We start from the raw sequence: 136,986 nt of genomic DNA, 5'->3' as shown, positions 1-136,986 counted from the left end.
ATGATCCTTTGACCAGGTGTTTGTTTTATCTCAAAGTTCAAAGTACAAAGTAAGTTTATTATCAAAGTACAAAGATGCCACCATATACAATGCTGAGATTCAATTTTTGCAGGCATATTCAATAAATCTAATAACTCTAATCGAATCAATGAAAGACCTCACCCACTGGGCATACAACCAGTGTGCAAACTGCAAATACAAATAAAAAGAAAAAAGAATTAAAAATAATACAAGCCTGATCCAAGTTTAGAGTCAGGGTCCTACAAATTGTAGTATGATTCTCCTATTATTACAGACATGACAATCCATAATAACCATCCATATATAATATAAAAGGTTAAACAAGCAAGAATAACCCACTTATACATATAGCCATTGCAAACACACATGACATACAGAAATAAATAAGTGCCAAACACTGGAATCATGCTGAATTAAATGAAGAAATTGAAATTGAAATTGAAATTAAAAGAAAGACTTTGGAACTTGAAAAGTGTATATGTTGTCCCAATAGTAATATCTACAATTGTTATCACCCCAAAGTCACTACAGAATAGCATTAAACAATTAGGCCTGCAAAGAGATATTCATGGAAATCTCCAGTAATCCACAATACAAAACACTACCAGAATAGTTCGAAAGCTCCTTGCAATAGACAAGTGAGCATGCTTGGCTATGCCCGTACCTCAGGCTTTGCCAGCTTGAGCTGAGAAATAAATGATAATAAGAAATAAATAAGCACACAGTGCCTATAAAGGGTACTCAGACACCCTTTGAAGTTTTGATATTTTATTGTCTTACAACATTGAATCACAGTGGATTTAATTTGGCTATTTTGACACTGATTGACAGAAAAAAACTTTGTGTCAAAGTGAAATCAGATCTCCACAAAATTATCTAAATTAATTACAAATACAAGACACAAAATAATTGGTTGTATAAGTATTCATTCCCCCTTTGGTCACTGGTGCTGGCGATTGGTTTTAAAAGTCACATAATTAGTTAAACAGAGATCTGTGTGCAGTCAAGGTGTTTCAATGGATTGTAGTAAGATACTTCTGATTCTGGAAGGTCCGACTCTGGCAAGTCAGTATCCTGGCAACAACTACACCACGAAAACAAAAGAACACTCTAAGCAACTCCGCAAAATGATGAATGAAAAGCTCGCGTCAGCAGACGGATACTAGAAAATTTCCAAGTCACAGAATATCCCTTGGGAGTACAGTTGAGTAAATCATCAAGAAATGGAAAGAATATGGCACAGTTGTAAATCTGCCTAGAGCAAGCCGTCCTCAAAAACTGTGACTGTGCAAAAAGGGGGCTAGTGAGGGAGGCCACCAAGAGACCTATGACAACTCTGGAGGAGTTACAAGCTTCAGTGCCTGAGAGAGGAGAAATGGTGCATACAGCAACTGTTTACCCAGGTGCTTATCAGTAGCAGCTTTACGGGTGAGTGGCAAAGAAAAACCTTCTGTTGAGAAAAACTCACATGAAATCTCGGCTAGAGTTTGTAGGAGACATGTGGGAGACATTGAAGTTAGCTGGAAGAAAGTTCTATGGTCTAATAAAACCAAAATTGAGCTTTTTGGCCATCAGACGAAACATTATGTTTGGCTTAAACCAAACACTGCACATAATCAAAAACACGGCATCCCTAGCTTGAAGCATGGTTGTGGCTGTATTATGCTGTGGGGATGCTTCACTGCAGCAGGCCCTGGAAGGCTTGTGAAGGTAGAGGTAAAATGAATGCAGCAAAATACAGAGAAATCCTGGAGGAAAACCTAATGCAACCTGCAAGAGAACAGCAATTTTGAAGGAGGTTTGTTTTTCAGCAAGACAATGGCCCCAAGTGTAAAGCCAAAGTTTAAAAACAAGTTAATATCCTGGAGTGGCCAAGTTAGTGTCCAGACCTCAATCCAATGGAGAATTTGTGGCTGAACTTGAAAAGGGCTGTTCACTCACGATTCCCATGCAATCTGACAGAGCTTGAGCAGTTTTGTAAAGAAGAATGAGGAAAGTTTGTAGTGTTCAGATGCGCAAAGCTGAGAGAGACCTATCCACACAGACTCAAGGCTGTAATTGCTGCCAAAGATGCATCTACTAAATACTGACTTGAAGGGGGAGAACACTTATGCAATCAATTATTTTGTGTTTTATATTTGTAATTAATTTAGAGTACTTTATAGAAATCTGTTTTCACTTTGACACGTAAGACTTTTTCTGTTGATCAGTGTCAAAAAAGCCAAATTAAATCCGTTGTGATTCAATATTGTAAAACAATAAAACATGAGAACTTCCAAGGGGGTGAATACTATTCATAGGCACTGTAAGTATTAAGAACCTGAGATGAAGAGTCCACAAGACCATAAGACATAGGAGCAGAAGTAGGCCATTGGGCCCATCGAGTCTGCTCCACCATTCAATCATAGCTGATCCTTTCTCCCCCATTCAACCCAACTCACTGGCCTTCTCCCTGTAACCTTTGATGCCTTGGCCAATCAATAACCTATCAATCTCCACCTTAAGTACACCAAATTCCCTGGCCTCCACAACTGTGTATGGTAATAAATTGCACAAATTCACCACTCTTTGGCTGAAAAAAATTCTCCGCATCTCTACTTTAAATGGATACCCCTTTATCCTGAGCTGTGCCCTCTTGTCCTAGACTACCGCATCATGGGAAACATGCTTTTCACATTTACTCTGTCTAGGCCTTTCAAACGTTGAAAGGTTTCAATGAGATCCATCTTCATCCTTCTGAATTCCATTGAGTACAGACCCAGAGCCATCAAACCTTCTTCGTATGATAATGCTTTCTTTTCCAGAATTATCCTTGTGTACCTCCTCTGAACCCTCTCCAATCCCAGCACATCTTTTCTTAGATAAGGAGCCCAAAGCTGTTCTCAATACTCAAGGTGAGGTCTCACCAGTGCTTTATAAAGCCTCAGCATCCCATCCCTGCTCTTGTATTCTAGACCTCTTGAAATGAATGTTAACATTGCATTTGCCTTCCTCACCACTGACTCAACCTGCAGGTTAACCTTTAGGGTGTACTACACAAGGATTCCCAAGTCCATATGGATCTCATAGTTTTGGATTTTCTACCCATTTAGAAAATAGTCTGCACATTTATTTCTATTACCAAAGTGCATGGCCGTGCATTTTCCAACATTGTATTTCATTTACCACTTTCTTACCCATTCTCCTAATCTGTCTAAGTCCTTCTGCAGCCTTCCTGTTTCCTCAACACTACTTGTTCCTCCACCAATCTTTGTCTCAGCTGCAGACTTGGCAACAAAGCCAACCATTCCATCATCTGATTATAACATAAAAAGATGTGGTCCCAACACCAGCCCCTGTGGAACACCACTAATCACTGGCAGTTGACCAGAAAGGGATCCTTTTAATCCCACTTTCTGCCTCCTACCAATTAGCCAATGCTCTAAACATGCCAGTAACTTTTCTGTAAATGGGCTCTTAACTTGGTAAGAACCACATGTGCCACCTAGTGAAAGGCCTTCTGAAAACAAAAGCATTCTATTTGTAATTTCAACAAAGAATTCCAATAGGTTCGTCAGGCAAGATATTCCCTTAAGGAAAGCATGCTGACTCTGTCTTCTCTTGTCCTGTGTCACCAAGTACTCCATAAGCTTATCCTTAACAACTGACTCCAACATCTTCCCAACCTCTGAGGTCAGGCTAACTGGTCTATCATTTCCTTTCTGCTGCCTCCCACTTTCTTAAACAGTGGAGTGACATTTTTCAATTTTCTAGTCCTCCAGAACCATGTCAGAGTCCAATGATTTTTGAAAGATCATTACTAATGCCTCCGCAATCTCTACTGCTACTGCTTTCAGAACCCTAGGGTGCAGTTCATCCCCTGGGTGACGTACGTACCCCTAGATCTTTCAGCTTTTTGAGCACCCTCTCCGTTGTAATAGTAACTGCACTCATTTCTCTTCCCTTGTATCCTTCAATATCGGACATGCTGCTAGTGTCTTCCACAGTGAAGACTGATGTAAAATACTCATTTATTTCATCTTCCACCTCCTTGTCCCCCATTATTATTTCTCCGGCTTCATTTTTTTTAACAGTCCTATATCCACTCTCATCTCTTTTTTATTTTTTACCTACTTGGAAAAGCTTTTGCAATCCTTCTTGATAATGTTTGCTAGCTTGCTTTCATATTTCATTTTTTCCCTCCTAACGATTCTTTTAGTAGTTATCCGTAGGTTTTTAAAAACTTCCCAATCCTCTGTCTTCCCACTAATTTTTGTTTTGTTGTATTCCCTCTCTTCTGCTTTTACATTAGCTTTGACTTCCCTTGGCAGCCGCAGTTCTACTATTGTACTATATAGTACAAACTAATAAGTTAATATTAGTTTGTACTATTTGAATATTTCTTTGTTTTTGGAATACATCTTTCCTGCATCTTCCTCATTTTCCCCAGAAACTCAAGCCATTGCTGCTCTGCTGTCATCCCTGTAGGCAACTTCCTCCAATTTGCTTTGGCCATCTCCTCTCTCATACCACTGTAAGTTCCTTTGCTCCACTAAAAAACACTGCTATGTCAGACTTTACTTTCTTCCTATCAAATTTCAAGTGAAGTCAATCAAATTGTGACAGCTGCCTCCCAAGGGTTCCACTACCATAAACTAATCACCCCCGATTCATTACAAAACACCCAATCCAATATAGCTGAACCCATAGTAGATTCAACACAAGCTGTTCTAAAAAGCCATCTTATAGGCATTCAACAAACTTGCTGTCTTGAGATCCATTACCAACCTGATCTACCTGGATGTTGAAATCTTCCATGACTATCATAACATTGCCCTTATGGCACACCTTTTGATAACACTGCCCTTTTTGCACACCTATTTCCTGTTGTAATCTGTAGTCCACATCCTAGATAGTGTTTGGAGGCCTGAAAGTAAGCCCATAGGTTATGGGAAAAGTTTAACGATGAGGCAGGCGCCATAGAGTGAAGTTATCCCCATTGGTTCAAGGTTCTGATGTGTGTGTTACTTTCTCAAATTTAGTTTGATTTTGCTTTTTTGGTATTTTGCTATGTTAGATTACTAGTTCATCTAACTTGATTGTTATGACAACTCTCTTTCCATATGGTTAATTGTTCCCTCACTGAGTACCATTATCTCAAAGTTTTACTCTTCATTTCTAGTGAAATGGTCAGAAGCTTCCTGTCATGGCTTTGATGTGTGAAACAACAGATAGCAGTGTTCTGCATACAAAATAAGTTAATGTACAAAATGATTGATTCCATACCAAACACAACAAAAATAAAGAATGGAAATAGTACGATTCACGCTGCATTATGTGATATAAACATTTTGTTAAGGCTTTATTACAGTCCTAATGCACTCTATCTGTGAAGCTAGACAAATGCATGCTTGCATGCAAACTGGCTTTTTTTTCCCACCTTTCCTCACCTTCCTGACAACACTGATTGATTTCGTCTGGGTTCCTGCCCATAACAGTCACTCTCACCACTTTCACATAGGTGGCTATTTTTCACATGTGAGGATGAACGGTAAATACTGATAGATCACTTAAGCAAGAAAGGCAAGACTAACTCCATTCACATCGGAATCAAGTTCTATTGACCGTTTCCCCCTCACTGACAGCCAAACTGTTCAGCACTGAACGAGGAATGACTCTGTGATTTTGTGGCACAAGTGCCTTATATTTCTGTTCCACCTACTCCTAATGTTAACTCTAGGCTGACTTTTATACACCTTTAGAAGTACTCTCTCTTTCTATCCATCCCCCAGCCTTCTCCAGGTATCAGCAGATAGGTTGCGGTGAATTTGAATTTAAAGTGGAACACCAAAGAACACCCTCTTTCTAATGAGTGCCAAGCAATATGGGAAAAACTGACCAGTGAAGTGAATTTATTCAGACAAACCATTTTATGCCTCAAGTGAAAAATGTTTCTTATAGAGGAGAGACCTCCTTCTGTAAATCGATGCCCTTTCAGATGGTCGAATCCTGAACTAGCCATGCACCTTTATCTATTACTCTACTGTTCTCACTGTGATAAAAGACTACTTATTAAGCTTTCTGTCTGGTCTCTTCAGCATTGTTCTCTTCAGAACAGTGAGTTTGGTGGCTTTCTGCACCCACCCCAAGCCACCCCCCCCCGCTTCCTTTCACTCCTTAGACAATTAATTTTGTGTTTATCTTCTGATTCAGAATTCATTTCCAGTTTCAGAAACACAAGAGATTCTGCAGATGCTGGAAAACTTGAGCAACACACACAAAATGCCAAAGGAACTCAGCAAGTCAGGCAGCATCTATGGAGGCAAATAAACGGTCAAAGTTTTGGGCCAAGACTCTTGATCAGTTCCTCTAGCATTCTGTGTGAGTTTGGATTCAATTTCTTCTCTTTGGTGTCATTCACCTCAGAACCTCCGAAGAAGAGAGACCTCAGAAGATCTCTCGTTTCCTGGCGTCAACTTGCACTAACAATTCATTGAGGATAACATTATTGTAGATATACTAAAGCTGATAGGATAATCATCTTCTTCATCATTACGTGCCATGTCATATGATGTGGGTGATCATGGTCTACATGACCATAATTGTCCTTAGGAATTTTTTCGACAGAAGCGATTAGCCATTGCCTTCCTCTGGGCAGCGTCTTTACAAGACAGGTGAACCCAGACATTATCGAGACACTTCAGAGATTGTCTAATTGGCATGAGTGGTCACATAACCAGGAATTGTGATATGCACCAGCTGCTCAACCATCCCCCATCTGTTCTCGCGGCTTCACATGACCCTGATCGGGGGACTAAGCAGGTGCTACACCTTGCCCAAGGTGACCTGCAGACTAGCGGAGAGAAGGAACGCCTTACAACTCCTTTGGTAAAGACCTATCTCCACCCTAGCATCTTTAGGATCATCTAAAGGAAAAGCCTTGCTTCAGTTCCTGTTCTGATGTTACAGTGAAAATTGGCAAATCATGTAAAATAAATCAGTTTTCAGATTTCTAATCAGCCTCATCTCACTGGTGGGCTCTCTGTCCACATCCTTAAAGAAAGAAATAACATTGGATTGAGGTGTACATCTGCCCTCAGGATTCCGTTGGCACAACTTGAGAAAAAACCAGGAGCCATTTAATGTTCTGAGTAATATATAGCCATAAACTGATGCCTAAAATATATTTCATAATTATTTATTCCATTGTTGTCTGTAACCACAACAATGTACCATTGTGTTCCATACCTCTGACATTGTAATTGTGGTGACAGGTCAGGTTGCCTTGATGTTCTGTTAGCCAGTGTAAAAAAGCAAGCCTCTTATTTTTTGAATTATTTGCTTTTGCTAGGTCATGCCTTGTTCTCATCAGGGAGGAGGTACAGAAGCGTGAAGACATGCACTCATTGATTCAGAAACACTTTGTTCCCCTCTGTCATCTGATTTCTGAATGGATATTGAACCCATGAACACTACCTCACTACTTTGTTATTTCTATTTTTGCATTACTTATTTAATTTAACTAATATACATATATTGTGGCAGTCCGCACACACGGGACTCAAACCGCCATTGGGAGCCGTAGGCAGACGCGTGGCCCGATCGGGACGGACCTTCCAGGGACAGTCTGATGTCACGTCCGCCCCGCTGGTCGCAGGGACCCATTGGAGGGGAGATTTAAGCGCGCGAGTTTGAATCAGTAAAGTCATTCCGAGTTCAGCTCTCTCTGCCTCTGTGTGTTCCTTTCGTAGCGCTTTGTGCCCGACTACATTGGTGGCCCCGACGTTCCGGATGGCATCTGGAACCAGCGACTCTGCAACCAGCCATGAATCCAAGCAACTCGCACAGCGCGGTCTCTCTGAAGCTCCCGATTTTCTGGGTCACTTAGCCCCACGTTTGGTTCGAACAGGCTGAGGCCCAGTTCAATATCAGAGACACTACAGCCAATGCCACGCAGTACTACTACGTGGTGCGCTTGACCAGGAGATGGCAGGCCGGATCATCGACTTCCTATGCCAGCTACCAACGGAGGACAGGTACACTAAGCTTAAGGTGCTCCTGATCCGTACCTTTGGACTCTTCCGCCGCGAATGGGCCGCGCGGCTCCTACACATGGACGGCCTGGGCGACCGCACGCCATCCGAGTTCATGAATGACATGCTGGCACTCATGGACGGCCATAAGCCGTGCCTTTAATTTGAACAGTTGTTCCTCGAGCAAATGCCAGAGGACATTCGCCTCCTCCTCACGAGTGAGGATTTCCGCGACTCACGCAGGGTCGCGGCTAAAGCAGACGTCCTTTGACAGAGCAAGCAACGTGGAGCAGCCTCCGTGGGCCTAGCCACGATCGCGCGCCCCAAAGCCCAGGCCCCGCAACTAAAGCTGCCGAGACCCACGGTGGGGGGGGGAGACGAAAGTTCGGAACAATGGTGCTTCTATCACTAAAGATGGGGTTCAGGCATGCGCCACAGCCGTCCACCATGTGCTTTTCCGGGAAACGCTGGGGCTCTCTCTGCCTCTGTGTGTTCCTTTCAAAGCACTTTGCGTGCAACTACAATAAATATATATATATATGTATATATATATATATACCGTAATTCAATTTTTTTTCTATAATTATGTATTGCATTCTGCTGCTGCCGCAAAGTTAGCTAATCTCAGAAAGTGTGCTGGTGATATTAAACCAAATTCTGATATCGAGGAAGCAGAGACACAAAAAACTGCAGATGCTGGGTTCAAGAGCAACTCAAAAAGTGCTGGAAGAACTCAGGGTGTCAGGAGCATCTGCAGGGGGAAAGGAATTACCTTCGTTTCGGGTTGCAACCCCTCCCTTGGGACGGAGAACGGAGAGAGAGCTATGAAGAGGAAAGGTGGAGTAGTGAGACATGGGCCAGTAAGTGATTGATGGACTGAAGGCAGGTGAAGGATGATGGGTAGAAAGTGATTGTAGAGAAAGATATCGAGTTAATGATCCTTCATCAGACTGTTATGTTTGCAATGTGTCTTGGAGGCAGGCTTCTCTTCATCACAGCCATGACACTAAAAGCAATATGGCTAGAAAAAAGCCAACCATAAGTTATTTATTCTGGCTTATTATTTTTCTCCCTACAAAGGTCACACCTTCTAGCTAAACACATTTTCAGGTGTGTGAACACAAAACACTAGAAGTTAGCAGAAGAATGACACACAACACTTTAAGTTACTTAGTGTGTGGAAGTTACAGGTGTGTCCTGACAGCTATAATTCTTTATGATTCAGGCTCTTTAAAGAGCTTGCCTTGAGGTTATGCATTGATGAATGACAGAGAAAAACAACGAGGGCTCCAGGTCTGTAAGATTAATGATCAAACCCAGGATCAGAGAAATTTTGTATATCGTTTTTCACATGCAGTTGTTTCACTTAGCTTTGATTTTTGTTTGTGTGTGTGTTAGACAGGTTTTACTTTGTAACTGAGGCCTTTGAACATATGCAATAAACTCTGAATAGCTATTGTCTGTTTACATTTACCATGTAATCATCAGTTCCATGCAGAGTTTAATCTGCACTATTGAAACAGGATGCTCTTTATCATGTTTCATTTACAAATAGAATTCTCCAAAATTGACAGATATCAGATACCGCACAATAGGAATTATACATCTTTCTTTTAGAGATAACTCTGAAACCACTTGAGAGACAGCATGTGTACTTTGCAAATATTCGTCTCTTAAATGGCTTGAAGCTGAGGAAAATGCCAACAACCTGCATTAGGTTAAATGGAAAGCAAAAGCTGCAGATTCTTTTACTCTTTGACAGATTTCCAGCAACCACTGTGTCCTGTTCTTGTGCTTCACAACCCGAGTATTTTTTCTTTTGACCTTTATTCCAGTCATTATGCTCTATTTACATCTCTGTAGGGTAGATTAGCTGCCATTAACAAGCCTTCACTGATCTCTCTGAGCCAATCTGTGTCATCCATTTTCTGTTGGAATCTCTCCTTCCCTCAATGGGCATTCCTTTGTTCTCCCCTCTCCTTCCTCTTCTCTGTAACCTAAAACATGCCTGCTTTCTGATTTTTTTCAAGTTGTGATAGGAAGTCATTAGCCTGAAGCCTTAACTGTGTTTTCCCCTCCATAAGTGCTGACTGACCTGCTGAGAATTTTCTGTATCTGCAGATGCTGGAAATCCAAGACAAAATACACAATATGCTGGAGACACTCAGCAGGTCAGGCAACATCTATGGAGACCCTTCATCGGGAGAATTTTCTGACTATTTCTGAATTTAAGTAGCTTGATTCTAATGCCCTTTAGTAATCCTCATGCACAATTAATCCCAGAAGCTGTTTCTCAACTAATCTTCATCTTTTCCCTGATTTACCATGGGTGCTAAAAAACTTACCTTTAGTTGTTCATGCCAGACATGTGTAACATTGTGTACCATTGTGTATAATGTGTTAGTGTGAGAGTTGAGTATATCCAGTGGCCAATATTCTTCTCAACAGTTGGAATCATCCATCAGAGACTCATTTCTCCCCACGTGCACTGACATTTGTGGTTTCTACAGGCAGGCATCTCTTTCATGCACCACAGTGCCTGGAAAGGTAGCCAATAGTAACTGTCTGCATAAACCAGCTACTTAAATTCCTGGGGATTAGATACCTGTCAATACACACTGCACACATCTTGCTAATGTGGCTATCTATATTTCATTTCGGAGTTTGAGGAGATTTGGTATGTCTAGCAAATTTCTACGGATGTATTCTGGCTGGTTGCATCACTGTCTGGTATGGAGACAGGATAGGAGAAGACTGCAGATGGTTGTAGACTCAGCCATCTCCATCATGGGCACTAGTCGCCTTCCATTGAGGACGTCTTCAAAAGGCAACGCCTCAAGAAAGTGATGTACAACTTGAAAGGCCCTCACCATCAAGAACATGCCCTCTTCTCATTACTACCAGCAATGAGGAGGCACAGGAGCCTCAAGATGTACACTCATCATTTTAGGAACAGCTTCTTCCCCTCTGCAGGAATGGCCCATGATTACTACCTCAACTTTTGCTCACTTTTTAATTTATTCTTTGTAATTATAGAATTGTTCTGCACTGCTGCTGCAAACAACAGTTTTCATGCCACATATCAATGATTCAAGATTCAAGATTGTTTAAAGTCGTTTTCAGTACACAGGTGTAAAGGAAAGCAAAATAATTGTTACTCTGGATCCAACGCAGCATAAAAAACTCAGTAAGATATAGAACACAATAATAACTTTTAAAACACAATAAATAAAAATACATACATAGATAGCTTATATTAATAGATTGATTGTAAGTATATAAAGAAACACTAGGCATAGAAGTGTCTGTAATGACAGGAATTGATAAAGTCATGGTGGTGGGGTGTTGATCAGCCTTACTGCATGAGCAGGGTGGGTGGATCCTTCATGATGTGACTGGCCCTTGTCCGGCATCTTTCTGTGTACACATCCTTGATAGTGGGTAAGCTGGTACCAGTGATACGTTGGGGAATTTTGCCTGTACATTGTGGAGCAACCCTGTGTGCCGCATTGCAGATTCCATACTCTGTGTGAGGTAGCTTGTAAGGATGCTTTCTGCAGCTCATCTATCGAATGACTTGAGAATAGATCAATGCTCAAAATTCAAAGTAAATTTATTATCAAAGGACATATACCACCCTGAGATTCATTTTCTCGAGGACATACTAAGTAAATCCAAGAACCGTAATAGAATCAATGAGAGACCGCACCCTAAAGGACAAACAACCAATATGCAAACTGTGAAAAGACAAAAGAAATAATAATAATAAATAATTAAATAGGCAAGAAATGTCATGAACATGAGATGAAGCGTCCCGAAAGAGAGTCTATGCATTATGGGAACAGTTCAGTGTTGGGGCAAGTGAAGTTATCCACCACTGATTCAAGAGCCTGATGATAATAACTGTTCCTGAACCTGGTGGTGTGAGTCCTGAGGCTCCTGTGCCTTTATCAGAAGCAAGAAGAGAGCATGGCATGGCTGGTGGGGGTCCTTGATGATGGACAGCACTCCGTGTAGATGTGGTGGGGTCTGCTCCTGATGGAATAGGCTGTATCCGCTACAGCCTATTCTGCAGTTTTTTCTGTTAAAGGGCATTGGCGTTTCCATACCAGGCCATGTTGCTACCAGTCAATATATTGTCCACCACGTATCTACAGAAGTTTGCCACAGTTTTAGATGCCATGCTGAATCTTCGCAAACTGCTAAGGGAGTAGAAGTGCATCATGCTTTCCTTATAATTGCATTTACATGCTGGGCCTAGGACGGATCCACGGAAATAATAACACAGAGGAATTTTAAATTGCTGACCCTCTCCGCCTCTGATCTCTCAATGCAGACTGGTTCACGGACTTCGGTTTCCTCCTAGTGTAGTCAATAATCAGTTCCTTGGTCTTGCTGACATTGAATGAAAGGTTGTTGTGGCATTACTCAGCCAGATTTTCAATCTCCCTCCTAAACACTGATTCATCACCACCTTTGATTCACCATTGACAGTGGGGTCATCAACAAACTTAAATATGGTATTGGAGCCATACTTAACCACAGTCATAAATATGAAGTGAGTAGAGCAGAGGGCTAAGCACACAGTCTTGTGGTGTAGCTGTGCTGATGAAGATTGTGTAGGAGATGTTGTTGCATGTCCAAACAGACTGGGGTGTGTATGTGAGGAAATCAAAGATCCAAATTCACAAGGAGGTACAGAGGCCAAGGTCTTGAAGCTTATTGATGATCTTTGTGGTGATGATAGTACTGAATGCTGAGCTGTAGTTAATGAAGAGTATCCTGGTATACGCACCTGTGCTTCATACATCAGCATGTGCATTGTCCAACTCTCTTCAGCCTCTTCAGAAAGTAGAGGCATGGGGGAGCTTTCCTGACTGTGCAGAATGTGTTCAGGAACCATGAGAGACTGTGCGATATGTGCACTCCCAGGAATTTGAAGCTGCCTACAGTTTTCCACTGCTGTTCCACCAATGTAAAGTGGAGTGTGGGTGGTGCAAGCTCTCCTGAAGTTGATAATTAACTCCTTGGTCTTGCTGACATTGAGCAAGAGGTTACTTGCCCGCACCAGGCCTCGAACTCTTCCAACTCCTCTCTGTAGGCCATCTCATCGTTGTTGGTGATGAGCCTCACCACTGTCATCAGTGATTGTGACAATGTCATTACTCGGGAGCTTGGCCGTTCAGTCATGTGTGAGCGGAGTGGAGAGCAATGGGCTCAGTGCTCAGCCGTGGGAGGCACCCGTGTTGAGGATGATGGAACTGGAGGAGAGGTTGTGCATCCTGACTATCTGAGATCTGTTGATTAGGAAGTCCAACACACAGTTGCAAAGTGGCGTATTTAGACCGAGGAGCAGGAGCTTGTTCACCAGGGTCTGTAATGAATGTCAAACTGAAATCCAGAAACAGCATTCTCCCTTAAGTGTCCTTGTTTTCTAGGTCTGTCAGGATCAGGTGCATTTCAGATGCTATGGAACTGATTCTGATTCTAATGCCCACATGCTCTGATAAATCTTTTGGTATGATTGCAATGGGCTGCCAGCTGGGCATTGGGCTGAATGGCCCTGAGGACTTGTTGGTAGCTGCTTTGGGAGTTGCCAGCATGCTGCAGTGTGTGTATGTGTCAGTACGCTCCTGACATCTCCAACTGTGCTTTGCAGAAAGACAGAAAGAGTTGGCTCTCATGGTGGTGCATACCACCTCTCTTTGCTGTGTTCAGTTCTATAATGAGCTGAGTTGAGAAGCTGGAGACACTTTGTATTTGACTCTTCAGCCTTATGGCAGCCATGACTGTCAACTCAAGTGCCACTCAAGTGCTACATTGGTGAATGTAGTCACCAATTCCATAAAAGTTTTTTTTAAAAAAATATTTATTTTATATATATCCAGGTGTTCCCCCCAACCTTTACAAAGGTAGAGCGTTCCTATGAAACCTTTCTTAAGCCCAAATGGCATAAAGCAAAGAACCATTAATTTATATGGGAAAAATTTTTGTAAAAGCAAAAATCCTTTGTTACATGAAAACAGGTTACTAATGTAGGTCTTTTGTAAAAGTGAAGTGGCATAAAGTGAACATTCGTAAAGCAGGGGTCACCTGTATATATAAAACAAAAGTTGGATGTGGTTTTACATTAATTTTTAAAAATTGTTAATGATTATGTTTAATCATTTCCGTAGCTTTCAGCTGTTTCTGAACACCAATGGGAGAGGTCTCTGACAGCGTAAGCTGCTGCACGGTCCTGGGCAGGGGCTTAGCTTTGTCCCTCGCAGTCTAATCATCACCAGCACATCCCTCTGTATCATCGCAGCAAGGGCTCTTCAATATCAGGAGCAAAATAGTTGTAAATCTGTCATATGACAACAGGGAGGGTGATATCTGAATAGTTATGAGCTTCAGGAATTTTGAGAAATCTAAGCTTGCCTTGTCATAGAGACATAGGCATACAGCATGAAAACAGGCCTATTGGCCCGACTAATCCATGCTACCCAAGATTCCCATCTCAGCCAGTCCCATTGGCCCATATTTGGCAAATATCCCAATCATATCAATGTACCTGTCCAAGTGTCTATGTACCTGCATCTGAGAGTTCACTGCACATACTCACTAACGTCTGCTCAAACAAGTCGTCTCTCAGGTTTCTATTAAACCTTTCTACCTTCACCTTAGACCTGTGCTGTGTAGGTCTTGATTCCCTAACAACAGGAAGTAGGACATTTTACACACCTCTTTAACCTTCATTCTCCTGCGTTCCAATGAAAACAGTCCAAACCTGCTCCAACTCCCTTCATAACTCAGCCCTTTGAGTTTCTGCCAACATACTCACAAATCTCCTCTGCACTCTTTCCAGCTTATGAAAAATACTTGCCCTGCAGTCCAATAGGTGAATGCTATATATAGAATTGCTCTAGTAACCATTTCAATTATCCTAGCAGTTATGTCTTCTGAATCATTATCCATAAGAAAGAACTATTTAAGAAGCATATTTCATGCCCTTGGAATGTATCGAAGCAATTCACAGCTAATGGAGTTCCTTTGAAGTTCAGTCATTGTTGTTAAATGTGGAAAAAACATTAATCAGTGATTGCAATGTCTTCTGGGCATATCATATCTAGTGACTTTATTTTCTATAAATATTTACATTTATGATTCCCACATAGAAAATCTTGAAATGTTTGCTAAAACTTCTATAGGAGTACCAAGGAGAGCCTTCTGACTGTCTGAATCGCCATCTGGTATGGGAAGGCTACTGCACAGGATTGAAGTAAGTTGCAGAAAGTTGTAAAGTTAGTCAGCTCCACCATGGGTACTAGCCTTTGTAATATCCAAGACATCTCCAAGTAGCGGTGTCTTTGGATGGTATTAAGGACCCCCCACCACCCACAACATGCCCTCGCCTCATTACCATCAGGAAGGAGGTACATAAGCCTGAAGGCACACACTCAATGATTCAGGAACAGCTTCTTCCCCTCTGCCATCTGATTCCTAAATGGACATTGAACCCATGAACACCACCTCACTACTTTTTATTTATTTCTGTTTTTTTGCATTGTTTATTTTAACTTAACTATTTAATATACATATACAGGTATCCCCTGCTTTACGAATGTTCACTTCACGCCACTTTTACTAAAGACCTACATTAGTAACCTGTTCTCACATTACAAAGAGGATTTTCACTTTTACGAAAATTTTTCTCATATAGCTTAATGGTTCTTCGCTTTACGCCATTTCAGCTACAGAAAGGTTTCATAGGGAAGCTCTACCTTTGTAAAGGAGGGGACACCTGTATATAATTACAGTAATTCAGGTTTTTTCCCATGTTTATCGTGTATTGCATTGTACTGCTTCTGCAAAGTTTACATGTTTCATGATATATGCTGGTGATGTTAAACCTGTTCTGGATTCTGCATAACCGTCAAGGCATGTAAACTTTACATTGGATGGGTTTCCTTTGTTAGTGTGGGATGTTAGCTACCATCAAAGTTCAAAGTAAATCTATCATCAAAGTACATATATGTCACTGTAGACGACCCCGAGATTCATTTCCTTGTGGGCAAACACAGTAAATCCAAGGAACACAATTGAATTAATGAAAGACTGCACCTAGGAGGATGGACAAACAACTGATGTGCAAAAGACAACTATCTGTGCAAATACAAAAGAGAACAAATATAGTAATTAATAAATAAGCAACGTATCAGGACCATGTGATGAAGAGACCTTGAAAGTGTGAGAGTATCTATTTCTTAAACAGTCAGTATGGTGGTAGTTGTCCATCATGTCTGATGATAACAGGAAACCTGCGCAGGAGAGTTTTTAAAGAGGAAAAGCTGTTGCACTGGAGCAGTCCCACTCTCTTGACCTCAGAAATCTGGGCCCAGTGGTACGAACAAGTGTCATAAACTGGGGTCTCCCTTGGCTGCAGTGCGTCTTCTGTGCCTTGTCTCTCCAGTCACACAGCACTGCAGTACTGCCTTCCTCGCTGTTGGATCTCACCGTACATCCCACCCATCCAGTCTGCCGGAGCTGATTTTGAATGCCAGTACAGGCATGACCATATCGCATTGGGGTATGAGGTCGCCAGTTACCCTCACCTGGTTTAACCCGCATTTCAAAGCGGTGTAACACGGTGTGGCCACTGTTGGATGCAAGCAGATACTTAGAGCCACAGGTGAGAGCTGAGTGTCCGGTGGGGACCAAAGGTGAGTGAACTGCCCCAGAATGGACACAACAGGACCCTTCACCAGAGGTGCTACCCCTCCCTGGACTTCCCATACTCCCCAGACATCAATATAGAATTGTGGAATTGTGCCTTTTTATGATAAAAATAAGGATGCAGTCCCGGATATGTCTGTAATCTAGTGTAGTTGTTCTCTGTGTTGCTTTTTATGTAGTTTAGTCTAGTTTTTGTACTGTGTCATGTAACACCATGGTCCTGAAAAACGTTGTCTCATTTTTACTTCATACTGTACCAGCAGTTATGGTCGAAATGACAATAAAAGTGACTTGACTTGACTTGACTAAAGAGCTGATAAATATGAGAAGCAAATGTGTTCCAAAACAGAAAATAAATCCATTTCGCATAAAGCAGAAAATGGGGGTATTTATTGCTTCATGAGAGAAGCTCTCACATAATTATAAGGACATGATTAACATGGTGAAATAAAATCAGCAGGCGGCGAGAATCTGCCAACAACAATTCCTTCTTGCATGTTAATTAAAGGGGCTACCAAAATAAATAGTTCACAGCTAACCATTGTTAGGGTACAGGAAAGCTGCTGGAAGCCATATGTAGCTTTCAGAATAATGAAAGCCATTATTCGGGAGTAGGCACTTCCGGAACGTTGAGTCGTGCCACCCAGCATTCCTCAATTTAACCCTAGCCTAATCATGGGACAATTTACAACGACCAATTAACCTACCAACTGGTACATCTTTGCAGTGTGGGAGGAAACTGGAGCACCCAGAGGAAACCCATGCGGTCACGGGAAAAACGCACAAACTCCTTACAGGCAATGGTGGGAATTGAACCCGTTGGCTGCTATCTACTTCTCTACTGTGTCAACTGAAATATTAATTATATTAAATATTAAATTACATGGCTGGATGTTACTGGGATAACTATCTGAAATCTGTGAATAATTGAATTTATCAATAGGCTGAGAAAAACTCAGCATTTGATCTGCCATTTGTTAGTATACTTTGTCTTGGCCGGCAGGATAATGGGTGGACCTGTAATTCCCTGGTGATTTTGGTTTCTACATGGGGGACTTGCTTGGTTTAATCATTCTCAAATGCTTCCTTCACAATCAATTACAAGGCACTTTGCTCCCTCACAGTACACTGCATTTAAAGATAAAACCAAGGTGATTTTGCAGGGAGTGGCTTCTTTCCACTATTGCCTAGGCATCCGTTAATCTCACAAGACCACGGATTTGTGCCTTGGAAGGTTTCCAGGGCGCAGGCCTGGGCAGGGTTGTATGGGGGACTGGCAGTTGCTCAAGCTGTAAGCCTTCCCCTCTCCATGCCACCAATGTTGTCCAAGGGAAGGGCACTAGGACCCAAGCAGTTTGGCACCGGTGTCGTCGCAGAGCAATGTGTTGTGAAGTGTCTTGCTCAAGGACACAACACGCTGCTTCAGCTGAGGCTTGAACCAGTGACCTTCAGATCACTAAACCGATGCCTTATCCACTAGGCTACGTGCCAACGTGCCAACTATTGCCTAAAGACAGTGGTATTCCCAACGTCATCGACAGTGGTAGAACTAACACTGCAAAACTGTATGAGTGCAGCAGTTTGGAAGGCAGACTGGCCATTGAGAAGTACAAGCAAATCACGAAAAGCAGACAGAGCAGGAAAGCATAATCACATTACTTGGAGTAGGCAGGAGAATGGGGTTGAGAAGAAAAATAACTTAGCCATGATCTAAAGGTGCAGCACACTCAGAAGGCTAAATTACCTAATCCTGCTCCTATGTCTTGTGCTTGGGAATGACACGACCCAGTGGTTTTATTCTGGGCTCGGCCTCCCCAAGACAAATCAGTTCACTTCTTATTATTTTGAAGTTATTTCTTGGGAGAGTAACCTGAACCTTAATTGGAGAATTCTGCTTCTCTGAGGGATCAGCAGTGCAGCTGATTTGAACCAAGTCTGTGTACAGCAAGTAAGGGTGATTCACTGATGTTTCTTGGAACTGTGCGGAAGAATATGATTAATGACTCAGCATTATATACAGTTGGTATAGCAGCCTGCCAAACCTAAAGCATTTGCTGGAGCTGATTTGAATAACTGTGAAGGAATGTTTCTAACTCTCAGGACAGGAGCTTGGTTATAGTGGTCAGGTCCATCTAGTAATCCTTCATTTGTTCCCTCAAAAATTGTTTTAAGAAATCCCAGCAAAGAAAAATTGCTGGTACCTTACCTACTTTAGAGCCTGCATGGAGAAAACTAATAAAATGTTTAATAATATTTTAGTAGCTGTGGGTTACCACGACAAGACAGAACCCGTTACAGTGAGGGTTGTGGGATATATCAGTACGTAAGACAGAAGGGTATGGCATCCACCAAAAGCAGAACTTCCAGGTGGCCAAACAGTCTAATTCCAATTCTGATTCCCGTTCCAACGTGTTGGCCCATGGCCTCCTCTTATGCCATGATGAGACCACCCTTGGGATGGAGGAGCAACACCTTATATTCCATCTGGGTACCCTCCAACCTGATGGCATGAATATCGATTTCTCCTGTGGGTAAAAAGAAATTTCCCTCCCTCTCCCCTCCTTCTATTTCCCTCTCAGCCCTCTTACCTCTCCTCACCTGCCTATCACCCCTTCCTGGGTCCCCTCCATCCTTGTCTCCTCTGGTCCACTCTTCTCTACTATCAGATTTCTTCCTCTCCGGCCTTTTACCTTTCCTACCCACCTGGCTTCGCCCATCAGCTTCTAGCTGTCCTCCTTCCCCCCTCTCGCCCTTCCCTTCCAGTCCTGATGAAAGGTCTCAGTCCTAAGCGTCGACTGCTTATAATTTCCATGGATGCTACCTGATCTGCTGAGTTCTTCCAGCACTGGATTTCCTGCATCTGCAGAATCTCTCATGTTTATGACATATTATTGTTGACGTGGAGGAGTGTGCGACAGGTGAGACTATTGCAATGTGGGATGTACTGTCACGGTTATAGCATGGGATGTAAGACTATAATACCATAGCACATAGGAGAGGAAGAACGCCATTCGTCCCAACAAGTCTGCTCCCCCAGTCAATCATGGCTGATAGAAAATGGGTTGTATCAATATGTTACAGTAAGGTGTGAAGTGTATCAATGAGTCATGTTTATCACTGTGAAATGAGAGATGTGGTCTGCTTCAGCTTCCTTCAGGGAGATGTGGGACACATGGGAATGTTTTAGTGAGGATGTAGGCTATTGTACTGAGGAATATGTGTTATATCAGTATACAGTGAAGAGTGTAAGGTAGATCGGTGTTATCATATGGGATAATTAGTACCAGGGTGAGTGTGTGGAGTAAATCTCAGTTAAAGTGAACCATGTGGAATACATCTGTGTCATATTGAGGGATGAGAAGAATATCTGACTTAGAGTGAAGGGTATGAGTTTTACAGTTCTGCTAAGCTATCGCAACATCAGCGGCCCAGATTCAATTCCCGCCACTATCTCTAAGGAGTTTGTACATTCTCTCTTTCCTCCGGGAGCTCCAGTTTCCTCCCACATTCCAAAGATGTACAGGTTAGTATGTTAATTGGTCACATTGGACCATGTGGGCTCATTGGGCCATAAGGACCTGTTACAATGCTTATCTATAATTTTTTTAAAAATTAAATTCAATGAAATAGAGAGGATGTTTCCTATGGTGTTTCTCTGCTCAAAGACCAGAGACCTCAGAATAAAGGGGTATCTTTTGGAGCAGAGATGAGGAAGAATTTCTTCAGCCAGAGAGTGTTGAATCTGTGAAATTTGTTGCCACAACTGGCTGTGGAACCCAAGTCATTGGGTATATTTAGACCACAAGATGAAAAGACACAGGAACAGAATAAGGCAACTTGGCCTATCGAGTTTGCTCTGCCATTCAATCGTGGCTGATCCTTTTTTGCCCACCTCAGCCCCACTCCCCGGCCTTCTCCTCACAACCTTTGATGCTGTGTCCTATCAAGAACTTATCAAGCTCTGCCTTAAATACCCCCAATGACCTGGCCTCCTCAGACAGAGGTTGATAGATTCTGGACTAGTCAGGGCATGAAAGGATACAGGGAGAAGACAGGAGACTAGGGCTGAGAGGGAAGATGGACCAGGCATGATGAAATGGTGGAGCAGACTTGATGGGCCAAATGGCCTAATTCTACTTCTTTATCTTATGGCCTTATGGCCTAATTCACACAAAGATGATTTTAGAGCGCAGGGCAGCCATCTCGTGTAGATCAACTGATATTAACTGTGCTGAACAATTCACTTTACCCCAAACAACAGTGGAAATAGAAACCTTGTGGTGTAGTGGAATTTGTTGCCCCAGATTTGCGTGGGTTTGGGGATGCAGTGGTGTATTTGGCAGCCTGACAATGATTAAAGTGTTTAGCTCATGCTGTGCACTGCAATTCTATTCCACCTTACTGGAAGACGTTTACTTTTGTGCACTTGCTGACTAAAAATTCCTCAGGAAATTGAAATGTGATTGTCATTTTAGTGAGTGCCGATGTATTGATCCAAGAAAATCCTTGCAGGTCTTGTATCTTCATCAAATTGGAGTGAATTCCTCTTGGCTATTTCAGCAGTATGAGCATAGCTGGGTAATAGCCACTCAAGTTCACTTGGTCTTTGATTAACCACTTGGTATAGAAAACAAGAAGAACAGACTGCGTGCTTTGAAGACACACGTCAGCACTTGGCGTATCACCAGGTGGGTGGAGGACGGAGAAAATGAATTAAGTAGAAATATGGAAGGAAGTTTGAATACAACAAAGTCCAGCTGGAGGAAGTCATTGGGGTGGAAGTCAGGTCTGACAAAACATTGAATACTTTATCAATTCTTCCACAGTGAGTTCTGTATGGAGAGTTTCTTTAAATGTATTCGCTTGGTTTAGTGTGTGTGTTTTCATATCTGGAACCTAATTTGTATGTTTTGCTGCCTTCAGCCTGATTCAAAGTTCAAGGTTGTTTAAAGTCATTTGCAGTACACAAGTATAAAGAAGAACAAAATAATTACCTCTGGATCTGATGCAGGACAGAAAAACACAATAAGATAATGAACAGGGTAATAAAAAGACAATAAACATAAATACATAATATAGCTTATATCGATAGATTGAATGTATGTCCATAAAGTGATGCTAGGCACAGGAGTGTCTGTACATAAGGTGACTGACAGAAAATGATAAAGTAGTGGTGGTGGTGTATGTGGAGAGGTGGATTAGTGGGTGGAACTATTGCTTGGTGAATTAAGTGTTTTTGAGTCTGGTGGTCCTGGCATGGATGCTACGTAGCCTCCTCCCTGATGGGAGTGGGACAAACAGTCCATGAGCAGGGTAGGTGGGATCCTTCATGGTGTTACTGTCCCTTTTCCATGATCTTTCTCTGCATACATCCTTGATGCTGGGTAGGCTGGTGCCACCGATGCATTGGGCTGTTTTGACTACCCATTGTAGACCCTTCTTGTCTGTATATTATGTAATCCATAGACTTACTATTCAGATTAAGATTGAATCGAGCTACTTACATTAACAAACAACACAACCCAAGGACGTACTGGGGTTAGGCTGCAAATGTTGCCACGCAGTCCAGTGCCAGCATCTCGTGACCAGACTGTTCAGCAGAAACGATGTAACATAGCCACAATGTTCAGTAGAACATTTCAATAAATAATTTTCCCTTACTTAACTCGAGTCTCATTGTACATTCAGAAGGCTGCAGTGAAGTGAACCATGTCATTCCCAGAGATTAAATTGTACGCTAAGGCACATAGGGTGGTAAAACCAATCATTTTTTAAACATCAATATCCAGTTCTGTTTATAGAAGCCAGAAAAGTTATGTACATTTTATCCTTAATTTATACAATATTTTGTCTCTATCTCCTAACCAAAGAGAGAATAATAACTTTTATATAACTCCTTAGCTTCCAAAGAAAAGTTCAGAAAGTGGAACGAAACCAGGTATACAAAATTATGAGCGGTATAGACCAGGTCAATGGAAGCAGGACTTTCCCACAGAGTTTGGGTGAGATGAGAAGTTGAAGTCATAGGTTAAGGGTGAAAGGAGAAATATTTAAGAGGAACCTGAGGGGAATTTCTTCAGTCAGAGGGTGGTGTGAGATTGGAATGAGCTGCCAGTGGAAGTGGTGGGAGTGTACCTGCATGGGAGGAGAATGGAAGGTCCTGGTCCCGATGCAGGTCGATGGGACTAGGCAGAATAACAGGTCGGCACAGACTAGATGGGCTGACACGTAGTGCTCTATGACTCTGCGAACATTTAAAAAAACTGTATATACTAGAAATCCAAAATAAAAACAGAAAACTCTGGAAATGTTCAGCAGCTTTGGCTGCATCTGTGGGAAAAAGAAACAATTGACAGCTCAAGTCTAGGACCTTTCATCAGAACTGGGAAAGAGAAAGCCAAGTTACTTTTAGTAGCAGAGAAGGTGAGAGAAGAATGGATAATACAAAAGGAATGTCTCTGTTAGGGCAAGACCAAGTGACTTGGTGTTAAGAAGTCAAGGCCATTTAGCGATGGGTATTAAATGCTGCCCTTGGCTTTGACACAACCACCTGGAATTAGATGGGCTGAAGGGCTTGTTTCTGTGCTTGATGACTTAATGATTGAAGATGGAAGCATTACACATAGCATTATACCTTTATACATGCGGCTTGGATTCAAATTGTGGCCTTGATTGCTTCAGGAGCTCTCCAAACTCTATGCCCCAGTGAGTAGTGACAGTTGCAATGTTGCCAATTTGCACACAGCAAATTCCCACAAGCAGCATTGGAATGTTCAACCAGAACAATCACAAGCTTCACATCATTACTTAACAGTGAGCTCAATTTAACTGCTGAAAGTGAAATGAGCCATGCCTCTGACTCTAGCCAATTCTTTGTAATCATTACAATCATTCCAATCCAATTGACAGGGCAACTCAACTGGAAGAACTAATGCTCAGCCGCCTTTTAGTACGTTCAATATTTTAATTGACTCACTCAATAACCTTGAAAGTGCTGAATATAACAAGTTTCTCTTGTTAGCCATTCAATAACTTGTCTTAACCTTAATGGAAGATAATTTCTTCCTATTCAATTGTGGTTTGCAGATTCCTGGGTGCATTTAGAGAACTGAATGGTAATTCATATGATGGAAATGGCAATAACTGCTGTGAATTTCCTCTAGCATTTATCCCCAAGCTGTTGACAGGTTACTGCTGTTGAAGAAGTAATTCAGGTTTCCATGACAAACATAACCATCACCAACTTCCATCAAGGACATATATAGAGAAAGGTGCCAGAAAAAGGCCAGTGATATCACGAACCTACCCTGCTCATCCTACCCCCATCAGGAAGAGGCTACAGAGCATCTAGACTCAAAAACAGTTACTTCCCCCAAGCCGTTAGGCTGATCAACACCTCCATCCATTAACTCACCCTATCAACCCCACCGCCACTACATACACATCACCTCCTGTCCCTTTATGTACATACAATCTGTCTATGGATATAACCGTTACTTGTACATTGTGTTTTATAGGATTGCATTTATATTTATATTTATTGTTGGGTTGAGTTGATCCCTGATCTTGGCAATTTACTTACAAACGTTTATACACCATGTGAGGAGATGCTGTTGATTGTGGTGTGTCCTCCGAATGCTTGGCCTTTATATACTTTTCAATCAGCTAATTGAAAAGTATATTGTATTTATTGTATATTGTCTTATATTTATTGTGTTTTTTAATTGTGTTTATGCCCATTGTTTTTTTTTATTATGCTGCATCAGATCTGGAGTAACAATCACTTCCTTCTCCTTGTCACTTGTGCATTGAAGAATGACAAAAAGCAATCTAGGACCTTGAATACAAAATTCTTCACCATGACAAAATCTGAATAACATAAATAAATCAGGAAGGTGTTATTGACCCAGACATTATAAAACAATAACCTAATTATGTGCCAATATTTTTATGGTGTATTTCTCTAAGACTGATAAGTAACAAGTGTGTTCTGTTCAATGTCATATTCCGTTTTGAACAAACATTGGTAGCTTGTCCATCTTTGTTTGTGTGTATTTTTTCATTGATTCTATTGTACTTCATTGCATCTATTGTGAATGCTCTCTTGAAAATGAATTTCAGGGCAGTATATGGTGACATGATGCATACCTTGATAATAAAATTACTTTGAACTTTTGTGAAAGCCTTTGCGATCTGCAATTTTGTGGCTTTGTAATGGCATTAAGGAGGGTCCTAATTATTGACAATTTTAGAATATTAAAATTATCGTGCAAAAAAAGACAATACTGCATCACTCAGAAGGCCAAGCTGATCAGTGAAGTTATAGCATCTAAAACTCTTCATCACAGTTGGATAAGTGTGCAGGAAGCTTGTTAAGTTGCGCTGAGGGAGCAGGGTGGAGTGAACATAGGGACTGTCTGTGATAGGGTGCAGACCAAAATTGTCAACATATGAATTATGTTGAAACACAGGAATTGGAGATAGAAATATAAAGAAAAACAATACGAGAAGGTATAGCCATCCCTTTATAGAGCAAGGAAAAGTAATTACCTAAATGGGAGAGACTGCTATAAAGTGGAATGGGGAGGCAGGTGAGACAGAAGGCAAAGGGAACCCTATCCCAGTTTTGAAAGCAGAATTATCGGAAATCAAGGAGAGTTAAGCTAACAATGGTAGAGGGAGGATGAAGATTAAATGTGGAAGAAAGATATATTACAAAGCACTGCTGTGAAAGTGTTATATCATAGTGGATATGGAAATCAGAATCAGGCTTACTCTCTGAGGCCTCGGTCGGTCAGAGTTGACCATGGTTGTAGCGTCCTAGCTGTCTGGATACTCAAGCTTGTGAAGGACATGGGAGAGAAAGTCCCCCTCTCCAAGCATCTGATGAACCCAAAGGAGTGGCAGAGACCGATATGGTCTGGTACCAGCAGCATTGCAGGAGCTGCTAGTCAATGTTGAACTCAATGTAGGACTGCCTTAGAGACTGTAGTTCTGGATGTTCCTCTCGGGGTTTATTCACAAAGCCTTCCCCGAGAGTGGATACAGCCGCAAGGCAGCGGAGGTTTGAGATCAAGACGAATGCCACCCTTTTGAGGATTCACCTTCTGAAGATGTCCCCAATGGTGGGGAGGCTCGTACCCGTGGTGGAGATGACTGAGGTTACAACTTACTGCAGCTTTTTTATTGGTGCCTCTGTACCAAACACTGATGCAGCCAGTTAGAACGCTATCCATGGCACATCCATAGAAATTTGCTAGAGCCTTTGATGACTGAGACAGTGAAAGTGCATGAATGGGATGGAATCCTTACAGGAAGCAGGACAGGCAATAGTTTAGGTCATCAGCTGTACAAGGACATGATGTGTTCAACAACCTCAGCCTTTTTTTTGAACCAGTACCAAAAAGAATCAATCCCATGCAGTCTGTTACTGTTACACAATAATAAATCTTAGGAATTCAGTTGTGATTTGACTTTTGCTAAAATCAGACACAGTAAGGGAGATTGACAGCTCTTTTTAAGTAAAGAATTCACACTATTGAGGCCCAACCTGTTAACAAAAAAAAAAATCCATTAGAAATGTGAAGTTTGCTGTAATAAGAAGAATTTTTGGGAGGGTTTGGAACTCAGTAATGTGTCTTGTCATGTCACTAGCTTATGAATTGTGTGGACAGGATCAGAAAGTCCATCCATGCTGCAGATGAGAAAGGTAAAGATTAAGTTACACTTCTTGGAAGATAATGAAAGTTTCTCAATTCTTATTAGGCCTCCAGTGTTTCAGTGATTGAGCTGCAGCTGAAAACAATACTCCTGACAAGTGGATAATCAGGTTGCAGATCGAATGCCAGTTCTTTTCAGATAATATCAAACTCTTATAAACTAAAAGATACAAACAAAATGGATAGAAATGCTTTAAAAGGTTATCCCAGGCATTATTACTTCAGTTGAGAAAGTTTTGCTTTAGAGGGTTCTTTGACTGCATTACATCAGGGTAGAATTATTCACCACATTGGGAGTCTAGGACCAGAAGGCACAACCTCAGAATGGTAGGACTGTCAATTTCGAACAGAAATGAGGAGGATGATGAATCTGTGGAGGCCAAGCCACTGGGTATATTCAAAGAGGAGGTTGATAGGTTCTTGACTAGTAAAAGTGTCAAAGGTTATGGGGAGAGGGTAGGAGAATGGGGTTGAGAGAGGTAGTATATCAGCCATGTTGGAATGGCAGAGCAGACTCGATGGGCCAAATGGCTTACTTCTGCTCCTTTTCTTATAGTCTGATGGTCACTTTTGGGCCAGTAGGTCTTTTCTCTCTGTTGGACAGCTTTAGATTATGATCAAAAATTAAGATCATAAACCAGATGTTTCATTTGATATAACTTTAGTTCCTTAAAATAGCCCATCAAAAATTGATTAATTAAAAGAATGCCATTGGAAAATCTAGAAAGACAAGAAAGCACATCCAATGCTGAATGTTAAAAAAATATTCCGATCAAGTAATGTTTGGGTGTAGGTTCACAACTATATGATGAACATCTTTGATAATGAAGTGTGTGTCTGCTCCTGAGGGAGGGCCCCTGAACTTGGATGGTCTCTCCTTCCCGCGATGCTGTTGGAGGATGATACTGAAGCTCTGAGTCTACAATTTACGGATTTGATTGCATTGCTCATTGCTGTGGACTCTTTCAGCTTTGTGCTTTATATTCTGTGTTTTTGTCCATTCTTTCTCGTTGCCGTTTGCACAATTTATTTGTTCTTCTTTGCACGGGGTTGGGATTTGATAGTCTTAATTTCATTTGTGTGACTTGCTTGTTTTTTTTTGTACAGGGGGGTGTTTGGTGTTTCATGTTCCTGTTGCTGTTTGCATGATTTGTTTGTTCTTTTTTGCGGCAGGGGTGGGGTTGGGGCTTGATGTTCCAGTTGCCGTCTACATGATTTGTTTTGCACATGGGAAGGGGTGATGATCTTATTGCCGTTTGTGTGATTTGCTTTTTTTTGTGGGATGGTTGATGTTTTTCTTTGAAAAGCTTCCATGATTTACTTTGTTCTGAGGTTGTCTGGGAAAGATGAATCTCAGAGTTGTGTACTGCATGCGTACTTTGATAATAAATGTACCTTCAACTTTGATCCTTCCTTCAGCACAAGAGACTCACAGTTTTGACATTGCAGAATTCAAGAATTTGGTTTGAAGTGTGATTCGTTCTTTCAACCCTATTAGAAACAGGGACCATGTATGGTTATAGAAACATAGAAATCTAAAGCACATCTAAAGAAATCTAAAGCACAGGCTCTTCGGCCCACAATGTTGTGCTGACGATGTAACCTACTCTAGAAACTGCCTAGAATTTCCCTACCGCATAGTACTTTATTTTTCTGAGCTCCAGGTACCTATCCAGTCTCTTAAAAGACCCAATTGTATTTGTTCCCACCACTGTCGCTGGCAGTCCAGTCATCAATCCCCAAACACCTCCTCCCCTCACAAAAAACAGAAGAAGAACAGTGACTCCCAAAATTTATCCCTCAGGTCCCATTTAATTCTTTACCCTCTCCCCTTGAAACTATGCCCTCTAGTTTTAGAACCTCTTTCCATGCAATTGGAAAATCTGGGAATGCAAGTAAACACATCCAATGTTGAATTCTTTGTCTAACCCAGTAATTGGTTCATGTTTATGTGATTGTACATCTTCTTCTTCTTCTTAACCCTCAGTGGCACATTGGCCATCAATGACCTCCCATCTCCATCATCTGAGCCATTTTCTGAAGGGTGGACCAGGAGTGTCCCCATCATCTAAATTCAGCCTCAGCGTCTCTCCTCCATGTGTCCTCCGTCATTGGGGATTCCATTTTAATGCCTGACTGATAACATTGCTGACTTGCTTCCTCAAGGTGTGGCCAATCCACCTCCATTTCCATTTGTATATTTGCTTCTGTGGATTCCTGGTTGGTGTTTTCTCACAGTGCCTGGTAGGTTACTCTGTCATCCACCTGATGTTTAGGATCCTTCTCAGGCACTGGTTGATGAATGCCTACAGTTTCTGTAGTCCTCTCTTTGTTCTTCTCCAGGTTCCAGGGCCATTTAGGAGCTCTGCTTTAATATTTGAGTTGAAGGTTCTAATTTTGGCTTTCCTTGAAATGACTCTGGATGTCCACATTTTTGACAAGATGCTGAAAACTACACTGGCCTTGTTGATCTTGGCTTTGACTATATGTGGTTTCACCCTATCTTTGACCCTCATGAGCTTATATACACTTTTTTTCCCAGAAAGACGTGAACTCAGTCAACTCCATCATGGGCACTAGGCTCCATAGAACCCAGGACATCTTCAGGAGCAAGACTGCAAAAAGGCAGCATGCATCATTAAGGACCCCCATCACCCAGGAAATGTCCTCTTCTCATTGCTGCTATCAGGGAGGAGGTACAGGAGCCTGAAGGCACACACTCAATGATTCAGGAACAGCTTCTCTCCAACTACCATCCAATGTCTGAATGGACATTGAACCCATGAACACTATCTGTTCAGGAGGATAGTCTCCTGTATATTGATGAGACCTGACATAGATTGGGAGTCCGCTTCACCGTCCGCCACAAAAAATGGGCTCTCATTTTAATTCCACTTCCTATTCCCATTCTGACATGTCAGTCCATGGCCTCTTCTACTGTTGCAATGAGGCCGCACTCGGGTTGATGGAGAAACACATTATATTCCGTATGGGTGGCCTCCAACCTGATGGCATGAATATCAATTTCTCGAACTTACGGAAATGCGCCACCCCACAAACCCCATTCTCTTTTCCCTCTCTCACCTTACCTCATTACCTCCCTCTGTTGCCCCTCCCCCCTTTCTTTCTCCCATGGCCTTCTGTTCTCTCCTATCAGATTCACCCTTCTCTGGCCCTCCAGCCCAGTATCCCTTTCACCAGTCAACCTCCCAACTATTCACTTCACCCTTCCTCCCTCCTAGTTCACCTACCATCTTGTGGTTCTTCTGCTCCTCACCTCACTTTCTTACTCTGACTCCTCATCTTTTTTTCTAGTCCTGATGAAGGGTCTCGGCCCAAAATATCGACTGTACTCTTTTCCATAGATGTTGCCAGCCTATTGAGTTCTTCCAGCATTTCATGTGTGTTGTTTGGATTTCCAGCATCTGCAGATTTTCTCTTGTTCGTGAACACTACCTCACTACTTTTTGCACTTCTTGTTAGCTATTTACTATACATATTGTGTAATTTAACTATTTAATATACACATATGAGTCTTGGCCTGAAACATTGCCTGTCTATTCAATTCCACAGATGGTGCCTGATCTGGTGAGTGCCTCCAGCATTTTATATGTGCTGCTTTCTGTAATGCACGGATTTCGTTATTTTCTATTGCTTTGTGCTGCTGCCACACAAACAACAAATTTCATGATGTACGCTGGTGTTATCAAACCGGATTCTGATTCTGATTTAAAAAGCCATTCTCCAATGTTCCACAAAACAACTGTTACAAAGTTATTTCTATGACAATGTATTGCCATCCATGATGAATAAAATAACTCAGATTTCTATTCATTCAATGGGTTTACATTATAAAGATGACTAAAATCCAATGGAACTGATAGAAGAGGCTGAATCTTCCAGTCCATTACTTCAGTACTGATCTGCATTCTGCTAAGAATCCTATGATCTAAGGCAGAGTGAGTTCTCCCTCTGGATATTGCTGGTAAGTCCAGCATTTTTTGCCCATCCTTACTTGTGGGCAGCAGGGTGGAGATATGTCTCTACCAAAGGAGCTGTAAGGTGCTAGCCTGCAGGTCACCATTGTATCAACTTAGCCCAGTTGATCAGGGTCACATGAAGAAGTGGGAGCAGGTCGTATGAGCAGCTGATGTATATGCAAGTCCGGGTTATGTGACCACTGATGCCAGGCAGACATTCTCTGAAGGGTATTGCTAATGGCTGAGGTTACCTGAGTTGTAAAGACACTGCCCAGAAGAAGGCGATGGCAAACCATTTCTGTAGAAAGATTTGCCAACAACAGTCATGGTCAAAGAGTATGATCACCAATGTGATACAACATGACATAGAATGATGATTATGAATTGTCCTTGAAGAAGGTCATAACACATTGCCTTTTTACTTGAACTGCTACAGTCCTTCAGGCAACTACGTTCCAATATATCTGCTGCCATCCCTCGTGGACTCTACGAGCCAAATGTCCTAATTCTGCTCCTATGGTCTATGATACAACAATGACTGGCCATATCAAAGTTTAAAGTATATATATGTCTCCATATACAACCCTGAGATTCATTTTCTTGCAGGCGTACTCATTGAATCCGTAACAGAATCAATGAAAGACTGCATCAACTTGGGATGCTCAACCAATTTGTAAAAGACTCCAAAATGCACAAATACAAAAGAAAGAAACAATAATTATAAATAAATATGCTTTATTAAAGACCTCCTGCACCCAGACATGCCCTTTTCTCACTGTTATCATCAGGTAGGAGATACAGAAGCCTGAAGGCACACACTCAGCGATTCAGGAACAGCTTCTTCCCCTCTGCCATCCAATTCCTAGATGGACATTGAATCTTTGGACACTACCTCACTTTTTTAAATATATGGTATTTCTATTTTTGCACATTTTCTTTTTAAATAATCTTTTAATAATTGATTTACTTGTTATTTATTATGCTTTATTTTATTTATTTATTTTCTCTCTCTCTCTCTCTCTCTCTGCTAGATTATATATTGCATTGAACTGCTGCTACTAAGTTAACAAATTTCACGTCACATGCCGGTGATAATAAACCTGATTCTGATTCAGTGTAATATAGAGTACACTCAAATCAGCGTGAGTTCATCAGTCTGATGGCCTGGTTGAAGAAGCTGTCCCGGAGCCTGTTGGTCCTGGCTTTTATGCTGTGGTACCGTTTCCTGGATGGTAGCAGCTGGAATAGATTGTGGTTGGGATGACTTGGTCCAATGATCCTACGGGCCCTTTTTACACACCTGTCCTTGTAAATATCCTGAATCATGGGAAGTTCACAACTACAAATGTGCTGGGCTGTCCGCAGCACCCTCTGCATACGTAGTCAGTCAATAATAATAACTAACATCAAACCTGTCTGAGGTACAGTTCCCATACCAGGCAGTGATGCAGCCAGTCAAGATGCTCTCAACTGTGTCCCTGTAGAAAGTACTTAGGATTTCGGGGCCCATACCAAACTTCCTCAACCGTCTGAGGTGAAAGAGGCGCTGTTGTGCTTTTATCACCACACAGCTGGTATGTATGGACCATGTGAAATACTTGGTGATGTGGATGACAAAGAACTTAAAGCTGTTTACCCTCTTAACCTCAAATCCATTGATGCCAATAGGGATTAGCCCGTCTCCATTCCTCCTGTAATCCACAACCAGCTCCTTTGTTTTTGCGACATTGAGGGGGAGGTTGTTTTCTTGACACCGCTGTGTCAGAAAGATGACTTCTTCCCTGTATTGATCTGGAGATAACTGGTTAATTAAATTACAGTTTGAAAATACTGCAGCAGTGCAGGTCTTAATGTGATGACAATCACTTGAAGGGGTTCCAATCTGTATTATGTCACTTGTGGGTTAGAGCTGTGATGGTGGAAACAGGATCAGGAAGATATTTAAATAACAGCCTCTTCAATTGAACTATGTGGGCTCATTTAACGGGTGGACATTAAGATGGATTTCACTTTGACAGTGGAAAACTGTTGACTCTACCTCTGTTCTGATTTTTTAAAAAATTATCACTGAAGTTTCATGTTTAAGAAAAAATAATAAGAGATGATTTAATAAATATTATCTCTCCCTAATTTCTAATTCCTCTTGATAATCGCAACATTTGTTAGACAAACTGTGACCGTGCCTTTGTGGACTGAGCATGTCCAGTTTTGCCCTGATCCAATATGCCACACCTATACCCTTTCCACAAGAGTCACTAACAACAGTCAGGAGCAGAAAGTGAGCCTGATTTTTAACCCTGTCACATTCAGAACCAACGGGGACAAACACACCACCCAGTTCTTTCCCAAGTTTTCACCAATCACCTCATTGCACACCATTGGATAGAAACTCATTCTGGTCAAAACTTGGCAACTCCAGTATATGCCCTTTAGAAGAGATGGTGCATTGGGCACATTAAGAGTGACTGATGCAATGTTTCCAACATATGCTTCTATCCTCAAGAATCAGACCTTGACCTATAGGATCTGAATTATGCCAGAACCTGTTGGGGACACAAGAGAGGGCAGATGCTGGAAACAAAGCAACTTGGATGATAGAAAAATGGAGGGCTATGTAGGTGGGAAGGTTTAAATTGATCTTAAGGTAGGTTAAAAGGTTGGCACGAAAACGTGGGCCAGATACCCTGTACTGTGCTGTAATGTTCTATTTAACAAGAAACTTACTAGATTAACTCAACAGTTCAGACAGCATCCATGGAGGGAAATGGATTACTGAACTTTTGGATCAAGCTCCTTCATCTGTACTAGAGAATAGCCATTACAACAAAGTGAGGGGAAAGCATGGAGCAAGAGGCAACAAGTGGGTCCAGAAGGGGGTAGGCAGAATACTATAGTGGCAGTAGTGACAGAGCTGGGAGGTGTTAGCTGGAAGCAGCAAATGGCTGCGGATAATGGAAACTGATAGGAAAGGAAGATGGAGAGTGGAATCAGTTCAGGGAGGTGGGATGGGCAGATGGGAACAGTGGGGGAGGGGGACACCATAGGAGGAGTATGTGGATGATGGACCGATCAACTGAGCAGAGGAGGAAGAATCCGTGATAGAGGATTAGTGGGTGTAGGGGGAACTGGGTAGATCAGGAGGAGAGAAAGTCAGAGACAGAAAAGAGAAGGGTCAGGAGCAGTTTGCCATAAATTGAAGAATTCAATGTTCTTGCCGTTCGGTAGTAGATTACCCCGACAGAATACAAGGTGATGTTCCTCTAGTTTGCATTTAACCTCACCCTGGCAGTAGAAGCAGTTCTCCTCATTAATTTGTATAATTATTATGTGGTGAGCCTGTGCAGGTGTTGCCTGCTTCCTACCCCATCCCAGTATAGGCCCAGAGGCTCAGTCTGTGTCATCACCACCTCTATTCTTTAAAACGAATTCCAGGGCTTTCATTATTTTAAATATGCAACCATGATTTCTACACACAAAGGGTTTAGCTTCTATTAGAAACTTGATTTAACACGTCTTTAATAATTCCCGTGCCAATAACTTCAAGCTGGGACTAGACCCTGTTAATCCCGTAAAAGTTAGTTCCACAGTGGAATTCCAGCAAAGGGTGACTGTCAGTTCAAAATATTTTGCAGCGTTTTAATTAGCCTCATAAATTTCATTGCTGGAGTCAAAAAGAAGCAGACAGGTTTGATGTTAATTATCATCATTGACTAACTGCGTATGTTAACCAGACAAAGCAGAGCTTGCGGTTGGCTACGAAAGATCCCATTCGCCACAGGATGTACTTAGATCAGCATCTGGCCAATCCAGAGATGCTAAGCAGATATGTTATACTCACTGATAAACCATTTTCCAAGCAACTAAAACTGTTATTATTCATAAATGACTATCTCTCCAGCTTAGCACCATAAGATTCTTGATCACAAATTCACAAATTGTATACATTGCCCATTGTGGGTTTAAGCTATTAATGCAACATATCAGAATCAGGATTAAAGTTCATTTATAGATATATATATATATATATATTTATTGCAAAAAGGAGGAAAAAGTAGTTCATAATGTACAGGTTAGGCACAGGAGTACGTTCAGCCAGAGACTCATTCCACCGAGATGCAACACTGAGCGTCATAGGAAGTCATTCCTGCCTGTGGCCATCAAACTTTACAACTCCTCCCTCGGAGTGTCAGACACCCTGAGCCAATAGGCTGGTCCTGGACTTACTTCCACTTGCAATAATTTACTTATTATTATTTAGGGTTTTAATTGCTATATTTCTACACTATTCTTGGTTGGTGCGACTGTAACAAAACCCAATATACCTCAGGATCAATAAAGTATGCCTGTCTGTCTGTCTGTTGAGGTAGTGTTCATGGGTTCAATGTCCATTCAGAAATCTGATGGGAGAGGGGAAGAAGCCTTCTTTCTAGAGCAGCTTGTGCTTGAGCCTACTCAGGGAAAGGCTGTCTTAGATTGAGTGTTGTGTAATAACCCAGATCTTATTAGGGAGCTTAATGTAAAGGAACCCTCAAGAGCCAATGATCATATTATGATTAAATTCATACTACAATTTGAGAGGGAGAAGCATAACTCACATGTATCAGTATCACAATGGAATAAAGGGAATTACTGAGGCGTGAGAGAGGAGCTTGCTCAGGGTGGTTGGAGAAGGATACTGGTGGGGATGACGGCAGAGCAGAGATGGCTGAAGTTTCTGGGAATAATTCACAAGGTGCAGGATAGATTTGTCCAACAGAGGAAGAAGTTCTCAAATGTCAGGGATAGGCAACCGATGCCGACAAGGGAAATTAAGAACTGCATAAAAACTAAGGAAAGGGCATATAAGGTAGCAAAACTGGTGGGAAGTTGGATGATTGGGAAGCATTTAACATTCAACAAAAGGAACTAAAAAATCTATAAGAAGGTGGAAGTTTAAATATGAGGGCAGGCTAGCCAATAATATAAAGCAGGATACCAAAAGTTTTTTCAGTTACATAAAGAATAAAAGGGGGGTGAAAGTTGTTATTGGACCACTGGAAAATGATGCTGGTGAGGTAGTAATAGGGGACAAAGAGATGGCAGATGAACTTAATGAGTACTTTGCATCTGTCTTCACTGTGGAAGACACTAGCAGTGCGCCAGAGGTCCTTGACTGTCAAGAGTGAGTGCCATTGCTATTACAAAGGAAAATGTGCCAGGCAAACTCAAAGATCTTATGGTGGATAAGTCACCTGGACCAGATGGACTACATCCCAGAGTCTTGAGAGAGATGGCTGAAGAGATAGCGGTTGCATTGGCTATGATCTTTCAAGAAGCACTTGATTCTGGCATGGTCCCGGAGGACTTGACGATTGCAAATTTCACTCCACTCTTTAAGAAGGGAGGAAGGCAAAAGAAATGAAGTTATAGGCTAGATAGCCTAGCCTCAGTGGATGGGAAAATGTTGGAGTCTATCATTAAGGATGAGGTTTCGAGGCACTTGAAAACTAATGATAAAATAAGTCAAAGTCAGAATGGTTCCTGTACAGGGAAATCTTGCCTGACAAATCTGTTAGAGTTCTTCGAGCAATTAACAAACATAGTGGACAAAGGAGAGGCAGTGGATGTCACTTACTTGGATTTTCAGAAGGCGTTTGATAAGGTGTCACACATGGGGCTGCTTAACAAGATACTGGCATGGACAATGGAGTGGCTTACAGGCAGGGGGCAGTGAGTGGGAATAAAGGGGACCTTTTCTGGTTAGCTGTCAGTGACTAGTGGTGTTCCTCAGGGGTCAGGATTGGGATTGCTGCTGTTCACATTGTTTGTCAATGATTTCGATAATGGAATTGATGACTTTGTGGCAAAGTTTGTACATGATAGAAGATAAGTGGAGGGGTAGGTAGTGCTGAGGAAGCAATGCGATTGCAGCAGGACTTAGACAAATTGGAAGAATGGGCAAGAAAGTGGCAGACGGAATACAGTGTTGGGAAATGTACAATAATGCATTTTGGTAAAAGGAACAATGATGCAGACTATTATCTAAATAGGGAGAAGGTTCAAACATCAGAGGTGCAGAGGGACTTAGGAGTCCTCATGCAAGACTTCTGGAAAGTTGAGTCTGTGGTAAAGAAGGCAAATGCAATGTTGGCATTTATTTTAAGGGAACAGAATATAAAAGCAAGGAGATAATGCTGATCCCTTATCAGACACTGGTCAGGCCGCACTTAGAGTATTGTCAACAGTAGTCAACAGTTTTGGGCCCCATATCTCAGAAAGGGAATGTTTTTATTGGAGAGAGTCCAGAGGAGGTTCACTGGGGTGATTCCAGGAATAAAGGAGTCAATATATGAGGAGCGTTTGGCAGTCTTGGGTCTGTACTCACTGGAACTTAGAAGAATACATAGGGAATCTCATTGAAATGTACCGAATGTTGAAAGGACTAGATAGGGGGGATGCGGAGAGAATGTTTCCTATTGTGGAGGTATCCAGAACTAGAGGGTACAGCCTTAAAATTGAGGGGCGACCCTTTAGAGCAGAGGTAAGGAGGATTTTTTTTAGCCAGAGAGTAGTGAATCTGTGGAATACTCTGCCACAGTCTATGGAGGAGGCAAAGTATGTGTGTATATTTGAGGTGGAAGATGATCGTTTCCTGTTCGGTCAGAGCATCAAAGGATATGGTGATAAGGCAGGTGTATGGGGTTGAGTGGGATCCGGAATCAGTCATGATGGAATGGTGGAGCAGACTCAATGGGCTGAATGGCCTAATTCTGTTCCTATATCTTATGGTCTTATGGAAGCCATTCCTGAATTGTTGAGTGTGTGCCTTTTGGCTCCTGTAGCTCCTCCCTGATGGTGGCGATGAGAAAAGGGCATGTCCTGGGTGATGGGGGTCCTTGATGGAGGCATCGCTCCAAGGAGATATCTTGGATGCTGGGGTGTCTCGTTCCCATGATGGAGCTGACTCAGTCTGCAACTTTTTGCCCCTTATTTTGATCCTGTACAGTGACCCTGCCCACCAACAGATGTTGAAATACCAGACCAGAGTTAAGAAATGCTGCGTCCATCCTCCAGTAGCCAGAAACAGAGAAATGTTGTAGTACAAAGTGAAAGCCACTTTAGAGAAAGAAAGAACACCACTGAAAATAAAAGCCAAAAATTCAAGGCTGCTTTTATAATCCAGTAACTGAAAATCTGTGGCTTAAAGGACACAAAAGCTATATCCAACTCCACAAATATTTAGAAACTGCCGAAAACCAAGACAGCCACAGCAACATAAACGTCTCACAGAAACCTCTCGAAGGTCATGCCATCATCACTTTGGAGGTTGCTTTGTGTGTGTTCTGCCAAGTCGCTAATAGTTACCAAAAAGAATTTCTCGACTGGGTGCAGCATAGACTTTTAAGGGAAAGACTGAGCTGCTCATTTACTGGCAGCATTTCCTTTCATGGATGTCCGTGCTGCTTCATTCCTTTCCCGTTCCTGCATGGGGTTTTCCTTATTCCTGGATTTTGAAGCACAACCACTTTAATCTGGTAAAGTAAGAAGGAAATGTAAAGTTCGTTCAAGTTGTTAGTTTAACCAGGGATGATGATTTTTAATTCTTTTCCTTAGTTTTTATGGGTGCACAAAAGTACTGTACTTACAGCATCAGTGCAAATAATTCAATGCAACAATTTGTCTTCTTTTGCACTTTGGTTGTCAGTCTTTGTTTATGTGTAGTTTTTTTCCACAATTTTATTGTATTTATTTTCCTGTATTAAATTTAATAAAGTTGACATTAAATTTATTTTGACTTTGATCAGTTTCCCAACACTTAGCTCTGAAGTGCTGTGGTTTTCACCTCAGAACACTAAAACAGTGCAGTCTGTATCCCAAAGTCAAAGACAAGTTCATTGTTGTATGTGCAAAACTTACTGCAAACTGAATTAATTTCTCAATGGAAGTAGAATGAGACTCCCTCAAGAAAAACATCTCATCTACTTCACTCCAAGAATAGGCTGGGATAATTACACTTTATGTTTAACTTTGCATCAATACAACCTTTGTGCGGAGTGCACTTATGGATATACTGCATATAACCTCCATGGCACATATCTGTATGGAGGCGCAGGAGGTTGATGAATGGCCGAGGCCTCGGACTTGTAAGCAGGTCTTAGCCGGAGGGTGAAGAGCACTTTGGTATTAAAGGAATCACCCTGACTTGGTAGTGGCAAAGATTCCTGGGCATCAAACTTTCCCAAGCTAGGAAAGGGTTTCCCATCATCCTTAATGATTGCCCAGATCTCTATTCCTTTGTCTATGTCCTCAAGACTCTCTCCTCAGCTTCCATTTATATATTCATAATCTTCCCCACTCAATCACCTCACCAGATTGCCAAACTCTTCTTGCTTTCTGTACAAACAAATCTCAGTCCTTTTCCCAGTTCCTGTTTTCCCCACCAATTATCAGGCATACAGGAAGGAGATTGCCTAGCCCAGGGGTGGGCAAACTTTTTGACTTGTGGGCCACAGAGGGTTCTAAAATTTGACAGGGGGGCCAGACCAGGAGCAGATGGACGGAGTGTTTTGGTAATACACCTCATAAGAGAAAATAAAATATCATGGGATATGTAGAAAACATGTGCTTTAATTTCAATTGAAAATGAACAAATGTATTACAACAAAATATCTGTCTTTGAAGTCCCATAGTATTTAGCTATTTATTGAAATGACTTTTAAAACACTGAAAATTAAATGAATAAAATACAGCTTTTTAAAATAGTAACAGTTATTATTTTAAAGCACTGAAAATTCTGTTATCCTTCAAGATATTATCATCATCACTCTCCTCTTGCCTGTCTTTATTTCAAAAACGGTAGGAGATGCAGGTCTACTTGTCCTGCTCCTTCTTATTCAATTGTCCCCTGTGCCAAAACTCAACAACGACCAGCACAAGGACAGAACAGTGACAGCGCGCCAGTAGGCGGAGCGCGTTATTTGATCTGGAGCGCATTTTTTATTTTGAGAACGTATGTGCACCTGCGCACTACTCATGTCCATCACTTAACAGAAATGACATGTAACATGTAAGGCTTATGAAAAAAATATTTTCAAATGCATTTTTTACACAACACAACGAAGAAACTTATTTTTAATTTCGGTGGGAACAGTGTTGTTGGTCTCCCTTTTTAGCCAGCGCATCAAAGTCTGGATTTAGCTTTGTTGTGGCGATTCTCAGGATGGATCTGAGGTGTTGGTCAGTTAACTTGGATCTGTGGCTGGCTTTGTTGATGTTCATGACGCTGAACGCCTGTTCACACAAATAGGTCGAGCCAAACAAAGAGTAAAGCGCAAATGTGGAGTAATACGCTGCACCTCAACAAAGGTCAATGTGTAGCGGTGTGCTACATGCAGCGCTAAAATTACGACACGGAGTCGGTAACTGCAGTCAAAGAAAAAAACTTTATTCAAAATCCCCAGCCTCACTTTTAAGCCTCCTTCAACCTGCCCCCCCGTGGCGCAGAGGCTCCAAAGCTCTGTGCTCGCAAATCCCCGCAGGCTATCTCCCTTAGCCGGAACGCTGGCTAATTGTGAGCCGGTTCGGATGTGCCAGGAAATGGGTCGCCACAAATGTATATAGAGTGCGTCATCTATTGGGAAAACGCCAGAATTGCGGGGAAAAAACGTTAACAAGGTTTATTAATATAATTTCATCAAGTTCTGCGGGCCGGATTAAAAAGCTTAACGGGCCGCATATGGCCCGCGGGCCGTAGTTTGCCCATGCCTGGTCTAGCCGCATGATGTCGTGATAACAACCTCTCCCCTCAAAATTAGCAATACAGAAGAGCTGGTGATCGGCTTCAGGAAGCAGGATGGGGTACACACTCATGTCCATATCATGGTGCTGCGGTGGAGATAGACTCACAGAGGAAAACAGCACAGATAGAGGCCCTTCAGCCCAACTAGTCAATGCTGACCATAGTGCCTACCCAACTCATTCAGGTTTTCTTTAGCCCATATCCCTCCAAGCCCCACCCCTCCTTGAACCTCTCCAAGTGCTTCTTAAATGATTCTGCTGTACCAGCCTCAGCCACTTCCATAAACTTGTCACCCTCTGCATGAAATCGCGCAGGTCCCCTTTAAGTCTCACTTTAAACTCATGCCCCCTTGTTTTGGACTACACTACCCTGGGGAGAACACTATTATCACCCACCTTATCTATGGCACATCCTGTCCAAGCTCTCACTGTAACGCAGGCCCTCCAGTACAGACAGTATCCTTGTAAACCTTCTCTGCTCTCATTCCAGGTTAACCCCTTCTTTTCTATGTGGTTGAGAGTTGCAAGTTCCGAGATGTAGTTATCAGAGATATCTAGTCCTGGTCCATCCATGGAGAAGGCATGGCCAAGAAAGCAGACCAGTGCATCTACCTCTGCATGTTTCCTGATGACCCTCATTATGGGTGAACAGGAGGAGGAGTAGAAGGGGGAGGGTGCTGGGGGTGTGGATGGACTGATGGTGACCGTGAAAATAATCATCTGATCTGGTTCACAGCTGGTTATTTACTGCACTCCAGCAGAGCCATATTGAGTTCTGTGTAAATGTCTTACAGCTCTTCGATTCATTTCCCCACACACAATGGTTTATAGTCATTCAGTGTATATTTGCCACTCACCTCACCTGCCAAACTGTGAAGTAAATTATGAAATACTGAAGGATGAAAACTATCCAGCTGTACTTCCTATAAGTCAAAATGCCTTCTCCCATGTGGGCAGGTTGAATACAGCCCTAGACTATCATGCAAACCAGCTGCCCCTCTATTGGGTCTGACTATTCCTATCACTGTCTCAGAAAAGCAGCCAGGAACTCTCCCACCCTGGTCACTTTCTCTTCTCTCCTTTTCCATCACACAAAAGATACAAAAGCCTGAGAACACCCACCATCAAGCTCATGTACGGCATCTATTCTGCTGATATCAGCATCATCATAGAAACATAGAAACCTGCAGCACAATGCAGGCCCTTCGGCCCACAAAGCTGTGCTGAACATGTCCTTACCTTAGAAATTACCTAGGGTTACCCATAGCCCTCTATTTTTCTGAGCTCCATGTACCTGTCTAAGAGTCTCTTAAAAGACCCTATCGTATCTGCCTCCACCATTGTTGCTGGCAGCCCATCCCAGCATACTCACCGCTTTCTGCGTAAAAAACTTACCCCTGACTTCTCCTCTGTACCTACTTCCAAGGACCTTAAAACTATGCCTCTCGTGCTAGTCATTTCAGCCCTGGGGAAAAGCCCCTGACTATCCACACAATCAATGCCTCTCATCATCTTATACACCTCTATCAGGTCACCTCTCACCCTCCGTCGCTCCAAGGAAAAAAAGATTGAACTCACTCAAACTATTCTCATAAAGCCTCCAGAACCTCTTCCGTCCCTACTGATGATGCAAAGAGCATTGCCAGAGGCTCAGCAATCTCCTCCCTTGCCTCCCACAATAGTCTGGGGTACATCATGTCCAGTGCCAGTGACTTATCCAACTCGATGCTTTCCAAAAGCTCCAACATATCCTCTTTCTTAATATCTCCATGCTCAAGCTTTTCAGTCTGCTGCAAGTCATCACTACAAACACCAAGATCCTTTTCCATAGTGAATACTGAAGCAAAGTATTCATTAAGTACCTCTGCTATTTCCTCCGGTTCCATACACACTTTTCCACTGTCACACTTGATAGGTCCTATTCTTTCACAGCTCATCCTCTTGCTCTTCACATACTTGTAGAATGCCGTGGGGTTTTCCTTAATCCTGTCTGCCAGGGCCTCCTCATGGCCCCTTCTGGCTCTCCTAATTTCATTCTTAAGCTCCTTCCTGCTAGCCTTAGAATCTTCTAGATCTCTATCATTACCTAGTTTTTTGAACCTTTCATAAGCTCTTCTTTTCTTCTTGACTAGACTTACAACAGTCTTTGTACACCACGATTCTTGTACCCTACCATGATTCTCTGTCTCATTAGAACGTATCTATGTAGAAATCCACGCAAATACCCCCTGAACGTTTGCCACATTTCTTCCATACACTTCACTGAGAACATCTGTTCCCAATTTATACTTCCAAGTTACTGCCTGATAGCTTCATATTTCCCCCTCCAATTAAACATTTTCCTAACTTGTCTGTTCCTATCCCTCTCCAATGCTGTGGTAATGGAGATAGAATTGTGATCACTATCTCCAAAAAGCTCTCCCACTGAGAGATCTGACACCTAACCAGGTTCATTTCCCAATACCAGATCAAGTACAGGCTTATCTACGTATTGTGTCAAGAAACCTTCTTGAGCACACCTAACAAACTCCACTCCATCTAAACCCTCATTCTAGGGACATGCCAATCGATATTTGGGAAATTAAAATCCTCCACCACAACAACCCTGTTATTATTACATCTTTCCAGAATCTGTCTCCCTATCTGCTCCTCAATGTCCATGTTACTATTGGGTGGTCTATAAAAAACACCCAGTAGAGTTATTGACCCCTTCCTGTTCCTAACCTCCACCCACAGAGACTCCATAGACAACCCCTCCATGACTTCCTCCTTTTCTGCAGCTGTGACACTCTCTCTGATCAACAGCACCACACCCCCACTCCTTTTGCCTCCCTCCCTGTCCTTTAAGCTAATCCGCTTTGCTCATAATACTCCTTGCATTAAAATAGACGCATCTTAAACCATATGTCTGAGTGCGTCCCTTCGCTATCACCTGCCTATCCTCCCTCTCGCACTGCCTCCTGTCATGGTCTGGATCGGTTTCCCTTTAAATTTATCTAGGTTGTGTTATGATCCGGACTGTTGACTCCTTGTTCCCCTTCAATTCCTCGAGCTTGGCCATTAAGGTAATTTACTCTCGACCGAACCGGCAGTTTATAAGCCCCAGGCTTCAGCCGTTTGGGGCGAGAGCATTAGCGAAGTCACCGTAGCTACTGCGAGCCAGAGTCATTTTGCCAGAGTCCACTAAGTTTCTTGCCAGAGCAGGCCAAGACTTGTCCCGCAGCAACTGCCAGCAATTCGCCTTCCCTTACCAGAGTGGGTCCAGGCAAGGTTAACCCGCCAGGGTTAAAAGCTCCCGCAGCTTGGAACAAACTTGGGTCCAGTGATAGTACTGTCCGTTGCTTTGTCGTCGTGTATCCAGCGCAGTAGGCAGGCCGTTTGCCGCTACTCGAATAGACTGTCATTGTGTGGTGTCCGTATCCATGTCCTGTCTAAAGAGGGGTTCTGGCCCTGTACCCTAGAAGGGTCCTGACCCCAGTGTTAAAGAGTTCTGGCTCCATGCCTGGTGTCTGAAGGTGGAGACCTGGCTCAGTGTTTCATGCCCTGCGTCTGCATCTGTCCCTTGAAGAAGAAGAGTCCTGGCTCATGTCCTGTGTTTGAGTATCAACTCCTGGCCCTGGTGTTCCAAGTCCAAAGTCTCCAAGTCCTGGCCGTGGTGTTCCAAGTCTCCAAGTCCTGGCCGTGGTGTTCCTCGTCTCCAAGTCCTGGCCGTGGCGTTCCTCGTCTCCAAGTCCTGGCCGTGGCGTTCCTCGTCTCCAAGTCCTGGCCGTGGCGTTCCTCATCTCCAAGTCCTGGCCGTGGCGTTCCTCATCTCCAAGTCCTGGCTGTGGTGTTCCTCATCTCCAAGTCCTGGCCGTGGTGTTCCTCGTCTCCAAGTCCTGGCCGTGGCATTCCTCGTCTCCAAGTCCTGGCCATGGCGTTCCAAGTCTCCAAGCCCAAGGTCTGTCCTGGCTCGGATCCCCAATCTCCAAGTCCTGGCCCCCCAGACCCTGAGTACCAGCCTAGTCCCGGGCCTGAGCCCTCATCCATCATGCCTATTCCCGTTTCCTCTTTGCTGTCCTTGATTTCCCTGTTCTATCCTTGAGTCACGGTTCTCCTTGTTAAGAGTAATATTAAACTCTATTTTAGTTAATCTAACAAAAACGTGTTTGTGTCCTACATTTGGGTCCTCCTCCAGCACCCTTGCCCCCACATTGTGACACCTCCAAACTTTCTGTACTTGTGAACCGACTGCCTCTTACTCCATCTCTTCAGTTTGGTTCCCACCCCCTAGCAATCCTAGTTTAAACTCTCCCCAATAGCCTTAGCAAACCTCTCCGCCAGGATATTGGTCCCCTGGGATTCAAGTGCCCCAAAAAAGGTCCCAATGATCCAAAAATCTGAATCCATTCCCTCAGCCACGCATTTATCCTCCGCCTCATTCTATTCCTATACTCACTGTCACGTGGCACAGGCAGTAATCCCGAGATGACTACCTTAGCGGTCCTGCTTCTCAATGTCCAAACTAACTCCCTGTAGTCTGCTTTCAGGACCTCCTCCTTTTTCCTGCCCATGTTGTTGGCACCAATATGTACCATGACCTCTGGCTGTTCTTCCCACTTCAGGATGTCGCGGATGTGATCTGAAAAATCCTGGACTCTGGCACCTGGGAGGCAAACTACTATCCGTGCATCTTTCTGTGTCCACAGAATCACCTGACTGACCCCCTAACTATAAAGCTCCCTATCACTGCTGCCATCCTCTTCCTTCTCCTACCCTTCTGAGCCACAGGGCCGGACTCTGTGCCAGAGGCACGGCCACTGTTGCTTCCCCCAGGTAGGCTGTCCCCCCAACAGTACTCAGACAGGAGTACTTGTTGTCAAGGGGTACAGCCACAGGGGTGCTCTCTAGCATCTGACTCCTGAACATCATCATCATGTGCTGTGTTGATGACGTAGGTCATCATGGTCTTCACAATCATGTTTGTTCTTGGCAAATCTTTCTACAGAAGTGGTTTGTCACTGCCTTCTTCTGTGCGGTGTCTTTACAGGACAGGTGACCTCAGCCATTATCAATACTCTTCAGAGATTGTCTGTCTGAAGTCAGTGGTCACATAACCAGGAATTGTGATCTGCACCGGCTGCTCGTACAACCATCCACCACCTGCTCCCATGGTTTCATGTGACTCTGATTGGGGGCTGAGCAGGTGCTACACTTTGCCCAAGGGCGACCTGCAGGCTAGAGGAGGGAAGGAGCTCCTTAGACCTCCTTTGTTAGAGATGTATCTCCACCCCACCACTCCTGAATGGACCTCTTATACAATAAATACGAACTCTTGATCTACCAGTCTACCTTGAAATGGCCATAGCACCTTTTGTCCCTTTGCAATGCACTTCTCTGAAACACTATATTCTTCATTCCGTTATTGCTTCTCCCTTAGAACTACCTTGATGAACTTACTGTATGTATGGAATGATCGTATGGATGGTTTACAAACCATACTGATAATCTCATCTATAAGTCCACTGTCAGAATAATAAATCAATCACTTCCACTCCAATCTGCTACCCATATACTTCCTCCATGACTCTGCCCTCAGCTTGGTGGGAAGTTGTAGAGGATGTGACTTTGTGTGCAGTTGCCTGTGTAAATCATGGACTTTGAGCCAAGTATCAAGACTTTGAGACCTCCCTTTGAGCTGACACGGGCTCTCATGCAGCGCAAGGTTCAAAAAGTTCAAAGCAAATATTATTAGAGCAGATATATGTCAGATATATGAGCAGATAGCAGATCTCAAAATGGTGGTGCAGGCTTGAAGGGCCGAATGGTCTACTTCTGCACTTATTGTCTATTGTCTACATATATGCCTGAGATTTATTTTCCTGCAGACTTACTCAGCAAATCCATAGAATAATAACTTTAACAGGATCAATGAAAGATCAACCAGAGTGCAGAAGACAAAATAACTGTGCATATCCAAATTTAAATAAATAGCAAAAAATAACAAGAACATGAAATAACAAGATAAGGAGTCCTTAAAGCGAGATCATTGGCTGTGGGATGGGCAAATGACTGTAGTTATCCCCATTTGTTCAAGAGCTTGATGGTTGAGGGGTAGTAACTGTTCCTGAACCTGGTGGTGTGAGTTCTGAGTCTCCTGTACCTTCTACCTGATGGCAGCAGCGAGAAAAGCGCATGGCCTAGGTGTTGAGTACAGTATGTCTGATGATGGATGCTGCTTTCCTACGACATATTTTCATGTGGATTAGCTCCCTGATTGGGAGAGTTTTATCCATAATGTACTGGGCTGAATCCACTAGTTTTGTAGGATTTTCTGTTCAAAGGCTTTGGAGTTCCCATACCAGTACCGCATCAGTGCACGTTTATACATGCTGAGGAATTTTTTACCATAAGGTAATGGAACACTGAGTAAAACGTTGATTGCTTTATTACGTGGAAACAGGGACGTCTTTTGTACTGCAATGTCTTCAGTAAGAAGTTTACTAAGTCACACAGTTTACTGTGATCAACATAGCAGAAGTGAAAAAGAACCAGCTCTCTGAATGTGACACAATTGTTTAAGCTTTTCAGCTGTACGGCATCAATAAAGCATAACCCACCTAGCCGTCATGTCCCGATATGCCTCTGGAATGCGCTAAGGAGGTGCGAGTGGGACCACCTTGGGGAGGCCAGTCGACCATGCCTGTGCTTGACACCATTTCTAGCACGGTGTTAATATGGATGAGCTTGTGTTTTTACAGCACTGGTGTTCCACTTGCTAAAATGTCCATAAACCCATAGCAGAGACATTCCTTGTTTTGGGCAAACACAGCCAACAGGCCACATTCTCGTAACTTTGCTGCCAGTTCGGTGGTATGTTAAATGTGGGTGTCAAGACCACATGAACTGAGTTCAATTTACAGGCCACAGAACAAATACAAGATAATGCACTTTTATACGTAACAAGCCCCAATGTCCTTAATGAGTTTTTCTCTCCCCCCAGGTGTGCTGCATTTTCATAGAGGGTTTCAGGTAGGGAAAGTGGTATATCAACCTGAATAAATCTACCTTTTAATAACACACATGTATACACTCAATGCTACTTTATGTGTATGTTTGTAGTCTACTACTGCTGTAGCCCATCCACTTCAAGGTTTGACATGTTGTGCATTCAGAGTTGCTCTGCTGCACATCACTGTTGTAACGGATGGTTATTTGAGCTACTGTCACCTTCCTGTCAGCTGGAACCAGTCTGGCTGTTCTCCTCCATTCTCAACCTCGCTGATTAACAAGGTGCTTTCATTCACAGAACTGTCACTCACTGGATTTTTTTTCCTCTCGTTTGCACCACCCTCTGTAAACTCTGGAGATCGTTGTACATGAAAATCCTAGGAAATCAGCAGTTTCTGAGATACTCAAACCACCCTGTCAGGCACCAACAATCATTCCACGGTCAAAGTCACTTAAAACACATTTCTTCCCCATTCTGATGGTTGGTCTGAACAACAACTGAAACTCTTCTGTCTTTTAATGGCGGTTGGCAGTCCAACTGAAAGGTGCATTACCGCCACCAACTGGACTGTGCTTTCCTAAAATCATCTTCCAAACATAAAACTGAACCAATGTCATTAAATGCTCAAGGAACTTAGCCCACTTTAAAGAAGTGCTGAACCAAGAACATGCTGTGTAATTCTTTGCCAGCCTGAGAACAGTGACAATGACTGGAGTCTCTTCCAGTTACCGCATTTCTCCCTTCCTCTCGACCTTCAATCTCCTTCTCTAGTCAGCTCTCAGTCTTCCCAAAATCATTCGTTCTTCATCTTCCTCTGAATTCTGAAAAACCGCTCCAACTTAATTCCCTGAACTGCTCTCTCCATCTTTCCTGGTACCAGTTCCCTTTGATGAACTGAACCTCTTGACCATGTCTGCATACTTTTAGGCACTGAGTTGCTGCCACATGATTGGCTGACTAGATATTTGCATTAATGATGTACAGGTGTACCTAGTAAAGTGGCCACTGAGTGAAGTTCTCTCTTCCCAGAGCTGCAGAAGTTGGGATTTTGAAATAAAAGTAGAGAATATGGGAAATTGAACGTACAAGTAAAATTATTATCAGAACACGCATACAGTACATTACCATATTACAGGTACGATCTGTGGAGGGAGAAAGATGGTTAAGGTTTCAGTTTGACAGATTTTCACTGGAACTAAGATAAGTTATCGACGTTGCAGAGAACTGGTGGAGAGAATAAAAGAGCAGGTCTGCAATAGATGGGAGACTGAGTAACAGAATTGATGTCCTCTTATGTGTATTAACTTGAATGTAAATCAGAATCTGAATCAGGTTTAGTATCACTAGCATATGCCTTGAAATTTGTTAACTTTGCAGCAGCAATACATGATAGTACAGAGAAAAAATACCGTGAATTACAGTAAGTATATGTACAGTATATATTAAGTAGTTAAATCAAATAAATAGTGCAAAAATAGAAATATAAAGTGGTGAGAGTAGTGTTCATGGGTTCAATGTCCATTCAGAAATCAGATGACAAAGGGGAAGAAGCTGTTCCTGAGTCACTGAGTGTGTGCGCCTTCAGGCTTCTGTACCTCCTTCCTGATGTTTGGTCTGGCATGGACTGCGAAGCCCATAAACTGACAACACTGCAATTTCAGCTCTGAGTTCTGATCGAGATACAATGTTTAATAGAAATTATTATCCCCATAAGGTGGAGATGGTAGTGAATGCAAAAAGGGAGGATGGACATTTGAAAGATAAATTAGAAGAGTGTTTTTCTTTGGAATGATCAGTGGATTCTTTCAGAATGTCAGTTTAAGCAGTAACTTGCTGTGGTGTTCCCTCCCAAAGCAGATCAATCATTCTCTTGGAATGATTGTTTAACGTTTCAAGGCCTTTGTCTTGGTTTAAGTGTGTGCATTCTCTTCGCTCATTATTCTTTGAACAGGAGATATGAAAATTCTCCAGCAAACAAGGGTGCAGTGTTTTAAACTGCTTCCAGTTTTGTAGTAACAAATTAATTGGGCTCGTCCAACAAGCTGGCAATTCAATCTCTCACTACAAAGCAGCAAAGATTGAGAATTCTATGGAAAATGTTTGATTGGTTACAGAAGGAAACTTAAGACCATCCCTTAATTGGAGAAAGTGTGGGCGGATCAAATATCAAAAGAAGTGAACCGATTTGTTTGAGAACGTTTAATGGAAAACCAAAAGCTGAAAAAAAAGCCCTCTTACTCACTTATATAAATACGGAAAGGCCTTCCACTAAAACATAATTACCATGGAAGTGAAAACAACCCAACCTAAAAAGCAGCCCATGGGCCCATTAGTTGTACGGTGTCTGATAAACCCAAAAGTCTAGCTCCATCTCCAAGGTCAGAAGTGTAATGGATGAGAATGTTGCCAAGGACTGCACACTGAAAGGAGACACAAAGCACAAATGCTGGGTTTGTTCTTAGTCCAGCTGGCACGGTTCCATTGAGGTACCATATCTTCTTTGGAAGCAGCTTTGGAAATGATGTGACCAAAGGTTATCTCTTTAATAAACAAGTCATTGTTAAGTAAATAATTATCTAATGACAAAGAGGCATGCTTTTCCTTCAACGGCATTACAGCAGGTATTTTCAAAATGATATCATACTCCTTTCAAGTACATGCCTGAATGACTTAACAAAGCAACCTAGTTTTCCCCTTTGAAATTTCTCTCTAGCTTATCAGTGAGTCCAGTTCAGAAAGAGGGTTGTACCACCTGATCTCTTGCAACCAGACGAACTATTTATGGTCGCATCATCAGAGACTTGTAATAGAGATTCAGAGGGTACAGATTTTATTTCCATCATGTGGTTGAGGAAATCAAATTCAAGTAAACCTTATGTGTAAAGCCAGAGCAAACAGAGAGACCATTCCTTTCCCGAAGAATATTACTGAACCAGGTGGGTTTATACGATGCTCCATTCATCTTATGTTCACTAATACTAAAGATGAATGGATAACGTTCTTCAGGAAAGGAATGGTCTCTTGGTTTGCTCTGGCTTGTGTGTGACTCCAGACCCACCACTGTTTTAGTCTTTACCTGACATTGAATGCTTCTCTGTTGGGGTCTGTTAGAAATGTGGGTTATGACCAAAGAAGAAATGGCTGGAGACACTTAGCACTTTAGTACAAAGGTGTTTATTCGGTATGTCAAAAATGAAAGCTTACTAAAACTAGTGAGAAGGAAAATGCCAATATTTACAAAAGTGAATCTACAAGAAAACATAATAATAGCTCGGTATTAATTCTTGTCCAGTGTGAACTCTTGGACGCACCTATCCCTCAGGGCAAAGAGCCCCTTTTTAACCAGCACCTGGACATACCATCTGCAATTACCAACATAGGTAAAGTAAGACTACACATGAATCAGAATATGATGCACCCCACAATGTAGTTACACTCATATTACAAAATAAGCAGAAATATTTATCTTAAATACAACATACAAACAACATAAAATGAATTAGGTCTCTATTCATTGGAGCGTAGAAGGTTGAGGGGGGATTTGATCGAGGTATTTAAAATTTTGAGAGGGATAGATACAGTTGACGTGAACAGGCTGTTTCCATTGAGAGTAGGGGAGATTCAAACTAGAGGACATGATTTGAGAGTTAGGGGGCAGAAGTTTAAGGGAAACATGAGGGGGTATTTCTTTACTCGAAGAGTGATAGCTGTGTGGAATGAGCTTCCTGTAGAAGTAGTAGAGGCCAGTTCAGTTGTGTCATTTAAGGTAAAATTGGATAGGTATATGGACAGGAAAGGAGTGGAGGGTTATGGGCTGAGTGCGGGTAGGTGGGACTAGGTGAGATTAAGGGTTCGGCACGGACTAGGAGGGCCAAGATGGCCTGTTTCCGTGCTGTGATTGTTATATGGTTATATGAATTACATATCCCCATTACTAAAGAAATGGAATATGTTGCCATATGTGGTGGAAAAGGCACCATAAGGCCAACCCAGACACGTCAGCTCGTTTTGGGACTCAGCGTTTGCCACGTGACAGCCAGGAAGCAACAGCGTGAAAGAGCAAAATGCTCAACAAATCGCACACTTACAGTCAAGTACAAATAATGAACTAAATCAAACCCACCCTTGGTGTCCGACTCTGAATATACGTGGCAATGCAAGGGGAAAACTCTGGGTCAATTATGAGAGCATATCCAGGAAGATAATGAAGTGCATACACGCACTGCAATGGCAGCAGATTGACAAAGCAAAGTTCGTGTGTGAATCAGTATGCACGAGTAATGAGTGTGTTTACCGAGCGCTCTCCATCACAGGGCCCAATTCCAGATGGGCAAAAACATGCTGTTTTTTTGCACCATTGTGTGGACGTGTAGATAGAAAGCTTAATTTGTCCTTTTGACTCAACTATTACAGCACACAGGGTTGATTTAAAGGTGTGCGACTACCTCAACATCATCCTAATCTTATCTAGCCTGAAACATGAAAATAGTCTTTCAGTAATTCCAAGAAATATAATTTGTCTCCTAATGTACATATTCACTTGGTACAAATGTAGTAGCACTGGCTGTATTATTAAGTGCAGAAATTTATAACACAACAGACTCATAAAATAATTTTAAAATTATTTAACCTATTAACCTATAACATATTTCAGGAAATACTTATATAAACTTATTTCTGATGGTCATTGTCAAATAAAGACCGGCTTTTATTTTATCAACATCAGAATCAGATTTATTATTACTGACAAATACCGTGAAATTTGTGTTGGTTAGCGCAATGTTATCACAGCTCCAGGCATTCAGAGTTCAATTCCGGTGCCATTCTGTAAGGAGCCTCTGTATATTCTCCGTGTGAAATACGTGAGATTTGCTCCAGTTTCCTCCCATGGTCCAAAGATATACCGGGTAGGTTAATTGGGGTCATAGTAAAATAGTCCCAATGATTAGGTTAGGGTTAAATTGTGTTGTGAGGTAGCTGGGGCAGTGTGGCTCGAAGGGCTGGCAGGGCCTACTCTGCAATGTATCACTGTAGAGTCATAGAGAAGTACAGCACAGAAACTGGCCCTTCAGCCCATCTAGTCCATGCCAAAACCATTTAAACTGTCTGCTCCCATTGAGCTACACCAGGACCATAGCCCTCCATACCCCTACCATCCATATACCTATCTAAACTTCCTTAAACCACTTGTGCTGGCCGCTCATTCCACACTCTCACTACCCTCTGAGTGAAGAAACTTCCCCTCATGTTCCCCTCAAATTTCTCACCTTTCACCCTTAACCCATAACCTCTGGTTGTAGTCCCATCCAACCTCATTGGAAAAAGGCTACTTGTACCTACCCTCTCTATACCCCTGATAATTTTGTATACCTCCATCAAATCTCCCCTCTATCTTTTACGTTCTAAAGAATGCATTCCTAACCAACGTTCCCTCTAAGGTGTCCACGCCCACGCATCTTTAGTTACTCATGCACAAAGGAATTTAAACTGCACACAAAAGGTTGTCACTGTTCACCTCGATGGCACGTTAAGTATATTTCACAATCGTAAGCAATCACATTTCCTTCTCTGGTTTCTGATGTGGAATGTGTTAACAACATGGAGTTTATGATGATTTGTCTGCAGAATTTAGAACTACCTTATTAATACTGATTTTATTGAAGAAATTATTGATTCACTATGTCAAATTCCAAAGAAGCAAAGGGCATGACGTGCAAAAGAACTGCTAGTTCATTTAAAACGGAATGGCTTAATGAAACAGTAGAAACTGCTAAACTGAAAGGTCACAAGGTTAGGACTGTGCAGCTACTACGAGAAATATTTATGTACAATACAGAAACTGGTGTTACCTGAGTGTATTGTCACAGCTAATAAGTCTTATTGATGTGCATTATTTTATTTCTTTTAAACAATGAACAACACACTGGACTTCGTCGTTTATTATCCTTAGAATAGCTTCAGGCTTACTTTCACTTAAAAATTCGGTGCACACGTTATCGTCACTGGGCAAAAGGTTGCACAGCACAAGAATTTTGCGCACACAGGTCATTACAAATTAGAGGGAACATTGGTCCAAACCTATTCAACCTTACTTTATAACTCAGGTCCTCCAGACCCAGCAACATCCTTGTAAATTTTCTCTGCACTCTTTCAACCTTGTTTATACTTTCCTGTAAGTGACCAAAATGGCACATAATACTTTAAATTAGACCTCACCAACATCTTATACAGCTTCAACATAACATCCCATTTCTTGTATTTAATACATTTGGTTTATGAAAGCCAATGTGCCAGATTATTTCTTTATGACCCTATCTAACTGTGACGCTACTTCCAATAAATTATGGACCTGTTTTCCCAGATCCCTTTGTTCCACCACACTCCTCTGTGCCCTATCATTTCCTGTGTTAGATCTACCTTGGTTAGTCTACCAAAGTGCAAAACCTCACACTTGTTTGCATTAAGTTCCATCTGCCAGTTTACAGCCAGGTTTTTCAGCTGATGCAGATCTCTCTGCAAACCATGATAGCCTTGCTCGCTGTCTGCTACACCCCCAATCTTGGTGCCATCCACAAGTTTGTTAACCATATTATCATAGAACATAGAGCATAGATAGTACAGCACAGTACACGACCCACAATGTTGTGCCGACCCTTAAACCCTGCCTCCCATATAACCCCCCACCTCCATGTACCTGTTCTGTAGTCTCTTAAATTTCACTAGTGTACCTGCCTCCACCACTGACTCAGGCAGTGCATTCCACACACCAACCACTCTCTGAGTGAAAAACCTTCCTCTAATATCCCCCTCGAACTTCCCACCCCATCATCAGCAAGGGAGATGAGGCTGAGTACAGGGCTACGGTGGGAAACTTTGTCACATGGTGTGAGCAGAATGATCTGCAGCTTAATGTGAAAAAGACTAAGGAGCTGGTGGTGGACCTGAGGAGGGCTAAGGCACCGGTGACCCCTGTTTCCATCCAAAGGGTCAGTGTGGACATGGTGGTGGATTACAAATACCTGGGGATACGAATTGACAATAAACTGGACTGGTCAAAGAACACTGAGGCTGTCTACAAGAAGGGTCAGAGCGGTCTCTATTTCCTGAGGAGAATGAGGTCCTTTAACACTTGCTTGACGATTCTGAGGATGTTCTACGAGTCTGTGGTGGCCAGTGCTATCATGTTTGTGGTAGCAGACACCAACAGAATCAACAAACTCATTCGTAAGGCCAGTGATGTTGTTGGGGTGGAACTGGACTCTCTGACAGTGGTGTCTGAAAAGAAGATGCTGTCCAAGTTGCATGCCATCTTGGACAATGACTCCCATCCACTCCATAATGTTCTGGTTAGGCACAGGAGTACATTCAGCCAGAGACTCATTCCACCGAGATGCAACACTGAGCATCATAGGAAATCATTCCTGCCTGTGGCCATCAAACTTTACAACTCCTCCCTCGGAGTGTCAGACACCCTGAGCCAATAGGCTGGTCCTGGACTTATTTCCACTTGGCATAATTTACTTATTATTATTTAATTATTTATGGTTTTATAATTGCTATATTTCCACACTATTCTTGGTTGGTGCGACTGTAACGAAACCCAATTTCCCTCGGAATCAATAAAGTATGTCTGTCTGTCCTTACCTTAAAGCCATGTCCTCTTGTACTGAGCAGTGGTGCCCTGGGGAAGAGGTGCTGGCTGTCCACTCTGTCTATTCCTCTTAATATCTTGTACACCTCTATCAAGTCTCCTCTCATCCTCCTTCTCTCCAAAGAGTAAAGCCCTAGCTCCCTTAATCTCTGATCATAATCCATACTCTCTAAACCAGGCAGCATCATTGATATAGATGACAAATAACAAAGGACCCAGCACCGATCTCTGCGGCACTCTGCTAGTCACAGGCCTGCTCTCAGAGAAGCAGTGATCTACTACCACTTTCCGGCATCTCCCACAAAGCCAATGTCTGCTCCAGTTTACTCCTGCACCCTGAATACTGAATGACTGAACCCTCTTGACCAGCCTCCCGTCCAGGACCTTGTCAAATGCCTTGCTAAAGTCCTTGTAGACAACATCCTCTGCCTTGCCTCTGCCAACATCCACTGTATCGCTAAATAAATAAATATAGTGCAAGATATAAAGAATGACTAAAAGTTTGAATAAAACACAATCAATAAATAAATAAATACATAGATAAACAAATAATGGAAAAGTTGAATAGTGAGATAGTGTTCATGGACTGTTCAGAAATCTGATGACAGAGGGAAAGAAGCTGATCCTAAAACACATAGTCTGGGTCTTCAGGCTCCTGTACCTCCTTGCTGATGGAGTAATGAGGAGAGTGCATTCCCAGATGGTGGGGCTCTCTTTTTGAAGATGTCCTCGATGGTGGGGAGGCCAGTACCCATGTTGGAGCTGCTGAGTCCACAGCCCTCTGTAGCCTCTTTCGATCTTGTGCACTGGACAAACAGTGATGCAGCTGGTCAGAATGATCTCCACTGTGCATCTGTGGAAATTTGCTGGAGTCTTGGGTGACTCCAAACAAGAGGACATGAGTTCAGAGTTAGGGGGCAAAAGTTTAAGGGTAACACGAGGGGGAATTTCTTTACTTAGAGAGTGGTAGCTGTGTGGAACGAGCTTCCAGTTGAAGTGGTAGAGGCAGGTTTGGTATTGTCATTTAAAGTAAAATTGGATATGGACAGGAAAGGAATGGAAGGTTATGGGCTGAGTGCGGGTCAGTGGGACTAGGTGAGAGTAAGCGTTTGGCACGGACTAGAAGGGCCGAGATGGCCTGTTTCCGTGCTGTAATTGTTTTATGGTTTATTTGGTTATATGGACACACCAAATCTGACAGTTAATGTCACTACCATGGACTCCGCTGCAGAACCCCAGCATCCTTGCAGGTGGGCAGCTGAACAAGGTCGGTAGTTGCACTCGTGAGTTTCATTGTGGTTGTATTTAACTCCCTTCATTGAGGTTCAGTCTTGTCGAGTCTTGACTGAAGCATAGCGACAGCAACACACCCTGCGTACCTTCGTCCCCTTTCCGGGAAAGAAGACTACAGTTTAGATTGATGTTCTGAAGGAGTGGAATTTATTTAGTATTAAATTACTGCTTCTGAGCTCAGCGTCAGTATTAGCTTTCAGTTTGAGCATTTTAGTTAACGGCCCCGTTGGACAAGCGTTTATTATTTTCCTTTGTTCTGCAGAGTTCTTATTAAAACTTAGTGAACTGTGCAGTCTGCTTCAGTGTCTCTCCCTCGATGCTTGGGTCATCACTGCACGGCAGTGACACTTAAATTCAAAATCATTTGGGACAAATGGTAATAGCAAAGACTACTATTAAGTGCTGAAAGTACACCACAACTGGCTCATAAAATAATTTAAAAATCTCACAGGATGCCAAATATTTCATGGCCAGTAACCTATTTCAGGAAATATAGATTTCCTAGACAATTGCTATCTGCCAACGTGATTGGGAGCAGATAGGTCTCAAAAGCGTTGAATGTACAGTATTTGAAAGTAAAGACTGTGGAGAAACTGTAAATCTAAAATCTATACACAAAATATTGCAAACTTATATATGCAGAGAGTGAGAAAAAGTTAATGTTTTAGATCTATGACCTTTCCTGACCTGATGTTAACTGTTTTACTCTGTACTGAGATTGATGGCTGTAGAGTTTTTCACACACTTCCCCTTTGGTTTGACTGTGGACAACATAGGAGACTGCCCTGCTTTGTAACAGTTAGCACAATACTTTACAGGGCCAGTGACCCAGGTTCAATTCCCATCGCCGTCTGTAAGGAGTCTGTCTGTTCTCCCCATGACCACGTGGGTTTCCTCTGGGTGCTCTGGACTCCCCCCACATTGTGAAGATGGTTTGTAAGCTAATTGGTCACATGGGTGTAATTGGCGCAGGCTTGTTGGGCCGAAAGGGCCTGTTACTGTGCTGCATCTCTAAATCAATAAAAGAAAAAGAATTTAAAAAAGAAAAAAAACACCCCCTGCCCTCTTTCTCTATTCCCCAATCACCTTTTACCTCTTCTACCTGCCCAGCACTTCTCCTTGGATCCCCTTCTTTCTTTTCTCCTAAAGTCCTCTCTCCTCTCCTATCAGGTTCCTTCCTCTCCAGCCCTTTACCTTTCCCACCCACCTGGCTTCAGTTATCACCTGCCAGCTAACCCCCTTTCCCTCCCCAACCTTTTTATTCCGGCTCGCCGCTTCCTTCTCCGTCCCGATGAAGGGTCTCCGCCCAAAACATCGACAGTTTATTCATTTCCATGGATGCTGCCTGACCTGCTGAGTTCCTCCAGCATCCGCAGACTTTCTGCTGTTGAAGGTAAAAGGAGTTTGCAGCGGTTGCCTTGGGATTTCTGCTAACATGCCAGAGAGTCTTGAGTGTGTGCAAATAGCATGTCAATGAGAAATAACACATTTCTGAGAGGTAGCAGCACCTTTGTCCAGCTTCCTGTGGGAGGGAAGAATGAGCAGGACATTAACTGGTTATCCTAGATGACACCTATTTGAGAATTACGTCCTTTCATATATCCCTTGGTCTAAATGAACAGCAAATGAACATAGCTGCAGTTAGGTATCACCAGGGTGTTAATTAAGTTGGAGAACTCCGTATTCATTTCAGAGGGTTGCAAAGTGCTGAGATGCTTTCTAGCTCAAGTTGGGCCACAATATGGCTGTGGAAGAGACAGCAGAGGTCAGAATGAAAGTGAGGTTGAAAAGTAAAGTGATATGTAATAGGGTCACTCCTGTGGACTGAGTGCAGGTACTTCACAAAGTGATCATACAACCTTCAGTTGGTTTCTCCAGTGTAGGGAACAGCATAAAGTGAAAACTGAATGTGCTAGGCTAGATTGGAAGAAGTGCAAGTGTCACCTGGAATGATTGTTTGTGGCCCTGGCTGGTGGGAAAAGCTGAATGGACAGATGTGTGGGAAATACAGGTTGAGCACTCCTAATCCGACATGGTGCCACAAATGGAAAAGTCCACAGGGCACTGGAAAACCGTCTCTGCGCACCACAGTTTTGAGAAGTGACCTCATATACCCTGAGTGTGGCCCTGTTGGTGTCAGTTTGTTTTCAACAGTCATCATAGCCAGACCTTCCTGCATTACTTATCAAGATTACCAAGTGTTTTGTGCTTATTCGCTGTTCTGCGCTGTGAAGATATTGTTGAAAATGTCATAAACACCTGCAGTTACCCCAATGAGTAATAGTGAAGAAAAAGGGGGAAGCATTTATGTTTGTTTATGACACAGAAAGTCAAGTTGTTGGAAGATGAAGCATCTGACAGATGAGTATGGTGTTGAAACCACCACCATCTAAGACCTGAAGAAAACAGGAGGACAAACGGTTAAAGTTCTATGCTGAAAGTAATGAACAGAAGTTAATGAAAAATAGAAAAACACAGTATAAAGCAAAAGATGATCTGGAGCTTATGTTGAAAGAGTGGATTCATGAGCATTGGAGTGACTTAACGGTATGCTGATCATCATGAAACAAGCAAAGATCCATCACTACAAACTGAAAATTGAAGGTAATTGTGAATATTCAGCAGGCTGGTTGCAGAAATTTAAGAAAAGGCATGGCATTAACTTTTTTTAAAGATCTGTGGTGATAAAGCATCTGCTAATCATGAAGCAGCTAAGAAATTCCTTGATGAATTTGCCAAGTTGTTGCCGATGAAAATCTAACACCAGAACAAAATGTTCCTCCTCAAAATTATGTCAACGATGATGAACCCCTTCCCTCAAGTTTCTCAGACCCGATGTAGTTCTAGTGTTTGGTGCTGCATGTCTCTTCTTTTGTAAGCAAAAATATTTTTTACTTGCGCATAAAATCTGGAATTTCATCTCCACCTAAAGTCCCATATTTGAGTGTAATGTAACCAGCATCAGTATTGTGTTAAAAATATTTTTTTTTCACCACCTCACCCAGCAATCCCCCACTTTAATCCTAGCCAAATCACGGGACAATTTACAATAACCTATTAACCTACCAACTGGTAGAATAGGTAGTTGGACAGTGAGCGGAAACCAGACCACCCTGAGGAAACCTATTTGGTCACAGGGAGAACGTACAAATTTTTTACAGTCAGCGGCAGAAATTGAACCTGGGTTGCCTGTACTGTAGACTGCTGTGCTAACCACTACTACCAAATGGTAAATGGAAGTAGATTTTGAGTTTAGACTTGGACCCCATCCCCAGCTATCTCATTACATAGATGCAAGTTTTCCAAAATCTGAAATCTGAAACTCTTTTGGCTCGAAGCATTTTGGATAAGGGGTGTTCAACTTGTCGAGGAAACATGGCCTAGAGTTTTGTCCACTGTTACAGAGGGGAAGCCACATATCAGGAAGGAAGACAACCTTTGTAAGACATGAGAGAAAAAGGCCTCATTATTGGAACAACTACAACATTGATGGAAGAACCGGGAAGAGGGAATAGCATCTCAAGAGGAGGCAGCATGAATAGAGTCAAGGTAGCTGTGGGAATCTGTGGCTTGCACAGTATGTTATAGTGAGTCTGCTGGTTGATATGGAGGCAGTGATCTGGAAGGGGAGGAAAAAGGATGAACCTTGTAAAGAACAGAGCAGAAGTTGGCAGCTAAAGTGATGGAAGCAGCACTTGCAGAGCTATGGTTCAAGAATTTACATCAGATGAAATATCGTAGCACCACCTGCTGGTGACTCTAGCTTTTGCAGAAAATAAAGTCATTTATAGATTGTTCAGTTACTGCAATTCAAAAATGTGAAAACACTAGGAACTTATTGACACTGTTGACATCAAATCGATTTTGAGTGGCGAAGTTACCAGAGTCTTGCTGAAGGGCTTTGGCCTGAAACATTGACTGTACTCTTTTCCATAGATGCTACCTGGCCTGCTGAGTTCCATTTTGTGTGTGTTGCTAGAACTTCTTAATTACAATGTTTGGGGTATTTTCTTATTAAACAGTAAAGTGGCTTAAAGAATTTTGTTGGCCATAGAAAAAGGCTGAAATGACATATGCTGGCAGCATCAGTGAAGAGCACAGAATCAGAATCAGGTTTGTTATCACTGACATATGTCGTAAAACCTGTTGGGTTGCAGCAGCAGTACAGTGCAATGCATTAAAAATGACTACAAGTTACAATAAGAAATATAAAAATAAATAGTGCAAAAAGAGAGTAAATTAAACAAGCATTTCAGTTACAAACTTCCATCCAAGCAGCAAAATATTAAAGCCATTAGTTCTTAAAAAGGGCAAGATCAACCAAAGTGGCTTGGAGCATAAGGCTGAGAGATGTAAGACTGTAAGGATGCAGAATGGCTCAAAAACTGTCATGAGGAAAACGGGAGATGAATAGCTATGGGACATCATAGAGCAATTTGCCATGGTAACAGGCCCTTCAGCCCAACTCATGCTGACCTGAGCTAGACTCAATTCACTACATTTTTCTCATATTCTAAACCTTTCTTATTCATGTGATGTCTGAATGCCTTTTGACCATTGTAATTCTGCCCTTTTCAATGGCTTTCTCTGAGAGTTCATTCCACATACCCATCACCGCTATGAAAATGTTCCCCCTCATGTTCCCTTTAAACATTTGTCCTTTCACCTTATATCCCTGCATTCCAGATTTTAACTCCTTTTACCTGGGAGAGACTTACTATTCACTCAACCCACACCCTTCATGATTTTACATACAGTACATCCTAAGGTCATCCCTCAGCTTCTGCCACTAAGGGAGGGGGAAATACTCTCTAACTCCAATTCAGCATACTGCCCTTTACCATTTCCAGTTTTATTATGCTATTAATGCTATTCCATTCCCATTCTCAATTCCAGAACACTTTCAAAGTATATTTATTATCTTAAGTACGTATATGCCACCACACACAGTACGACAGCAAGATTCATTTTCTTGCAGGAACTCACAGTAAAACAGCACCTAAGAAATCAGAAGGGCTAAAGGAAGGCATGGGGTTGCCCTAGCAGGCAAGGTGAAAGAGAATCCTAAGTAACAGGTATGTTACAAGCAAAAGGATTGCCAGGGATAAAATTGGACCTCTGGAGGATCAGAATGGTAATCCACCTGTGGAGCCAAAAGAGACAGAGAAAGCCTTAAGTGAATCTTTTTGCATCTGTATTTACTCAGGAGAAGAGTCTATGGAAGAGGGGTAAAGCAACATTGACTTCATGGACCCGATACAACTTACAGAGGAGGAAGTGTTTGCTGTCATGAGACAAAGTAGGATAACTAAATTCCCAGGCCTGACAAGGTGTTCCTTTGCACCCCGTTAGAGGCAGGTGCAGAATCGCAGGGGTGCTAGCAGAGATATTCAAATTATCCTTAGCAACAGGTGAGGTGCTGGTGGATTGGAAGATAGCAAATGTTGCTTTGTTGTTTTAAGAAAGGATCCAAAAATAAACTAAGAAATTATAGGCCAGTAAGCCTGACATCAGTAGTAGGTAAGCTATTGGAAGGTATTCTACAGGACTGGATATGAGTATTTGGATAGTCAGCATGGCTTCATGGTAGAAGATGGTTGCTCTCTAACTGGCGGCCTATTATTAATGAAGTGCCACAGGGATCGGTGCGGGATCTACTGCAGTTTGTCATCTATATCAATAATCTAGATAATGTGGTTAACTGGACCGATCAGCAAATACTTCCAGAGCTTGCAGCAGGGTCTGAACCTGGAAGCTGAAGCTGAAGCCGGAAAAGTGGCAGATAGAATTTAATGCAGGCAAGTGTAAGGTGTTGCACTTACCAGGGAAGTCTTACACAGTGAACAGTAGGGCACTGTGGAGTACTATAGAACAATTCATTGAAAGTAGCATCACAGGTAGACAGTCATAAATGCAGCTTTTGGCATGTTGGCCTTCATAAATCAAGTACACGAGACGGGATGTTATGTTGAAGTTGCATAAAACGTTGGTAAGGCTAATTTGGAATATAGTGTGCAGTTTTGGTCACCCCACCTATAGGAAAGATGTAAATAAAGTTGAAATAATACATAGAACATTTACAAGAATGTTGCCAGGACTGGAGGACTTCGAGTTATGAGGAAAGATTGAATAGATTAGGACTTTATTCCTTGAAACACAGAAGATTGAGGGGAGATCTGATATAGAAAATTACAAGGTGAATAGATAAGGTAAATGCTAGCAAGCTTTTTCCACCGAGGTTGGATGAACATGTTAGGGATCTGGAACAGCAGCTGCACGACTTTGGCTTGGAGACTAGGTTATTGACACTAAGCATCGGTCTGTGGTGCATAAGGAAAAGATGGGAACAGTAGTGATAGGGAACTTAATAGTCAGGGGAAGAGGCAAGAGATTCTGTGGACATGAATGGGGACACGCAAAAGGTGTGACCTGTACAAAAGTGACAGGTTGCACCTGAACCCAAGGGGGGAAGCAATATTGACAGCCAGGTTTGTTAAGCTGTAAGCAAGTACTTAATTTGGCAGAGGGGTTGGGAACCAAAATGAATGGACTCAGGATACGACATATAGTGAAAAAGCAGAGATATCAGTCAGGAAGGGCAGGCAGATGATAAGATTGCGGCCAGCAGGGAATCAGTGCATTAGGAATGCAGAATCAAAAAGGGTAGCAAAGGTAGGAGAAAGGAGCTGACCAATAAAATACAATGGAAAATGCATGGTCATGAACTTTGGTAGCAGAAATAAACGTAGACTATTTTTTAAACAGGGAGAAAATCCAAAAATCAGACATGCCAAAGGTCTTAAAAGTCCTTTTGTAAACACCCATAAAGTTAACTTGAGGGCTGAGTTGGTAGCGAAGAAGGCAAATGCAATGTTAGCATTCTTTTTAAGAGGTCTACAAGAATTGTAGAATATGATGCAGAGGTTTTATAAGATAATGGTGAGATGCCACCTTGAGTACTGTGAACAGTTTGGGCTCCTCATCAAAGAACGGCTGTGCTGGCATTGGAGAGGGTTCAGAGGAGGTTCACGACAATTCCAGGAATGAAAGGATTATCATAGCTCTGGGTCTGGATTCACTGGAATTTCGAAGGATATGGGAGGAACACTGTATTGAACATTTTTGAATATTGAAAAGCCAAGGTAGGGTAGATGTGGAAAGACTGTTTCCCATGCTGGTGGTGGGGGGGGGGGGGGCATATTGGACAAGAGTGGACCTCAGTAGAGAGGGGTGTCCATTTAAAACAGAAGCAGAGGAGGGACTTCTTTAGCCAGAGGGGGTGAATTTGTTATCACAGGCAGCTGTGGAGGCCAGGTCAGTGGAAGGCAGATTGGACACAGCAAAGGTTATGGGGATTGGGGCTGAGGAGGGGAAAAAAAAGAGCAGCCATGATGGGCCAAATGGCCTAATTCTGCCCCCATGTCTTATGGTCTTACATGCAAGTATAAACGTCCGAGTGAAGTCTGCTTTATCACACTACCAAAAGTGACATGCATTTCCTGATGTTCTGCAGATGTAATAAGCCACTTGTGTAAATCTTATTTCTTCAAATGCTATAGATTAGATTCAATTAGTTACAGGATATTTAAGATGATTTATAACTCGTCTTGGGTGGGGAAAGAAATCTTTTCAAAACAAAGTTGGCATCAAAGCATTATCATTTTACTTTATACAAAAACTCATTATGTTTCACAATTGTTAGTTTTAAGGGCTACTTGTTAAGTTTCATCTGAAATTGAACTTTTTCCTCCCATAACAGTGTGCCCGAATCTCTCCCAGGTATGAATCGCTCAGTCTCTCAAAAACAGCAATTCTTCTGTGATAATGCTCAAAACAACCTGAAAATATGCAAAGAGCACTTTACTGCTTCTTTTTTTGAGTTGTTCATTTTTATATCATTAATTACAGTAAATCTTCCTTTAATTTAATCAGAATTTCTATATCAAAATAAACATATCGGTAATCACAATGTCAGTATTAAGCAGATGGAATTATCAGTTTTATAAATAAATTTGGTTGTAAGATTTGACCTAAGTTAAATGATTGTCATATCTGTACATCTTCGGTAAAGTACACTCAAAAATGCCAGTTCCAAGGTCTGCAACCGTCCTCGTAGATTCTTAAAGAGGCAAATCATTTTTGATATGAAACAGCAATCCAAAATCAAGGGCTGCAAGATCAGCAGACCTGTCAGAAAGCAGAGCCTGGAGAACACTGAAATTTGCCTGTTCCAATAAACATTTTAGCAGTACATTAGATTGATGACAAGGCTATGCAAGTAACGCAGGCTAACATAAATGGAATGGACTAGTTCAAATGTAAAGATTTGTCTGATGGATAATAATGTCATAATGTGAAATATTTAAACTACCAATTCATGTATGTCCAATGATATATTAATCACTTATTGCAAAGGACAACAGCCAATTTTGTTTATTTTTTTATTTCTATACAAACATCAGCCTTCCCAAATACAAGTCTTCTGCTTGTTAGACAGCCCTGAAAAGAAAAAGGACACATATTATAAAGCAAAAAAGTGTTCATTTACAAATTTGATAATTCTATTAAGATTGCTGCTGACTCATGAAAGTTCTGTTAGAGCCAGCTCAAACCAATCATCAAGTTTGCTGATGACGCAACAGTGGTTGGCCTCATCAAGACGACATACAGAGAGCAGGTAGAGCGACTTACAGAATGCTATAAGCATAGCTACTTCAGTCTCAATGTGGACAAGATTAAAGAGATAATTGTGGACTCTAGGAAGGTGCACACTGGCTAATCCTCACCGTACATAAATGGGCTCCACTGTGGAGACAAACAGGAGCATTATGTTTCTGGGAGTGCACATAATGGACAATCTCATCTGGTCCCCGAACAATCTCTTCCATCCCTTACCATTAGGAAAGAGGTACTGCAGTATTACAGTTGAGGCCGGTTCATTGGCTATATTTAAGAGGAAGTTAGACATAGCCCTTGTGGCTAAAGGGATCAGGGGTTATGGAGAGAAAGTAGGTACAGGGTTCTGAGTTGGATGATCAGCCAGGATCATACTGAATGGTGGTGCAGGCTTGAAGGGCCAAATGGCCTACTCCTGCACCTATTTTCTATGTTTCTACTAGGATAAGAAACAGCTTCTTCCCCCAGGATGTGAGATGACTGAACTTCCTGCCAGTATCCACTGCATGTTGTATGAAGCACCAGTAGTGCTATACTGCTTACTTTTTAAACACGTGTTGTAAATGCACCTTATGCTAAATGTCTTTTGCACTCAGGTTGAATGCCCTAGTTGGGTGGTCTTTCACTTATCCTGTTATAGTTACCATTCTATAGATTTGTGAAATATGCCCACAAGAAAATGAGTCTCAACGTTGCATATGGCAACATGTGTACTTTAATGATAAAATTTACTTTGAACTTTGCTCCTGTGTCTAAAGAAATTAGTAAGATTTTGGAATCTAAAAAGAGGAATTTGTAGGAAAAGGACAGATTGATAGCAGACTGAAGACAGTTTGATTTCTAGAGCAAGGGGTGCCATGGTAGTGTAACACTATTATAGTTCAGGATATTGGAGTTCGAAGTTCAATCAGTGTCCTCAGTAAGGAATTTGTACTGTGGAATGTGCAGTGTTTTCCCGGCTTCGAGTTTCTTCCCACAGTCCAAAGATGTACAAGTTAGTAAGTTAATTGGTCATTGTAAATTGTCCCATGAATAGGCTAGGGTTAAATGTGGGCTGCTGGGCTGTGTCGCCCAAAGGGTTGGAAGGGCCTATTAAACACTATCTCTCAATAAATAAGCAAGCTTTAAAATAGTAACAATTTTTTTGTCATCTGCTAACTTTAATTCCCCTGAAAATAGAATGCTAGATATAGCATCCAAGGAGACAGACTCAGTTAACATTCCAAGTCAATAATCTTTCATCAGAACCCTGCCTACTTATGTTGAAAGCTACAGCAGAAGTGTTGATCTCCTGTCTGATCTGATGAACATTTGCCTTTAATGACACTGGAGAGGTAGCTAGTAATGGGGGTTGAAGAAAAGCAAACTTAAAAAGCATTTAATGCCTATCTTCATTGTGGAATTCCCAAGCAGACTGCCAGAAATGTGAGAGTGGAAGGGAGCAGAAGTGAGTGTTTTTGCTATTCTTACTATGGAGAAGTTGCGCAGGAAGCTGTAAAGTCTGTAAGTAGATACGTCACCTGGACCACACCCCAGGGTTCTGAAAGTGGCAGCTGAAGAGATTGCAGCGGCATTAGTAATTATCTTTCAAGAATCACTAGACTGAAGGATGAAGGGAGGATTAATGGCTCAAGTTTGCCAACGAATCGAGGATGGGTGGTGTTGAGGAAGCAGAGTGTCTGCAGGAGGATTTAGAAAGATTGAGGGAATGGGCAAAGTAGTAGCAGATAGAATGTAGTGTAGTAAAGTGCACGGTCATGCACTTTGGCAGAAGGAATAAAGGCATAGATTATTTTCTAAATGGGGAGAAAAAATTCAAAAATCAGAGGTGCAAAGAGACTTGGGAGTCCTCGTGCAGGAGTGCCTAAAGATAACTTGCAAGACGGTAGTCAGTGGTAAGGAAGGCAAATGCAATGTTAGTATTCATTTTGTGAGGACTACAATACAAAAAGGACGTAATGCTAGGGCTTTGTTAGACCACAGTCCGAGTATTGTGATCAACTTTGGGCCCCTTATCCAAGGAAAGAAAAGATTACCATATGAAGAGCCTTTGATGGTTCTGGGTCTGTACTTGCTGGAGTTTAGAAAAACGAGAGAGAGATCTCATTGAAAGCCAACGAACATTGAAAGAGTGCTTGCCGAGAGGATGCTTTCTACACCAGGGGAACCTCGGACCAGAGGGCACAGCCTCAGAATTGAGGGACATCCATATAGAACAGATGTGTAAAAATGGTTTTAGCCAAAGGGTGGTGAATCTGTGGAACTTATTGCCACAGCACCTGTGCAGGCCTAGTCATGGCTATATTTAAAGTAGAGATTGATAGTTACTTGATTAATCACAGTATCAAAGGTTACAGGGAGAAGGCAGGGAAATGGGGTAAAGAGGAATAGTAGATCAGCCATGATAGAATGGTGGAGATCAATGAGCTGAATGACCAAATTCTACTCCTATGTCATATGATCTTAAAACAATGCCGCAAAATCTCCTGCATTTGGAATTGGAAAGGCACTCTATTTTCTAGCTGAACACCCCGTATGTGAACTTAAAAATACAATAATGCCAACACAAACAAAATCACACTGAGGTTCAAAATATAGCTTACTTGGCCACAATCCCGTCGGTCTTTGCTAGCCTTAGGATACAATCATCTGATTCACCCTGTTAAAAAAGAGAAAATGTGGAGTAAGTCTTCAAATGCAATGTAGGTCAAATAGCATTCCACTATCACCAAAAACAAATGAGTGAATGTAAACAATGTGGTCTGTGCAAGTATGGATAAAATTGCAGTTCTACACAGCGAGCTCAACAATACATACTTACAATACAATGTGGTACCACACAATTTACTTTCAACAGGAGCACAAATTGGATTTTGACCCACTTACACTCAAGCAGCTGTCTCTATGTTATGTATATTTTCAAGGATTCCAATTACACTCTTTCACCGTGATTAGTTACCGACAATAACCATTATCCACAAAATGAACCTTAGCAAAGCCCTGAAGCTTCTGGAATTTACCTACCACTACATCTGGTCTGCAGCAGATGCAATCCCAATGGTTCGAAAACCCCAAAACATGTCAGGCCGGTGTCTCCTCTATACTAATTATCATCCCTCCACACTAATCACCAGGCTTCAAACCCTGAATCTCTGCGCCTCCCTCTGCAATTGAACCCTGGACTTCCTTATAAGGAGACCACACTCAGCATGTATTGGCAATAACTTCTCCTAACTGACAATCAACAGTCTGAGGATGCATGGTTCACCTGCTGCTCTACCCTCTCTAAACAAATGACTTTGTGGCTAAGCATAGCTCAAAATCCATGAATAAACATGCCAACAACACCGCTGCTGGTAGAATCTCAGATAGCGACCAAGAGATGGAATAGATTGGCTGGTTGACTTGTATCGCAACAACTTTATACTCAATATCAGAAACAACACACTTGTCCTCAATGAGTGGTCAGCAGTAGAAAGGGTGAGATGCTTCAGTTCCCAGGCGTCAACATCTTGGGGGATCTATTTTGGACCCAATACATTGCTGCAATCAAAGTATGCATGCCAGTGATACAACTTAAGTAGTTGAGAAATTCTGTTTTGTCATCAGACTCAAACATTTCAGTACTGAGGGAAACATTCTGACTTGTTATATCACAGCCTGTATTGAGGCTCCATTTCACAGGATCGCAAGAGGGATGTAGGTTCAGCTAGCTCCATCATGGGGACAATCCTCCCAACATAGAGACAGCCCCTCAAGAAGGATGCATTCATCACTAAGGACCCTCACTATCTCAGAGATGTTACCTTCTCATTAACACCATTGAGGGAGGAGGCACAGGAGCCTAAGACAGAAATGGCTTATCCCTTGCCACCATCAAATTTCTGGGTGATCCATGAGCCCATGACCACTACCTCGATATTCCTTTCGTTTACTGCATTACTAAATTTTATAATTTATAATAATTTTTATCTCTTTGCTCTGTACTCTCACAGAACAACAAATTTCACCGCATACAAGTCGGTGATTAACGACCCCGATTCAGATTTTGGCTATTCTCACTCAAAGAGGACAATAAGTAAACTCTGTTTCACCCCCAGAACTTCAACCAAGAGTAAGTAAAATTGTGAACAAATTAAGCAACAGAAAACTTTGGTGCCATGGTAGCACAGCAGTTTGTGAGACGCTATTGCAGCTCTGTGTGCTCTGCAGTTCAGAGTTCAATTCTGGTAAGGAGTCTCTGTACGTCCTCCCCGAGGAATGCAGGGGTTCTTCCCGGGTGCTCTGGTTTCCTCCCACAGTCCAAAGATATATCAGGTAGGCTAACTGGTTGTTGTACATCGTCCTGTGATTAGGTTAGGGTTAACAGGGTTTGCTGGGCAGGCACGGCTTGAAGGTTTGGAAGGGCCTACTCCACACTGAATTACTAAAATTAAAAATAAATAAGAGTAATGATATATTTTCTCAATTCTTCTTCCTTATCCAATACCATCACTTTGTCTCAAGGCAATCCCAAAAATGAATTTAGAGACATTTTCTTCTTCAGCTTTGACCAAAAAAAAAGGCCAAGTCAAGACACTTCAACAGAAATCACACCAGAAATGGAGCCCACTTGTAATGAATAAACCTTTATGTGTACTAGTATAGTTAATATAGAAGGTAAAAGATTCTGCTGACAATTATTTTTATTTACACTGTTAACCCGCTGCAAAGATGATGGGGTGAAATTTTTGATTTAAACATCTGAAAAGTTGTGATTTCTGGGAAATCTACACATACATTCATAGGGATTCCATGTAAATGACTGAGATCAAGAAATTATAAGGAATCCCTACCCCCCCAAAATAAAAAAATCCCATCAATGTAAATCCTTATTTAAAAGAGCAACATTTCAGCATACATGTTCATTTATTGAGATAAAGCGCAGGGTAGGCCTTTCAAGCCACACTACCCAGCAATCCCCTGATTTAACCCCAGCACAAATTACAATGATCAATTTACCAACCAACCAGTATGTCTTTGGACTCTGGGATGAAACCGAAGAACCCAGAGGAAACCCATATGGTCATGGGGAGTACGTAAAATATCATTATAAGCAGTTGGTGGGAAATAAACTAAGGTCGCCTGTAAGGTACTGTGCTAACCACTATACTACTGTGCCGCCAATGTAAATGGCAAACGCAAGATCATCGTTAATGTGCAATTTCACACATCACCATTAAGCTCCTTATTATAAAAGGATAATAAACCGCAAGTAAGAATTTACTTTAATCGAAAATGTACATACCATCCTACGAATAGCTCCACAGATGGCATAGGTTTTGTGCTGCCCATTGAATCTCCCAGTTACTTTATCGACCTAAGATAAAAGAGATTTCAACAGATGCTTCAAACAAGGAGATGTTTTGGAAACCTAAAAGCAAAATCTAACCAAGTCAGGTACAAAGTCTGGTCATTGTACCAGAACAGGTATTTTTGATTAAGTGAAGGTGAGAGCTGAGAAGAACAGTGTAGATGATGTGAATATCAATTCTTAAAAGGCCAAAGAAAATGAAATTTAGGAAGTAGAGTCAGCAATGACAGGTGGATACAGAAAGCCAATGGATGCAAAACAAGTGTGAATGGATGTTTCTCCAGACTAGTTGGAGCTATACAGTGGTTACTGTTAGGACAATTAACTCTTTTTGTATATACATTAACAACTTGAATTTTGGTGCCAATGCTCATGTACAAAGAATATATATGACACAAAACGTAGGAATATAGCAGTGTGAATAATAGTAAAAGGACACCCATAAAATATGTTAGGTATTGAAAATATGAATGGTTTTGATGCATCTCATTCCTAAACAGGAACCTCTACAATGCATGCAATTCAGGCAAATAAAACAACTAATATTCCGGTTAAAATGGATTTTAAGAGTTCTGTCTTGTGTATATCTAAAAGGAAGTTTTATAAAGCTCCTTTGAACTTGCCTTGTTTAGTCAGTAAGAATTATAGAATGCTACAACATGGAAAATGATCATTTGGGACCACCTTGCTTCACCCACATCTGATACATCTCTGCTCTTCCCTACAGTGCTGTAAATATTTCCACAGAAGTAGACATCGAACTTCCTTTGGAATATTATTACTAAATCTGCTTCCAGCATCCCTTTAGGCAATACAACTCTAAAAGCAAATTTCTATAGTTGCAAGATATCCAAAGTAGAAATTTTTAAAAATGCTGAAAATTCTTAAGTCAGACAGGAGAGAGTAACATTTTAGTTTGTTTCAAATCAATCAAGTTTAAGCTGCAGACAAAGGGGAAGGTACATTTTATATCATTTCAGACATGTTATTTTTAAATAACACATACCTTGACTACCATTTCATGCAGTACCATGCACCATCATTTGTACAATTCAAACTTTCCCACTGTCAGGTCCTTTTTTTAAGGATCAATTTTTTCCCTACCCCTCTTTCTGCATGACTATCCCATCTCTGCAACTTAAATTCTTACAAAAATTTACCATCTTGAATTAGTTGTTTTTTTCTCCATACATACTGTTTGACCTGCTGAATACTTACAGTATTTTCTGTTTTTCTCTCTTAAGGTGCAGACTAATGCTTTTTGCTGGTAACTTAGGTCAGCGCCTACCGTTTTCTACCAGCTTGAGAACAAGAAATTCTTTCTATTTGATCAGGATCATTTATTTTGAACAGAGGCAACAAATTACAGGAGCCCCCCCCCCCCGCTTTTCAAATGTTCGCTTTACGACAGCTCGCAGTTACGAAAGACTTACATTAGTACCTGTTTTCGCTAACCAAAAAGGATTTTCGCCTTTACCAAAAAAAGACACCCACTTTATACTTGTGTTACCCCGAGAAAGACTACAATGACCATGAAGCCTTGTGCGGGAAGTTTTGCGTGCATGTGTATGTGCGTTGTGTGTGTACGTGCGCTTGCGCGTATGTGTCGATTTTTTCCCTCCACATCGCTTTTGGCTCGCTCTCGTCCCGATTTTGATGTGAAACTACACCGTACATACAATATTTCTATTTTATATAGACTGTATATTTATCATATCATTCCTGATTTTACTATATGTACCTGTGTTACTTTAGGTTTTATGTGTTATTTGGTATGATTTGATAGGTTTTTTTTTGGGTCTGGGAATGCTCAAACATTTTTCCCATTTAAATTAATGGTAATTGCTTCTGCACTTTACGAGACTTTGGCTTACAAATGGCTTCATAGGAACGCTCTACCTTCGGATAGTGGGGGAATCCTGTACCAGCTCACTCCCTCAATGCAATACTCTTGACTGCCAATATACATTTTCCTGCCATAGTTTTCTGATTGGGCACCTTACATCATATCCAGTGTGTAAAAAAAAATTCCCTTTGGTTGTTTCTGTGAAGTCTGCTCACCATTTCTCATTTAGTCTCACAATTATCCTAGATTTTTAATATTTTCCCTTGGCAACCTGACCACAAGGACATAAGTATTTCCAATACCAACCATACAACTTCTAACCATAGTTATGTCTAAGATTTACAGTCTAAACTATTTATGTATAACTTACCTCAGCAAGGTTGATTTGAATAGAGGCATGGTCCTTAGCACCAATAATTCTGTTGCTAGCAGAGCTAAAAGCCAAAAATTAACAAATTAACATAGATGATCACATGTAATGCACATCACCATGTTCAAATATTTAGATTAGCTCTATTTGTCACATATACACTGAAATATTGAATATGTGATAAAATAGTAATTTGTTATCAATGACCAACAGTCCAAGGATTATGCTGGAGGCAGTCTAGAAGTGTCATCATGTTTCTGGCACCAACAGAGCCTGTCCACAACTAACCCTAACCAGTACACCTTTAGAATGAGAAGGGAAATTGGAGCAGCCAGAGGAAACTCAGAAGTAATGGAGAGGTCAGGAATCCAACCCTGATCTGAGATCACTGGCACTGGAAAGCATTAAACTAACTACTACTCTGACATGCCCTGCCACCCACTTCATACCTACCATTTGCGTGGAACATAAAGATCAACGAATTCTCCTGCGTCGTTCTGCATGTTGGATTTAGTTCAGTTGGAGGGCTTTTATTCAGATGTGACAAAAGATCTACAGAGATAGAAAAATAAGAACACATTAAAAACTGAAGTTTTCTATAGGCTGTTTCAGTTAACTGTTAAGCCTCCTTGTTGGTAAACACTCCTTTCAATTCATCACTTCATTTTCAGCAATACCTGCCTAACATTTATCCAGAATTACACATAGAATAACTTGAGTTTTGTACAAGTCCCATTAATTAAATGAACAGCTATTTATGAAAAATGAAATACCAAAGAAAAAGAAAAATGCACAGATGTGAGTGCCACTGACAGGCCTGTTTACTACACTGTACGAGATGAGAATAGGAGTTTCAGCCTTTAAATGCAACATTGAAAGAATATATACATCACAGAAGTGCAACTGACTTGGAGGAGCTGGTGTTTACATGCTCCATAGGATGAACTATAGGCAGATAAAAACAGATTCTTGTTGAGTTGTACAAAACTACTTTTATTGATCTAACAATTTTCATTTATGTGGCACTTTGACCATAAAACACTTAATGGTGATAGTTGCATTGCAAAGAGGAAAATATATCAATCCAAAAGCAAGAGATGAACAAAGAGAAAAGCAGATAACTAAAAAGTTGTTAAATAAACCTTAAAAAAAGATGGCAAGGCAACATTAGTGGAGGAAAGGGATATTGAAGAGGCCAGATAGGTCTAACAAATGATGTGTTACTGTATTAATCAAAATCAGGTTTAACATCACCAGCTTATGTCAGGAAATTTGTTAATTTTACAACAGCAGTACAATGCAATACGTGATAGAGAGAAAAAAAGAGTTACAGTCAGTAGATTTGTCCCTTAAAAGTTAAAATAAGTAGTGCAAGTCCATTGGAGATCGGATGGCAGAGCTGTTCCTGAATAGCTGAGTGTGTGCCTTTAGGCACCTGTACCTCCTTCCTGATGGTAACAATGATAAGAGGGCATATCCTGGGTGGTGGGCATCTTTAATGATGGCCTTAGGCACCACTCCTACTATGAAGGCTAGTACCCATGACAGCTGAGTAATTTACAACTCTCTACAACTTACTTCGATCTTATGCAGTAGACAACCTCTTCCCCCCCCCCCCAATACCAGATGGTGATACGGCCAATCTGAATGCTCTCTATGGTATATTTGTACAAGTTTGAGCCCTTTAGTTGACAAACCAAATCTCCTCAAACTCAGCTGAAATATAGCTGCTGTAGTAAAGAAACTGATACCAACACAAGTATGTGCAAAACAGCTGATCTGTCTATCAACACACACAAAATGCTGGAAAAACTCAACAGGCCAGGCAGCATCTATGTTAGAGTATAGTCGCTGTTTCAGGTCGCGATCCTCCTTGACGATTGTGTCATGTGCTGCACTTCATGATGACCCCACTTACAAGTTTCAATGGAATGAGATTGCTAACGAGTTTACATAAGATCAGGAAACATATCCCAATCCAAATGACAAAAATATAGAATAGTATTCAATGTGTTACTGTAACTAAGTGGTGCACGGCTAACAGTTAAACCAGCTTTATTTTTAGTGGGGGGCGTGAAATCTGATGGTAATTAATGGAAGAGGCAATGCATTATCTCTAGTAAATATCTCACATTAAGGTAACTAAAGGGATCACCCTTTCGCTGTAACGTGATTGTGGGAGCTTCATGTGCACACGTCGCCTTGAATGTTTCCTCCCACTTCCAGACACCATGAATTCCTCAGAAGACCCTTGGGAAACACAGAAGGAACGTGGCCCACCTACAGCACCTGGGGAGCCCGGTATTGCCTGCACACGGCCCAGGAACCGACAGCTCGGCGGCACCGGCGCGCCCGCCTCGGACACGCGGTGCCCCAACTCCCAACAACTAGGTTCCCTTGTTCATCATCAGCCCGACCGCGGCCCCAGAATCACGGCCGCCTTCCGTCTCCCATCCCGCCGATGCTCGAACCTGTGCTGTGACCGGGCTCGGAAGCACCCGCCACGGCTTTTCCCTCACTCACAGCCCGAACTCACCTCCACGCAAATGGCCGACACCGAAAAGAAAGGGGCTGGCGTTGCGGACGTGACGTCAACAATCGGCGCGCTCCATTTCCCTTGGGCGAACCCGCTCTAGTCAAGTTGCGTGCGCACTGCGGGGCAAATAATGAACCAGCCCTACTTCCTCATCCCCATGAGACAACAATAGCATTAGTCACTGATTTATTCATGTCACTTGTACTGCGGTACAATTACAAACTTTGTTTTACGGGCCATTCATAAAGACGGTTTTCATCACATCAGTCCTTTGAGGTAGTGCACGGGAAAAGCAATAACATAAAGCAGACTATAATGCTACAGTGTTAAAGATGCAGAGAACCTCCCATTAAAGCCCATCACATCAGCCAATGGCATCCAATTGTATTATTAATAAACCTAAGAATTTTCAAATTAAAGTCGAGCTTATTGCCATGTTCATAAGAAAAAAAAACATAAATTATATGGAAGAGCACTTTGTAGTGCAAGTCTTCTGCTGTGGAAACATGCATCATTCACAACAGCACATACATAATGCTGGAGGAACTCAGCAGGCCAGACAGCATCTATAGAAAAGGGTACAGTCGATGTTTCAGACCGAGACCTTTCATCAGTACTGGAAACAAGGATGAGAAGTTAGAGCAAGAAGGAGAGGGGAGGAAGAAGTACAAATTTTAGGTGATAGGTGAAACCAGGAGATGGGGAGAGGTGAAACAAAGAGCTGGGAGGAGAGGTGAAAAGGATGAAGGGCTAGAGAAGAGGGAATCTGACAGGAGGGTTAGAAGGGGGAGGATGACCAGAGGGAGGTGACAGGCAGGTAAGGAGAGGGAGAAAGGGAAACGGGAATGGGTGAAGATGGGGGGGGGGGGGGTTGGTGGGAACAATTACTGGAAGTTCGAGAAATTGATGTTCATGCCATTGGGTTGGAAGCTACCCAGACAGAATATGAGGTGTTGCTCCTCCAGTCTGGAAGAGGCCTCATCGCGACACTAGAGGAGGCCATGGACCGACATATTGTAATAGGATTGGGAAGTAGAATTGAAATGGGTGGCCAATGTGAGATCCTGCTTTTCCTAGTGGATGGAAAGTGGGTGCTCGGTGAAGCGGTCTCCCAATCTATGTCAGGTCTCACTGATACACAGGAGACCGCACTGGGAGCACTGGATACAGTAATGGCCCCAACAGACTCACAGGTGAAGTGTCGCCTCACCTGAAAGGATTGTTTGGGACCCTAAATAGGAGTGAGGGAGTAAGTATAGGGGCAGGTATGGCACTTGTTCTGCTTGCAAGGATCAGTACCGGGAGGGAGATCAGAGGGGAGGGACAAATGGACAAAGGAGTCGCACAGGAAGCTACCCCTGCGGAAAGTGGGGGGTGGGGGAGGGAAAGATGAGCTTGGTGGTTGGATCCCATTGGAGATGGCGGAAGTTACAGAGAAACATGTGCTGGGCGCTGAGGCTGATGAGGACGGGAGGAAACCTATCACTGGTGAAGCAGTGAGAGGATGGGTCGCACAAAATAGAAGAGATGCGGGTGAGATCAGCATTGATGGTGGAGGAAGGAAAGCCCCTTTCTTTGAAGAAACAGGACATCTCATTAGTTCTGAAATGAAAAGCCTCATCCTGAGAGCAGATGCGGTGGAGATGGAGGAACTGAGAGAAGGGGACGGCATTTTTACAAGTGACAGGGTGATAAGAGATATAGTCCAGGTTGCTGTAAGAGTCCGGGGATTTATAATAGACATCAGTGGATAAGCTATTTCCAGAGACAGAGATAGAGAGATTGAGAAAGGGAGTGTTGGAAATGGTCCAGGTAAATTTGAGGGCAGGGTGGAAGTTGGAGGCAAAGTTGAGTAAGTCAACGAGCTTAGCATGGGTGCAGGAAGCAGCACCAATGCAGTCGTTGATGTAGTGTAGGAAAATTGGGGGAATGACACCGATGTAGGCTTGGAACATAAACTGTTCCACATAGCCAATAAAAGGCCAGGAATACCTGGGACCCATAACTACACCTTTGACTTGGAGGAAATGGGAGGAGCTGAAGGAGAAATTGTTGAGAAATTATTAATTCACAACCACTGACATTGAAATAGGACTCACTTTGAGACTGGTCTGACGTGTTGCTACACCTCCTCCCTCACTACCATTCAGGGACACTAAGCAGTCCTCTCAGGTGAGATGACCCTTCACTTGTGAGTCTGTTGGGGTCAGACCTGGTGTGCCCTCCTGTATATCGGTGTGACCCAATGTAGATTGACAGATCACTTCGCCAAGCACCTACGCTCTGTTTGCCAGAAAAAGCAGGATCTCCCAATGGCCACACATTTTAATTTACTTCCCATTCCCATTACAATATGTCAATCCATGGCCTCCTCTACAGTCGCGATGAGAACACACTCGGGTTGGATGAGCAACACCTGATATTTCATCCGGGTAGCCTCCAACCTGATGTGTGAACATTGATTTCTCAAACTTCTGGTAATGCCCCCCTTCTCTGTTGCCCATCCCCATTCCCCTCAGTTGTTATCTGCACTAGGTTTCTGCGCTATTTTTTTTCATTTACAGTCATAAGAACACGACAGTGTACACTGGATGAATTTCTCCATTGATAATTGTTCAGAACCAATACACAGCTTCATAATACTTTAGCAGAATTAGTAGGGTTCTAATTTGTTATGTATTTAATTTGAATACATAATTGATTACTCAGTTAAATAGTAGTTTGTTTTTTTTATATACCATTTTAACTATTTTCATGAGACTTCAGCTAATTGTGCCAAAACGGACTGGCCCCAATGTGCCCCACTTAACCAGAATCCACAGTATTTCTTTAACTGTTCTGACATTTCCTTGTTCCTCATTGTAAATTCTATAGCTGCTGACAGTAAGGAAGATTATTCATCTCCCTCCTATACGCTGATTTGTCACCACCTTTGGCGTAGCCAACGACAGTGATGGCATCAGCACTGGAGCTGTGCTCAGCCGCACAGTCATGAGTGTGAAGTGAGTAGAGCTAGCTAAGCACCCTATGTTCAGATGTAGGATCTAGTTACCAATTAAACTACTTCAACGAAGAATTTTCTCACATTGTGGTCATGTTTTCTTAAATGACCTTGCACAATATGATGAAGTAGTAACACACACAAAATTCTGGAGGAACTCAGCTCTGTCTTGGTCCCCCTTCCTTTCTGGTCCTGATGAAGGGTCTCAACCTGGAATGCTGACTGTTTACTCTTTTCCCTAGATGCTGCCTTACCTGCTGAGTTCCTCCGGCATTTTGTGTGTGTGTGTTGCTCTGGATTTTCAGCATCTCTGAATTACCCCTTTTCATTGCAAGGAGCAAATCAAAAGTAATCTTTTCCCTGATTTAAGAAATTACTTTTCTGTTCCCTTCGAGTTGTCTTCTGATTCTATGTCTGATTCCGAATGACATTTAGTTTCAGTCAAGGAAAATACACTTTGATTACTTTAGCGGTTTACAGCGCTAGTGAACACCAGTTGGGGTTCGATTCCTGCCGCTGCGTGCGAGGTATTTGTATGTTCTCCCCATGACCACGTGAGCTTTATTCTGCTGCTCTGGTTTCCCTCCACATGCCAAAGACTTGGAGTTAGCTAGTTGTGGACATGCTATGTTTGTGTCTGAAGGACGGTAACATACGCGGGTTGCTCCCGAGCACGGTACTTGCTGTCTTGAAACAAACGATGCGTTTCATTGTATGGTTCAATGTAGATGTGACAAAAAAAAGGCAAATCTTTTAATTTTTCTTTTTAATCTTGTAAAATTTCATCAACAGATTTATTGTAAAGAAATTAATCCACCTTGACACTTTTATTTCTTTGGAAGTAATTAATTATTTTTATTTGTTCAAGTACTTTGCATCACTTTTTGAACACACTCCTACAATTATCTTTGCAATAATGTTCACAATTATAAAGTGCAGAATGTTGGTTGAAGACAATCATTTTTGTTTCAGGTGCTGTCAGCCCTTTATCGTGCCATATGATTCAGAGGATCTATCCTGGGCCCAGCATATTGATGCAATCATGAAGAAAACATGCCAGTGCTCTGCTTCATTAGGATTTTGAGTTAATTTGGTACGTTACCAAAGACTCCAGCCGATTTCTACAGATGAACCATGGAGAGCATTCTGATTAAATGCATCATCGCCTGGCATGGAGGCTCCAATGAACAGGACTGTAAAAAAAAACACTGCAGAGAGTTATAGATTCAGCCAGCTCCACCAGAGGGAGGTGATGGGCAAGTGAGGAGATGTTCAGTGATGAAAAGGGCAACCAGAATGAAGAAAGGAGAAAGAAAATACCAGAAGTTAGAGGAATCGATGTTCATGTCCTCAGACTGAAGGCTGTTCAGAAGGAATATGAGGTGTTGACCCTTGAACCTGAGTGTGGCCTCATCTTGTCAGTGGAAGAAGCTATGGACAGATATATCAGAATGAGAATAAGAATTCAAATTGAACTGGATAGCCACTGGGAGATCCTGTCCTTTTTGGCAGACAGAGCGAATCTGGTTACCTGCTCCATCCCTCTTCTTCTCCTTACGTGATCATCACCTCCCTATGGTTCCCCTCCTCCTTCCCTTTCTTCCACGGTCCACTGTCCCTCTTTTAGATCCTTTTTTAATCCTTTGCCTCATCTGCACACCTTCTCCCAGCTTTGTACTCCATCTCCTCCCCCACTCACCTGGCATCTGTCAGCTTGTACTCCTCCACCGCCCCCTGCCGTCTTAATTTTGCAACTGTTTATTGGTTTTCATAGATGCTACCTGACTTGCTGAGTTCCCTCTGTATTTTGTGTGTGTTGCCATGATTTGGAAACAGCTGCTAAGCATTGAAGTGACCTACTTAGGAAAGAAAACGCGGCAGCAGTTTGGAATGTAAGCAAGCTTGGTGTCTCGTACCATAATAGGATAAATATGTAGGAAAAATATTTCAAAACTGCACTAAAAGAGGATCTAGTCAGAAAATATGCAAAGCTGATAGTGAGGTAAAGATGTTGATGAAAACCGCAGAAGGTTGTGAACTCGGCCAGCTCCACCATGGACGCTATCCTTCCCAGCACACCTTCAAAATGCGATGCTCCAGATGAATCCATCTCCTCAGGACATGTCCTCTTCTCATTGCTACCATCGGGAGGCTGGGCCACACACCTGTCATTTCAGGAACAGCTTCTCAGTCCACGAACACTCCATCACTGTTTTGTTCTCTTTTTGTACGACTCTTTAATATTTCTTATTGTAATGTGTAGTAATTGTTAACTTTTGCACATTTTTGTGAGCTTTAGGCCTAAACAAGAGTAGGTCTGCAGATGCTGGAAATCCAAAGCAACACACACACACACACAAAGTGCTGGAGGAACTCAGCAGATCAATGGAAATGAATAGATACTCAACATTTTGGGCAGATTCTCCTTTAAGGACTGCGAAGGAAGGGGGAGGATGCCAGAACAACAAAGTGGTCTGTTCACTGAAAAATGGCCAGATCTCCCAGGGGCCATCCATTCCAATTCAAGTTCCCATTCTCATTCTGACACAACTGTCCATAGCATCCTCTACTTCTGTGATGAGGCCACACTCAGGTTCTGGGGACAACACCTTATATTCCTACTGGGTATCCTCTGTCCGACCTTCTTAATCTGTCAACTATCTATTCACTTCCATAGATGCTGCCTGACCTGCTGAGTTCCTCTAGCGTTTTGTGTGTTCCTTTAAGATGAAAGCCATAGCCCCCTGAGGTGGCACATAGAAAGTAAAGGTGGTAACAGTATAATGGAATTCTTGTCTTTATGGACTGAGACATAGAACGTTAAGGATGGGACATCATACAGTAACTTTATAAAACACTATTTAGATACAAACAAGTATCAGGAGTAGTTTTGGTCATTGCTCTCTAGGAAGAAAGTTATTGTACTGTAGGAAGTGCTGGGAAGATTTACAATGCTGGCTGGATTGGAGGATTTTAGTATTCGGGAGAAATCAGATAGACTGAGCTTGTTTTTCCTGGAGCACAGGAGTTTGAAAGGATGATTTGATAGAAACATACATTATAATAGACATAAATGGAGTAGATAGAATATGTTTCCACATGGTTTGGTTAAGTCAAAATAAGCGGCATAGGTTTAAGGTGATAGGAAAGAACTTTAAAGGGGATGGGGGAAGTTTTTTTTAAACAAGTGGTGGATCAGAAGTAATCATTTTGTGTCAGAAATATTTGACAGGCAATGCTTCAACAGGTTTGACAATTCACACCAGTCCAGTTGCTGAGACATCCAATGCTCCCTCAGTAATGATACCTCCCCTCCTCCCCCCTCCATTTCAACACATGGATGAACAACACAGACTAGCACGTGTTACATCCCCTCCTTGCCCTGCACCTGCCATCCACACACCAACCGCTATCATCCCGATCTTCACCTCCCGCAGCGCCCACCTTCCACCAACTCCCCAGTCATCATGGACTCACCTTCTGTACTGAGCAGGTGAGAAGGGCTCTGGGGAAACTCAGACACGGCAAAGCACTGGGACCCGATGGTGTGAACCCAAGGTCCTGAAGGAGTGCGCTGAGCTGCTGTGTGGAGTTCTCCAGTGCATTTTCAATCTTAGTCTTAGCCTGGAAAGGGTCCCGACTCTGTGGAAAACATCATGTGTGGTCCCAGAATCCAGGAAGGGCCAACTGAAAATCCTGAATGACTACCGTCCAGCGGGCCTGGCCTCACACATCATGAAGCCCTAGAGAGGCTGGTCCTGTCTTACCAACGGACCCATGGTCAGGCCAGCCCTCGATCCCTTGCGGTTTGCCTACCAGGAGCACTTCAGAATCAACAATACTGTCATCTACCTGCTGAACAGAGCCCACTTCCACTTGGATAGGCAGGGCAGCAATGTGAGGATCATGTTTTTTTGATTTCTTAAGTGCCTTCAATACTATACCGCCTTCATTGTTGGGGGTAAAGCTCCATTCAACACAAGCTGGCACTTCCATTGCATCCTGAATAATGAACTAACTGACTCGCAGGCCAGCTTTTGCAGCTTCAGAGCAGTCTGTCAGACATGGCTAAAAGCTGCTCTATATTGGCTCCCTCCTGTTTGCCTTGGACTTCTAGGTACAACAGAGTCACGTCATCTGCAAACATTTTGATGGTGTTGGGTGTATAAAGGGAGAATGTATACAGGGCCCTGGTGGAGGACTTTGTTAAAGAGTGCAAGCTCAACATCAGTAAGACAAACGAGATGGTGATAGACTTTAGGAAAACCAAGGCTGCACTGCTTCCTCTTACCATTGATGGTGAGGACCTGCAAGTACCTGGATGACAGACTTGAGTGGAGCACCAACACGTAGGCCGTGTGCAAGGGCCAGAGTCACCTCTACTTCCTGAAAAGACTGAGATTCTTTGGATCACGCAGGCCTGTCCTTCACATGTTCTACCAGTCTGTTGTCACTAGTACAATTTCCTATGTGGTGGTGTGCTGGGGAATGGCATCAACAAGGGTGATGCCAATAGGCTCAATGAACTGATTAGAAAGGCTGGCTCTGTTATAAGAGTCAAACTGGACACACTGGAGGCTGTGGTAGGACAAAGGACCCTACGGAATATTCTGGCAATTCTGGACAATGTTTCTCACCCTCTGCATGCCACCTTGGCCGAACAGAGGAGCACTTTTAGTAATAGACTAAGAGAACTGCGCTGCTCCAAAGAGTGGTATAAGAGGTCATTCTTACCCACAGCCATTAGGTTCTATAAGAAGCCAATCTGTAGCTGGGGAAGTGTTGGCCCTCTCCTGTTAGACTGTTTGAGGCAACTTTTTGTTTATATTCTTTCTTACATCTCTTCTAAGTTGTGATGCTACTGAGACTCTAATTTCTTTTGGGATCAATAAAGTATCTATCTAACTTGACCAGGCAAGGCAGAGGGACGCAGACATAATATGTGCAAATGGGACAATGCAAACAGGCAAAAAGTCAGCTCATACAAAGTAGGTTGAAGGCCCCGTTTCTATACTGTACAACTTTATGACTTGTATTTAGCCGTAGAAAATGTTTTCAAATAAATGTATAATGAGAAATTAAGTTCTATGTAGCTGACATTGATTAATTTGTATAAGCATCCTTTTGATGTCCTGCTATCAGAGGGTACTCTTACATAATCAGTACCGTCAACCTGGGCACCAGCTTCTACCCCCAAGCTGTTAGACTTTGCAACACCCTGCTGGCACCCAGCACATGTACACCCCCTCTGAATGTCCCTCCCTACTCAGACACCCTCATCCTACACTGGTCACCTTTCATGTTTTTTTTTTATTGGCAGCAGTTCTATATATTTAACAAGACCGCTTTCTCTATTATAATAGTGCCGATAATATTACACTGTCATACATAAACATGTGCCTTGCATTTAAAGTCAACCCGTCAATCTTCAGGCCATGTAATTTGGGAACTTGTGCTAATATTAGCTTGTGACCGTATGTGGACTGTAACTGTATTTACTATGTTTTGAACATTGGTCCCAGAGGAACAATGTTTCATTTAGCTGTTGTATGGTTGAATGACAATAAACTTGAAGTGCAGGTTCAACTTTGTTTAAAATACCTAAAACAGCAAACTTTAATGAAGCACACTGTTACTCCATGATGGTTTTATTAAATGGATGTTAATTTGTTTCAACAGCAGGATTAGAAAAATTTAACCTGTGGAGTTTTGTAAATCATGGGATTTCACAACGCCCCCCCCACCTCCCCAAAAAGGACTTCTGCAGTCACATTAACGGTGTCCAGATTTCCAAGCTCCTTTGTCAGACTTCTGGTATCCCAAAATCCACAGAGATCAACCAAAATCCAGAGTGACCTTGTACAGTATGTATGAAATATTGATGAAGAATTTGCTTTAAGCTAATTCTTCATCAATGTTTCATTTCCATGTAATTTTGTAGAATTACTGACATCAAACTTTGGATTACTAAAATCCAATTTACACAACAGCGTCAACTATGTATCCAACTGGGAAAATAAACAGACTGGAGACGTGATTATATTCAAAATTGTACTTTTTTACTTGAAATATTGCAGTTCAACTAATAAAAATGAATAAAAATATACATAAACTTTTATAAAACTTTTTAAGTCCCAAGTCCGTCTGTGCATTGAGACAAGAGGTTATAGTTCATATAGAAATACTCAAAATCTTCTTAAATATCTAAAGAAATGAGAGCCCATTAGAGATATAACTAATTCCATTTTCAAATTGTACAATAAATAAAAGAGCACATTACTTTATAAACCAATTCAATTTGCAGCTAATTGAAGAACGTAGCAAAATAATCCATATTTTCAGTTAAGGTTAACAAACAATGAATAAAAAATAGTCAAAGCTTAATCAAAAGTTAGAGCAAAGTTATAAAAGTTGGGAGAATACTATGAAATGGTGCTCAAGGAGGGTCGAGATTGAAAGTATACAATTTATACTTCAGAAAGTATAACTTAAAACAATGAAACGAGAAGCAGTTCAGGTAAAGAGATAGAAAGGTATATTGGTCTTCAAGGTGGTACTTCGGAGATTCATTAAAAATCATTTGGATATATGGATATACTTCGAGTTGGGTTGAAGAGTCCTGATCAAATAAAGTACAATCTATTTTTGTAGGGCAGGTAGGGGAGGTGACAATACGCTGTGTGAAGGTATACTTTAAGATTTAAGAGCAAGGCCATTTATAAGTGAAATGTATACAACAAAAGAAATCTGGAACATATTCCACAGCAAGCTGCAGACATTTGGCTAATTTAACTTCTCAGGATAGAAACAGATGAATTTTTTTTGTAACGGTGGGCGGATGAAGAGACATTCAAAGGAGCCATGATCCAGCTGCGCAACCAAACAGACTCAAATGGTCAAATGACCTGCTTTTGTTCCCATGCTAGACACAAAAGAAATGAATAGACAGCCAATGAAAACTACAAAACAGTATAGTATTGTGCTCTTTTCACAGTTTTTAAATAAGCTGCTGACTGATCATTAATTTGCTCACTGTTGGTTCTATTAATACCTGAAATACCTTCACACTGTGAAATCATTAAATAAAATATAGAACAAATGCAAAATATTGCAGACCTTAGCAATCTAAAATGAACTGCTGAAATAGTCCCCAGGTCATGCAGCATCCACAAAGACCAGGAAGACAGAATTAACTTTCCAACTCTGCAACCCAATGACTGCCTTGCGACTTGAAGTGTCATCAATTTGAAACAAACTTTTCCTCCCTTCCTTCACAGATGCTGCCTGAGCTGCTCAGTCTTTCCAACATTTGACTTTTTAAATTACAAAAATATTATAGTCTCACAAGTCAAAGGTAAGTCATCAAAATGTAGAAGCTAAATAAACTTTAAGGACAACACAGTTAATATTTAAATATTAAATATTTGACTTGACCAGTAATCATCTAAAAGGGGAAAACTGAAGGTTGGTCTCCAATATAATTTTCCAACAGAATACAATCTGTAAGAAGACTTTCTAAGTGCATCCATTAACTACACCTATTGTCAAGATTAAAAATTCCATGAAAGGAGATCCAAAAGGGACGATTATCACAGTCAGTTTACATTTTATAAACAGGATTATGAAAAGGAATACATTTTTACTGAAGACTAAACACTATACTACGGACAAGTCTGAAACACGAAATATTCAAAAATATATAGTTCAAATATTAACTGCATAGCACTATAAATGTGCTTCTTTTGAATCTCTAACATAGAGTGGTGGCTTCTGTGCAAATAACAGTAGTTGCTTGAACCACTACAGTAGCATAATGCCTGGAAGAACAAATAGCTTGGAACAGACAATCACAGCAACAACTAGTCACCGTGTAGAAAAGTGCTGTTGCCTATTATTGAATTTTTTTGGTGGTAATTATTACTATCCTTCATAATGTGACAAAACTGGCCATTACACACATATATACCAAGTTCCACCCGAATATCAATAAAGGTGCTTTAACAGAAAAACTGGCAGACATCAACTTCAAGAAGCTGGTTGAATCACCATTAAATGTCGCCAACTAGTAAAATAGTAGTTTCTTTGCTACGGTGTTTGTGCTAATGAAGGAAAATAAAGACAATTCAACTAGTGCAGCATTTTGAGGAAGAACTTCTTGCTTCTCCCATCTTCAGTAGGAATGTAATTACATCTAGGATTGGTGGACAAGGCGCCTGTAGTGAGGTAACACTTTTTTCTCAGAAAGGTAAAGGCCAAACTCTAAAGCCACAAGAGTTGTGAACTCAAAGGCAACTAGCTCCTTTGAGTTCAATCGTAATCGCTCTTCCAGTTTCTGTGGACAAGTAACAATAAAATTTGTAAGTATTACAAAAAATGAAACATGCAATATACATCTCAACTACAAGTTCTCCTCAAGAATAGACTGAGCAATTGATATTGCAGTTAAGGCTCATGCATTAGTGAATTTATACATGGCAATATTATATTTGAACTGAATCAGGAAACTCTGATCAGAAATATTTGAGTGGTATAGATAAAAGTACTATCACTAAACTATTAGTTCCATCATTACAAGGCTTTCAGCAAGGACAACAGATATTTATTACATTGATGCACTATAGTACGATCTAGATTTCATATGTCTTTTATTGAAAATTGCATAATTTTTCATTTGGACAAAATTTAATTGGATTATTTATCTGTTTAAAAATGATGAGCACGTAATGTCAACCACAATGTGTACAATTTGTCAGAACAACTTATAGCTATTGACTAGGAGGATAGTTGTGAACAATATTTGAGATTTACTTTGAGGCCCTCCATTGGTCATGGTCAACAATGGATAGTGAATCCCAGCTGTCTATGTGATATGTAAGTTGGGGCATTATGACATGGAGAGCAAACTGTTGCCTGTATAGCAAGCCCCCCCCATGCTGCTGATGAATCCAAAGAAATGGCATAGACGGATATAGTTTGGCGCCAGCAGCGTCACAGGTGTTTTCGGTCAGTGCTAAGCTCAACATAGGACTGCGTTAGGGAGATCAGCTCCAGATTTTTCCTTGGGGTTTACTTCTGAGGTCTTTGCATGACTGGGTATAGCCGCAAGGCAGCAGAGGTTTTAGATCAGAATTCTCCTCCTCCTAGATGAGCTACCATGGCTGACAAGCCTCATCTGCCTGAAGTGTTTGGTTTTAAGGCACCAATTAACCCCCTTTCTCGTGTCAGTAAAAACAGTTCTGGCTTAGCTAAGCTACACTTGAAGGCCTGGAGCTGGATTTGGTTGTCAGAGGCTATTTGAGATGGACCATTTAACAGGTAGCGGGAGTTTATCCCCACTACCACCCCCGGCTATAACAACCTTCAGGAACTGAGATTTACATTAATGTATCACATCAATAGTTACGATAATCACAATAATTTCTGTTGACAGTGATCATTTTGTGGGTAGTTGTCAATAAGTTAGATCTGTGCAGCACAGAAACAGACCCTTTGTTCATGCTGACCAAGTTGTCCACTCAAACAGTCCCACTTGTCTGTGCTTGACCCATATCCCTCTAAACCAGGGGTTCCAATCTTTATGCCACAGACCCCTACCATTAAATGAGGGGTCGGTTGGGAACCCCTGCTCTAAACTTTTCTATCTATTTATCTATTCAAATCTCTTCTACACATTGTAATTGTACGCACTTCTACTGCTTCTTCTGGCAGCTCATTCCATATACACATCACTCTGTGCTAAAAGAAAATGCTGCTCCCAACACCCCACCCAAGGTCTCATTTCAATCTTCTTCCTCTTACCCTAACCATATGCCCTTTAGTTTTAGACTATCCTATTCTTCAAAAAGGAGACCATTTACCTTTAGTTCATGATTTTTACATAGCTCTAAAAAAGGTCACCCAAGCCACTATGGTCCAGGGTAAAAAGTCCAAGCCTTTTCAGCCTCTCCTTTTAACTTATCCTATCCAGTCATGGTAACATCTTTGTGAATCTTTTCTGCACACTTCCCAAAACTTCACATAACACTCATAGTGCAGTCTCATGCATAGATAGACAATTACTCATGGAGCATGGAAACAGACCCTTTGGTCCAACTGGTCCATGCAGACCAAGATGCTCCATCCAAGGTATTTGCCCATAAATTTCTATACCATGCACCTGTCCAACTGTTGTTCAGAAGTTGTTATCGCACCATTAATGATACAAAACAGAAAACTAATTGCTTTATACTCCCTCCAATGTTAAAATTGAGCTACTGATATTCTGAAGTATTTTCCCTCCCATGTAGTTCTGACGAGTTTTAAAAATTGATGCCACGGCAATCCAAGAAAATTGTCAGCTTGATTTTACTTACGTCAATCAGGTGTTTAACCTCGTGTTTCTTGAGGTCACTGCTGATTTTGGCCGCCAGTAGTAAGCAGGCACCTGAGCAAAGCTTTCTGTTTTGTTTATTGACTTTGCCTTGAAGTACAAGCTTCTCGAAATAAACGAATGCTAAAGCCACAGTGCAAGGCTCCAAATTACATTCTTCTGCCAGGCTCCGCATTTCCCGTTTCAGACTAACAAGAAAGCACCAAAATAGCATGATGAAATCACTGGTAATTTTAAGTTAATGGTTAAAACTAATACATCAATGTCAGTTTTTTCCCCCTTTGTTCCTTCCCAAGCGCTGCAGGACATTATTACATTTGCTTACTGTCATTCTAGCTTGATTATGCTACTGTTACAGGAAATTGTTCATTTACTGATTTCACAATAAATCTATCTTTAGATCACAATGCATGTGCAAGCTTCTGTTGAAAATAACTTTATATTAATAACACATCTGCCTCCACAAAATGATCCGAATTACACATTCTGGATCAACGGCAATCATGAGTACCAACATATTCAAATAGCAATAAGCTAATATGAACAACCAGTAACGTACAATTTAGAAGAACATTGTTCACAAATTGAACAAAACTTTGGAAATTTATTCTAAGTCTAAACAAGCAAAATTTAAAAAACTGTATATTGATAGCACCTTTAATGGACACTATCACAAAGTATTTTATGGCAATGAAGTATTTTTATATATGTTAGAGCGTATTCTGGACTTAAGATATATAGCAAAACATTAACTTCAGCAACCAATCTTTAGATCTGAATATGGACTATGGATTAAAATTAAAATGCAGCTGTGGACAATTGGTTCCTAAGAGCCAAGAACCATAGCTAATAGGAAGAGCAGACAATGCTAATTAAATAGTCATTTGGGTGTCTGTAAGTGTGGGTGCAAAGGAGATGTGAAAGTTGTATGTATTTCAAACATTGTAAATATAGAATTGTTCTTTGACCTTTAGCATATAAAATGGTATGTAATATTAGGTTCAACAGGCCTCGTCTACTAAAAGGGTGTCAATATGACAGCTGCTGTCTCTCATTTTGTCAAATAAAAGACTACTTCATATCTACATCTTTCCAGTGACTTTGTTCACATTACAACAAAATACAATGTCTAATCATTCTGTGACAGCTATTTGGCCAAAATATGCTCCCACTAACAAAAAGAGAACACATGGTGTTACCTCAAGAAGGCAACATCCATTAAGATCCCCACCATCCCTGGGCCATGCCACCTTTCTTGCATCTACCATTAGGCAGGAGATTCAGAACTCTGAAGTCTCACACTACCAGGTTCAAGAGCAGCTACTTCCATTCAACCATTTTGTTTTTGAAGCAGCTGGCAAAACCCTGATCACCATAGTTTATCAATGCTATAGGCACTCTTACACTTTGAACTAAAATAGATTTGATTTTTTAAAAGTTCTAATTGTGTTTTCTTGCAAAAGTTGTGTATAATTTATGTTTCTCATCGCACCTGTGCATACAACAATAAACTCAACTTCGAAATTCCAAATATTTTGTTTCTTCAGTGTAGGTATAGATGGGAAAAAATTGCTGAGATGTTAAGAGCTTGCCTGTTTTACAATAAAATGGTACCAAGGGAAACATCCAAGAAAATGATAGAGGTGTACAAAGTAAGAGGCATAGTTTGAGTGGACAGCCAGAGACTTTTTCCCAGGGCAATGGCTAACATAAGGGAGGCATAATTTTAAGGTAATTAGTGTAAAGTATAGATGTGGGGTAATGTCAGAGGTAAAATTCTTCCCCCCCATAGAGTGGTGGGTGCATTGAATGAACACTCTGTCAAAGGTGGTGGTTGAAGCAGATACATTAGGGATATATAAGAAACTCATATAGGCATGTGGATGATAGGGAAATTGAGGGCTATGTAGGAGGGAAGGGTTTGATTGATCTTAGAGTAGATTAAAAGTTGGCACAAAATTGTTTGCAGAAGGGGCTGTACTATGCTATGTTTTAGGTTCTAAAATCCTAATTCCTTTAGGAACAGAAGCAAATCATCCAGAAAGTATAAGCTTAAATGATAAAAAGAAAACAAGATTAATTCTTCAGTGAAAATGCATTCAAAGGCATTGTTTCTCACGAACAAGACAATAACAAGAATAATATTTCTATACTGAACATGCCAGTTATTAGCTTAGTTACCTTCTTATCTTACTAAGTGTCAGCTTGATGTGAGGAAATTTTTCCTTGAAGGTTTCATTCATATCCTTTTTCAAGTCAGATGGCTTTACATATTCAATCACTGTTGTCTAGCAAAAAGCAAAATAATTCATTTGTGAAAAAGTTATCAGCTTCAATCACTTCCTAACGTTGAACATTAAGTACACAGAATCAGAAATATACAATAGAGAAACAGGCCCTTTCAGTCTCTCGTTCATGCCAACCATTTTGTTTATCTATGCTAATTCTATTTGCTTACATTTGGCTCATGCTCTTCTTGTTTTCCTAATCAAGTACCAGATTATATGCCTCTTAAATGTTGACTTGACTTCACTGCCTCCTCTGGCTGCTTCTTCATGATAATTGTTGCCCTCTGTTTGAGAGACTTTCTCCTCAGATGTATATAAAATTATGAGGGCATAAACAGGGTTTTTCACAGGGTTGGGGAATCAAGAACTAGAGGCATAGCAACACACACAAATTGCTGGAGGAATTCAGCAGGCCAGGCAGCATCTATGGAAAAAGGCACAGTCGATGTTTCCAGCCAAAACCCTTCAGCAGAACTGGAGAAAAACTGCTGGGGAGATTTGAATGGTGGTGGTGGGAGAGAGAAACACCAGGTGACAGGTGAAACAAAGAGCTAGGAAGTTGATTGGTGAAAGAGACAGAAGGTCAAGGAAGAAAGAAAAAAGTGGGGGGGGGGTGTGGGGAGAGCAGCACCAAAGGGAGGCGATGGGTAGGCAAGTAGATAACAAGAGAGAGAAAAAAGGGGATGGGAAATGGTGAAGGGGCGGGAGGTGGTGAGGAAGCATACTGGAAGCTTGAGAAATCGATGACAATGCCATCAGATTGGAGGCTATCCAAACGGAATATAAGGTGTTGATCTGCCAACCTAATTGTGGCCTTATCATAGACAGTGGAGGAGGCCATGGATTGACATATAATGGGAATGGGAAGTGGAATTAAAATGGGTGGCCACTGGGAGATCCCACTTGTTCAGGCGGATGGAGCGTAAATGCTTGGCGAAGCTGTCTCCCAATCTAAGTTGGGTCTCAAGAATATACAGGAGCCCAACCAGGAGCACCGAACACAATCATCCCTCAGAAACTGATTGGAAAGCTGAGCCTACTGGGCCTGAACACCTCTGTCTGCAACTCGATCCTGGATTTCCTGACTGGGAGACCCCAAGTCAGTCTGGATCGGGAGCAGCATCTCCAACACCATCACCCTGAGCATGGGGGCCTCCCAGGGCTGTGTGCTCAGTCCACTGCTGTTCACTCTGCTGACCCATGACTGTGGTGGAACACACAGTTCGAATCACATCATCAAGTTTGCTGATGACACGACTGTGGTGTGTCTCATCAGCAAGAATGACGAGTCAGCTTACAGAGAGGAGATGCAGTGGCTAACAGACTGGTGCAGAGCGACCACTCCCTGCTGAACATCGACGGCTCCTCCGTAGAGATCGTAAACAGCACCAAATTTCATGATGTTCACCTGGCGGAGAATCTCACCTGGTCCCTCAACATCAGCTCCATAGCAAAGAAAGCCCAACAGCATCTCATATTTCTGCAAAGGCTGAGGAAAGTCCATCTCCCACCCTCCCATCCTCATCACATTCTACAGGGGTTGTATTGAGAGCATCCTGAGCAGCTGCATCACTGCCTGGTTTGGAAATTGCACCATCTCAGATCGCAAGACCCTGCAGCGGATAGTGAGGTCAGCTGAGATCATCGGGGTCTCTCTTCCTGCCATCACTGACATTTACACCACACACTGCATCCACAAAGCAAACAGCATTATGAAGGACCCCACGCCCCCTTCGTACAAACTCTTTTCCCTCCTGCTGTCTGGGAAAAGGCATCGAAGCATTCGGGCTCTCACAACCAGACTATGTAACAGCTTCTTCCCCTAAGCTATCAGACTCCTCAATACCCAGAGCCTGGACTGACACCTTACTGTCCTATTGTCCTGTTTATTATTTATTGTAATGCCTGCACCGTTTTGTTTACTTTACGCAGTCCTGTGTAGGTCTGTAGCCTAGTGTAGTTGTTTGTTTTTTTCTGTGTTGATTTTTTTTAATGTAGTTCAGTCTAGTTTTTGTACTGTGTCACGCAACACCATGGTCCTGAAAAACGTTTCTCATTTTTACTATGTACTGTACATAGCAGTAATGGTCGAAATGACAATAAAAGTGACTTGACTTGAAGCGTCGCCTTACCTGGAAGGACTGTTTGGAGCCCTGAATGGTAGTGAGGGAGGAGGTGTAGGGGCCGGTGTTGCACTTGTTCTACTTGCAAGGATAAGTGCCAGGAGAGAGATCAGTGGGGAGGGACGAATGGACGAGGGAGTGGCAGAGGGAGCAATCCCCGTGGAAAGGAAAAAGTTGGGAGGGGTGGAAGTAAAGATATGTTTGGTGGTGGGATCTCATTAGAGATGGTGGAAGTTTCGAAGAATTATATGCTGGACACGGAGACTGGTGGGTGGTAGGTGAGGACAAGAGGAACCCTATCCCTAGTAGGGTTTCTTGATCTCACTGACTCTACCTCTGATCACACTACCATTTTAGGGCCGCAAACAGTCCTTCCAGGCTAGGCGACACTTCACCTCCGAGTCTGTTGAGGTCATATACTATGTTTGATGTTTCCAGTGTGGCCTGCCGTACATCAGTGAGTCCTGACGTAGTTTGGAAGAACACTTTGCCGAGCATCTATGCTCTGTCCATCAGAACACAGGGGATCTCCCAGTGGCCACCCAATTCCACTTCCCATTTTGCTATGTCCATCCATGTCATATTGGGGGATCAACACCTTATATTCTGTTTGGGTAGCCTCCAACCTGATGCCATGAATATCGATTTCTCAATCTTCTAATAATGTCTCCTCCCCACCCCCCCTCACCACTTCCCATCCCATTTTCCCCCTCTCACGTTAACTCCTTGCCCGCCCATTGCCTCCCTCTGGTGCTCCTTCACCCTGCACCCCTCTTCTTTCTTCCATGGCCTCCTGTCTCTTTCACCAATTAACTTCCCAGCTCTTTGCTTCATCCCTTCCCCTCCAAGTTTCACCTATTGCCTGGCGTTTCTCTCTCCCCTCCACCCCCACCCCAGCTTTCAAATCTACTCCCCAGCTTTTTTTCTCCAGTCCTACTGAAGAGCTTCGGCCTGAAATGTCGACTGTGCTTTCTTCCACAGATGCTGCCTAGCCTGCTGAATTCCTCTAGCATTCTATGTGTGTTGCTTGGATTTCAAGCATCTGCGGATCTTCTTGTTTGTGACTAGAGGGCATAGGTTTAAGGTGAGAGGGGACAGATTTAACAGGAACTTGAGGAGCAACTATTTCCACTCAGAATGGTCAGTATATGGAATGATTTGCCAAGGGAAATAGTTAAGGCAATACATCAAAAACATTTTTAAAAAAAAGGTACTTTGATAGGTACATAAATAAGAAAGGTGGAATTTGGGCAAAACATGGGCCAATGGGCTGGATAGATGTGAATATTAATCGGAATATTTCTCTTTAAATTTTCCCCTGTTCAGCTTAAACGTGCCCTGTGGACAGAGATTCCCATGGTATGGAATAAAAAGACTACCTATGTCTCTAAATTTTATAAACCTCTGCAAGATTGCCTCTGCATTCTCTCTATTGATACTACACCCTTGGTGCAATGCAGCTACCAGAAATAGTAGCTGGTATACTGCTACTATACCAGTACAAGTATAGTACTGGTATACTAGTACTATAGCTGTAAGAATAGGAAATCGCTATATCTATCATTTGTAAATTAATCTAGTCCTATTTTAATCAAACTCACTACAGAGTTCAAGATTTCAACGGTAAAATAATAATTTTCCATTTGTGGCAGTTTGGAGAAACCCTAATGGCTTTATATTCTGAGCATAACTAATGCTAACACAACAAAAAGGAGAATAACATTTAAAATATAAAGTTCTGTTTCCCAGTCCACCTCTTAATAAATCTCTTTATTTTGTTTTGAATACATCTCAACCATCTAAATTTCCCTACAATGAAATAATGAGTAAACATTGCACTCAGGAAAAGGATGCCAGTTTAAAGTCTGCAACATCACAAATCAATGTTATTCTAACTAAATACAATAACAATGATCAACTGGAATTTAAGGGCATATTATGAAGGAAAACTAGACTTCTGTAGCTAATTATAATGAAAAAGGTTTTAAGTGTCACACCGAGGATCAAAGGATTTAAAAAAAACAATTGCAAGCAGAAAATTGTACTTTATTAAAGTACTATTCATAAAGGTCTTACCATGTAAGATGCAAAGATTAGAACACGTTTGTGTTTTCCGCATGGCCACTGAGGGTCATCAAGAAGATTAGGATCATACTCTATTAAATCTCCAGCATCACTCCCTATAGAATGACAGAACATAACATATGTCTGAGCCATGCACTGTTATTTTTAGACACTTAATATGCAGCGTACAACCTTGATAATAATCAAGGTAATTGGCTTGTAGCACCATACACACTCGGAGCTTGGATACCAGGGCAACAGAAAATTTCAACCAATCAGCTCAGACTAAATTTCCACCTCTCCAGCAATGGCATTCAGAGTTGTCTTTCCTTTTGAATTTAGCCACTGGTACTTGGAGTGAGCTGACACTCAAGTTGAAAGCCACTTTTTAGTGTTAACGGTGAGTCAATTCCGCTGGGTGAATGTACTCTCCGTTCAATCAAGCCAGATACCTTTGACACATAATTGCAAATCTTGAGCAAATATGAAGAAATAAATAGATATTTCTATTTTTTTTAAATTAGGAAAATTACAGTATCCGTTCATTGTACTATAAATAAACTAATTTCACGTATTGAGGAGGCATGGTAGTGTAGTGGTTAGCATAATGCTATTGCAGCACCAGTGAGCCAGGTTCATTTCCTACCACTGCCTGCAAGGAGTATATATGTAAACACAAAGTACACTGCAGATGCTGTGGTCAAATCAACACATACAAAAGCTGGATGGACTCAGCAGGTTGGGCAGCATCTGTTGAAATGTGCAGTCAACGTTTTGGGCCGAGACCCTTTGCCAGGACTGAAGGAGGGGGCAGGGGCCCCATAAAGAATGTGGGGGGAGGGTGGAAAACTAATCAGAGGAAAGATCAAGGGGTGGGGGAGGGGAGGCAGGGAGGGGATAGGCAGGAGAGGTGAAGAAGGAATGTAAGGGGAAAGCACTATGGGTAGTAGAAGAATCATGAGAAAGGTGATAGGCAGCTAGAAGAGGAGACAGAGTGGAAATGGGATGGTGGAAGGGAGAGGGAGGGAACTACCAGAAGTTGGAGAATTCGATGTTCATACCAAGGGGCTGGAGACTACCCAGACAGTATATGAGGTGTTGCTCCTCCAAGCTGAGTTTGGCCTCATCATGGCAGTAGAGGAGGCCATGTATGGACATATCCGAATGGGAATGTGAAGCAGAGTTGAAGTAGGTGGCAACCGGGAGATCCTGACTGTTGTGGCGGACAGAGCAGAGGTGCTCGACGAAGTGGTCCCCCAATGTGCGTCGGGTCTCCTCCAACTCAGGTTGGAGGAGCAACACCTCAGACTACCCAGACAGTATACATCATCTCTCTCATGATTCCGCCTCCTTCTACTACCCATAGTGCTTTCCCCTTACGTTCCTTCTTCACCTCTCATGCCTATCCCCTCCCTGCTTCTCCTCCCCCACCCCTTGATCTTTCCTCTGATTGGTTTTCCACCCTCTCCCCACATTCTTCATGGGGCCCCTGCCCCTCCTTCAGTCCTGACGAAGGGTCTCAGCCCGAAATGTTGACTGCACATTTCAACGGATGCTGCCCGACCTGCAGAGTTCATCCAGCTTATATAGCAGTATACAGGTTCTCCCTGTGACTGAGTGGGTTTCCTCCCTCATTCCAAAGATGTACAGATGAGTATGTTAATTGGTCACAGGCATAATTAGGCAGCACAGGCTCAGTGGACCTGTAACCATATCTCTAAATTTTAAAAAAAATCTTTGCTACAAATAAGTCAGTTATGATTTTATTTATTTCCAGGTTATGGTGTCAATGCAAGGGCACCATTAAATACAAGTCTCAAAATAGCCCTGCATTTTTACGTTAACTCATCTGGTCTTGACCTATCACGAATATTCACTTTGTTTTATCCATTCTTCTCCCACCCTGTCTACCAATAAGACTCTGCTTTCTCTTTGTTTCCCCGTTCTGAAGAGTTGTAGTTTTGAATTGTCAGGTTTTTGCCCCCTCCACAGATGCTGTGTGATCTGACAAATGTTTCCAGTGCTGTGTTTTTTTTAAATTTTAGATTTCCAGCATTTTCAGTGTTTTTTTATTTTAATGATCTGAGAATCTTAGTCTTTTGAGTAATAGAGATCATGGGTGAGGAACTATGGTTAAAGAAGCCTTGACAAGCTGTTGTAATTCATCTTCAATATTGTATCACTGAAGTCACAGCAATGCAATTGTGAATGGACTTTTTTTAAAAAATTGAGTGCAACTGCCAACCTGTTGGGCTGTTTTTCTCTGCTCGTTGTTAAGTTTCTTGACTGCTGTTGGAATTACATTCACCCAGCTAACTACAGAATACTTTATTTTACCAGAATACTCATTTGTGGATAGTGGAATACCTTTGATTACTGTGGAATAACCAACCCTGACTTGCTCTGAGAGAAACATTATTAATACAGTTATTAATTTTGCGTTAAACTTTAATGGAACAAGTAGCTGTTAAACACATGCAGCTGATGAAATTTCATTCAAAATAGCAACATTTTTCTTCCTTCAGCTACCACTTTTACCATACCTATATCCATTGCTATTGCAGCAGTTCCGTGCCTTCCTGGTGTAAAATTCCGATGCATGGTATTTCGAACTTGTGCTAGTGAAGTAGAAACGTCTGGCAATGCTTTTGGCACAACAAAGGCATTGGTTGGATAAAGAAATTGAGCATATGAAACTGACTGTAAAGCAAGAAACAAAGTAATTACGGTCAGCAATTACTATAAAACTCAACATTAATATTTAGATTTATTTATTGCTAGACTATTCTAATGCGCCAAAATAGCCTTCCTTTTACCATGCTCTAAAGCAAAGGTCTTGCCTCCACTTTAATGTACTCTTTTAAATACCTAACATTCCTGCAGTTGAAAAACTACACTGACTCTGGGTTTTAAAAGCTTCTGAATTTTCTAATTTCACTGTGATATTGACTATCTTTAACCTTCCTCAAACCTCCCACCATCTGAGCAATTTTGCACTGCTATTGCATGTGTTGAATTTTAATACTCAGCTAGTAAAATGCCTTCACCAAGGAAGGCTCCCATAGGTTTGTGAACTGTGCCCCTGAACCTCAGCTCTCTCTCCTGCAGCCAAGGTTTCATTTTCCTAAGTGGTGAGAATTTTTGTTTGATTACATTCCTATCGAGTCCCTCAAAATTCTTTTTCACATAGATGGCATCAGATTAATGCAAGTTGCTGAAAAATACATGAACATTCTATCTGTGAAGTCCAGAGGAGAATCCTCATTAAATTGTAGGCAGCATAACAGGTACCATACGCTCATTAATTCTTATGAGTATTTTAAAAATTTGCTTTCACAAATATTTAGCTACTTCCATAGAACTACATATCAAATACAAGATGAAATGAGCAATACAGACAAAAAGACAATTGAGTATGCTATAATTTTTAATTTGGACAAAAACAGATGCAATTGGTAAGGTTTATAAAGGAAAAAGAATAAAAGCCAATTTGCACATAAATTATCCTAAAATATACAAGGATGTGGTAATTCAGATGTGAGTCTGCAAATCTTCAAGTCTAGTGGAGGTTGGATACAGTTTGTAATGGGGAGGGAGGAATGAGGCTTGTCATACAGTTGTTTTGTTTCTTGTTGTGTTCTGCAGAACATTGTGGAAATGTTATTTTGGCACCAAAATGTACCGTGACACTTGCGGGTTGTCCCTAGCGCATCCTTAGGTTGCACTGGTCATTAACTAGAACGATGCATTTCACTATGTTTTGATGTACATGTGATAAATAAATGAATTGACACACCATCCTCTCAGCCTGAACTTCTGTTCAGCTGCCACAATAATAAATCAAATTCATATGTTAACACTTAATAAAAGCAATTAAAATGATCACCCTTTACTGTTTGCAATAAAACCAACCATTACCTTCCCATCTGCACCAAGTTCAACTCCCTCAAGTCCAAGTAGCATGTCTGTTGAGGCTGAAATACCACCAGAAGGGTTACGTTGTCTTGGTCCTTCGAGTTTGCCGTCACTGTGTAAAGAAAATGTCAAATCCAGGTTCTTAGGAAAGTCAGAAAAGACTTAAGACATGGATAAAATATTTAAAGTAGTGCTCTGTACGTACAATAGATGCAGAGTTTACAATGAAAGGAACTGGTTTCTCTTATTGTTCATTCAGAGATCAAGGCTGCATACAAACAGGAAACGATTTCACAAAAACTATTTTAAAAAAAGTCCTGAGAAACTGGGCAGACAAAGGATCACAGAGCACAATAACTTTGAATGTATTGGCTGTTCTGCATTTGAACCCGAGATAACTTGGGACGATTTACCAAAATAACCTCATGAAACACACAGTATACTCAGGCTAAAACTAGTTCAAATCTTCCAACTGATGACAAAGAAAATAATATACAATTTTCCTATTGGTATGCCAGCTATAATTTTCCACGATGCCTATGGGAGAATTTATGGAATGCCTGGTGTAGTTTCCTTTTCAAGGCATCCATTCCCATCAGTGACTCCATAAATTACAAAATGGATAACAGCACAGAATATGTGAAAGCCACCAGACAGAACCAAATATTGACTAGCCTGAACAAGACTGACCAAAATATTAATGTAATCAAAAGCTCCTCCAGATGTTGCTTTGCACTTTGAACAAAATATATATTAAATACACACACACATACATATATAGAGTGAACCTAAAAGCAAAGGCAGGATTGCGGTTTCAACGATTGTATGCTAAAAGCATTGCTGCCAGATTAACATTGGCCAATGCAGTTTGTGGGAGAGATTCGGCTGAACTTCATTAGTTTACATTCAATTCGTGCAACAGAAGTTTTCCCTTTAGGCAGCAAATTGCACGTACAAAGGAACAAAGTGTATTTGACAGTTTACATTTTCAGACATTAATACCAAATCACCACTTCAAGCTACTAAAAATCTAAAACTTACATAATGACCATTAGTGCACAATTATTTTCAGTTGCTGATATTCCACACTAATGGGTGATAAAATCGGATAACCCAAAATTGAGAAGACTTCAGAATCAGTTTTATTATCACTGATCTGTGTTTTGTAGTAGCAGTACAGTGCAAGGCAAGAATTACTATAAATTACTAAATAGATAATGCAAAAGACAAATAACAAGGTAGTGTGCATGTGCTGTTCAGAATTTTAACGGCAAAGGGTAAGAAGCTGTTCTTAAAATGTTTAAGGTAAGCAGTTAGACATATTTATCACCAAAAATCAGAATAAAGATACAGGATAAAATTACTTTTAGATAATTTCCAAAGCAGCAAGCAATGTACCCAAGGGCTCACTGAAGTTGAAGTGCATGTAACCTATGATAATTAACATGGAATAATTTCAAACTTGTTTTCTCTAGTTAAATTTACATAGAATGGCATTATGCAACAACTTTTCTTTTACAATCTAAAAAGACATACTTATTCCAAATATTATACAATTCTTCATCGCATTTTTCATTTCAACAGAAGACAAAATGCTGGAGAAACTCAGCAGGTCAGGCAGCATCTATGGGGGTGGGGGGGACTAGACCCTTCATCAGAACTGGAAAGGAACATGGCAGAAGCCTAAGACAGTTGCGTGCCTCCTCCTCACACCTTCACATTCTGGCTTCTTTCCAGTCCTAATGAAGGGTCTTGACCTGAAACATCAACTGTTTATACCCCCCTTCAATATAGGCTACCTGACCTGTTGTGTTCCTCCAGCATTTTCCAGTTGGAAGAAAGAGTTAGTGAATCCTTTGCAATGACCTGGTTTTCTGCATTACTCCCTCATAAAGTGTGGTCTGATCTCTATCCAAGTGACAATGATAAACAAACACAATCTGCCTAAACTAATAACAGGCAAACAATTGTACTTCTTGCTAATACTGAGTACGCCATTTAAACAATCAGTCTAGGTTCAAAAAAGTATGTGAACCTCTGAGGTAATGCTTTCTTCAAAAGTTATTGAATGCTGAAGGAGGTGAGAAAGAACTCAAGAGTAACAGCAGAAGACTCTAGAACTTGCTAAAGTCTCTGTTCATGTGTTCACTATAAGAAAAACACTGGAGAATGGTGTGTCATGGAAGGACACAAGGGAGGAAACCAGTGCTCTCCAAATAAAAACACACACTGCTGCACGCCTGAAGCTTGCAAAAGGCCACCTGAATGCTCCACAATGCTTCTGGGACAATGTTCTGTGGATAGATGGGACAAAAGTTGAACTTTCTGGCAGAAATGCACACTATGTTTAGAGGAAAAAGGGCACTGCACACCAACACAAAAGCCTCATCCCAACACCCTGGAAGGAGCATCATACTCTGCCTGGACAGTTTACAATCGTTGAGGGAACAATGAATTCAAAATTGTATCAAGACATTTTAAAGGAGATTGACAGGGTAGCAGTCTGTCACCTGAAGCTTAATAGAAGTTGGATGATGCAACATGTCAATGAGCCGAAATACAAAAAACAGAATAGGTTAAAAATGTTTTGGAATGGCCAAGTCAGAGTCAAGACCTTAACCCAATTGAGATGCTGTGGCACGACCTGAAGAGGACTGCTCATGCAAGGTATCCCAGAAATGTTGATGAACTGAAACAGTTTCGTATGGAGGAATGGTCTAAAAATTCCTGCTTGCCACTGTGCAAATCTGATCAGCAGCTACAGTAAACATTTGGTGGATGTTATTGCTGCTAAAGGAGGTTCTACCAGTTATTAAGTATAAGGGTTCACATTCTTTTTTCAACCTGTACTGTGAATGATTAAACCATGTGTTCAATAAAGGCACTAAAGGTACAATTGTTTATGTGTTATTAGTTTAGGCAGATTGTGTTAGTCTATTATTATGACAGATAAAGATCAGAGCACATTTTATCAATGCAGAAAATCAGGTAATTGCAAAGGGTTCACAAACATTTTCTAACAATTGCACTTACATTGCTCAAGATCTCCAATATACGAAGAATCACTTGTGTCTATATCTCTCTTTTGAAATTGCCATTTTTCACAGTAAGAAAAGTGCTTATATTATGTAAACAGCAACATTAGGACAAGGTAAAGTTAGTTAATACTGAATTGAACAGTCATAGTGCCATACAGCACAGAAATGGACCTTTCACTCCATGCCAATCACCATGCCTACCTGAGCTGGTCTCATTTGTTTGCATCTGTTCTGTATCCATCTAAACCCTTCCCTTCCATGTGCATATCTAAATGTCCTTTAAACATACCAGCAGTCTCCACTTCTACCATTTCTTCTGGTAGTTTGTTCCACACCCAGTGTGTGGAAAAACTTGCTCCTCATGTCACCATTAAATTCATCCACCCTAATCTTAAAACTAAGCCCTCTAGTTTTAGACTCTCAAAGGACCATCACCATAATCATGCCCCTCATGATTTAATGTATATTTATAAAGGTACCCGCTATGGGGAAAACAGTCCCAGCCTATCCAGTCTCTCCTAATCGTTTCCTCAAATAGTCAGGTTACCAGAACTCCACACGATACTGCAAATTCTTGTACATTTGGAACATAACTCTTGCATTCTGCACCCTGACCGATGAAGGCAAGTGGGCTTCAAATGTGGTCACTTTCTTCACATGCGCCATAGAAGAGCCTTTGATTGAATTGGGTGTATATTAACATTTTTTGGAAAAAATGGCAATTTTAAACAGTGCAAAAGAAAATTTCAACTTTTGTATTTAAATTAAAGTGAAATATTCTTACCTATTATTATTAAATTCTCCATAAGGCAGTATAGAAAAAGCTGAACACAGTGATCTTTTAGCACAGATGAGAACTATCCTTAAATAGAACAAATAAAGTCAAATATTAGTTCACAAATGCACACAGATTTAAGGTCTAAGTATTTAAAGTTTGCGTGCCATAATTTGAAAACTTCACAAATCTAGAGAATCTATTGGAAATAGTACAGTGGGTTCCAGTTAATTGGGCCTTTGGTTGATCGGGCCAGACACTCTATTGGGACAACTCTTAAAGAACAATAACAAATTGAGATAATAGCTGGGATTCCTTTTGTTTAAGACACTATGCCACCTATTGGGACAGAAGACTGTTGCCAAACATTTTCTAACTAGCGTCAATCGAGAGCTTCTCATGTGGCTGTTAGACAACACTGTGCTTAAGAGTGAACAATTTTTAAAATAGCATCACTTGCGTGTTTGTATTCAAAAAGAGCTATTTTTGTCATAGACAGTAAGGGAATTCAAAATTGTTTTGCTCACTGTGGTTTTAAGCCTTGGCGATGCCAGAAACAGCCGAAGATTTGGAGGATGCAATCGTCGAAAGCACTGTTTGCATTAGGTCTCTATGCTGATTTTGTTTATGTACAATCAAAAGAACACATCAAAGTACACTGAATAAATTTCTCTGTCAATAATTATTAGGAACTACTTGTTTTATAGTACTATAGTGGTTATAGTGTTTTCATTTGTTCTGAACTTAATTTAAATATATAATTTGTTACTCAGTTAAAAGGTATTTTATTTTTTTTATACCCTTTTAATCATTTTCACTAACCTTTCGCTAATAGGGACAGCCACTTAATTGGTCACAATATGTCTCAATTAACTGGAATTCATTGTATGTACCCTCTGCTGATTAGCCCACATTCTATTAAGCACTGGAATTGGAGGGCTTCCAATTATCACCCCTGCTCAAAGAGTAGATGATGATAAACCTGACAAACTGTGCCAGCAACTGCTGAGATACAAGATAAAATTATTGCCAACTTAGGTTTAGTTGAGAACAACCTGCAAATTTGTAAAATTCAAGGTGCTTTTGATTTTTAAAAAGAAAATTTTGAAATGCACCCATGTAGGAAAACCAGCACGAATTTCAAAATGCATTTTGTTGATCAAAGGATGTGATGGCATAATTAGAAAGGTACAGGGCACAAAACCAAGGAAAAATGGCTAAAGGTTGATTTTCACAATGTGAAGAGTTAAAGAACAGGAGCCCAGTAAGAAATTAAAAATCACCAATGCACAAAAGTCCAATGAATCTTTTGAAATTTTGGTGTCCACAAGTATACTAAAAATCAGGGCTAACAGAATTAAAGCTCTGAAATGCATTTTCTAGTACAGATAAAGCACATGGAAAATTCAGAAAGATCACAGACACTACACATTTGTGTTACAGATGCAATGGGGAATGCAAGTCAAGTGAAAGTCAAGGAAAATGCATTTCAGACCTTTAACATTTGAAGAATCTGATTTTCTCAACTGATACTTCTCCCAACGAAACTGAACTATGTGGTAAGATAAAATTTCAAGAACAATGTCCCTACTTTAGAAATTAATGCTGATATTAAACAAAGACAGTTAACAACATCAAGAACAGTTACTACCCCTCAACCAGCAGGCTCATGACCAAAAGGGGATAACTACACTCCACTCATTTAAAGACTCTTATATTGTTATATTGATGGATGTTATAATCTCAGGGTTGTATGTGGTGACATGCATGTACTCGGATGATAAATTTTACTTTGAACATTAATATACCAATTGTATCCACTGAGTCCATATCTGCATTATGTTATTCACTGAAATCTTGACAGAATTATGACATGTTTCTGTAGACCTGGCATTTCTGCACATCCCTTAAAACCATAAGATATAGGAGCAGAATTAGGCCTTTTGGCCTAGCAAGTTTACTCTGCAATACCATGTGGTTAACAAAAACCTCAGCAGACCACATCCCATCTGAAATGAAGACAGCCTACACTCAATAACTCATCACTGCTTTAGCCAAATTGTTCCATACAATTACAAAATAAACATCCATCCAGTCCTGAGTTCGTCTGATTTCATTATTTTCTCCCCCCTCACCGCACTCCTCTGCAGACTCCTGGTGAATCAACTAACTAGTTTTACTGATTTTCACAGTGATGAAAATTACTTTTGATATTCTGCAGAACATTTTTTGTATTTGCACCAACTACTAGTTACCTGCTACTTCTTGTGTCATACTGACGCATATTTTTTATGAAATGGACTTTCTTTGCGTTCTTTGGATGGGGAGATCCTGAAGTTTTACTTCTGGAAAATAAAAAAAAAGTTTAAGTAATGGCACCAATAAAGATTGTACAATTTAAAGGGAACAAAATCTCCTGCTCAGTCAATTAAAAGAATAAACATTAAGTAGTTGGATATCACTGTAATCCTGAAGTATAAAGCATTTATCCCCACTGGAAATTTATAACTGAGACACAGAATACTTCAACCATGAAATGAAAGATGCAAATTTGAGTAAATTGAATAACCTTTACATTACTTCCATAAAGCCATCCAAAGTTTGGACTTGCAAACAGGAGGAAATCTGCAGATGCTGGAAATTCAAACAGCAGCACACACAAGATGCTGGTGGAACACAGCAGGCCAGGCAGCATCTATAGGAGAAGTACTGTTGACGTTTCAGGCCGAAACGTCGACAGTGCTTCTCCTTATAGATGCTGCCTGGCCTGCTGTGTTCCACCAGCATTTTGCGTGTGTTGTTGTTCAAAGTTTGTACTTGTAGCTTACAGTGAGATTTGAACACATCAATTAAGCATCTCTGCAAGGATCTTCAAATCTTACAGAAAAAAATTAGAAAAGTGTAATAACTTTTGTTTTCATCAAAATATATTAAGGTTGATAGAGGATGCTTCAATCACCTTCTAATATCACCTTATTGAGAGGTGCTGTAAGTCCTAGACAGTTGATAGAGTTCTCTTTCAATGAAACAATCATTACCCTCATTGTATTAACTATTACCTCGGAAAGTCAATGCTGGCATGAACAATGTCTGTATTAGTAATGTGATCTTTCGATTTTTGTGGAAAAATTTGGTATTCCTTTAGAAGTGTGAATAATCCTGTATAAAGAGGACCAACAAATCCGTCCCCTTTATGTGTGCAATGAATTGCTTGATGTGGTTATTAAAAAAAAGATGCTAACCTTAAAAAATTAAATGGAATGGCACATCAAGTTGAACTTTAGTTTGTAACTGGTCACGAAATTACTATTAAGCTATAACAATGAAATATATAACTATGAGCACCATGTGCAAATCAAATTGTAGAATGATTAATGTGTGACAGCTTAATATTCTCAATATATCCCACATATGCCTGTAGGCCAATTACTATATGAAGTGACACTTTGCAGAAAATTCTCTAAGAGTGACACAATGAAAAGTACCGAACGTCAATTAAGAGCCTTACTTGAACAGCAGCTGTGACAGCTAACCTGGGAAATTCATGCACTACCTTCTTATAAGTAACTAATTACATACACACTTTGGCCACTTTATTAGGTACACCAGCCTTTTAATTGGCTATCTAATCAGCCAATCATGTCACCAATGCAATGCATAAAAGCATGCAGACCTGATCTTTAGGCAAAGCCTTCAAAGAAAAAAAATCACACGGCTGTAGCTGGTTCGATTAAACTTTGACTTTACATCAGCTTTCAAGGATTGAAAGGAAACACCTAAGAGATGTGGTCAAAGGCACAGCAAATGTATATGCAGAAAATGACTTCAGATTGTTTGAGAAGGCCACAGAGATAAAAGATTTCCGTAATAGGCAAATTAAGGATGATCACAGGAAATGCTGTGTTGACTGTGGGAAGAATATTGACAGAAGGGTGGAGTTGAAACCAGGCTTCATTAGGTACTTTTCTTGTAGATGGGCTAGCAATGAATGATTCAAGCATGCGCAAACAAATGCCCGCCAAAGGCTTCATGGTCATGGTAGTCTTTCTCGGGGTAAACACACGTATAAAATGGGCGTCTTTTTTTGCGTAAAAGTGAAAATCCTCTCTGGTTCGTGAAAACAGGAACTAATGTAGGTCATTCATAACAGCGAGCTGTCGTAAAATTAATGTTCGAAAAATGTGGGCCACCTAACACTTATACATTTGTTTGTTAATGCAAATATCTAATCAGCCAATGCATAAAAGCATGCAGACATGGTCAAAAGGTTCAGTAGTTGTTCAGATCAAACATCAGAATGGGGAAGAAATGTGATCTAAGTGACTTTGACCATGGAATGATTATTAGTGCCAAATGGGGTGGTTTGAGTATCTTAGAAACTGCTGATCTCCTGGGATTTTCACACACAACAGTCTCTGGAGTTTACAGAGAATGGTGTAAAGACAAAAAAACAACATCTAGGGAAAATGCCTTTGTTAACGAGAGGTCACAGTAGAATGGCCAAACTGGTTCAAGCTGACAGGAAGTCAACAGCAACTCAAATCACCATGTGCTACACCAATAAGATGCTAGAAATCCAGTTGTGTGCAAAGCACACATGTTGAATCTTGAAGTGGATGGGCTACAGCAGCAGAAGACTATGAATATACACTCAGTGGCTACTGAGTGTATATATCTAGCATTAATTTTGAAAAAATATATACTTCACAATTAAATAAGCAGCTGAGAAATATTGCTGTTCTAAATACAAGGAAATACCATAACAGTAAAAATTAATACAGCAGAAAGAATCTGCCACCTTTCCGTTAAAGCTGAAGCTTTATTCAGTAATAAAACTGAAGGTTATTACTAAAGCTTTCCAAATAAGTGAGAATTAGATCTTTCAGATCAATTTTCAATATTTAATTATACAAACATTTCTTCACCACTCAAAAACTGATGTATTATTAAATAACAGTGAATCAGAACAATTTATATTCAAAATAATTTTTGATGTAAGTCACAATGTGTATTTCTTTTCTTTATGCCTATGTGTTTATTCTAGCACATAGATTCTTCCACTTTTTACAGAAGTATTGAAAACATTTTCAACTTAAATCTTATTAAAAGATAACAAAATAAACATTGTATTTCATGCCTCTTTCCTAACAGTCAAGGAAGCAGACAAATTGACCCATTTTTTTTTAAAAAAGCATGCCTACGAAAGAACAGGCCAGGAAGGTACTCTGAGTGCCAGCGACATGCTTGGAATGGGACCAAAATAAAACTGGCCTGCACAGTGCATTCTTAGTGCACTGTGAAGCTGGTCTAAGTCAGTAGCTTCTCGTATGACTGGACACAGCCCATTTTCAGATCTAGAAACTTTGTCCACCACTGTATATGTAACATCTGCAATTTCATCCTTGAAAGGTCAAGGATAGAATAATTTATGTATCCAAATGTTGCACTGGTGCAGTAATGATTGTATCAGGATCCATAAATTGCAAGTTTGCTTTTTTCAAGCCCCTGCCATTAAAAAAGTAAAAAAAAGGGAGAATAAAAAGGAGTAAAAATTGTAATAAATGCTTTTGCTACTGTCATGCTTGACTAGCTAATGTACTTCTTGCTGGCCTTCCAACCAGCACATCGGCATTTCTTCCACCTCTCTCAAAATCCGCAATAAGATCCAGCTCATGGTAAACTGCTTTCCCCATAATCTTACCTTTCATGGCCTCAGCCTTTTCACTGTTGATTTTTATAAACATTCCTCCTTAATTCCTTAACATTTTTTTGCAGTGTTCTCCAGTTTCACAAACACTTCTCTGTGTACTTGAGTGCATATCCTTCTCCCATAACATTAATAGCAAAAACAGTGATTTGAAATACTTCCTCTCTGAGTCTGCCTTTATACTTTATTTTTTACCGTTTCATATCCGATAAAACTTTCTCAATCAAGTGTAAATTATGGCACATGTCAATACAAGTTAAAATTATTAATATTCCAGATTTTATACTTTCAGTTACATTACCAGCCTAGAACTCTATTTCTCCATTTAAAAAAAATCTAACCTTTTAACTTATTAGAGACAATGCAAATTCTGAATATTGAGGATAAAGCTGTGTATTACGGACAGATGCAAGCTTGAGTGAACTGAAATACATGTATTTAGCCAAATCTCATTGAGCCTGAAAGGCTACCTGGAATCATCACACATGGCCTCATCAATGCTTCTGTTTGCTTAGTTGAGATGCAGAGAACTATCCTTGCTAACCCAAAGTAATCCAGACTACCACAGCCTGAGCTGGAAGCTGGGCCACAAAAACCACCAAGAAAAACTCAGCTCGAAAAATATGTTAAAAATTTGACAACAAGCAATGCCTTGTCTCTAATATTGCCAGTTTGGCAGGGTTATTTAATTGTTTGTTAATGACACAGACATTTAGAGAAGTTTAAAATGATTCAGTAATTAAACATAAAAAAGCTGAACACACAAATAATTAAGAGCAACAGAAGGGACAGAATGAATAAGCTCGGAAATGGAATTCTGCTTTCTTCTCCTGAAAACAAAAACTACAGTCCACAAAAAAAAATCAATGGGGTCTTGGATCATATGATTCACACACCAAATGGAGGAACTCAGCAGGCCAGGGAGCATCTATGGAAAAGAGTGCAGTTGACATTTCAGGCTGAGACCCTTCAGCAGGCCTGATTTAACTGTGTAGAACCAAAGAAGCATTTCACCAGTCTAAGTGCCAGTGGATCTTAGCTAAATGGTACTTTGCTGCTGGCAACCACATGGAAATCTCACAAACTGCTGCATGTAAACATTACTTCACTAACCAGTACTCACTCAGTACATTCCAATGGAGGAGTACTAGTCAGTTAGTGATGCTTACATGCAGCACTGAACACTGACTAAATTCTTTTTCCAAAAAGCTTAAAAAAAGCTTATTGGCCTTGGAAAAAATTCAAACCATTTAGAAAATTCATTGAGATATATTTGAACAGTTACATGACTGCCTTTGGCTAAAATTAGGAAAGCAGTATCTAAATCAGGTTTCTTTGTGACCGTCCACTTAACTGGCAATGATTAAATGATATTCAACCACTGAATGATTAAATGATTTTTCACCGCCCTCTGTAGCTGTACTTCAGACATCCCACCTCTCCCGGAAGTTCCAGGAGTCTCCCACATATTGATAGTGGCTCCCTGACACCTGCAAATTATATACAACATCCCAGTATATACAATAACCCTAACCTAACCATGGGACATTTTACAGTAGCCTATTAATCTATACGGTATGTCTTTGGACTGTGGGGGGAAACCAGAATACCTGGAGAAAACCCATGCATTTCACAGGGAGGACGTACAGAAACTCCTTACAGAATGGTGCCAAAATTGAACTCTGAAATGCCTCAGGCTGTAATAGTGTTGCACTAATAATGCACTACCATGGCACCCCTGCTGTGCACGTAATTCAGCCTGCACACCAGGGCAATTTACAATAGCCAGTTAACCTACCAACCCTCACAGACATCCCACCTCTCCCAGAAGATCCGGGAGTCTCCTGCATATTGATAGCGGCTCCCTGACACCCGCAAATTATATAGAATATCCCGAAAATTGAATTTTTTTGAGAGAGTGACAGAGAGAGCATCCTAATTGGTCTCTCTTCGTGCTAAGATTTATCCGTTTTCTCTATGCGCAGGCTTTACAGTCGACCTCTCTCTCTTTCATTGTCCATCAGTTCAGTTTAGTGTCTCGTAGCACCATAGCAGAGTGTTTCAAAAAAAGAAAATATAAAACGTACTTCATCCCAGACTACACTAGAGTGTACCCCTGCCTAATAGGGGTCAAAAATAATGACAGTGTTGCTCGCTGCACTGCTTGCAACAGTGACTTTTCTATTGCCCGTGGTGGGTTAAATGACTATAAAAGACATGTTGATGTGAGTTTAACAGGTGTCGTTCATTCATTAGCATAGCTAACATTATTTAAACTAGCTGGCTAGCTGCTAAGAAGCTACTCTATTGATGTCCTACATGATAAAGCCAAACTCCCTGTAGACTTGCTTAAAGTTGTAAATTGCTTAAACAACTCCATGATAATACACTTTGAAATCCTGGATTATGTCTCAACTAACCTTGAAGGACTGGTGCCAAACTACAAAAGTTTGCCAGTTGATGAGATCTGGGGGAAGCTGTCCAAAATAAAATCAGTGAGCACAGGGCAGTTGAGACTCAGAGAGCTCTGACAATTGATGAAACTGCTTTTGGTGCTGCCAAATTCTAATTGTGATGTAGAAAGGGCATTCAGCATGGTGTGTCACATTAAGACAGAATTCAGAAGTCAGCTGTCTCACAAAACACTTGTGAATCTGATGTCTTGCAAAATTAACAAATTCATTGACACAGACTGCTATGAGGACTTCCGGCAAAATGCTCAAATCTGCCAAGCAAGCCACATCACAGTACAAGGAAAGTTCACAAAATAAATAGAAAAGCTATTTGCATTAGCATTTAGCTATTAGCATTCAGACTGCCAATAAAATACTCAAATACTCAACAAGGAATGTGTGTGTGTGAGTGAATAGTTTCAATATGTGATCAAATAAATTGTTGTGTTCTTTCATAATCAAACGTCCTGTATACATACTCCCTTGGAGGTCGACCGGGGGTGGGGGGAGATATAGGGTTGCAGGGGGTGGGGCTGGTGGTGCTACCTCCCTGAAATGATTTTTTGCAGGGTGGGATGTCTGGCATTTCATTTGATTACCTATCCAATGCACATTTTTAGTTCCTGTTCTTGCTTATGAAAAAAGTGCTTTTGAAATTGCTGAAACTTGTGTCAAGTTTAGAGCATTTACTTCTATTAATTTGGAAATGCTGTGTTAAAGCCAAAGTACTGAATTTCCTGGTTGCCGTTCCGACATCAGGTTTCAGTGGTACATGAAAATTTGTTATGCTTCGGCAGTTTTAGTGGAAATCAGCCCTGGGTTATACCTGCAACAGGAACAGTGAGACCAGTGAATGGAAATGAATGGATATAATCAAACAATATACTTAAAGAATTTTAATTATTTTTAAAAAAGTATTTGAGATCACTTAACTACTTTAACAAATAGGGCTTTCTGTTTAAACAACAACACACACAAATTGCTGGTGGAACACAGCAGGCCAAGCAGCATCTATAGTGAGAAGTGCTGCCGACGTTTCGGGCCGAGACCCTTCGTCAGGGCTTTCTATTTATTTGAATTTTATTATGTGAATGTGTTTAATGTATGAATGAAGCTGCCACTAGCCCACTCATGTACCACAAGAACCTATCACATTACAGGCATTGATATTTTGGGCTGGGAAAGCTTCTGTTAGTAAACTCACAACAAAGTTCACAAACAGTAAACTTGGATATGTATATCAGTGTAAATGGTGTTGTGACTTCAATCCATTAATCAAACTCACCAAGTTTCACAGATGTTTGGTAATGTTACCATGTTTTGCACTGTGGTAATGTAAATGAAGCTGGGACAAACATTTTCTAGAGTTAATTACCTCTTCCTCCAACTTCTAAGGCAAGTACTGCAATTTTATTTTTTGTAGCCCTGGTCTTCACTTGAATTTCCCTATCTCATGAAATCTTTCATTAGCCAAAAGCATAATGGACAATTTATTGACCCTTGTGTGACCCTTTTTAACTTGAATGCCCTATCCACAATGGATATTTTCTCTCCACCTCTTGTCCCTAATTCAATCAGCTTATTTGCAAAACTCTGCTCCAAGTTTCTTGGATAATATTTCAAATGTTTATGAGAATTCATAAACTTTCTGTGCATGTCATTTATGCATCCTCTTATAAAATGCAAGTTTTGGTACAGTTTGATCAAGTTGGATCTTTTCAACCAGTTTCTTTGCTTTCACCTTGAGCAGTGACATTTCATACCTATCAGTCACAAGGCACAATTTTCCTTTCTGCCATAATATGCAGCTCCAGTCTGAACTCCTGATGGTATTTTTACAATTTCTGAGTGATTTTGCATACACATTTTCAGAATGACTGGAGCTACTATTTCACAGCACCATTGACAAGGTTAAATTTGACCTTGAGTATTGTCCCAGTGGATTGTGTCCATTTTTCCTATGACTACATGGGACTTAAATTTACTCCCATGCCCCTTAGAGATGTAGGTTAGAAGGTTAATTGCCCCTAGTATGATAGGATTTGAGAAAGTAAGAAAAACGAACATGCTAAAAGTAGGTTGAGTGGGTGTAAAAAAAATCATGCATCATCCCATTGATTAGTATTTAGAAATTACCATGCATGCTCCAAACACTAGGTTCATCAGACCACATCTGGAAGTGACCCAAATAAATACTTATAGTACAAAAATATTTTTACAATGCCAAATTCCATAAATAATTTGGAAAATAAACACAGATATTACAAGTTTCCCAAACACGATGAGAATCAAAATCACTACTGCAATTCAAAAATTATCTTATATCTTTATCTCATTTATTGTTTTGGTTCATTTCTCTTAATCACTTTGCACTTTACATTTCTAAAGACAGCACACACACTAAGAGATAGAGGACACAATATATAAGCAATTTATCTTTATATTCTTGGCCTTGAAAGCCCAAAGACTTATCCAGATCCAATTCCATGGCTATCTTTGGCACATTTACAAACAGAAATAGATACTACTTGAATCATTAATAGGCCATGACAATGGATAAACAGGACTTGTATCACTGACAATAGTGTTTTGAGTAGAATCAGTGAAGGATTGAAGTAGCTGGTGTGGAAATATTGAGATTGTTTGATGTTAAAGCAACAGAAGCTTAGAGCATTCCAACAGCTGATGGATTGAAGCAAGTCCCTGCTATATTACCAAAAATCAGTGACTGGAAACACATTAATTCCAGAAAATAAGGCAAAAGCTATAGCCTTTCCAATACCTACTTGGAGGGAGCTAGCATAAATTCCTAACTCTACTTATTGCTACACTTTGCAACCACACAATTTAACTCTTGAATAGCTGTTCCATTTTAAAAGCAATTAAGGCAAAGATTTGGCCTTATGAAATCTGTCTATTCCCAGAACAGTTTGTGTTCTCTGTGCTTTAGGATGTAACAATTTAAAATTAAAATCTAAGCTAAATATGAACAGGAATTAATTCTTCATTCATCCCTGGGTCATTAAATTTGCATCTTGGTCATTTAAAAATGAATTTAAATTAGCATTATACAGCTAACACAATGGAGGTCATTAATGCAAAGTTGAAGAGTCATTAAAAAAACATTGTGACTAAATTTATGAAATTTTCGTTTAAGACTGATTCCATAGCTGAGGGCTTACAATATTTATTAATGCTTCAAAATGCAATAAAACTATTACATGTTTGCTTTCATAAGGTAATCACTTCCTGAACATTCTTCCATGCAATGCTTCAAAGTGCACACTATATAGTATTTTGGCATTACAAATTTGGAGAATAAATTCAGTTCAACTGGAAAAAATAATCTGGATGGAGTAAAAGCTGTGAAGATTTTTAATAAATGCACCCACTGCTGCGGGTTCTTCCTCTTGCCCCCTTGGGGCTGGTATGAACTCTCCCGGGCCAGCCTGGGGTGCGCCCGTACACCAACTCGGCTGACGAGGCATGCAGATCCTCTTTGGCGCTGTACGAATTCCAAGCAGGACCCAGGGAAGCTCGTCCACCCAGTTAGGTCCTCTCAGGCGGGCCATGAGAGCCGACTTCAAGTGACGGTGGAAGCGTTCCACCAGTCCGTTTGACTGTGGGTGGTAGGCAATTGTGTGGTGCAGCTGTGTTCCCAACAGGCTGGAGGTGAACTAGGCGCCTCTGTTGGAGGTAATGTGGGCCGGTACCCCAAAGTGATCAGTGCTCGGGTGCAGGAATCGGCGGATGTGTCAGTGAGTGGGACAGCCTCTGGCCACCTTGTGAACTGGTCTACCATGGTTAGGAGGTACCGCGCTCCTCGGGACACTGGTAGGGGGCCCATGACATCCACATGAATGTGGTCGAACCTCCTGTGGGTGGGTTCGAACTGCTGTGGCGGGGCTTTAGTGTGCGCTGCACCTTGGCTGTTTGGCACTACTCGCACGTTCTGGCCCATTCACTGACCTGCTTGCGAAGTCCGTGCCACGCGAACTTGCTGGAGACCAATCGGACGGTTGTTCTGATAGATGGGTGCGCCAAACCGTGTATGGAGATGAAAACCCGCCACCTCCAGGCTGCCGGGACAATGGGGCGAGGTTGGCCGGTAGCCATGTTGCACGGGAGGGTCCTATCGCCTGGGCCTACGAGAAAGTCCTGCAGCTGCAAACCCAAGACTGCGGTTCTGTAGCTGGGTATCTCGTCATCTGCCTGCTGCGCCTCCACCAGTGCTGCATAGTCCACCCCCAGGGACAGGGCCTGGACTGCTGGTCTGGAGAGTGCGTCCACCATGATGTTGTCCTTCCCCGAGACACGCTGGATGTCCGTCGTGTACTCGGAGATGTAGGACAGATGTCGCTGCTGGCGAGCTGACCAGGGATCGGACACCTTCGTGAATGCGAAGGTCAACGGTTTGTGGTCCGTGAACGCAGCGAATGGCCTGCCTTCCGAGAAGTACCTGAAATGCCGGATTGCCAGATACAGTGCCAACAGCTCCCGGTCAAAAGCACTGTACTTGAGTTCGGGTGGTCGTAGGTGCTTGCTGAAGAACGCCAGGGGTTGCCAGCGCCCCTCGATGAGCTGCTCCAGCATCCCGCCGACTGCTGTGTCGGATGCGTCCACCGTGAGGCGGTCGAAACGTGCATTCTGGGGTGCACCAGCATCGTGGCATCTGCCAAAGCTTCCTTGGCTTTAATGAAAGCGGCCACGGCCTCCTCGTCCCAAGTAATGTCCTTGCCTTTACCCAACATCAGGGTGTACAAAGGGCACATGATACGGGCTGCTGAGGGGAGAAAACGGTGGTAGAAGTTCACCATACCAACGAACTCCTGCAGGCCTTTGACCGTGTTGGGCCGGGCAAAGCGGCGGATCGCGTCTACCTTGGCAGGCAGAGGTGTTGCCCCGTTTTTGGTAATCCTGTGGCCCAGGAAGTCGATGGTATTGAGACAGAACTGGCATTTGGCCGGGTTGATCGTGAGGCCGAAATCACTCAGGCGGGAGTAGAGCTGGAGGAGGTGGGACAGATGCTCCTGACAACTACTGCTGGCTATAAGGATGTCATCCAAATAGATGAACGCAAAGTCCAGGTCATGTCCCACTGCATCAATTAGCTGCAGGAACGTCTGTGCGGCATTCTTCAGGCCGAATGGCATTCAGAGGAACTCGAACAGGCCGAACAGGGTGATGAGTGCTGTTTTGGGGATGTCTTCAGGGTGCACCGGGATTTGATGGTATCCCCGGACGAGGTCTACTTTGGAAAAGATTCTTGCCCCATGCAGGTTTGCTGCGAAGTCCTGTATGTGCAGCATGGGGTAGCAGTCTGGAGTGGTAGCCTCGTTCAGTCTGCGATAGTCACCGCATGGTCTCCAACCCCCGGCTGCTTTGGGCACCATGTGCAGGGGGGAGGCCCATGGGCTGTCGGACCTCCGTACGATCCCCAATTCCTCCATCCTCTTGTACTCCTCCTTCGCCAGGCGGAGCTTTTCCGGGGAGAGCCTTTGTGTGCAGGCGTGGAGGGGTGGTCCCTGGATCGGAATGTGGCGCTGTACCCCGTGTCTGGGCATGGCTGCCATGAACTGCGGCGCCAGAATCGATGGGAAGTCCGCCAGGATTCTGGTGAATTCGTTGTACGACAGCGTGATGGAGTCCAGGAGTCCGGAAACTTGGCTTCACCCAGGGAGAATGTCTGGAAAGTCTCGGCATGTACCAGTCTTTTCCCTTGCAAGTCGACCAGCAGGCTGTGAGCTCGCAAGAAGTCCGCCCCCAGGAGTGATTGGGCCATGACGGCCAGTGTGAAGACCCACGTGAACTGCCTGGCGCCGAACTGCAGCTGCACTGTGCGGGTGCCATAGGTCCACATCGAGCTGCCGTTTGCGGCCCTCAGGGTGGGTCCTGGCTTCCTGTTGCGGGTGTCGTACCCCATTGGGGGCAAAACGCTGATCTCCGCTCTGGTGTTGACCAAGAAGCGGGACTGTTTGTCCCAGATGTACAAGAGGCTGTCCTGGTGGCCTGCCGCCATAGTCATTGCAGGGCGGGCGACAACAGCGGGCTTTTGTGTCCCACCGCTGGTGGTAGAAACACCATTGTTCACTGTCCTCCTCACTCCTGCCGCTGTGTTGTGTGCGCTCCCTTGCCAGGCCTGGTCTGGTCTGCTGTTGGGGGTGTGGCCTGGTAATCTGACCAACGGATGCCACGCTCTCCCTCTTGGCTTTTCACAGCACGTCTGCCCGGGCTGCCACCTTCTGGGGGTCGCTGAAATCTGCATCGGCCAGCAGCAGATGTATGTCCCCGGGCAGTTGCTCCAGGAACGCTTGCTCGAACATGAGGCAGGGCTTGTGTCCGTCAGCCAGGGACAGCATCTCGTTCATCAATGCTGACGGCAGTCTGACTCCCAAACCATCCAGGTGAAGCAGGCGGGCACCCCGCTCATGCCGTGAGAGGCCAAAGTTCCCAGTGAGCAGCGCTTTGAATGCTTCATATTTGCCTTCTTCCGGGGGCGACTGTATGAAATCTGCAACCTGGGCAGCCATCTGCTGGTCAAGGGCACTCACCACGTGGTAGTAATGCGTGGAATCAGAAGAGATCTGCCGAATCTGGAACTGGGCTTCTGCTTGGCTAAACCACACGCGTGGTCGCAGCGTCCATACAGTCGGCAGTTTGAGCGAAACTGCGTGAACAGATGAAGAGTCAGTCATCTTTGGTCCAAATCCCATTTGGACCGTCCGGGTCACCAATGTAGCGATGTGCTATACACAGCGCTGAAATAACGACACGCAGTTGGTAAGTCGTTTTGAGACTAGTTTACTCAAACTTCGCGGTGCTGGTATTTAAATCCCTAGCACCCGCCCTCGCCGAGCGGAAATGGTGTCAGAGGTGCATTACCAAAGTCTCCCCCTGTGCGCTGGCTATTTGTGAGCCGGTTCGCCTGTGCAGAAAGTGGGTCGCCACACTGTCGACTATTCAACAGGTTGTGATGCTCTTTTCACAGTTCCACTTAAGCTTTTTATTGGCAACCAACAAAACAAACAGCATATGTTAAGTGAAAATAATTTTAAATCTGTATTTCAAACTACTGCTGAAAACTTGCGTTTCCACACTTTTTGTAGTCTGGAAATTCTCATTTCATACTTAATACAAACAGCAAATTTCACACATTTCAAAGTAAATTTATTAAAGTACATATATGTCACCATATACAACCCTGAGATTCATTTTTTGCAGGTTATAAATCCAATAACCATAATATAGAATCAATGAACAACCTCACCAACTTGGATATTTAACCAGTGTTCATGAAGCAACAAACTGTGCAAATACAAAAAACAATAATATTGAGAACATGAGATGAAGAGTCCTTGAAAGTGAGCCCCACAGGTTGTGGAAACATTTCAGCAATGCGGCAAGTTAAGTTATCCCCTTTGGTTCAAAAGCCTAATGGGGGTAATAACTGTTACTGAACCTGGTGGTGAGACTCCTACCCTTTCTTTCCGATGGCAGAAGTGAGTATAACCTGGGTGGTGGTGGTGATGATGGATGCTGCTTTTCTGCAATATTACTCCGTGTATGTGTTCAATGGAGGGAAGGGCTTTACTCATGATGGACTGGGCTACCTTGGCTACTTTTTGTAGGATTTTCCATTCCCATACCAGGTTGTGATGCAGCCAATCAATATACTCTCCATATATGTCATGCCGAATCTTCGCAAACTTCTACACAAGTAAAGGCACAGCTGTACTTCCTTTGTAATTGCATTTACTTGCTGGGCCTAGGATGGGTCTTAGAACACAGAAAGATAGAAAACCTACAGCACAATACAGGCCCTTTGCTCACAAAGCTGTGCCGAACATGTACTTACTTTAGAAATTACCTTGGGTTACCCATAGCCCTCTATTTATCTAAACTCCATGTACCTATCCAGGAGTCTCCTAAAAAAACCCCATCATATTCACCTCCACCACAGTCACCGGCGGACTATTTCACACACTCACCACTCTCTTGCTAAAATACTTACCCCGACATCTCCTCTGTACCTACTTCCCAGCACCTTAAAACTATGTCTTCTGAAATGATAGCACTGAGGAATTTTAAATTGCTCCTCTCCACTTCTGATCTCCCGAAGAGGACCGACTCATGGACCTCTGGTTTCCTCTTCTTGAAGCCAATAATAATTTCTTTCGTTTTGTTGACATTACGCAAGAGATGGTTGGTGTAGAAGCACAGCTAGATTTTCAATCTCTCTCCTATATGCAGATTCAACAAAACCTTTCATTCTGCCAACAACAGCGGTGTCATCAGCAAACTTGAATATGGCATTGGAACTGTGCTTAGCCTCACAGTCATCGGTGTAAAGCGAGTACAGTGGGGGACAAGCACAGAACTCTGTGGTGCACCTGTACTGGTGGAGATTTTGATCTGATCATGGCTATCAAGTACTAAATCCAATATTCTGCATATTACAGGTTACCATCAGCATGGGGTGTAGCCCTATTATATCGCAGTTACTGAATGAATTAATGTAAATATCATCTGTAAGTGCACTATAAAAAGTTGTACATCATTACTAGCAAGTTTACTAAACAGAGCCTTTCCATCTGTTCCTACTTGGCAAATCCTTCATTCCAATTGTTCCATTTATGTTATTTTGCATCGTTTCAAGGGCTCAAGGGATTGACAAGAAATATTCGCTTGGATTGAGAATTAGCTACCCGAGAGAAATCATTTGAGATAACTATTCATTTTCAGATCAGTAACCTATTCCTAGTGGGCTACCAGGGTCTTCAGCTGTTTATCATCTATTATTTAGACCAAGACAGTGCAAGATAATCAAGTTTGAAACAAGCTACAAGGAGGATACAAATTGATACAGATAGTACAAGTATATAATGCAAAGGCATTTAGGGAATAAATAAAGGAATCTTCCTGTGGTGATAAACATACACTGTGTACTACATGTAAACCAAATTAACATGCAGGCACGGAAACCAATGTGGTAGGGAAATAGTAAATTGGCCTTGATTGCAAAAGGAATCCAGTTCAAGAGCAATGCCACTGTCCACATTGTAGATGAGGCAGTTTCTGGGGTACTGCCTAGAGTTTCGGTACTCACAAAATGATTGAGACAAAGCAATGAAGATTCATCAGGCTGATTTCTGGGATGAGAGGTTTTGCTCTCAGACAAAATACAGTAAGATCATCCCAACTGCACTAGCATTCATACTGTATGATGCCACTGTACGCAAGACATTTATATAGCTTGGCAGTCAAGGGAAAACATTATTTACTTTTGAAGACTCTGCATGTTCAGAATTTTCTAACTCAAGAGTACTATAGGCACTCAATCACTACATACATTCAAAGCTGCGAGCCAGTGAGTTCAGGATTAAGACGTAATTACGAGACATCGAGATTGGATTAAGAACTGGTCGAAGCTGAGAATCAATCATAAGTTTATTGAATGCAGAGCAAGTCGTAAAGTTCAATGCTTATTTTCTCCACAATTCTTCAACTAAAATAGTAAGCAAAGATGTTTAAGAATCAGTGTTCTTTACTCCAGTACATTTTTCACTGAACCTTAGAAAAGGATTTACTCCGAAGTTATATTCACATTATCGTAAACTAATTCTATGCTGTACCAATTATTTCCCATTTCAGTTAACTCAAACTAAGAAATGTTTCATTTTTTTGCCCACGAATTTAAAGTGCTGCAATTTATTTTATGATTTAACTAACATCAGAGGAACTCTCATCAACTCTGCAACTTTGGAGACTAACAAGGTGTTGGAGTATCACATAACCTTAAGGAAACATCTGGAAACTGCCTTCCAATACTAACAACAAAACAGAACCAGATGTCTCAATTGTACTCTAACCCTCATTTTTTGAAAAGTGACATTCATTAATTGCTCCAAAATATGCATGACATTTTAGAAGTATAGTAGGAATTACTTGACTTCTGAAATCGTGTAATCACATGTCACTCTTATTACATTCTCTTTTAAGAGGATACATGGGAAACAGACAAGGCAGAAATCGTTCTGAGTCTCAGCTACTGCATGCAAACATTGCAAGGTCTCAGAGGATTAAGAATGAAACATTCCACTCTAATTACCTAATCAAAATTTAATTCACCAAAAACAGCAGCTTCCTTTGTCCAAAAATGGGAAAAATAAATTTTCAAACCCAAGATATGGTAATTATGGATCTATTTCAGTTCTGTTTGCCTCATTATAGGATGGATGTGGAAGCTTTAGAGAGGGTGCAGAGGAAATATACCAGGATTTTGTCTGGACTTAGAGGGCATATCTTATTAAGATAGGTTGAGTGAACTAGAGCCTTTCCCTTTTGGAGTAAAGGAGGATGACAAGTGACTTGATATGAGGCATAGATCAAGTGGATAGCCAGAGATTTTTTCCCAGGGTAGAAAAGGCTAACACAAGGGGGCATAATTTTAAAGCCATTTGAGGAAAGTATAGAAAGGGTGTCAGATAAGTCGTTTTTAGACAGAGATAGTGGTGAGTGTGTGGAATGTCCTGCCAGGGGTGGTTTAGAGGCAGATACATTAGGGACATTTAAGAAACTTTTAAATAACCTGATGGAAAAATGATGGGCTATACATGAGGAAAGGATCAGATAGATATTCTAGTAGATTAAAAGGTTGGCACAAAATCATGGATCAATGGATCTGTACTATGCTGTAATGTACAAGTATCTTGATATTTAATGACTGTCAAAATACAGGCTCATATAGATAGATGTATGCTTAATCTTGGTACAAGTTGAAATAGCACCATCTTCAGTATAGAACAGTGGATTTTAAAGACTAGGTATGGAAAGGAGAAAGATGCAAGATCAACGAGTGCTGAAGCAGGGGGTGATAAACCAAATGTCTACCCTCACTAATAGCTCAAAAATTAATTACAGAAATAGACTCAAAACAACTTGCCATTAACGATGCATTCTCTCTGCAAGTTTAGTACTGATACAAAATAATTAATGCATGGCAAATGCACTGTAAATTTGGAATTAGGAGTAAATCCAACTTCGTGCAAAGCCAAGAATCCCTCTAGGGTGTTAGACTACAGATGAGCAATAAATTCAATGTGGTTGTAATCATGAGCTATTCTTGGGCAAGTTCAAACCTATGTTACATAAACAGAACAGATCTTTTCTTTCCCTTCACCGCCCACTTAAAATTGATGCTATAAATATTTAAACATCATCTGCCAGAAGTTACTCCAACTAGTCATATCTCGAACTCTCAAATACCTCTTCTCCCCTCATTGTCAACTATCTGAACGCAAACAGCAGTATAAGGTCGTAAAACAGCATACGCGGGTTTTTTAAAAATCTACAGTATCGGAGATAAGTAAGATAAACGAGGGACTATAACAAGTGATGGGGTGAAAACGCTTCAGTAAAAGCATGAATTAGGGCATTTAAAAACTAAAACACAGCTTTGTTATACGGTTATATCAGCTAGTGATTCATTTGTTATGCAAACAGCTGATCATTAGTCACAGTAACTTATAGTTACCAACTTCCCCAAACAAAAACTTTTAAGCTTGAAATACTCTACAAAACTGTCTGCTACAATTGTTTTACTGACTTCAAAACAAAATTTGACCAGGTTATATATCGGAACATTTTGAAAGGAAAAGCGCTGTTGCGTAATTAATTAGCACAGGTAAGGGACTTCCAACTTCTAATGTACGCATTCCCACCTTCCAGAGATTGTCTGATGCAGGTATGTGGTGTGGCTGACAACTATCCGCGAAGGTGTATCAGGTGTGTCTCTTTTGCACGGCAGAGTAACATCAATCAATGTGTATGCTACCACCTTGCTGACAGAAGACCTTAAGGCAAAAGCAAGCAACTCAGCATCCCTATAAAGCCAGACAATCTACCTCTGTAGGTCCAAGGGTCCGGCCACTTGCGTTGTCACCAGCCCGCTCCTGAGCAGCGGAGTCCCCGGGCCTGAAGCCAGCTGCTGTCCACCACCAACGGCGGCGGCGGCCCCCTCACAGACACCCGCTCCGAGACCGCAGTCACTGACTGGGGCGACCACAGGTCCGGCGTACCCAGCGCCCGCCACAGGCCCCAATCGGGAGGCTTGGCCGCTCGACATCCCCGGCAGACAGTCGATGCAGCCAGCGGCTGCCTCCAGTACCGGGAAGCCATTGGACAGGTCAGCGGGCCGCCGGCCGTCCAGGGAAATGTTGGTAAGGAAGCTGAGGGCGGCCTGTCTCCGCCGGGAGTCGGTACGCCTCCTCGCATGGTGGTAATGATGGTGATGTTCCTTCGGGCCGCCGTGCTTCAGACTGCAGAAGCGGAGCGAACCACTGCACGCAGCGGCCGCCATTATCCGGAATGAACAACGGCGGCAACGGCGATGAGAGGGGGGAGGGGAGGGGAGGGAGGGGGCGTGGCTTGAACCGGTGACTGGCTGATAGCCCCGCCCCTTCAGATCACAGCGGGTCGTCTCACTCGGCCCCGCCTATTGCTTGTGACGCAATGGGGTTCTCTGGCAACCGGACGCTAATGACGTCACGAAGGGGGCCGCAATGGTAACAGTAATGCTTCACAAGTCAACAGAATGGACTGCAGATAACCAGAATGGAATGGAGCAACACGGGGGAGTTAGGCAATAACTATGTCATCAGAGACAAGAAAATCTGCAGATGCTGGAAATCCTTGTAACACACACACAAAATACTGGAAGAACTCAGCGAGTCAGGCAAGATCTGTGGAAACGAGTAAACAGTCGAGGTTTCAGGCCGAGACCCTTTGACAGTAAAAACGATGAGAAGACAGAGCGAGAAAGTGGGGTGGGGGGAAAGAAGTACAAGGTGGCAGGTGATAGGTAAGGGGGAAGGGATGAAGTAAAGAGCTGGGAAGCTGATAAGTGAAAGGGGTAAAGAGCTGGAGAAGGGTGAATCTGATAGGAGAGGGAGAAGACCAAGAAAGGGAAGGGGGAGGAGCATCAGAGGGAGGTGATGGGCAGATAAGGAGATAAGGTGAGAGAGGGAAATGGAAATTTCCTGACGACTATGTGTGCAGGAAGTGTGTCCAGCTGCAGCTTCTGGCAGATCGCATTGAGCGTCTGGAGCTGTGATTGGATTCATACTGGAGCATCCGCGATGCTGAGAAAGTCGTGAATAGCATGTTCAGTGAGTTGGCCACACAGCAGGTAAAGGCTATCCAGGCAGAAAGGGAAGGGGTGGCCACTAGGCAGCGTAGCAGTAGGCAGGTAGTGCAGGAGTCCCCTGAGGTCATCTCCCTCCTAAACAGATATACTGTTTTGGATACTATTGGGGGAGATGTCTCATCAGGGGAAGGCAGCAGCAGCGAGTTCATTGCACCATGGGTGGCTCTGCGGCACATGAGGGAAGGAAAAGGAGTGGGAGAGCTATAGTGATAGGGGATTCAATTGTAAGGGGAATAGATAGGCGTTTCTGCGGCTGCAAATGAGACTTCAGGATACTATGTTGCCTCCCTGGTGCAAGGGTCAAGGATGTCTCTGAGCAGCTGCAGGACATTCTGGAATGGGAGGGTGAACAGCCCGTGGTCGTGGTGCACATAGGTACCAACGATATAGGTTAAAAACGGGATGAGGTCCTACAAGGTGAATTTAGGGAGTTAGGAGATAAACTAAAAAGTAGGACCACAAAGGTAATAATCTCTGGATTACTACCAGTGCCACGTGTTAGTCAGAGTAAAAATAGGAGGATATTTCAGATGAATACTTGGCTTGAAAAATGGTGCAAGGGGCATTCAAATTTCTGGGGCATTGGAACCATTTCTAGGGGAGGTGGGACCGGTATAAACAAGACGGTCTGCACCTGGGCTGGACTGGAACCAATGTCCTAGGGGGAGAGTTTGCTACTGCTGTTCAGGAGGCTTTAAACTAATGTGGCAGGGGGATGGGAACAAGTGCAGAGAGACAGAGGAGTGTAAAATGAGGGTAGAAGCAAAAAGTAGTAAGGTGAAAAGTAAAAGTGGCAGGCAGGCAAATCCAGGGCAAAAAGCAAAAAGAGCCACTTTTCAGCATAATTGTATAAGAGCTAAGAGTGTTGTAAAAACAAGCCTGAAGGCTTTGTCTGTCAATGCGAGGAGCATTCATAACAAGGTGAATGAATTGAATGTGCAGATAATTATTAATGAATATGATATAGTTGGGATCACAGAGACATGGCTCCAGGGTGACCAAGGATGGGAGCTCAACATCCAGGGATATTCAATATTCAGGAGGGATAGATAGGAAAGAAAAAGAGGTGGAGTAGCATTGCTGGTTAGAGAGGAGATTAATGCAATAGAAAGGAAGGACATTAGCCTGGAGGGTGTGGAATCGATATGGGTAGAGCTGCATAACGCTAAGGGGCAGAAAACGCTGGTGGGAGTTGTGTACAGGCCACCTAACAGTAGTAGTGAGGTTGGGGATGGCATTAAACAGGAAATTAGAAATGCGTGCAATAAAGGAACAGTAGTTATAATGGGTGACTTCAATCTACATATAGACTGGGTGAACCAAATTGGTAAGGGTGCTGAGGAAGAGGATTTCTTGGAATGTATGCGGGATGGTTTTCTGAACCAACATGTCATGGAACCAACTAGAGAGCAGGCCATTCTAGATTGGGTATTGAGCAATGAGGAAGGGTTAGTTAGCAATCTTGTCGTGCGAAGCCCCTTGGGTAAGAGTGACCATAATATGGTGGAATTCTTCATTAAAATGGAGAGTGACATAGTTAATTCAGAAACAAAGGTTCTGAACTTAAAGAAGGGTAACTTTGAAGGTATGAGACGTGAATTAGCTAAGATAGACTGGCAAATGATACTTAACGGGTTGACGGTGGATATGCAATGGCAAGCACTTAAAGATTGCATGGATGAACTACAACAATTGTTCATCCCAGTTTGGCAAAAAAGTAAATCAGGGAAGGTAGTGCACCCATGGCTGACAAGGGAAATTAGGGATAGTATCAAGTCCAAAGAAGAAACATAAATTAGCAAAAAAAAAAGCGGCACACCTGAGGACTGGGAGAAATGCAGAGACCAGCAGAGGAGGACAAAGGGCTTAATTAGGAAAGGGAAAAAAGATTATGAGAGAAAGCTGGCAGGGAACATAAAAACTGACTGTAAAAGCTTTTATAGATAAGTGAAAAGAAAAAGACTGGTCAAGACAAATGTAGGTCCTTTACAGTCAGAAACAGGTGAATTGATCATAAGGAACAAAGACATGGCAGACCAATTGAATAACTACTTTGGTTCTGTCTTCACTAAGGAGGACATAAATAATCTTCCAGAAATAGTAAGGGACCGAGGGTCTAGTGAGATGGAGGAACTGAGGGAAATACATGTTAGTAGGGAAGTGGTGTTAGGTAAATTGAAAGGATTAAAGGCAGATAAATCCCCAGGGCAAGATGGTCTGCATCCCAGAGTGCTTAAGGAAGTAGCCCATGAAATAGTGGATGCACCAGTGATAATTTTTCAAAACTTCTTAGATTCTGGATTAATTCCTGAAGATTGGAGGGTGGCTAATGTAACCCCACTTTTTAAAAAAAGGACGGAGAGAAAATCCGGGGAATTATAGACCAGTTAGTCTGACATCGGTGGTGGGGAAAATGCTAGAGTCGGTTAACAAAGATGTGATAACAGCACATTTGGAAAGAGGTGAAATCATCGGATAAAGTCAGCATAGATTTGTGAAAGGAAAATCATGTCTGACAAATCTTATAGAATTTTTTGAAGATGTAACTAGTAGAGTGGATAGGAGAGAGCCAGTGGATGTGGTATATTTAAATTTTCAAAAGGCCTTTGACAAGGTCCCACACAGGAGATTAGAGTGCAAACTTAAACCACACGGTATTGGGGGTATGGTACTGATGTGGATAGAGAATAGGTTGGCATACAGGAAGCAAACGGGACCTTTTCAGAATGACAGGAAGTGACTAGTAGGGTACTGCAAGGCTCAGTGCTGGGACCCCAATTGTTTACGATATATATTAATGATTTAGATGAGGGAATTAAATGCAGCTAAGAGGATGCAGGGTGACTTGGATAGGTTAGGTGAGTGGGCAAATTCATGGCAGGTGCAACTTAATGTGGATAAATGTGAGGATATCCACTTTGGTTGCAAGAACAGGAAAACAGATTATTATTTGAATGGTGGCCGATTAGGAAAAGGGGAGATGCAATGAGACCTGGGTGTCATTGTACACCAGTCATTGAAGGTGGGCATGCAGGTACAGTAGGTGGTGAAAAAGGCAAATGGTATGTTGGCATTCATAGCAAAAGGATTTGAATACAGGAGCAGGGAGGTTCTACTGCAATTGTACAAGGCCTTGGTGAGACTGCACCTGGAGTATTGTGTGCAGTTTTCGTCCCCTAATCTGAGGAAAGACATTCTTGCCATAGAGGGAGTACAGAGAAGGTTGACCAGATTGATTCCTGAGATGGCAGGACTTTCATATGAAGAAAGACTGGATCGACTAGGCTTATACTCACTGGAATTTAGAAGATTGAGGGGGGATCTTATTGAAATGTATAAAATTCTAAAGGGATTGGACAGGCTAGATGGAGGAAGGTTGTTTCTGATGTTGGGGAAGTCCAGAACGAGGGGTCACAGTTTAAGGATAAAGGGGAAGCCTTTTAGGACCGAGATGAGGAAAAACTTCTTCACACAGAGAGTGGTGAATGTGTGGAATTCTCTGCTGCAGGAAACAGTTGAGGCCAGTTCATTGGCTATATTTAAGAGGAAGTTAGATATGGCCCTTGTGGCTAAAGGGATTAGGGAGTATGGAGAGAAAGCAGGTACAGGGTTCTGAGTTGGATGACCAGCCAAGATCATACTGAATGGCGGTGCAGGCTCGAAGGGCCGAATGGCCTACTCCTGCACCTATTTTCTATGTTTCTGTGAAATGGGAATTGTAAAGGGGGAGCAATCACTGGAAGTTCGAGAAATCAATATTCATGCCATCGGATTGGGGTCTACCCAGATGGAATATAAGGTGTTGCTCCTCCAACCTAAGAGTGGCTTCAAATTGGCAGTAGAGGAGACCGTGGACTGACATGTTGGAACAGGAATGGGAAGTAGAATTGAAATGGGCTGCCACTGTAGATGCTTGACAAAGCGGTCTTGTAATCTATGTTGTGTCTCATGGATATACAGGAGGCCACACTGGAAGCACTGAGTGCAGCAGATGATCCAATGGACTCACAGGTGACGTGTCGCTTCACCCGAAAGGCACTGATATATGGGAGGCCACACTGGGAGCACAATATACAGTAGATGACCCTAACAGACTACACTTTGTCTGCCAGAAAAAGCAGGATCTCCCGATGGCCACCTATTTCAATTCTATTTCCCATTCTCATTCCAACATGTCAATCTATAGCCTTCTCTGCTTGGCTTTGGAATCCAACATTTCTATAAGACCATAAGATATAGGAGCAGAATTAGTCCATCTGGCCCATTGAGTCTGCTCCACCATGACTGATACATTTTTCCTCTCCGCTCCAATCTACTACCTTCCTCCCCCACCCGCTGAATCCACTGCACCTGGAGAATGTTACCCAGGTTTTCTCTGTTTTGGTTATGGATATGAAAATGGATTTGGACAATGGACTTATTTTCAGTCTTATAGTTTTTAATGTTCCATGTTTTGCCCAATCATTTTTTGTGTGTGGGGGGTTTCAATGGGGGATTTGGGGTGGAGGGGGGGGGGGTCAACGTGCCTCTTCTGTTTTGGTTCATTTTTTTCTGTGGTGAGAGGAATTTGGGGATTGATAATCGTGTTGCTATTCTTTTCTTTCTTGGTTTTGTTACTATCTGGAGAAGTAGAATTTCAGAGTTGTATACTTTGATAATAAATGGACCTTTGAACCTTTGGAAATGTATCATTTGATTAAGAATTCTTTGTTTGTTTACATAATTCATTTCAGGTTAAGTGTAAGAAGTACATGAATGGCATATGTCATTAAATCATTCTGTCATATGTGCGTGCCTTGCAAAAATAAAATGAAGTAGATATGTCATTCTGGACTCCCATGTTTTTATTTTGATTAGTTTTTGGAGTTACAAAACGTAATGGTGACAACAAGTGAATTTTAAAATTAACCTAAGAGAACTAATTACCTGTTGAAGCACAGCATTTTTTATTTTCTTCGCAATGGGAGAGAGACATTTGAGCTAAAAAAGAAGCCGAGCACGTATCTCTTCAGAAGGTGGGGAGACGGTTGAATTTTTAAACAGGCAGAAAAGGGATGGAAATTCATGAGTTCATAACCAGTGGGTAGTTGATGATATAATAATAAAAAATTCAAAAAAGTAGAAATGGCTGGCTACATCGTAAAAATAGACAATAGACAATAAGTGCAGAAATAGACCATTTGGCCCTACAAGCCTGCACCACCATTCTGAGATCATGGCTGATCATCTACTATCAATACCTGGTTCCTGCCTTGTCCCCATATCCCTTGATTCCTCTATCCATAAGATACCTATTTAGCTCCTTCTTAAAAGCATCCAGAGAATTGGCCTCCACTGCCTTCCAAGGCAATGCATTCCAGACCCCTACAACTCTCTGGGAGAAGAAGTTTTTCCTTAACTCTGTCCTAAATGACCTACCCCTTATTCTCAAACCATGCCCTCTGGTACTGGACTCTCCCAGCATCTGGAACATATTTCCTGCCTCTATCTTGTCCAATCCCTTAATAATCTTATATGTTGCAATCAGATCCCCTCTCAATCTCCTTAATTCCAGCATGTACAAGCCCAGTCTCTCTAACCTCTCTGCGTAAGACAGTCCGGACATCCCAGGAATTAACCTTGTGAATCTACACTGCACTTCCTCTACAGCCAGGATGTCCTTCCTTAACCCTGGAGACCAAAACTGTACACAATACTCCAGGTGTGGTCTCACCAGGGCCCTGTACAAATGCAAAAGGATTTTCTTGCTCTTGTACTCAATTCCCTTTGTAATAAAGGCCAACATTCCATTAGCCTTCTTCACTGCCTGCTGCATTTGCTCATTCACCTTCAGTGACTGATGAACAAGGACTCCTAGATCTCTTTGTATTTCTCCCTTACCTTACACCGTTCAGATAATAAGACATGTTTAATTGCACAATAGGTAACTGTATATTGTATACTGAATGAATTAAGCAATATTTTGAAGAAAGTGAAATGAAAAGTGAGCACCAGTGTCACTGAAGTGGCAAGACATACAGTTTGTTTAGAAGTTTAACTGCTCCAACCAAACCAGCCAGAATGAGCTATGCTGATTTCGTGAAATTAATGCAGGAACATTTAGGACTGAAACCATTGTTGATTGCAGGATGCTTCAGGTTTCATAAGCAAAATCAAAAGGAATGGGAGTCCATTTCAGCTTATGCGGCTGAATTGAAGAAATTGTCTAGGTATTGTCAGTACAATGATGGGCTTAATCATGTACTGAGAGATTATTTAGATTGTGGCATCCTACAAGAAACCATTCAAAAACAGCTTCTAACTGAAGCACAATTCACATTTAAATGAGAAGTTGAAATTACTGTATCAATGGAAACCACAGACAGAGACACAGTTGAGTTACAGTCAGGTATGAAAGTGAGAGTGAACAACATTGCAGCATCCAAACAGAAGCCTGCCTGGCTTAACAAACTGTTACTGTTGTGGCAGTGGTTCAAGGCACACCAGCCCAAAGCATAAAATGCAACCAAGTAGGACACATACAGTACAAAGAGCATGCTGGCAGACAAAAATAGATGGGAAGAACAGTGAAGAGAAAAAGCTAAAAGTTAAGCTGCAGGTTCAAAATGAGCACTAATCTGCATGCTGTTGATGAAAAATCTGATAATGGTGAGAGTGACACGGGACTGAGTAGCCTTATGATTCACAATGTGAAAATTAACAATAGACAAACAATATGGCTTATACCAGAAGTGAATGGCAAGTTAATTAAAATGATTTTGGACTCTGGCTCCGGTGTTTCAGTTATTCCCCAAAATGATTTTGAATGATATTTCAAAGATACTGAACTGAAGCCTGCAGTATCCAACTAGGCACTTATACTGAAGAAAAGAAAACTCCAGTAGGAATAACATTCATAACAGTGAAACAGAATGACCAACAAGCCACATTTGGGCTTGTCTGTGGTAAAAACAGGAGCGCCAGCATTATGCAGTCAACTACAGATACAGCTGAGACAACTTCAGTTTGATTGATGTTCGAGCTACCAGTTCCTGCCACTTCCCCTGCAACAGCATCAACTGAAAACAAATTAAGAAAGGTGCTGGATGATGTCACAGCAGTGTTAAAGAATGATATTGGAGAACTCAAACATATCAAGGGTAAAATAGTGTTAAATGAAAGTGCCACACTCAAGTTTTACAAAGTCTGTCCGGTTCCCAATACCATCCATGATAAAAGAAGCCAGTGAGCTAGACTGCATGGAATCTGAAGGAATTCTTTCATTTTTCAAGTGGAGCCCATGGGAAATGACAGTGGTCCAAGTAGTCAAGAAGAATGGGTCTGTCAGGATGTGTGGTGATTTTCATGTCAACATTAACTCAGTACTGAAAGTTGATCAATATTCTCTGTCCAAGATAGGGGATATCTTTGCAAACCTTTCTGGAGGGAAAGACGTCAGCAAAGTGGACATAGCTGAGGCCTACCCATAGACTAAGATGGAAGAAGAGTCCAAAGTGTTGGTCACCATAAACACTTACAAAGGGTTTTATTGCTATAATAAACTCTGCACCTGCACTCTGGCTGAAAGCTCTGGACCAGGTGATGCAAGGCTACCCAGGCACTCAGTGTTACTGGTGAGCATGACAACGAACATCTCCGAAACATCAAGGCAGTGTTAAAAAGATTAGATGATTACCGGCTCAGAGCACAATGCAACAAGTGTGAAATCTTTAAACCAAGCATGACTTACTGTGGTCACACAATTGATGCATGGGATTTACAAGTGTGGTGAGAAAATCCAAGCAGTGGTGGATGCTTCAAGACCAAAGGACATATCACAATTGCAGTCATTTTCAGGACTTGTCAATTGTGAAAACAGGTTCCTGCCAAACTTGGCTGTTGAGCTGCACCCCTTGAACATATTACTACAGATTGGGAAGAAACGACAATGGACAAAGCAGCATGAGGTGACTTTCCAAAAGAGAATGGACATCAGACTCTGTACTCACACATTATGATCCACACCTTCCAGTGAAGATTGCCTGTGATGCCTCACCTTATGATACAAGTCATACAGACAGACAGACATACTTTACTGATCCCGAGGGAAATTGGGTAAAGTCATGTCACATGTTATGAGTGGTGGAAGTGAATGCCCATAGTCTTTACATCAAGTTCCCTTACTGCTGCAGAGAAACATTAAACACAGAGTGACAAAGAGGTCTTGAGTCTCATTTGAAGGTGTAAAACTTTTCAACCAGTACTTGCATGGGAGATAGCTTACTCTCATTACTGATCATCAACCACTAGTGTCCATTTTTAATCTACAGAAGGGTGTTCCGCTAACAGCAGCAGCATGAATGCAGAGATGGACTGTTTCTTGGAGGACACAATTAGAAGACCGAATTCAAAAGGAAAGTAAGTTCCCGAAAAATTAAGAAAAGACAGTATTCCTCTTGACATATTCTCCCTAAGGCAAATTGAAAATCTCCCTGTTACAGCAGAGAAGATCGAAAGGAAACCAGAAAAGACCCCACACCATCTCAGGTCTACATAGCCACCATAAATGGCTGGACTATGCAGCAGAAGCTCCAGTTCCCCTATTTTTATCAGCATCAAGGTGAATTTGGCCCTGACGGGGATTGCCTTGACTGGAGATTGAAAGTACCATCCAAGCCGAGAGCTAAAGTTTTGTAAGAGCTGCATGCCAATCATCTAAGCATGGTCAAAATGAAAGTGTTGGCTCGAAGCTTTGAAGGCCTGGGATAGGTCAGCAGATCAAGCAGCCTGCCATGCACTGTTTGGGATGCCGAGAGCAACCCCTCTCCATCTCTGTGAATGGCCAGCACTTCACTGGCAGAGGATTCTTGTTGACTTTGCCAGATTTCATGGGCACAAATATCTTGGTAGTAGTGGATAAGCTAAAAGGTGGCCAGAAGTGTCCCTAATAGTCTTCATTAGAGCCTCGCCCACTGTTAATGCATTAGGATCGGTGTTCCAGAACACTGCATCAGTGATAAAGGACCACAGTTCATGGGGGAACAGTTTCAGGCATTCCTAAAAATGAATGGAATTAGAACAATTATGTCTACACTGAGCCACCCAGCTGCAAATGGCTTGGTGAAAAGATTTGTTGAGTCTAAAGAATGCACTGTGAATGATGTCTGCAGAACATTCTACACTGACATTTCCTCTTTGCATATTGCAATCCATCACCAACAAGTCATCAGCTATGCTGATCCTGGGTTGTTCTTGGCTCTCATGCTTGGATCTCCTCAAATTCAATCTTGGAAGGGGTATGCAGGACAAACAGATGAAACAAATTGAGGGCTCCTCAATCAAAGAGGTTCGATGTTTCACTCCTGGACAAACAGTCCTGGCAAGGGACTAGAGAGGTGATTAAAAGTGGATACTTGGAAAGACTAAGGGCAGAACTGGGCCACACTCCTAATCAATGGAGATTGCATCAGATGGCATCTGGAGGTGATGCATCGGTCAGTTGAGAACAGCAGTGTCAATTGCTCGAGGAGAGCAGAGTAAATTTTTAGAGGAGGACTGTGTCTGGTGCTGTCAAAACCACTTTCTGCAGTCCCGAAGTCAACTGCTACAACCACCATGGAGGAGACCCCTGAACCTGAGAGTGTTTCACAGCCACAAGTCTCTCCTGCCAAGCAGAGTGAACCCCCCACCCCGTCAGGAAAGAGGTTATCCCACAAGAGTAAGAAATCTTCCACAGTGATTAAATATATAAGTCTGAATATATATGTGTATTATAAAAGTTGAAATGCATTCTATATTGGGTTTGAGTTTATAGCCAAGCAGGGAGAAGTGTTGACCGTTTAATATTTCAGTGATATTTGAGTAATATTGTAAATGTATTATTTGATTAAGCAGTCTTAATTTGTTTACATAATTCATTACAGGTTATATGTAAGAAGTACGAGAATGGTATACACACACCAGCATTTTGTGTGTGTTGTTGTTTGAATTTCCAGCATCTGCAGATTTCCTCGTGTTTACATAATTATGTCACCACTTCATATGTGCCTAAAATGAAGTACTCATGTTATCTAGGGTTCGTTCCTGTGTTTTTCTTTCAATTAGTTTTTGGAATTACAGAACATAACAGTGGCAATTACCAAAGGGTTCCCTCCTGAAATTTGCAGTGTGAAGGACATAAAAGAGGTGAAGCTAGTTAACCTGAAGCTTAGAGTGACAGATGCCATTGCATAGATTCCAGCTACAGTTCCCCTGGTCAAAGCTACGTAGAAGCATCCCATGGTGTTGATCATTCTGCCTGTGTTTCACTCTTCATCTGTCTAGTTTTTGTCCAGATTTCCACAGAAAAGGAGCAGGCAGCTGTACTGTATATTCCACGAATAACATTCCTTGTTCTTCAGTTATTTTACCCCATAAAGAACACAAGAATCAAGGTCAATTTATAAAATATTCTGCCTAATCCAATCTTGGCATCAATAGCACTTTCCTGCTGTCTCTGCATGCTCCCCGACCTCCTCACAATTCGAACATATGTCAGTGTTCATGTTGAATATGTTCGATGACTCTGCCATCTGCCCAGCACTCTGAGGGGGAGAGTTCCAGTGAATCATTACCATTGGTAAGAAATTCTTTCTCAGGTCTGTGTTTAAATTGACAACCCTTTATACTGAAACCAGACACCCAATCACACTTGACGAAACATCCTTTCCATATTCAGTCTCTCTTCTCCTCAAGCTTCTACATGTTTCAATAAAATTACCTTTTTCATTCTTCTAAAGTCCAAATAGTGTAAATAAAGCTTGTTCAATCTGTTTCATACATTAGCTCAATGATTCCAAACAGGGATGGTACTGCTTCCCCCAAGGGTCAGTTACGTGTCCCAAGGGGGCATTAGGGTAACTATAAGTCATTGGGGTGTGTTAAAGAGTCTTGGGGTGGGGGTGTGTGTGGCAGTAAGTGGCAACCTAACTTGAAGCACGAGGCTTGACCAACTGTGTCAACTCACTGCCATCATCTACATCTGATAGGCATCCAAATTTGTGTTAATATTTATATTAATTTAGCCTTGTTAATGATGGATAAATATGTATGGTGTAATCTCTGAGTCTAAAGGTAGTGAAACTTTGAATTCTAATCTTGCTGAGAAACAGAAACTACAGCAAGTGCATCAATATAATGTTACATACCTGGAGTATGGTTTTATTCCATTCCTGTCAGATCAGCGATGCCCCATGTGCCTTATTTGTAAAGTAAACACGAGGAAATCTGCAGATGCTGGAAATTCAAACAACAACACACACAAGGTGCTGGTGGAACACAGCAGGCCAGGCAGCATCAATAGGGAGAAGCGCTGTTGATGTTTCGGGCCGAGACCCTTTGTCAGGACTAAATTAAAGGAAAGATAGTAAGAGTTTCGAAAGTAGGAGGGGAAGGGGAAAATGCAAAATGATAGGAGAAGACCGGAGGGGGTGGGGTGAAGCTGAGAGCCAGAAAGGTGATTGGCAAAAGGGACAATTGGTCAATGTTCATGCCATATATACCAGCAGGGTAGCCTCCAACCTGATGGCATGAACATTGACTTCTCTAATTTCCATTAATGCCCCTCCTCCCCTTCTTACCCCATCCCTGATATACTTAGCTTTCCCCCCACCTTTATTTGTCCTTTCTTTCTGCCCATCACTCTGCCTGTTCTCCATCTCCCTCTGGTGTTCCCCTCCCCCTTTCTTTCTCCCTAGGCCTCCCGTCCCATGATCCTTTCCTTTCTCCAGCTCTGTATCCCTTTTGCCAATCACCTTTCTGGCTCTCAGCTTCATCCCACCCCCTCCGGTCTTCTCCTATCATTTCACATTTCCCCTCCCCCTCCTACTTTCAAATCTCTTACAATCTTTCCCTTCGGTTAGTCCTGACAAAGGGTCTCAGTCCGAAATGTCAACAGTGCTTCTCCTTATAGTTGCTGCCTGGCCTGCTGTGTTCCACCAGCATTTTGTGTGTGTTGCCTTATTTGTAATACTGTACTATCTAATGAAGCCATGAAACCATCAAGATTGCAGTAGTGCTTCTGTAAAAGGCACCCTGAACAGGCTACTTATGGTATTACTAAGTTCCAGAAGATGAAAGAGGAACTTAAAAAGCATTGCGCATTTTGAATTATTTGCCAAGAAAGCTAAAAATGACCTTGATAGTAGTCACATGGCTTCTTATAACATTCCTAAAATGATAGCAAAGTGTGGAAAAATCTCATACAATTGGTGAAAGATTAATAATGCCTGGTGCATCAGAAGTGCTCACCACTGTTCTCAAAATAGATAACAGCATTTTAAAATCAATTCATCTGAGTCAGAACTCTGTAGCTCATTGTATTGACGAAATGAGTTTAGTGACATTTATGGAAAAAGAAATTCCAAGTCTGTTTGCAATTCATTGTGTAATTCATCATCAACATCTCACTGCCAAAAACCTCAGCCAGTGACTCTTTTCAAGCATGACTCTTGTGGTATCTGCTGTCAACACAATTAAAGCTCATCCATTAAATAGCAGAATACTTTGCCAATTATCGCAAGAGAATTATGAAGAGTTTTAATACTTGCTTCTTCATGCTGTAGTGCGTTGGCTGTCTAAAGACTGCTGCTTAAAACGTTTCTTTGATCTTTTTAATGCCGCTGTTGAGTTTTTGCTCAAAGTTGACAAGAACTTGGGAAACAAGGTTAAATTTCTACGTGGAGATATGACATACCTAGCCAATCTGTATGACAAAATGAATATTCTAAATATGAAGCTGCAGGGTGAGAATTTCAATTTAATACAAGCAATAAGTGTAGTGTCCACTTTTATCAAGAAAATGGAAATGTCTGATTGGGAGAAGAATACTCTCAGTTTCCCTGCATGGAAAATATGGCACTCTCTTTCTCAAATGGTGATTTGTAAAGGTACTGCTTACAACTGCTGTTTCTAAAGAAGGTTTTTCAGATTTGATTGAAGGATTTGAATGATCTGGAAATTCTGGACTGGGTGATTAACCCACTTCTTGCAAGGTAGAAGAACAGGAAGGATGTTTGCAAGAAGAAATTGTCAAAACTCAGAATGACAAAGAAGCAAAATGCTTTTCAAAAGTGTCGGTTTTGTGGTATATG

At 41.7% G+C, this 136,986-nt stretch overlaps 2 protein-coding genes across 4 annotated transcripts; both read right to left on the bottom strand.

Annotated features, from left to right (window-relative positions):
- Window positions 1-64,563: 64,563 nt before the first annotated feature.
- Window positions 64,564-75,062, bottom strand: rps21 (ribosomal protein S21). 3 transcript variants are annotated; one of them, XM_059980760.1, is made up of 6 exons: window positions 74,941-75,062; window positions 72,858-72,956; window positions 72,405-72,468; window positions 70,123-70,194; window positions 67,439-67,494; window positions 64,564-64,658 (listed from the first exon to the last, which is right to left on the bottom strand). In XM_059980760.1, the coding sequence occupies exons 2-6, from the start codon at window positions 72,905-72,907 to the stop codon at window positions 64,649-64,651; spliced, it is 252 nt and encodes an 83-aa protein (XP_059836743.1). In that variant the 5' UTR covers window positions 72,908-72,956; window positions 74,941-75,062; the 3' UTR covers window positions 64,564-64,648. The 3 variants fall into 3 exon arrangements, with proteins under 3 accessions (XP_059836743.1, XP_059836744.1, XP_059836745.1); XM_059980761.1 differs by having other exon boundaries at window positions 74,876-74,981; XM_059980762.1 differs by lacking the exon at window positions 64,564-64,658 and having other exon boundaries at window positions 67,435-67,494; window positions 74,941-74,999.
- Window positions 75,063-83,984: 8,922 nt separating this feature from the next.
- Window positions 83,985-123,062, bottom strand: cables2b (Cdk5 and Abl enzyme substrate 2b). The gene is made up of 9 exons (XM_059980759.1): window positions 122,577-123,062; window positions 104,769-104,858; window positions 102,523-102,600; window positions 98,704-98,812; window positions 97,329-97,485; window positions 94,798-94,901; window positions 90,492-90,598; window positions 88,294-88,498; window positions 83,985-86,273 (listed from the first exon to the last, which is right to left on the bottom strand). The coding sequence occupies exons 1-9, from the start codon at window positions 123,029-123,031 to the stop codon at window positions 86,133-86,135; spliced, it is 1,446 nt and encodes a 481-aa protein (XP_059836742.1). The 5' UTR covers window positions 123,032-123,062; the 3' UTR covers window positions 83,985-86,132.
- Window positions 123,063-136,986: the final 13,924 nt, after the last annotated feature.

The sequence above is a fragment of the Hypanus sabinus genome, chromosome 9 (genome assembly GCF_030144855.1).
Source record: "Hypanus sabinus isolate sHypSab1 chromosome 9, sHypSab1.hap1, whole genome shotgun sequence".
Lineage (NCBI taxonomy): Eukaryota > Metazoa > Chordata > Chondrichthyes > Myliobatiformes > Dasyatidae > Hypanus > Hypanus sabinus.
This window is presented reverse-complemented; position numbering and strand designations above follow the sequence as displayed.

Bases quoted from the DNA above. Each gene is read 5' to 3' on its own strand.
- rps21 (XM_059980760.1), bottom strand. From the start codon at position 72,907: ATGCAGAACGACGCAGGAGAATTCGTTGATCTTTATGTTCCACGCAAA. The intron at 72,469-72,857 runs GTAGGTATGAAG...TTTGGCTTTTAG, and splicing joins CTTTATGTTCCACGCAAATG to CTCTGCTAGCAACAGAATTA. The intron at 70,195-72,404 runs GTAAGTTATACA...CTTTTATCTTAG, and splicing joins TTCAAATCAACCTTGCTGAG to GTCGATAAAGTAACTGGGAG.
- cables2b (XM_059980759.1), bottom strand. From the start codon at position 123,031: ATGGCGGCCGCTGCGTGCAGTGGTTCGCTCCGCTTCTGCAGTCTGAAG. The intron at 104,859-122,576 runs GTAGATTGTCTG...TTTATTTTCCAG, and splicing joins GGACCCTTGGACCTACAGAG to AAGTAAAACTTCAGGATCTC. The intron at 97,486-98,703 runs GTAATGGTTGGT...CTTGCTTTACAG, and splicing joins AACTTGGTGCAGATGGGAAG to TCAGTTTCATATGCTCAATT.